Source organism: Heterodontus francisci, chromosome 31 (genome assembly GCF_036365525.1).
Source record: "Heterodontus francisci isolate sHetFra1 chromosome 31, sHetFra1.hap1, whole genome shotgun sequence".
In the NCBI taxonomy this organism is placed as follows: domain Eukaryota; kingdom Metazoa; phylum Chordata; class Chondrichthyes; order Heterodontiformes; family Heterodontidae; genus Heterodontus; species Heterodontus francisci.
Window position 1 is genome coordinate 39930195 of NC_090401.1, and position 134559 is coordinate 40064753.

General features: G+C 41.0%; 1 protein-coding gene across 5 annotated transcripts; it reads left to right on the top strand.

The window, feature by feature from the left end:
- The first annotated feature begins 9690 nt into the window (after positions 1-9690).
- On the top strand, positions 9691-106911 carry maco1b (macoilin 1b). Of its 5 annotated transcripts, XM_068011355.1 has the most exons (12): positions 9691-9742; positions 9903-10024; positions 50043-50184; positions 63372-63498; positions 69803-69926; positions 71932-72110; positions 75129-75630; positions 84356-84514; positions 86175-86357; positions 87427-87547; positions 88144-88318; positions 101429-106911. In XM_068011355.1, the coding sequence occupies exons 2-12, from the start codon at positions 9945-9947 to the stop codon at positions 101629-101631; spliced, it is 1995 nt and encodes a 664-aa protein (XP_067867456.1). In that variant the 5' UTR covers positions 9691-9742; positions 9903-9944; the 3' UTR covers positions 101632-106911. The 5 variants fall into 5 exon arrangements, with proteins under 5 accessions (XP_067867456.1, XP_067867455.1, XP_067867458.1 ...); XM_068011354.1 differs by lacking the exon at positions 9691-9742 and having other exon boundaries at positions 9808-10024; XM_068011356.1 differs by lacking the exons at positions 9691-9742; positions 9903-10024 and adding an exon at positions 31511-31566.
- The last annotated feature ends 27648 nt before the right edge of the window (positions 106912-134559 follow it).

Below are 134559 nucleotides of genomic sequence, written 5' to 3' on the forward strand. Positions count from 1 at the left end.
TTATAAGTGAAAACTCAGCTGAGCGCTAAAGGTGAAAAGTATCTGAATTTTCCGGGAATCCAGAGCTGATTTAGGTTCCCGGAAGTTTTAAAAGAATTGTTTTTACATTTATTCTATTTGATTCAAAATATGCCAACCAACTAAGTAATGGTGTTAATCAGTCTGTATCTCTATCTCATAGAGTCATTTACAGCACAGAAGAAGGCCATTCAGCCCATCGAGTCCATGCCAGTTCTCCACGGAGCTATACAGTCAGTCCCACTCCCTGGCTCAATCCCGCAGCCCTGCAAGTCTATTTCTCTCTGGTGGCCATCCAAATTCCTCTTGAAATCATTGATCATCTCCACTTCCACTGCCCTTGTGGGCAGCGAGTTCCAGGTCATTACCATGTGCTGCGTAAAAAAGTGCTTCCTCATATTCCCCCTGCATCTGTTGCCCAAAACTTTCAATCTGTGTCCCTGAGTCCTTGTACCATTTGTTAATGGGATCAGTTTTTCCTTGTCTAAATTATCTAAGCCTGTCATAATCTTGTACACTTCTATTAAATCTCCCCTCAATCTCCTTTGTTCTAAGGAGAACAAAACCAGCTTTTCCAAGCTATCCTTTTAACTAAAATCCCCCACCCCAGGAACCACCCTTTCAAGGGTCCTCACATCCTTCCTAAAGTGTGGTGAACAGAACTGCAATACTCCAGTTGGGACCTAAACAGAGCTTTATACAGGTTCAACATAACTTCCCTGCTTTTGTACTCAATGCCTCTATTTATAAAGCCCAAAATCCATATGCTTTACTAACCACTCTCTCAATATGTCCCATCACCTTCAAAGATCGATGCACATGCACCCCAAGGTCCCTCTGTTCCTGCACTCTTTAGAACTGTGCCATTAACTATCTAGTGACTCTCCCTGTTCCTTCTGCCAAAATGCATCACTTCACCCTTGTCAGTATTAAATTCATCTGCCACCTGTCTGTCCATTCTGTTAGTTTAGTTTAGTTTAGAGATACAGCACTGAAACAGGCCCTTCGGCCCACCATGTCTGTGCCGACCATCAACCACCCATTTATACTAATCCTACACTAATCCCATATTCCTACCACATCCCCACCTATCCCTATATTTCCCTACCACCTACCTATACTAGGGGCAATTTCTAATGGCCAATTTACCTATCAACCTGCAAGTCTTTTGGCGTGTGGGAGGAAACCGGAGCACCCGGAGGAAACCCACGCAGACACAGGGAGAACTTGCAAACTCCACACAGGCAGTACCCGGAATTGAACCCGGGTCGCTGGAGCTGTGAGGCTGCGGTGCTAACCACTGCGCCGCCCTATGTCCTGTTGCAGGCAATTCATATCATCCTCACTGTTTGCCGCACCCCCAAGTTTGGTGCTGTCAGCAAATTTTGAGATGCTAATCTGTATTCCAAGATCCAACTCATTTATATATAGCAAAAAAGACAGTGGTCCCAGCACTGACCCTTGGGGAACACCTCTGTCTACCATCCTCCAGTCTAAAAAGCAACCATTTACTACGACTCGCTGTTTCCTGTCCTTAAGCCAATTTTTTTATCCAATTGGACACTATTCCATGAGCCTCTATTTTGTTAACCAGCCTTTCATGTGGTACCTTTTCAAGTGCTTTCTTAAAATCCATATAAACAACATCCACTGCATTCCCTTCACCAAACTTCTTTGTTACTTCATCAAAAAATTCAATTTGATTAGTCAAGCATGACCTGCCTTTTACAAATCCATGTTGGCTATCCATAACCATCTCGAACCTCTCTAACCTTCTGTTGATATTTTCCCTGATTAGTGTACCCAAAACCTTACCTGCCACTGATGTTAAACTAACTGGCCTGTAGTTGCTAGGACTGTCCTTACACCCTTTCTTGAATAAGGGTGTCACATTTGCCACTCTCCAATCCTCTGGTCCCTCTGCTGTATCGAGGGAAGATTGGAAGATTATGGCAAGCACTTCTACTAACTCTATCCCCAAGTCCTTTAGCAACCTGGGATGCAAGCCAACCGGACAAGGTGACTTATCTACCCTGAGCATAGTCAGCCTTTTTAGAACCTCCCCCCTCTCAATTTTTATCCTATCCATTGCCTCTACTCTTTCTGCTGCTACCGATATTTTGTCAGCCTTCTTTTCCTTAGTGAACACTGATACAAAGTACTCATTAAGTATATTAGCCTTGCCCTGTGCCTCTAAGCATATATTACCCTCTCTGTCCCTAATAGGCCTAGTCATCTTCTTACTACTTGCTTACTATTTATATGCCGGTAGAAAATCTTTGGGTTCCCGTTTATGTTGACTCCCATTCTATATTCATATTTTCTCTTTGCCAGTCTTATTTTCCTCTTCACCGCCACTCTGAACTTACTATATATGGTCTTGCTCTCACTTGATGAGTTCACCTGACATGCATCATACACCCTCTTTTTTTGTTTCATCATCATCTCTATCTCCCACATCAACCAAGGAGCCCTGTTCTTGGTTCCCCTACCTTTCAGCCTTGTTATAATGTTCCTAGCCTGTACCTGAAGCATCTCTTCCTTAAAGATAACCCATTGTTCCGATACAGCTCTTCCTGCTGGTCTTTGGTTACATACTACCATGGAAAGGTCCCTTTTCATTGCGTTGGAATTAGCCTCCTTCCAGTCTAGGCATTCTACCTTATTTTGTTCCTTGCTTTTCTGCATTACCAGTCTAAACCTTATGATACAATGATCACTCTTACCCAAGTGCTCCCCTACAGACACTTGGTCCATTTGGCCCACCTCATTTCCCAACACCAGATCCAGCAATGCCTCTATTCTAGTTGGACTGAGAACATACTGATCAAGGGAGTTCTCCTGAATACATTTGAGGAATTTCTCCCCCTCCTTACCCTTTACTCTAAAATTATCCCAATCAATAGTTGGGTAATTAAAGTATCCCAATATCACCACTCTATAGTTCTTGCACATCTCTGTGATTTCCCTGCAGATTTGCTCCTCTCTCACTATTTGGAGGCCTATAGAATACCCCTAATAGTGTGATCATACCTTTTTTGCTCCTCAACTCTAACCAAATGGATTCTGTCCTTGCCCCTTCAAGGACATCCTCCCTTTCCAACACTACAATGTCTTCCCTAATCAGGACTGCTACCCCACCTCCATTTTTTCTTTCTCTATCTTTTCTGAACACTTTATATCCTTGTATATTAAGTGCCCAGTCTTCGCCATTTTTAAGCCACTTCTCCATTATTGCCATTACTAAATCCCCATACTGCTATTTGTGCTTGTTGCTCACACATGCATTATAATCCTTTCTTTGCATTGGCATGGTTCTTCTCAGTCCACTTCCATCTATTACAGAACTACTCCCTTCTCTAGTTCTATCTAACATTCTCATTCTGACCCCAACTAAAATAGTGCTATTTCCTACTCCGGTGCTACCTGTCTCTTCCAATTCTCAGTGCATCTTGATGTTCCTCTCTTGTATTATCTCCTGGTTCCCATTCCCCTGCCAAGTTAGTTTAAGCCCTCCCCAATAGCACTAGCAAATCGCCCCACAAGCAAATTTGTCCCAGCTCTATTCAGGTGCAACCTGTCCAGCCTGCACAGGTCGCACCTTCTCCACAACTTGTCCCAGTACCCCAGGAATCTAAAGCCCTCCCTCCTGCACTATCTTTCCAGCTGCATCTTCATCTGCACTATCCTCCTATTTCTATACTCAATTGTGCGTGGTACTTTGAGTAATCCGGAGATTACTACTTTTGAGATCCTGCTTGCTAATTTCTTACCTAGCTCACTAAACTCTTTCTGCAGGACTACATCCCTCTCCTATCTTTGTCGTTGGCACCGATGTGGACCACGACTGCTGGCTGTTCACTGTCCCACCTCAGGAATGCTCTGCAGCCGTTCAGTGACATCCTGGACCCTGGCACCAGGGAGGCAACACACCATCCTGGATTCATGTCTGCAGCTACAGAAACGCCTGTCTGTTCCCCTGACTATCGAATCTCCTATCATTATCGCTCTTCCAGTGTTCCTTGTACTCCTGCCTTGGTGCTATGGCCTTGGCTGTGGCTGCACTCCCCAGATGAACCATCACTTTCCTCAGTATTCAGAACTGAATACGGGTTGAAAAGTGAAATTCAGGGCTGGAGTTTACAAGCTGAGGCGAGCTTCAAAAATGGCGGTCTGCCTGTGCAGACTGCACTTCGCAGAGCTGCTGTGCTATTCAGCGCGGTGGCTCATTTAAATGGCCGGGACAGACCGTGCCCCTGGATGACGTGGAGGGGGCTGGCAGTCTGTCCCCAACAATGGCATCAGTCGCCACTGCGCAGGTGTCGACACCATTTTTAAAGGGCTTTGAGCCCTTTAATTTAGTTTAAATATTTAAAGGGATAGTCATTTAACATTTATTTTTAAAAATTAAATAACTATTTCTAGTCCCTCTCCCACCCCTGACCGCCCCCCGCTCCCCGCTCCCTCACCCAACAACCATACAATTCGGACGGAGATCCGAGGGTGTAGGGAGCGCTGGCCACCGGCACCAATATCGGAGCGGGACGGACGGCAGGAGCGGGTAAGTGATTAATGCATTTATTTGTATTTTTTTACATATGCAGATTTTGGTCCCATCCCATCGGGGGTGGGGCCACCACAAGGCCTTGCTGCTGCCGGCAATATCAGGCCGGGCCTTCCCTGTGTCAAGCCCTGTGGCGGGTCTCTGCCAGAGGCATTTTCTGGATCCTGTGCCACGACTCCTGACGTCGGGCTGTCTGTAAAATCCAGTCTGCACTCAGGGGACTCCCGCACTACCCGCCTGTTCCTGTTTGACTGCCTGGTGGTCTCCCGATCCCTCTTCTCCTGCATACTCTTAAGCTGTGGGGTAACCACATCTTTAAACGTGCTATCCACGAAGCTCTCAACCTCATGGATCTTGTGTTCCGGTACCTGTTGTATTGCCTGATTGTAATGAGTCTTTAACATTTCTGGCTGGTCCATGTGCATCAGTCAGATCCTAATATTAGTCTATGCTAACCAGGTGACACCTTGCACTAGTCAGATCATTTGAAAATAAATGCTGACCTTTTCTCAGCCAGCATTACATTTTCTCATCCAGTGTATACATAATTAATACAAACAAAATTCTGTTAATAATTGAAACGTTTCTAACTTCCCCATAAACTTCCTGTACCCCTTTCTAATCAAAGTCAAAAATCCTTGACACCACATCTTTCCACACCCTTATAATCAAGGCCTGGTCAAATTTCATCCCAACATTTTTCAGTCCCAAAGTGAAGAATGCACAAACATGTGCCATTGCAACAGAGTAAATGCATGTGCATGCTGATGATTCCATCAATTGAGGGGTTCTGCCTCCACCACCATTCCTGGCAGTGAATTCCAGACACCCACCACCCTCTGGGTGAAAAAGATTTTCCTCATGTCTCCTCTAATCCTTCTACAATTCACCTTAAATCTGTGCCCCTGGTAATTGACTTCTCCACTATGGGAAACAGGTCCTTCCTGTCTACTCTATCTAGGCCCCTCATAATTTTGTACACCTCTATTAAGTCACCCCTCAGCCTCCTCTGTTCTAAGGAAAACAACCCTAGCCTATCCTATCTTTACTCATAGCTGCAACTTTCAAGCCCTGGCAACGTTCTTGCAAATCTCCTCTGTACTCTCTCCAGAGCAATTATGTCCTTTCTGTAATGTGGTGACCTGAATTGTATGTAATACTCCAACTGCGGCCTAACCAGCATTTTATACAGTTCCAGCATTACATCACTGCTCTTGAATTCTATACCTCGGCCAATAAAGGAAAGCATTCCATTTGCCTTCTTCACTCTATCTACCTGTCCTGCCACCTTCAGGGACCTGTGCACATGCACTCCAAGGTCTCTCATGTCTTCTACCCCTCTCAACATCCTCCCGTTTATTGTGTATTCCCTCGCTTTATTTGCCCTCCCCAAATGCATTACCTCACTTCTCTGGATTGAATTCCATTTACCACTTTTCTGCTCACTCAACCAAACCATTGATATCTTTCTGGAGTCTACGGCTATCCTCTTCACTATCAACTACATGGCCAATTTTTGTGTCATCAGCAAATTTCCCAATCATTCCTCCCATATTTAAGTCCAAATCATGAATATATACCACAAACAGCAAGGGACCCAACACTGAGCCCTGTGGAACACCACTGGAAACAGCTTTCCATTCACAAAAAAATCCGTCACCCACTACCCTTTGTTTTCTGGCTCTGAGCCAATTCTGGATCCAACCTGCCACATTCCCCTGTAGCCCACAGGCTTTCATTTTATTGATCTGCCATGTGGGACCTTGTCAAATGCATTACTAAAATCCATGTAGACAACATCCCTCATCAATCCTTCTTGTTACTTCCTCAAAATACTCAACTAAGTTGGTAAGACATGACCTTCCCTTAACAAATCCATGCTGCCTATCCCTGATTAATCCATGCCTTTCTAAGTGGCAGTTTATCCTGTCCATCAGAATAGATTCCAACAATTTACCCACCACTGAGGTCAGACTGACCGGCCTATAATTATTTGGCCTATCCCTCGCACCCTTTTTAAACAATGGTACAACGTTGCAGACCTCCAATCGTCTGGTACCTCTCCTGTATCTAGTGAGGATTTGAAGATGATCCTCAGTGCATCGGCTATTTCCTCCCTGGCTTCCTTTAACAATCTGGGATGCAATCCATCCGGCCCTGGCGATTTATCTACTTTCAAGGATGTCAGACCCTCTAGTACTTCCTCTCTCATTATGCTTATCGTATCTAATATTTCACACTCCTCCTCTTTAATTACACTGTCTACATTAACCCTCTCCTTTGTGAAGACAGAGACAAAAAACCCATTAAGAACCCTGCCCACATCTTCTGCATCCACGCATAAGTTCCCATGTACATTTCTGATAGGCCCTACTCTTCCCTTTGTTATCCTCTTGCTCTTAATGTACTGATAAAACATCTTTGGGTTTTCCTTGATTTTACCTGCGAATAATTTTTCATGTCCTCTCCTTGCTTTTCTAATTCCCTTTTTTACTTCACCCCTGCACTTTCTATACTCCTCTAGGCTTTCTAAAGTATTAAGATTTTTGTGATTGTCATAAGCTTTCTTTTTCTGCTTTAACTTACCCTGTAAGCTTCTAGATAACCAAGCGGCTCTAGATTTGGCAGTACCACTTTATGGGGACATGTCTACACTGTGCCTGTAGAATCTCGCTTTTGAATGCCTCCTATTGGTTTGCCACTGATTTTCCTTCAAGGAGCGGTATCCAGTCCACTTTCGCCAGGTCACCTCTCCGTTTCTTAAAATTTGCCTTCCCCCGATTTAAAATTCTTACTTCTGTTTTATCTTTGTCCTTTTCCATGATCATGCTAAAACTTACTGTATTATGGTCACTATCTCCAAAATGGTCACCCACTGTTACTTCCTCCACTTGCCCAGCTTCATTACTGAAGATTAAATCTAGAATTGTGCCCCCTCTCGTTGGGCTTGTTACGTGCTGGCTAAAAAAGTTCTCTTGAACACAGTTCAAGAATTTTGTGCCCTCTGTGCCCTTCACAATATTTGTATCCCAGTTGATATTGGGGTAGTTGAAATCCCCAACTATTATTGCCCTATAGTTTTTGCACTCAGAGATTTGCCTACATATTTGTTCTTCTACCTCCTTCTCACTATTTGGGGGTCTATAGTACACTCCTAGTAATGTGGCTGTCTCTTTTTTATTTCTGAGCTCCACCCATATAGCCTCATTTGATGATTCATTTAGCATATCGTCCCTCCTCAAAGCTGTTATTGATTCCTTCACTAATAATGCTACACCCCTCCTTTTTTTAATCTTTCTTTCTATCCCGCCTGTAAACTGTAAACAGGGATGTTAAGTTGCCATTCTTGGCCCTCTTTAAGCCAAGTTTCCATTATAGCAACAATATTGTGTTGCCATGTGTCTATCTGTGCCCTCAGCTCATCGGCTTTATTTTACTATACTCTTTGCATTTAAATAAATACCCTTTAACACTGCTAAATTCCTATACTGCACACTTTTTAACCTTTGCTTCTTCTGTCTGTCAGAGTCACTCGCTAATTTTCTGCCTCCTGTTCCCTGCCCTGAAATTGTCCTATCTAAGACTGCACTCAGGTTCCCATTCCCCTGCCAAGCTAGTTTAAACCATCCTCAACAGCACTAGCAAACCTTCCTGCAAGAATATTTGTTCCAGTCCTGTTCAGGTGCAGACCGTCCGGCTTGTACAGGTCCCACCTTCCCCAGAACCGGTTATTGCAGATTCTGGCCACTTCCACTGACACTTCTGGAAAGACAGTAACAAAGGTAGAAAAGCAGAGAGAGAGAGAGGGTACAGATTAATGGTGAAAATACATAGAAAATTGTTAGACAAATTGTGACAGATGCAGTGGAAAAAGTGTAACAGACACATATTGCAAGAGTAATAGAAGGGTTGAGTGCCATAGAGATACAAACAATGAAAAAACTCATGGGAAACCATACAACAGCTCTTTGGGGATACCCAAAATTCCTGACATAGAAATGCATATTAGGTGCATCCAAAATAGTCACATGGCATCACAGTGACAAAGCTGTATCCTCTATTATCCAAATAATCACAATTCGGAGAGCACAAAGAAACCCAGAAGCAGCACCCAGAGAACCAGTCCAAATTCAGCCTTGGTGGCTTGCACATCCCAAATAGATAAAGTCAGCAACAACAGCTACAAATTACAAAGATTTGTCATCAGCTCAAGTACCTCATGTAGAACCTGCACTCCACACCTCAAAACTACCCGTGAGCATTGCCACATTAAAAAGCATAGGTTTTAGAAATGTGGGTGTCACCTTCAAAACAAGGGTGAGTTGGAAGATCTAGTCATATCAGGTGTCACATTTTAAAAAAACTATCCTATGTTTTAATATAATTTGTGTGGCAACATCCAAGTGTTTGGTAAACAACAATAGTTTGCAAAATGCTCTTTGACAAAGGTTCCAGCGTGTGTATTTGTTCAGCAGATGCTGGGAAGTCGCTTCTGGATCAGATTCTGCTGTGATAGTTCAGCATAATAAATTATTTATAATTTCTCTGTGGTAAGCTATCACTGGAATATGCCTATTTAGGGAACGAATTCAATTTCCTTTTGCTGAATACAAAACTGCATTTTAGCCCACAACCCTGGCCTGGAACTTAAAGCACAACCTGCATACGTGGAAGCCCAAGCACCCTCCCCCAGGCAATGCACAGCCCAAATACACCTCAACCTAATCTGGCTGCTGCAAATCCTCCCGCCCCTTTACTCGCCTGCTGCTGATTGGCTGCGCTCGCTTGATTGACACCATTTGGAAGGCGGCAATTGCTCAGAGTCTGCGCGAATCGTGCCTACTAAGCTTGTATGACGCTTTGAAGTCAGCACGCCTGCGTGATTTCTCCGTCTCTGTCCCCCGACAACCTGACGTCTCAAAGTGCCCACCCTTTGCGTCCGTCTATTGGGTCACCCTGAATGATTGACATCTACCTGGTGCCGGAGCCTCCAGCGCTTATAGGTGTTTGCACATGGCAATCATAGGAACCGGTCTCTTATTGGTCAGCTGGCGGTGTTAATCATAGTGATCAAGATAGACAAGCGGCCTAAGTCCCACCCCTGCCCTCCCTCTCCTCTGCCAGGAGACAGAGAGAAAATATTGGCTTGGACCGAAAGGGGTTGGTTTTATTTGATTTAATTCTTTGTTTGAAAGGAGAAGAAAGCGGAGGGAGAGACAGTGTGAGGGGGGGGTGGGAGGGGAAAATAATATTTTCAGAATTTAAAATTATTCCAAATTAATTTATTTTCCATTTTTATGTTAAAATTATTTAAAAAAAGAGAAGGAAACTGTATTGAAGAAGGGAAAGGCAGCGAAGGACAATGAAGAGGCGCAATGCTGATTGCAGCAAGATCAGGAGGCCGTTAAAACGGAACAGAATCACGGAGGGGATATACGGCAGGTAACAAAAAAACACAATGCAAACCTTCACGTTTTAATAATTATTATTTTGAAAAAAATAATCATTCTCCCCGGTTCGACTGAGGGGAAACGTTGGTGGCCCTGGCTGGGTGTGTGTTCCCTGGACTAGGCCGCAGAGAAGCCTGGGACTCGCGTAATAGAGAAAGGGGGAGGGAAAGCAGTATTTTCTTGCATTTAGGACGTTCTGGAAACTTGCTTCCTTTATTTTTTTTGAAATGTAAAAAAGATCTGAGGATTTAAAAACAAAGTGTTTGTTTCTTGTGCTGCTGTTTCCAATGACATTGTAATAAAAGCAGGGGAAAGTCTGCGGTTCTCTGAGAGACTTCAGGCAGAGCTGTCATAATATGGCCTCTGACCTGCCAGGGCTTCAGGTAAAGTTCTAATGCACTCCTGAAGTGAATTATAGAATATTTTTGAAGTCTATTTGCTATATAACTATTTTTGGTGTTGGAAGTTACTGTGCTCAATTTTGGAAAAATTATACTCTGTATTTTGGGGAAAAAAAGGACTTCACATTGGTATCTGGAAAACATGTAAATTATTGTGGAATGCTCATAATTGTTATTCTTTGTTATTCCAGTGGACAAGTTTTTCTTCCCTCCTCCCTTGCCTATTTCTCCCCAATTTTACTTATGCTGTTACTTTCTCCCAGCGCCAAGTTAGATAGTTAATGTAGTTTTACACACAATTGATGTTTTATACAGGGAAGATCTGTCAGTGTTGTTGAATTCCATCACTTTCTGGAATTTTAATCTCTTGTCTATGTAAAAGTATCTCATAGAGTCATAGAGTTTGGCCCATCATGTCAGTGCTGGCTATCAAACACCTTTCTATCTTGTTTTAATTTCTTCATTTTCCTTCTGGGGAGTTGGAAATTATACCATGAAACTATTCTCTCTCTCTCTCTCTCTCCTTTTTCTCTCTCTCTCCCTCCCCACCCCCACATTATATTTTGCCATATTTAATAATCTTGCTATATTTTTATTACTTTAAGTAGGATCTTATTTTATAAAAATTGTAAAATTGAAGTTACCTGGCAATGCTGGGAATGAGAAATCAATTACAATCAAGTTTATTTATACAATTTGTATCACTTAGTGAAACAACTACAATGCTCCAAGTCTGCATTTTTGGAATTAAATAATTCAGTCAATGCAGTTTTTTTGAAATCTAGATTTAAGGATACATAGCAGCCAATTTGTACACAAGAAGATCCCACAAACAGCAATCCAGTAAATGACCATTTTTTTTTTAGGGGCATTGGTTGAGGGATAAATGTTAGCCTGAAAACTAGGAGCACTCCCCTGTTCATCTTCAAATAGTGCCGCAGGGTCTTTTATGTGCATGTGAATGGGCAGGCAGGACCTGAGTTTTAAATCTCATTAGAAAGATGGAACTTTTGATAGTGTAGCACTCAGTGTTGTACTGGAGTCTCAGTCTGGTACTCAAATCTCTGGAGTGGGGCTTGAACCTGCAGTCTTCTGACTCAATGAAATTGCTACCACTGCACTGAGGGTGGCACCTAGTGTCCTTGAAACACTGACCTGCACTCTTGAGTTAATAGTTGAGAGACTTGTCAACAAACAAGATCTTCACCTGATACCTTTTTAATTGTATTTTTGCAGTCCTTAACATCCACATAGGTGGTGTAAATATTTCATAGTTAAGCCTTTAAAAGTCTGCTTGGATTTTTTGAATAGCTGATTAGCAATAGTGTGAAGTTGTTGAAAGTGTAGGTGAATGGTTCTGATGGTTTGACATCCCAATGGTAAAATTTGATCCCCATTGGAAGTCCTGTTGCTTTTCATTAACAAAATGTGAATTGTAAGTTTTATTCAGGAGCAATTAGAAATTGCAGCAATCAATGGAAAGGGAAAGTTACAGTTCATGCTTTCTTCAGGGTCCCATTTCAGTGCTTGAAAATAACAGTGTAAGTTGAGACAAAGACTGAAGTTTGATCTGCAATTCAGTTACATGTCAAGTCGTTAGAGCTAGAAGTGACAGTTTGCATATCTTTCCCATGTAAGTGGTAACCTAGCTGATTACATGGTTAACGTTCTACAAATTGGGCAACATGTTATCTCAAACCGTATCAAAAAAATTGAACCAACTTTTCAGTTGATCCTTCCCTTCCTGTACCTGAATTATAGAAGACCATTTTTACATTGCAATCTACAGTTGAGTTGTCAAGCCATCAGATGCTGGGAGTACTGAGCTTGATGACATCTGACATTGCCACCACTAGTCTCTTTAGTGCTCTGCTGTAATGCTAAAGTTCGTGTATGAAAGCACCCCAAAATTCATCAGTAAACTTGTGGGACCATAACTATTTATTTCACTGGCATAATGCATTTATAGGTTTGACCAAAATACTTCTTGATGGCAGTAATGTATAATATTGCTTGGATTCTTCTGGTGTTTGGAATGCATAATGTTTACATAAGATAATTTATGAGTTTCCTGAGAAAGTTGCAGTAAAATAAATATTTTAATAAAACTTAAAAGTTAGGGTTAGCCAAAAGGAAACTTGAATCTAATTTTATATCTGACAAAATGCACATATACAGAAGATTTTTTGGTACTGCACTGACAGCAAAGTGATTAACTATTTGAAATCTAGATTGCTGTACAATCCACAATAATGCAATACAAATTTGGTTAAGTCTTTAACATTGAAACTCTATGGCATGCTTTGAATTGCAAATTCATCTAACAGTGTTCATATAATGTCAAGTACAAAGTTGCTAGTTTGTCAATTTTCATTGCAACAATTCTTATTTGGGGTTCTTGGTTGAGATATTTAAAGATTATGGTCAATCACTGAGAGCCATATCTGGGACCCCTACACAGGAGACAGATAAGGTTATTTTAGTGCTTTGTCATTGTCTATTTGTGAAAGTGTGTGCATGGAGAAAAGATAATCACTTATTCCATCCAACTTATATTGTCATTCAACACGAGTACAGGTCATTTCATTTTCCTCCATGGCACAGAGTTCATATGATTACACTCTGTTGAGTCTTGATTGATAGTTAGCCTTTTTCAACTTTACTGTAAACATATGTTGAAACTTTTAACTTGTTAACCTCAGGCTGGAAAGAATTTAAATCAGTTAGACTTCTGACCTGTAATTTTGTGCACATTATTAATGTACTGTAAATTCTAATAGAAAAATGCACAAAAAAAAAATAGCCTACAGGCTGTATTTGGTTTACTCCATATGCAGAATAGAATAGTTAACTCTCACCTGTTTGGTCCATACATACATGTTGGAACAGATGTGCTAGTGAAATGTCTTTTTCCTGCCTATAATGCAAAGTGTCGCAAAAAAAATGGGCGCAAGCATCTTGGGCTGGATCATGCTGGAAAGATAACCCCGTGTTAACAGTGCATGCAATTATTAATGTGCAAATCGGCTGGCTACTTTACGGGTTGAGAGATACAGCATCTTGCCCTTTGCCTTCCTGTTATTTTGAAGCACTTGCTGGATTTGCATGTTAATTTTCCTTTTAAATTTGCCGCAGAAAGTTCAGGCTGGAACTTTATAACTTATAAGTACTTTATAACATGGAAGCATGGGAAATAAGAGCAGGAGTAGGCCATTTGCCCCCTCGAGCTTGCTCTGCCATTCAAATAGATCATGGCTGATCTATATTTGTTTTATGGGATGTGGGCTTCGCTGGCCAGGCCAGCATTTGTTGCCCATCCCTAATTGTCCATGAGAAGGTGGTGGTGAGCTGCCTTCTTGAACTGTTGCAGTCCATGTGGGGTAGGTACACCAACAATGCTATTAGGAAGGGAGTTCCAGGATTTTGACCCAATGACAGTGAAGGACGATATAGTTCCAAGTCAGGATGGTGTGTGGCGGGGAGGGGAACTTGCAGGTGGTGGTGCTTCCACACATCTGCTGCCCTTGTCCTTCTAGGTGGTAGAGGTCGCAGGTTTGGAAGGTACTGCCTGAGTAGCCTTGGTGCGTTGCCGCAATGCATCTTGTAGATCTTGTACCTCAATGCCATTTTTCTGCATTAATAGGAACAAAGGAAATGGGAAATGACAACCTAATAATTGTTAATGCAGTGCCAGTCAACCTCTCTGGCCTGGAAAAGGGACAATTTTGAACTGTTCACACCTTCCTGCATGTAGTAAATTGTTTTAAAAAAGATTTTAAGAATGTTTAATTTTTAAATTTTTTTTTGTTTCCTGTTTTTTTCTCACAATCCAATCTGTCTTTCCCTCTCTTTCAGTACCTGACTCTAAATCACCATCCTTCTCTGTTGTTTTCACAATCCTTGTCTCATTGGTTAATAGACTGATGGTCCTGCTTTTCACTAAGGTCCCAGATGCCTCATTGCCCTCGCCATGCCATTATCAGCTCTTCCAGCAAGTTACGGTGCAAAACATTTGCGAGGTGAAAAATGCAGGAGAAAGTCTTGCATCATACACTGTGAGATGCCTTGCTCCAGCAGGATCTGGTCTGTAGATGTAGTTTCCTACAATAGCATGGCTTTGAGATGATGGGCTTAGCTTTTGGTTTTCTAATTTTTTTGCAAACAAGTTAGTCTTTGTACAGCGTAAAAGCTTTATAATATATCTTCCATCAACATCTTTTTTTCTATAATATACCTGCTAAGAATCCAGTTTTTTCAAACTGGCAGGGAATGGAAAATGACCATGCAGGTTTTAACAAAATCTTGATTTTTATTCTTGTTTGCAAGAAGCTTGCAAGTGACTCTGATCCCTCCTTTAATTCTCTTTGTGTAAGTTTCTCACAGACATTTTTGTATATCTATATTGCATTGCAGTTGGTACAAAAATAACAATCATAGTTGATTGGTAAAAGAACCAAAGAGATGAGGAAGAATTCTTTTAGCCAGCGATTATTATCAGGAATGCAATGCCTGAATGGCTGGCTGGTTAAAAACTGATTCATTGGTAACTTTTAAAAGGAATTGGAAATATACTTAAAAAGGAAAAATTTGCAAGGCTATGGGTCAGGAACAGGGAGTGGAACTAATTGGGTAGCTCTTTCATAGAGGCACGATGGGCTGTGTGGCCTCCTGTAAGATTGTATGATAATGGTATGATTCTGTTTTGTGTGTGTATTTGTAAGGAGGTGTGACTGGCCGTTTCCACTAACCCTTCAAATAGGAAGTTTAAACAAGTTCCAGATGCTCAGCTGTTTACTTTCATGTGTTGCTATATATACCAAGTACTGAGAAGGTGCAATAAAATTAAACTAGTTACACCAATAATTGGGAAAGTTGTCTGAGTCTGTCCTACTTGTATCTTGAGCCTTTTGTTACATGAAATCAGTTTTTATTATTTCGTACTTGCAGGTATCTTTATTTGTGCCATTTTCCGTTTAACCTAGGGATCCTAAATTCATACTCTTAAAATGTGATCACCAATGCTGAGTTCACACATTTAACTCATAAGAAAACAGCTAATATTACTGTTGTTGCTGCTCTCTATCCTGTGTTAAGTAGAATTAAATATTTCTTCCTATCCTACTTAAAATGCATTTTGGTTTTCTGTTGGTCTACATTTTAGTTTGCGTGTGGAGTTTGGTTTTGAAACTAAATTGTTTTCTGTGTTTGGTAGAATAGTATGATGTAGTAAAAACCAAAGTGCAATACTGCGGATGCTGGGGAAATCTAAAATAAAAACAGAAGATGCTGGAAATACTCAGCAAGTCAGCCAGCATCTGCAGAGAGAGAGAGAAACACAGTTACATTTCAGGTCAATGACCTTTCAGCAGAACTGAGTTCTTAGATTTTGTAACGTGCTTGTATGACTCTTAAGACATGGGTGCAAGTTGTCGACACCATTGCCACTCACAGGCCTATCTATAAACAACAATCGTTCTCCGTACTTTATGGAACTCAAAATGCTCTCCCGGCCCCACCCAAGTTTGGAAGAACAGAATCTAGTTGCTGTCAATCTTTTCATAGTTCAGGTAGACATATTACAAAAAGTCACATTGTGCATACAAAATTCTTAACACCACTACATAACTAGAACCTCTTTAGGTGCTTGTGTACATTAAACAGCTACATACAGAATTTAACAATTATATAGTGCAATAAAAACAGAATGCTGGAAATACTCAGCAGGCCTGGCAGCATCTGTGGAAAGAGAAACAGAGTTCATGCTTCGGGTTTGTGACCCTTCGTCAGAACTGAGCTGTTTATTTCAGATTTCCAGCATCTGCAGTACTTTGCTCTTGAATTATATAGTGACCCTGATTGACTGGAACAAAAATATGAACTTTTAGTATTCATACACACAATCTTTTATCGGGTACATAGTTACTATGTTTACTATTTACTTTGTTAGTAGATTGCCAGTTTCCAATGCAAACATCTCACTCAGGACCATATCCTTTTGATATTTTGTGACGTGCTCTTCTGTGGTCCACTCTCCATTGTTCTATTGTATTTTCAAGAAATAAGCTTCTGTTGTATCCTACAGAAATGTAGGTTTTAAGAATTGTCTTCTGGATGTATGGGAACTCAACACAAAATGCTATGATGTAAGGCCCTATTAAATTAAATTGTTTTCTATAAGCCGTTTAGTAACAACCCCATGGTAAACAAAGCATTTCTTTTAATCATTTACTCCATTTTTTTTTAAAGACTACTTTATCTTGCTCTTGTTATAAACTTAAAAAGGAGCAGCTGAAGGGCACTGCATTTCCAAAAGATATAGGACAACAAAAAAAACTGTCCTAGTAGCTCGTGTGGCCGTTTTGATACTGCAGGACATTAAAAGGATTTTTCTGGCTTGTAAATACTGAAATGACCACCCATGCAAATCGAATGCAACATTTATGGTATTTTTTTGAATCCTTTCCACATCTGAAAAGTCTCAACGAGCATATTATCATCCTTTCCAAGTCTGGTGGGGCGGGTATGTGACCTGCTAGTGATGCTTCCGCTGAACTTAGGGGTGGAATACACAAAGCTATGAGCAGCAAGGGACTCGAGCTTAGCTAAATTAAGCCCCAATATTCCGCTTTACAAATGCATAACAAAACCTAATGTTTATTCTTTGGTGATTATCAGCTTTTTTAATCGTTCATGGGATGTGGGCGTCGCAGGCTAGGCCAGCATTTATTGCCCATGCGAAGATGGTGGTGAGCTGCAGTCCTTAGGATCTAGGTACACTCAGTGCTGTTAGGAAGGGAGTTCCAGGATTTTGATCCAGCGACTGTGAAGGAACGGCGATTATAGTGCCAAGTCAAGATGGTGTGTGACTTGGAGAGGTACTTACAGGTGGTGGTGTTCCTATGCATCTGCTGCCCTTATCCTTCTAGCTGGTAGAGGCCGTGGGTTTGGCAGATGCTGTCGAAGGAGCTTTGGTGAGTTGCTGCAGTGCATCTTGTAGTTGGTACACACTGCCACTGTGCGTCGGTGGTGGAGGTGGTGGATGTTTGTAGATGGGGTGCCAATCAAGCAGACTGCTTTGTTCTGGATGTTGTTGGAGTTGCATTCATCCAGGCAAGTGGAGAGTATTCCATCACACTCCTGGATTATGCCTTGTAGATGGTGGGTAGGCACTGAGGAGTCAGGAGGTGAGTTTTGGCTGCAGAATTCCTAGCTTCTGGCCTGCTCTTGTAGCCACAGTATTTATGTGGTAGGTCCAGTTCAGTTTCTGGTCAGTGGTAACCTTCAGGATGTTGATGGGGGATTCAGCGATGGTAATGCCATTGACAATCAAGGGGTGATGGCTAGGTTCTCTCCTGTTTGAGATGGTCATTGCCTGGCACTTGTGTGGTGTGAATGTTGCTTGCCACTAATCAGCTCAAGCCTGGATGTTGTCCGGGTCTTGCTGCATCTGGATACGAACTGCTTCGGTATCTGAATGTTGCGCATTCATCAGTGAACATCCCCACTTCTGACCTTTATGGAGGGAAGGTCATTGAAGCAGTTGAAGATTATTGGGCTTAGACATGACCCAGAGGAACTCCTGCAGTGATGTCCTGGGACTGAGATGAATGACCTCCAACAACCACAACGATCTTTCTTTGTACAAGGTATGTCTCCAACCAGCTGAGAGTTTTCCCTCCGAGTCCCATCGACTCCAGTTTTGCTAGGGCTCCTTGATGCCACACTTGGTCAAATGCTGCCTTGATGTCCATGGTTGTAACTCTCATCTCACCTCACCTCTTGAGTTCAGCTCTTTTGTCCATGTTTGGACAAAGGCTGTAATGAGGTCAGGAGCTGAGTGGCTCGCGTCAGTGAGCAGGTTATTGCTGAGCGACTGCCACATGGTAGCACTGTCGATGACTCCTTCCATCACTTTGCTGATGATCAAGAGTAGACTGGTAGGATGGTAATTGGTCGGGTTGGATTTGTCCTGCTTTTTGTTTACAGGACATACTTGGGCAATTTTCCACATTGTTGGGTAGATACCAGTGAACAGCTTGGCTAGGTACGCGGCTAGTTCTGGAACCCACGCCTTCATTACGATTGCTGGAATATTGTCAGGGCTCATAGCCTTTGCAGTATCCAGTGCCTTCAGCTCTTTCTTGATATCTAGTGGAGTGAATCGGATTGACTGAAGACTGGCATCTGATGCTGGGGACCTCGGGAGGAGGCCGAGATGGATCATCCACTCGGCACGTCTGGCTGAAGATTAATCTGTTCGCTGTAGGATCTCTTAGCATACTGCGTCCACCGTTTGGCATGCAAGTAGTACTTGTTGTACCTTCACCAGGCTGACACCTCATGCTCTCATGCTCACATCTCTGTCCTGGGATTGCTGCAGTGTTCCAGTGAACATCAACGCAAGCTCGAGGAACAGCATCTCATCTACCGATTAGGCACACTATAGCCTGCCGGACTGAACATTGAGTTCAATAATTTCAAAGCATGACAGCCCCCCCATTTTACTTTCATTTTTATTTTTTATTTTTTTTTTACATTCCTTTTTACATTTTTTACAATCTTTTTTTGCATTTATTTCATTTCATCTTGGTTTGATCAGTTTGCTTACCCACTGTTTTTTTCAGGTTGTTTTTCTTCAGGTTTGCACTTGCTGCTGTTCAATATTCAGTGTATTCACACCTAATCTGTACTAATGCTTTGTCTTTCAACGCACCATTAACATATTGTTTGCCTTTGCTCCGTGACCTTTTGGTCAGCTATGTGGCCTGGTCCAATCTGCACCTTCTCCTTTGTTATCTCTTGCCCCACCCCCATCTCACTTGTTTGTAATCTGTGACTTTTCTAATTTTGTCAGTTCCGAAGAAGGGTCACTGACCGGAAACGTTAACTCTGCTTCTCTTTTCACAGATGCTGCCAGACCTGCTGAGTGATTCCAGCATTTCTTGTTTTAGTTTCAGATTTCCAGCATCCGCAGTATTTTGCTTTTATTCCCAGGGCATTAGCTGGGCCTCTTGATTACTAGTTCAGTGACATTACCACTACACCACTGCCTCCCCCAAGTTGTTGGTGGTCAATCCTTGCAGCCTCAGATCATCTCTTGTGTGGACTTAGTCAGGGCAGTGTCCTTGGTCCAACCACCTTCAATTCCTCACCAATGACTTTCCCTTAGAAAATCAGGAGTGGGGCTGTTTGCTCATGATTCCAGTGTTTGGCTCTATAATGAAGTTAGCCATCCCAACTTGCATCAGAATCTGGTCAACATCATAGAAATACAGGAGGAGGCCATTTGCCCCATCTTGTCTCTGCTGGCTGAAAAAGAGCTACCCAACCCAATCCTGATTTCCAGCCCTTGATTTGTAGCCCTTTTGGATGTAGCACCTCAAAGGACAAGAGAGTGACAGATAATTTTTTGTGCCATGTAAGTACCTGGCCATGGCTTTTTTCCATAAGAAAAGGTCCAATAATCTCCCCTGATCTTTAACAGCTCCTCCATTGCCAAGTTCCTCACCAACAACATTTTGGGGGGGGGGTGGGGGGGGGGGGGTTGGTGGAGAGTGTGGGGCACAGTCATCTTTGTGAAGAAGCTGAGCTGAAGTAGCCATGCCAACATGTAGCTACAAGAGCATGGAAAATCAGTACTCCTGAGTGACTCACCTTCTGATCCCTGAGGCTTCTCTACCATTTACAGGGTCCAATTTAGAAGTATGACAGAATACTTGGCATGCAGCTGCAGCAATATTTTTAATAAGCTTGACCCCATCCAGGACACAGCAGTATGCTTAATCGTTGCCCTGGCACTGAACTCAACATTCACCACCCCTACCACTGCTGCACTTGGCAACTGTACCTACTACCAACAATGCACTGAGCAGTTCACTTAAACAGCACCTCCCTGACCTCAACTTCAATCATCAAGGAGGGCAATAAGGGTAAAATCTTGGAATCAGACTGGACATAAATCGCCATTCTTTCATGGCTGTTGGATCAAAATCCTGTAATTACTTACTTGAGACCATTGTGCGGGCACCATCAACACAAGGACTCTAGTGGTTCAAGGATAAAGCTTACCACCACATCAACAAGAAGGATGGGCAATAAAGGTGGCTTTGACAGAGACGCCAACCTTCCAAGAACAAACTCTTTTCAGCAGGTTAAAGGGGGTGGATGAATGGGTCATGTGGAAATATTTGATGTTCATGATGATTATGGTTTTCCCCTTCGTTAGCTTGGGTCATTAAATACACATAGTAGGCCATGGGTATAATAGAAATTTATTGAAAACAGGAAAACAAATTGCCTTAGAGCTGCAATTTTTCAGACCTGCATGGTGGACATATTAGTATGGTTAAGTATTCCACTGTACATGTAATTTTAGCTGTAAATTGAAATAACACATTATGATGTGATTTCGCTGCTCCTGCAGTTCAAAGCTTGCCTTGACTTTGTTTCTATACAAATGAACATTGACACACTCCCTCCTCTTTCAAATTCAAAGTGCATGAACCTTCAAAGACCAGAAAAGGATTTGTTACAATCCTCTGTTACCAAATTTGGTGTGGCAAGCAGCCAAATAAGCTCGCCTTCTCCCAAAGACTTGCTTAAACATTGAGAGGGAAAGAAAGCTGTTCTTTGCAACGCCTATGCAAAAAATGCTATTGCTGCTTATTTATATTTTTACTGCTTATTTCTATTTTTAAATATTCTTTTACTGTTCCAAGTGATTTAGCATCTAGCTCCTTTCGCTAATCTCTCATACTTCCCTTTTGACATTCATAAGTTAACTCTGCTCTGTAATCCTTTAGCTATGATGATGACAGGTTGTGAGTTATTCATTTGTTAATGACTCACTGATGACTGTATCAAATCCATCAAACATATGGTTGCCCTCAGTTTATGCATACAAGCACTATGTTTTGAGCATTTGGTTTTGTTGCTCCTATTATTGTTCCTGCTGCAACTTTCTTTGATCATATTGTTGACCGTGTCCACTGTGGCTAGAATAAAACAGAAGGTCGTGGGTTCAAGTCCCATTGCAGGACTTGAGTGCAAAAATCAGGACTGACGCTGCAGTGCTGCACTGTTGGGTATACCATCTTTCAGATGAGATGTTAAACCGAGGCCTTGTCTTTTTCTAGAATCATGACAGACCCATCAGTGGTATATAGTAAGGAGGGAGTGGTGGTGGGAGTCCTCAACATTGACTCCGGACCCCATAAAATCTCAGGTTAAACCTGGGAAATGAAACCTCCTGCTGATTGCCACCTACCACCCTTCCTCAGCTGATGAGTCAGTACTCCATGTTGAGCAGTACTTGGAAGAAGCCCTGGGAGTAGCAAGGGCACAGAATCTATGCTGGGTAGGGGGCTTCAATGTCTAAAACCAAGAGTGGCTCGGTAGCACCACTATTGACTGAGCTGGCTGAGTCCTGAAGAACATATCTGCCAGACTGGGCCTGCGGCAGGTGGTCAGAGAAGCAACAAGAGGGAAAAACCTACTTGACCTCCCCCTCACCAATCTACATGTTGCCGATGCATGTGTCCATGACTGCATGAGTAGGAGTGACCACTGCACAGTCCTTGTGGAGACAAAGTCCTGTCTTCACACTGAGGACACTCTCCATTGTATGGTGTGGTACTATTACTGTGCTAAATGGGATACGCTCAGTCGAGATCTAGGGGCTCCAGACTGGGCATCCATGAGGTGCTGTGGGTCATTAACAGCAGTAGAATTGTATTCAACTGCAATCCGTAACCTTGACCTGACATATCCCTCGCTCTACCATGACCATCAAGCCAGGAGATCCCCTGGTTCAATGAGGCGTGCTGGAGAGCATGCCAGGAGAAGCACCAAGCATACCAAAAAGTGAGATGTCAACTTCACGAAGCTACAACACAGGACTACATGCATGCTAAACAGCAGAAGCAGCATGCAATAGACAGAGCAAAGCCACTTCACAACCAACAGATCTCAAACAATGGATCTGATCAAAGTACTGCAGTCCTGCCACATTCAGTTGTGAATGGTGGTGGACAATTAAACAACTAATCGAAGCAGGATGCTCCACAAACATCCCCATCCTCGATGGGGGAGCCCAGCACATCAGTGCAAATAACAAGGTTGAAGAATTTACATACGTCTTCAGCCGGAAGTGCCGAGTAGATGATCCATTTCGGCCTCTTCCTGAGGTCCCCAGCATCACAGATGCCAGTCTTCAGCCAATTCAGCTCACTCCAGGTGAAATCAAGAAATAGGTGGAGGCAATGAATACAGCAAAGGCTATTGGCCCTGACAACATCCTAGCTATAGTACTGAAGACTAATGCTCCAGAACTAGCTGCGCCCCTAGCCAAGCTGTTCCAGTACAGCTACTACAATGGTATGAACCCAACAATGTGTAAAATTGCCCAGGTATGCCCTGTTCTTAGAAAACGGGTCAAATCCAATCTGATCAATTGCCATCCCATCAGTCTACTCTCCATCATCAAAGTGATGGTCGATGTTGTCAATAGTGTTATCAAGCGGCACTTATTCAGCAACAGCCTGCTCATCAATGCTCCGTTTGGGTTCCGCCAATGGCACGGCTCCAGAACTCATTACAGCCTTGTTCCAAACATGGACTAAAGAGTTGAATTCCAGAGGTGAAGCGACAGTGACTGCCCTTGACTTCAAGGCAACATTTGACTGAATCTGGCATCAAGGAACCCTAGCAAAATTGAAGTCAATGAGAATCACTGAAAACTATCCTCTGGTTGGGATCATACCTGACCCAAAGGAAGATGGTTGTTGGAGGTCAATCGTCCCAGCTGCAGGAGTTCCGCAAGGTAGTATCCGAGGCCCAACTATCCTCAGCTGCTTTATCAATGACCTTCCCTCCAACACAAGGTCAGAAGTGTGGATGTTTGCTGATTGCAGAGTGTTCAGCACCATTCACAACTCCTCAGATACGGAAGCAGTCTGTGCCCGCATGCAGCAGGACCTGGACAACATTCGGAATTGAGCTGATAAGTGGTAAGTAACATTCGTGCTATACAAGTGCCACGCAATGGCCATCTCCAACAAGAAAGAATCTAAATATCTCCCCTTGATGTTCAATGGTATTAATCATTGCTGAATTCCCCCACCACCAACATGTTGGGGGTGACCGTTGACCAGAAGCTTAATCGGACCCACCATGTAAGTACGGTGGCTACAAGAGCAGGTCAGAAGCTGGGAATTCTGTGGCATGTAATTCACCACCTGACTTTCCCCAAAGCCTGTCCACTATCTACAAAGGACAAGTCAAGAGTATAATGGCATACTCTCCACTTCCCTGGATGAGTGCAGCTCCAACAACTCTCAAAGCTTGACACCGTCCAGGACAAAGCAGCCCATTTGATCGGCACTCCATCCAGCACCTTCAACAATCACTTCCTCCACCAGCAGTGCACTGGGTCAGGTTGCTTTCAAGGCCAATACCAAATTTCCAGCTACATCTCTCAGCACTACTACACCTAGTACTTGGCCGCTTGCCCATCAGCATGGAACTTTGTTTCCTTGACTAGCCTGCCCATGAGTGAATTCAAATGGGTGATGGTGTGTGCTGGACCATATCACAACAAAACAGCTGGTGAACATAAGGATCGGATTTATGCGGTCAGCAGGTATTCAATTGACACTCCTTTCCCCTCGTGTGACAACAGATGTTAGCAATTTTATTGGCCAGCAACATATTTGCTGTCTCCCGAGTTACCGTCCATTTACCCAGACACGGTGCCTTTTCAATTGTTGAACATCACCAACCTCCTGTTGAAGATATAGTACCACTGTTAGTTAATACCACCAACTCTGCTCACTGGTTTACTCGGTTAGCTGAGATGGTTGCCTGGAAAATGGTTTTTGCTGTCCACTAGCAACTTCTTGGGGCTGCAAATGAGCTCAGCATCTTCCAAAGACCAAGGCTGACCCATCATTCTTGATATATCTCCAAAAGCCCATTGTGTTGAGTAGTAGGAAAACGCCTCTAATGTCTTGAAAATTATTGTAAAGAACTTAATATTTAATGTCTTGGAAACTGGAACTAAGTTTTTATAATTATCATAATGTAGGAAATTGCAGCTGCTGATTTACACACAGCTAAGTGCCACAAATAGCAATGAGAAAAAAGACCAAATAATATGTTTTAATTGTTAGTTGAGGGATCTTCCTAATTTACTCATGACTTTATTATTCATGGATTTTAGATGTATCTTTCACTCCTGGGATAAACTGTGTATCCTGCTGTGCTCTGTGATACATCCTGTCTGAGTGGAAAAAATCTCTAGAGTGTTTGTCTCCTGGGATAAAACAATTTTCTGCACCTCTGGCAAATGTATTACCTCCAAGACCTTTTTTTTTAACCGTACAATGTGAATAGTGCTGATCAAATATGAACCCCAATTGTTTGCAACATGCTTTTTCCCAATACTTGAGCATATGGCATATCAAATTATAGTCTGATGCTCTAGGATTTGAATACGACTAACAACTGAATTTTAAAGTGTGTTTTTAGGATGTATTTGTGTACAAAATTGTGTGTACTTCTCACTAGTTTCTCTAACTTTTCACCTTGCTTGCTTTTTTGACTTTTTTGTTTTCTTTTGTCTTTTCCCTATTTCATCTTACTTTTTTTTCGTCTGCCTCTTTCATTTTGCATTTTTTCTTTGTCATCATCTTTTGTCTATAGGAATATAACTGCTGAGAGGAATTAAGTGGAACAAGGCAGTGGAAAGCCTGGTGCAAATTGGTCTGTTCTAGGCTGAGTATCAGCATCTTTGTTCTTTTTGAATTTCACAGTTCTCCCTAATTTTTAATTTTTAAACTCCTTTTTAACAAGGATTGAGTTTGTGAAACCATTTCAACTACTCTTTCTCATTGTTCAAATTAGGCCAGGAGTAATTATATTAAAATGTATAACGGCTGTTGGAAAATGTTGTTCCTTGCTCTTTTCCAGTTGTTATGAAGGATTTCTAAAAGGGGATCACTCTTTGGAGAACATCCCTCGTAGAATGAATGTCTTTTGCATGCTTCTGTTGCATCTATCATTTGGCCTCAGAAGCTACGGTACCATAAAATGGGAATTGCAGTACTTGCCGATGCAGTCTATTTGGAAGAGATTTTTTAGAAAGTGCCTACAGATTATTATTCCACAAATCATTTCATAACTCTACCTCAGATGTCAATAGTGTTAAGTACTGCATCTTATAATATGCCTTCTCACATCTGGTCCTTAGCAGTAAAGATCTTGGGAAAGGGCCCTGTCTGAATTAATGATTGCCTAAGACAAAATTTCCATTTGGTACACAGTCATTTGCCAAATGTCTAAGTATTTGACCTTTTTCAGAAGGTTTAGACTAGTCATGAAAATAAAACTTTGCTGGAGACAGAGTTGGTTTTTGAAGTAATAAAAAGCACTTTGATGCCAATTTCTATTTTTGCTTGGAGTTTCGCTCCCTTGGCTGACATTGCCTGATGAAAATGCAGTTTTTAAGATTAAAATTGCATCTGTCAATGGGTATCAGTATCTTCAATGGCAAAATTAAAGATATTTTCCCCAAAGATTTAAAATTTGGCGTTACTGCCACTTGATTTAGAGGTAATGAGAATAGTAGTTGCAAAAAAGGGAGTAGAGGTTGAGGGTGGGTGGGGGGCAGGGGGGCGTGGCGATGGTGGTGAAAGAAGGGAGCATGAAGAACTAAAGTGTTCCAGTCCCCCTGTGATAACATCCCTCACCTGGGTGAACAAAAAAATGTCTTTTGTTAATCTTTTCAAGCTCAAAAACTAAGTTTTGGGTAATTGCTATGTTCGAAAAAAAACAGACCCCACTTCTAAAATTAATATAATAAACAGCTCAGCTTCTGTTGTAAGATATTTTCTTGCAAGCTTTTTGGCATTTCAATGGACCACATGTAGGAGTACATCTGTCGAATATACATTTCAGTTTATAGTAAGTTCCTGTATTTAACTGTTTAGGTATGATCTGTTCAGCAATGATATCCTGAGAATTATGTTGTTTATGAAAAGCATTATAAACAGCTGTCAGAAATTTGTCTGGTTAGGGAAAGTCTTGAGCTACCTTGTTAATTGACTTGGAACTGCTAGTAAAGTTTGGTGACATACTCTCAAGACATTGTGCAAAGATTTGTTACCACAACTTTTGGTACAGTAAGTCTAAAAGTGGATTATTTGAAAGTCATGGGGAAAAATTGTAAGTTTCCTAATTATAATATTAATATATATATATATATTTGAGAAAAAATCTATTTTTTAAAACCAATCAATTCCCATGCATATTGGATTTTAAAATGAGTATTTTTATTACTTTCTAATGGAAAGAGACTTGCATTTATATAGCGCCCTTCAGAACCACCAGGTATCCCAAAGTGCTTTACAGCCAATTAAGTACTTTTAAAGTGTAACCAATGCCTAAATTGATTATGGTGACGTTTAATATACATGTAGTCTGTGTAACGATTTGGTCAAATCTTTCTTGTTTAGTGAACTGCTGACACCCTATGGTGATGAAAATAACTCTGAAATGGTTATTAGCTAAGCAGTTGATGCATTAGTTGAATACTCTAACCTGAACAAGTTCAGTGCAGTGATCATATGCAACCTTCATGGGACACAAAATGCAGTCGTTAACCTTTTTTAGTTTTATTAATGGACAGGTTGACATTTTAATAAGAGTTGGAAAGCAGGTGGCAGGGCATTGTACACTGAAGAGGCACTATGTTGCTGGCCATGAAATCTTAGTTTGAGTAAACCCACGCTCTGATGTTCACATCTTCTCTCGTGAAATGCTGATCGCTGGGTTGGCTAACTTTCTACTGATGTAAAGAGATGTACCGACGTCTCGGTGGCATATGCATTTTGAGGGTTTCTTCATAGGAACCCTTTTGCAGATTGTGAATGTGTGTTAATACAACCAAAGTTGGCCAGCTGCAACTCATATTTTGGTAGGCATGAGAACAGAACTCCAGTTGCTAATGATTAAAGTCTTGATTGGGTCCCAGGTGTCCAACGAAAAGCTTTGTATTTGATTATTTATTGCTTCTTTCACCATTCCTTTGTTACCATGCAAGTTGAACATCCTGTTTTACTTTGCTGCTTTACATATAAACATACAAAAAAAAGACCGGCAAAGAGCATCTAACTGTTACATTTGAGTCTGTCCAATATCAACATTGTGCACTTCTACACACCATGATCCTCCTTTGCCACTTGTCCACCAGCTGTGCAATCTCCTAGGAGGTGCAAAAAACAGGAAAAAAATCACCTGGGCCAATTTAGAAAACCGCTCTGGGAAATTCTTCTCTAAGCTCTGGCAATCTGACAAGTTCCAGGAGACCATGGTGACTGGGTAACACATTGCCCAATACCAACCTACGATCTATATGCATTGACTAGACGTGTTAGATGCGGAGTCCATACATACCAATAGATTCTGTAGCTATTCCAATATGAAGATTCATCTGTTTTTCCCTCTTATCGTGCCCTCCCCCCACAAAGTTTGGTATTATCTGCAAATTTGACCAATATTGAGCTGCTGAATGTTGAAATGAAATTTAAAACACTATTTGTTCCAATACTGATTTGTCCCACCTTCAAACCCCCATCAGGGGAATGGGCACCAGGGTGAAAAGTTAGAGGAGAGAAACGAGGTGCACAGAGGATTGGGAGAGGCATATAACACTGGAGTAAAGAATAGTTCAGAAATAGGGATCTGACAGGGGCCAAATTTGAAGCAATCTAAGGTGGGTTATGGAGTACATAAGTGCATGATGCATGGTAAATAAGGTTGGTGAGCTGCAGGCTCAAGTTGCCACGTGGGCTATGATGTAGTGGCAGTAATAGAGACGGCTTAAAGAAGGGGGGGACTAGGAGCTTAATTCCTGGCTACAAGGTATTCAGGAAGGAAAGGAAGGAAGGGGGTTGACACTATAAATCAAGTAAACTATTATAGCACTGGAGTGGGATGATGTAGTTGAGCCAAAGACAGAATCCATTGGTTAGAGTTGAGGAACCATAGAGGAGTTATTTACACTGCTGGATGTGTACTGTATGCCATTAGATAGTGGGAAGGAGATAGAGAGGAAAATTACAAAAACATACACGAATTAAGGAGTAGTGATAATGCGAGACTTCAATTATTCTAATAATTGAAGGGTTTAGTAACAATGAAAAGGGCAAAGAGGGGGTAGGAATTCCTGAAATGTGAATGAGAACTTTCTTGATCAGTATGTTTGCAGCCCAGTGAGGAATGTTGGATCTAGTTCTGGGTTTGAAGTGGGCAAATGGAGCATGTTTCAGTGGGAGAGCTGGGAAACAGTGATCATAATTAGGTTTAGAATAGTTATGGAAAAGGACAAGGTGCAATCAAGTATAAAAATACTTAATTAAGGAGAGCTAACTTCACTGAGTTGAAAAGGGATCTGGCCCTGACGGGTTGGAATCACAGTTGGTCGGCTAAACCGTCATTGAGTAATGTGGAGGCAGAGGTTATGGCTGAGCTGGTAAATGAGTGCATTTATCTTCACTAGAGAAGAGAATGCTGCCAGTCGAGCAGTAAAGGAGGGGATAGTAGTGATGGGATAAAAATTAGAGGAAGTACTTAAATGCTTGGCAGTCCTCATAATAGAAAAGTCACTGTGTCTGGACGGGATGCATCCAAGGTTACTGACGGAAGTGAGGGTGGAAATTGTGGAGGCTCTGGCTTCAGTCTTCCAATCGTACTTGGACGTGGGAGCAGTGCCAGAGAACTGCAGGGTTGCAAATGTTACACTTTTTTAAATAAGGAGAGAAGCGTAAACCCTTTCACCACAGGCTAGTCAGCCTAATGGTGGTAGAGAAACTACTAAAGAACAAAATTAATTGGCATTTGGGCAAAGTCTGAGCTAATAAATGAAAGCCAGCATGGAGATAAATTGTGTTTGACTAACTTGATTCAGTTATTTGATGAAGTAACGGGGGTTGGTGAGGGTATGCAGTTAGTGATGTGTGTATGAACTTTCAAAAGGTGTTTGATAACGTACCAGATAATAGACTTATTAAAACCCATGGGATTAAAGGGACAGTGACAGCATGGATACAAAATTGGCAAGGGGTAGAAAGCGAGTAGTGGTGGTTATTTTTCAGTCATTGCACCTGCACTGCTACTATATCAAGTAATGAGATCAAGGAACTGTTCCATGATTAACTGCAAAGAATTGTTTCACATTCACCTGTTTGTGACACTGATCATCCTGAGTGTCTGACATTAGAATAGAAGCAGATTAGCTAACATTACCTGCAAAGATTATCGTAATGATTAAACTGTTGTTTAGTGCAGAACATGAATAGGCTCTCAAATGTGCATTTTCACCTTCCAACAGTTCAGAACTACATGGATGCGTGCACATTAACAGTAGCATTTAATTACTCTCTGGCTTCACAAGTTGTCAAGATAATCACAGCAATGCACGTGATAGAATGCTGTCATGAACACCACTCTATGAATTCACTTCAAAATAAGACTCCTTAGAAAACCAAAACAATGTTAAGTCAAAGCAAAATTAGCCAAATAGTTAAACTGAAAAAATGAAAATTTTCCAGTGGGAAAAAAACCCTGCAGGTTTACAATGCAATTGTGCTCATTTTATTTCTTTATAACAGTGAAACCTTTCCACCAGCATTTGAAGCAGCTTCATTATTGTCACCAAACACCTGTCTCTGTCTTGAAAACTAAGTGGCAAGACAGTGATGACCAATAAAAGTGCTGAGTAAGCCACCATGATTAGAATCAAAATTGCTTTCATAGACACAGCTTCAGTAAGCCAGGCAAATTGTTGGTAAAATGCATTATTCTAGAGAAGGAACAGTGGTGTGGCTATAGGAGGAAACATCTCAAAACAACTGAAGCAAAGATTTAAGGAATGAGACAATTATACAGAACTCAAAGTTTAGTCAAAGGTTGCACAGACTGCGAAGCTGTTGGGATGTGGCAATACGTAGTTTGAGGCCATCAGACTCCATATTAATAAAAGGAAAGTGTGATTGCAAAAAGGCAACCAGTGACAGTTGGGAAATGGATAATGTAATATGATTAAGCCTCTGTTTTTGACTACAAAAATGAGTTAACAACTAACTTCTTAGTGACTTAACAATTAGGAAGTATACTGAAGGAAAAATCCCAGTAGTTCTGTGTAGCTGACCATTTGCGTGGCATGTCTGATCCTATATCGTTAAAGGTAATATCAAGCGGTTCCCCTGACATGAGAAACACTGGTAAAAGATTTTCTTTTCACAAAGCAGTACTGTATAAAGGTCATTACTGCTTTGGATAGTTTAACCTTATTGGGAATACCCTAATGTGTTTTTCTGAGACCTGGTTGTTTCTCAGTTGTAATGTCTATATTTAATGGGAAAATATGAAATAACAAAGGAAGTTAAGGTTATAAAGTACAAAATAAATAAGCGGGTACTCTTTTTATGGATGTATAAAAGCAATGCTTTTCTGTAACTCTGGGCTGAGGCGGTGTGTTCCATAGCATGGTTTCATGTTTGTCATCACTAGTTGTAATTAAGCAGAAAATTCTTGTAGTATACAGGGCAGTTAGCATCTAAAGAGAAAACTGGAATTGGGAGGCTCAGTTGGTTCGACTGACCTTACACCTCCAGGAGCTGATTTCAAATCTGGGTCTACTGGGCCACTGAGTCTCAACTCTCTTCTGGCTCTAAATCTTCTGTGGAAAATGCATTTGGATAATATAAATCCAGTTCCTTGGAGCATGGGCCAATAGCGATAATTGTCCTTAAGTTGAGTCTCACATAAGGGGGAAATCTTCACTTCTGAAGTTGAAGCTGAAGCCTGCTCTGCGTCTTATTTTACTATACTGGGAATACTTGGTGCTCACACTGGATCGCTTAGCTTGATTTAAAAAAAAAAGTGAACATTTTTGCAGATGTTGAAATTGAAAAATAAACAGGACTGACAAGACTGAACAAACCTATCCTATAAAACAGCTTGCTTATCAAGTTTCTAGTTCTGATGAGTTTACATATAATGTTAACCTGCCTTTTCAGGTGCGAATGGAGCTGCTGTGCATTTCAGAATTTTCTATTTCCGTTCAGATTTCAAGGTTTGCAGTCCTTTATTTTTACTATCTGTATAATGCACCTCATCTATGATTTGTTTCTGTTTCCCTTTTTAAGGAATTTGGGGGCTGGGAGGTAGTGGAGAGAGAGTAACTTGCCCCTGCAGTAATGAGGTGTGAACAGGTTGCAACATGCTTTTTCTGCTGGAAAGAAAAACAACTTGCACCAACATGCCTGGAAAGGGTATTTAAAAGAGCTAAATTGAAGAAAAAAAGCAACATTTGCAATTTTTTTTTCTGGAAGAAGCCTGATTGTATGCCAACCATTAATTTCTCAGTATGGCTAATACAGCATTCATCCAAGATGCTGTAAACTATAAAGTTCATTACATCAAGAAGCTGCTGAGTTGCTTTGCCTCATGGATTTATATGTTCAAAATTGATCGTGATTTCTAACCAGAATCCTTTTCTGAAAATTCTGGAAGACTTGCTTTGCAAATACTGTGGCACCATAAGGTTAAAATTTAAGGTTTCTATACCAAAGCTTAGATACATGGCAGCATATTACACCAGTACAATGGCAATGCAAATATTGTAAACGTCCGAAAATAAGTGCCTTTAAAAGTTGATGGCAGCAACAAGAAGTAAGTTTATGTAAACTAGACTGTCACTAGTATGTAAATACAGTAAACAATATATTTTTCAGCTTTCTGAAAAGTACATTTTTTTTATTAATTCATGGGATGTGGACATTGTTGGCTAGGCCAGTATTTATTGTCCACCCCTAATTTCCCTTGAGAAGGTGGTGGTGAGCTGCTTTCTTGAACTGCTGCAGTCCTTGGGGGTGTAGGAACACCCACAGTGCTGTTAGGATGGAAGTTCCAGGATTTTGAGCCAGTGACAGTGAAAGAACCGCGATATAGTTCCAAGTCAGGATGGTGTGTGGCTTGGAGGGAAACTTGCAGGTGGTGGTGTTCCCATGTATCCGCTGCCCTTGTCCTTCTAGCTGGTAGAGGTCGTGGGCTTGAAAGGTGCTGTCGAAGTTGGTGTGTTGCTGCAGTATATCTTGTAGATGGTACACACTGCTGCCACTGTGCATCGGTGGTGAAAGGAGTGAATGTTGGAGGTGGTGGATGGGGTGTCTAACAAGCGGACTGCTTTGTCCTGGATGGTGTCAAGCTTCCGGAGTGGTATTGGAGCTGCACTCATCCAGGCAAGTGGGTGGTATTCCATCATACTCCTGACTTGTGCCTTGTAGATGGTGTATAGGCATTGGGGAGTCAGACTCGACGCAGAATTTTCAGCCTCTGACCTGCTCTTGTAGCCACAGTATTGAGTTGGCTGGTCCACTTCAGTTTCTGGTCAATGGTAAGCCCCCAGGATGTTGATAGTGGGGAATTCAGCAATGGTAATGCCATTGAACATTAAGGTAAAATGGTTAGGTTCTATCTTGTTTGAGATGGTCTTTGCCTGGCACTTGTGTGGTGCAAATGTTATTTGCCACTTATCAGCCCAAGCCTGGAAGTCCAGGTCTTGCTGCATTTCTACACGGACTGCTTCATTTTATGAGGAGTTGCAAATGGTACTGAACATTGTGCAGTCATCAGCGAACATCCCCACTTCTGACCTTATGATGGAGGGAAGGTCATTGAAGCAGTTGAAGATGGTGGGGCCTAGGATACTACCCTGAGGCGCTCCTGCAGCGCTGTCCTGGGGCTGAGATGATTGACCTCCAAAAACCATAACCATCTTCCTTTGTGCTTGGTATGACTTCAACCAGCGGAGAGTTTTCCCCCTGATTCCTACTGGCTTCAGTTTTACTAGGGCTTCTTGATGCCATACTTGGTCAAATGCTGCCTTGACGTCAAGGGCAGTCACTCTCCTCGCCTCTTGAGTTCAGCTCTTCTGTCCATGTTTGAACAAAGGCTGTAATGATGCCAAGAGCTAAGTGGCCCTTGCAGAGCCCAAACTGAGCATCAGTGACCAGGCTATTGTTGAGCAAGTGCTGCTTGACAGCACTGTCAATGCCCCCTTCCATCACTTTGCTGATGATCGAGAGTAGATTGATAAGGGTGGTAATTGGCTGGGTTGGATTTGTCCTGCATTTTGTGTACAGGGTGACATACTTGGGTGATTTTCCACATTGTTGGGTAGATGCCAGTTTTGTAGCTGTACTGGAACAGCCTGGCTAGGGATGTGGCTAGTTCTGGAGCACAAGTCTTCATTACCATTGCCAGAATATTGTCAGGGTCCGTAGCCTTCGCTGTATCCAATGCCTTCATTTTTTTTTCTATATGAATATTATAAAGTAGTTGTATAGTACAATGAGACTTTTACTCAGTATTATCGTGATTTACTGGTTTTCAGAAAGTTGATTTAGGTGCTAGTATATTGTAATTCTTGAAGGATGTTGTTTTCAGGGTTAAGACATATCATTGAACTACTGAACCTGTCTCTGAACCAGGTGTGCAAATAAGTCACTTACCTCAATTTAAGGCTGCCTGCCCCAGGTGCAAGTGCATTCAAGTGTGCAGACAAAATGATTTCTTCAATTTTTAGTAATCAAGTACATGTCTTCTGCAGTTCTTCAATGTAATCCAATTCTTCCTACCTGGTGAAGTTTAAATGGTGCCTTAGGGCATTGATCCCGACTGCCATTGGGCGGTTTATCCTTGTAACTGTGTGACCAAGAAGCTTAGTAGGTACGACTGCAACTGGTGAGTTGGAAACTGAGTTATGGATATGACTATCTTTTGACACTCTGACCAGATGAGTTTTTACTTTGCAGTGTTTGACACTTGTGTCTTGATTGTAACAAAATATGCACCTCTGTTTTTTGAGGAAGTTGTGGACATGAGATGAACAGTTAACATAGAATCCATAGTCCTACTAAGGTGATACCCTCATTGCAAGTTTTGGGGAAAAGTGGAGGGCTTTGGACATTCAGGCCAGCTATGGTCACTTTTTGTGACTGCAGTTGACTGTTAATACTGCAGAACAATTTATCGTGGTAAAGGGAAGTCATGCCGGGGACCTCTGACTTTTGAAAAGGCACAAAATTTGATTTGCATTGCTTATCATGGAAATAATCTCTTTGAGACCACCTGATACCCCAGTTGGTTAAGATGGTGAGAAACTGGCACACAGACCATGAAGGTCCCCAGTTTAGGAACATAGGAACAGGAGTAGGCCATTGAGCCAGCTCTGCCATTCAATACGATCATGGCTGATCATCCACTTCAATGCCTTTTTCCCCACAGTATTCCCATATCCTTTTATGTCATTGGTATTTAGAAATCTGTCACTCTCTGCTTTAAACACACTCAATGGCTGAGCTTCCACAGCCCTCTGGGTAGAGAATTCCAAAGATTCACAAACCTCTGTGAGTAAAGAAATTTCTCCTCATCTCTGTCCTAAGGGGCTTCCCCCTTATTTTGAAATTATGTCCCCTGTTTCTGGACTCTCCAACCAGGGGTAAACATCTTAGCTGCATCTACCCTGTCTCTCCCTTTTTAAGTATTTTGTAGGTTTCAATGAGATCACCTCTCATTCTTTGAAACTCTAGAGAATACAGGCCCAGTTTTCCCCAATCTCTCTTCATAGGATAGTCCTACCATCCTAGGAAGAAGTCTGGTGAACCTTCGTTGCACTCCCTCGATGGCAATTTCCTTTCTGAGATAAGGGGACCAAAACTGCATACAGTACTCCAGGTGTGGTCTAACCAAGCTTCTATACAATTGAAGCAAGACTTTGCTACTCCTGTACTCAAATCCTCTGGTGATAAAGGCTAACATACCATTAGCCGCCTTGCTACACCTGCATGTTAGCTTTCAGTGACTTATTGACGAGGACACCAGGTCCCTTTGTACATCTACACTTTCTAATCTCTTGCATTTAAGAACTACTCTGCGCATCTGTTCCTCCTACCAAAGTGGATAACCTCACATTATTCCACATTATATTCCATCTACCATGTTGTTGCCTACTCACTAAGTCTGTCCAAATCCCCTTGAAGCTGCTTTGCATCTTCCTCACAGCACATTCCCACCTAGTTTGGTGTCCTCCACAAACTTGGAAATATTACACTTGGTCCCGACATCCAAATCATTGATGTATATTGTGAACAGTTGGGGCCCAAGTACTGATCCTTGCAGTACCCCACTAGTCATAGCCTGCCAACGCGGGAATGACGCGTTTATTCCTGCTCTGTTTTCTGCCTGTTAACCAATCCTAAATCCATGCCGTTTATATTGGCTCCTATGCCATGTGCTTTAATTTTGCCAACCAACCTCCTGTTGGGGACTTTATCAAAAGCCTTCCGAAAATCCAATAACTCTCCTTTTATCAATTCTGTTAGTAACATCCTCAAAAAAACTCCCAAAAGGTTTGTCAAACATGATTTTCCATTCATAAATCCATGTTGACTATGCCCAATCAGATCATTATTATCCAAGTATCCATTTATCACATCTTTTAGAATAGATTCTAGCATTTTCCCTACCACTGATGTAAGGCTAACAGGTCTATAATTCCCTGTTTTCTCTCTCCTTCCCTTTTTAAATTGTGGGGCTGACATTTGATACCTTCCAATCTGCAGGAACCGCTCCAGAATCTATAGCATTTTGGATGATCACCAATGCATCTACTATCTCCCTAGCTACCTCTTTCAATACTCTGGAATGTAGAACATCAGGTCCTGGGGAGAGATCAACCTTCAGCCCCATTAATTTCTCCAATACAGCCTTCTTACTAATGCCAATTTCCTTCAATTCCTCATTCCCCTTAATCACTTGGATCTCTAATTCTGGGAGATTTCTTGTATCTTCCTCAGTGAAGACAGACACAAAATAATCATTTCGCTTCTCTGTCATTTCTCTATTCCCAATTATAAATTCTCCTGACTCTGCCTGTAATGGACCCACATTTGTCTTGGGTACGTAAAAAGGAAAAGTTTGGCTATCAAAGCTTTCTCAGTCCGTTTTTATGTTTTTTGCTAGTTTACTTTCATCATCTATTCTCCCTTTCTTTGTCCTCCTTAGCTGTATTCTAAAATCCTCAGGTTTACTATTATTTCTGACAACTTTATAGGCCTTTTCTTTTAATGTTATACGGTCCTTTGTTATCCACAGTTGACTGACTTTTTTTCTTTTTGTGTTTTTGTGATTTGAAGGAATGTATAGTTGCTGTAAACGATGTAATAATTCTTTAAAGACTATCCATTGCCTATGTACTGTCATACCTTTTAATGTATTTTCCCAATCCACCTCGGCCAATTTGCCCCTTGTACCTTCATGGTGGGAACACTTCAGTTATGCTCAATGTCTCTGGATTCGCATTTATTGCTAAAGGAATAGAGTATAAAAATAGGGAAGTGTTGCTGCAGCTGTACAAGGCATTAGTGAGACCTCACCTGGAGTATTGCGTACAGTTTTGGTCCCCTTACTTGAGGAGGGATGTGGTTGCACTGGAGGCAGTTCAGAGGAGGTTCACTCGATTGATTCCAGAGATGAGGGGTTTGTCTTATGAAGAGAGATTGAGCAGTTTAGGCCTTTACTCTCTGGAGTTTAGAAGAATGAGAGGAGATATAATTGAGGTATATAAGATGATTAAGGGGATTGAGAAAGTAGACGTAGAGAGGATGTTTCCTCTTATGGGGCAATCTAGAATGAGAGGTCATAGTTTTAGAATAAGGGGTAGCAGATTTAAAACAGAGATGAGGAGAAATTACTTCTCTCAAAGGGTCGTGTATCTGTGGAATTCAGTACCCCAGAGTGCGGTGGATGCCGGGACATTGAGTAAATTTAAGGAGGAGATAGACAGACAGATTTTTAATTAGTAATGAGTTGAAGGGTTATGAAGAACGGGCAGGAAAGTGGAGTTGGGGCCGAGATGAGATCAGCCATGATCGTATTGAATGGCAGAGTAGGCTCGAGGGGCTGAATTGCCTACTGGTGCTCCTAGTTCTTATTAGTGAGAAGAAAAGTCCTGCAGCGCTTTTAATAGCAACCCACTGACTTTTGCTGGAAAGTGTCTACGTATAGATGAATGAAAGGATTGAGAATTTGTGGTGCACCTCACTGATGAATAATCTGTCCAAGTTCACAAAAACTGTTGAACTATCTTGGGTGTCAGTAGAACTGTAGCCCAGCATGAGTTGACACCTTTGGAGGGTGAATGGGGGAAATTGAAAAGTAAAACATGCAGATTGAGAGAACCTTATTGACAAAGGTCAAGTGAAAGGTGCAAGAGCAGCTTTTCAGATTTCTGGAAGAGACCACAGGCTGTGACTTGCTCACATTAAAATGAATTTTAATTCATGGTGTGCAGAGGGAATGGATTGTGGTTTTTCCCCTTGTGGTCTTGCAACTGGCTACAAGTTAATTGTTTATTTGAGTGGAATAAATCTTGTTACATATATTTCAGTAAAACTCGCTACCTCGGTAGTGGTGCATTAAATTTAGAACCCCTTCTCTGTAAAATAGGTTTGTGGGAGCATAGAATTGCAAAACTGAAATTAGATTTCATTTCAACTTTTTCATAGATGGAAAGTGCATGTTTAATTACTGCTTTACTGCCATACAGACATTGATTTGGCTTTTGTTCTATTGATTTAATTAGCTACAGCTAAAGGCCTGCTACCCGACCCGAACCCGATGACGTGTCTGGTTCGGATCGGGTCGCTTTTCCGGATCCGGCTTTTGGGCTTGGGTCGGGTCTGGGTCAGGCACACACAGTACTCCACAGACTCTGAGTCTGCGCAGTGAACGAGTGAGGATCTCTATGATGTCATCGCGCTAATGCTGCAGCAGTGCAGCTTCCTTCCATTCCATCCATCCAAAAGTGGTAAGTACAGTGAGTGCACTATGGTCGGGCTCGGGTCGGGAAGAAAATGGAAGGACTCGGGCCGGTTCAGGCTCTGGTCCAATGTGGTTCTGTCTGGTTTGGGTCGGGTTTTTTTTTTCCAGACCCAAGCAGGCCTTTAGCTACAGCCTCATTTTAGCTCTTTACATAACATAAGATATAGGATCAGGAGTAGGCCATATGGCCCTTGAGCCTGCTCCACCATTCAATAAGATCATGCCTGACCTGATCTTTGCCTCAACTCTACTTTCCTGCCTGTTTCCCATAACCCTTGAGTCCCCTATAGTTCAAGAATCTGTCTATCTCATCCTTGAATATATTCAATGACTCAGCCTCCACATCTCCCTAGAGTAGAGACTTCCAAAGATTCACGACCCTCAGAAGAAATTCCTCCTCATCTCCGTCTTAAATGGGCGACCCCTTATTCTGAAATTATGCCCCAGTTCTAGATTTCCCCCACGAGGGGAAACATCCTTTCAGCATCTACCCTGTCCTGCCTCCTCAGAATCTGGTTTCTTTCAATAAGATCACCTCTCATTCTTCTAAACTCCAATGAGACAACCCCTTCATCCCAGGAATGAGCCTCGTGAACCTTGTCTGAACCGCCTCCAATGGAAGTATATCCTTCCTTATATAAAGAGACCAAAACAGTTTGAAGTTGCCCTGTACAGTTATAGTAAGTATATCCCTACTTTTATACTCTATCCCCTTTTCAATAAAGACCAACGTTCCATTTTGCCTTTCTAATTACTTGCTGCACCTACTTTTTTGGTTTCATGTACGGGGACACCCAGGTCCATTTGTACCATGGTATTCAGTAGTGTCTGTCCATTTAAATAATATTTTGCTTTTCTATTCCTACTAAAGTGGATAACCATACATTTCCCACATTATACTCCATCTGCCAATTTTTTGCCCACTCACTTAACCTATGTATATCCCTGTGCTGACACTCTTCACAATTTGCTTTCCCACCTACTTCTTTGTATCATCAGCAAATTTGACTACAATATATTCTGTCCCTTCATCCAAATCATTAGTATAATTGTGAATAGTTGAGGCTCTAGCAGCACTCCCTGTGGCACCTTACTAGTTACAGTTTGCCAACCTGAAAATTACCCAATTTTCCTGAATCACTGAGCGTTTTCTGTTAGCCTTACCCCCAACACCATGAGCTCTTATCTTGTGCTGTAGCCTTTCATGTGGCACTTTATCAAATGCCTTTTAAAAATCCCAAACACACTGCATCTACTTGTTCCCCTTTATCCACCCTGCTCGTTAAATCCTCAAATAACACTATTAAGTTTGTCAAATATGATATCCCTTTCATACAGTCAAGCAGAGTCAACTGGCTTTATTATGATTTTCTAAATGTCCTGCTGCTACTTTCATAATGAATTTCAGCATTTTTCCCAATGACAAGTTAGGCTAACTGACCTGTAGTTTTCTGCTTTCTGTCTCCCTCCTTTCTTAAATAAGGGGATCAAATTTGCAGTTTTGCAATTTTCCAATCTGCTGGGACCTTTCCAGAATCTAGGGAATTTTGTAGATTGCAACCAATGCAAATTCTATTTCTGCAGCCATTTATAAGACCTTAGGATGCAGGCCTACAGGTCCAGGGGACTTGTTGGCTTTTAGTCCCATTACTTTGCCTAGTACTTTTTCTCTAGTGATTGTTTTTAAGTTCCCCTAACCCTTTTGCCCCCTGATTTTCTACTATTATTGGGATGCATTTAGTGTCTTCTATCGTGAAGACAATTAGAAAATATTTTTCCAAGTCTCTGCCATTCTTTGTTTCCCATTATTAATTCCCCAGTCTCACTTACCTTCTGGGAGTGGAGAAGAGTGGACCTGTGGGGAGAACGCCGAGCGAGAGAAGAGGATGAATTTAGCCCGAGGATCGAGGCCCAGTCACTTACCTTCCGGGAGCGGAGCGGACCTGTGGGGAGAATGCTGAGCGAGAGAAGAGGATAAATTGAGCCCGAGGATCGAGGCCCAGTCACTTACCTTCCGGGAGCGGAGCGGACCTGTGGGGAGAATGCTGAGCGAGAGAAGAGGATAAATTGAGCCTGAGGATTGAGGCCTAGTCACTTACCTTCTGGGAGCGGAACGGAGAGCAGTCCGGAGTTTGAAACAGAAGATCACAGTGACATCACAGGAAAGCTGCAAGGTGATTGGTTGGTGAGTAACAACTGTTAGTGCCTGTAAATAGCTTTTAAAAATCAGGGGAAAGTTGTTTTTTAAACTTACCTTTATAAGTGATAAGGTTGGTACTGTTAGTGTTTTTTTAAAATTGGTGTAATTTATTAAGGACTTTAGATTGTAGTGGGTAGTGTTTGGAGTAGAACAAGACCCCTAGTATAATTTAGTATTTTTTTAAAGGGAGTAACTAACCTAAAGGTTATGGCAGGAGAGCTCGCACCTGTGATATGCTCCTCCTGCGCTATGTGGGAAATCAGGGATGCTTCCAGTGTTCCTGACGACCATGTGTGCAGGAAGTGTATCCATCTGCAGCTACTGGCTACCCGGATTATGGAGCTGGAGCTGCAAGTGGATTCACTGTGGAGCATCCGCAATGCTGAGGATGTCGTAGATAGCACGTTTAGCGAGGTGGTCACAATGCAGGTAATGGCTGCACAGGCTGAAAAGGGATGGGTGACCACCAGGCGGAGTAGTAGGTGCAGGCAGGTAGTGCAGGAGTCCCCTGTGGCCATCCTCCTCTCAAACAGATATACCGCTTTGGATACCGTTGGGGGAAATGACCTCCCAAGGGAAAGCAGCAACAGCCAAGTTCGTGGCACCATGGATGGCTCTGCTGCATAGCAGGGGTGGAAAAAGACTGGGAGAGCTATAGTGATAGGAGATTCACTTGTAAGGGAAACAGATGGGCGTTTCTGTGGCCGTAAACGAGAATCCAGGATGGCATGTTGCCTCCCTGGTGCTAGGGCCAAGGATGTCTCTGAGCAGCTGCAGGGCATTTCTGAAGGGGGACGGTGAACAGCCAGTAGTCTTGGTACAAGTCGGTACCAACGACATAGGTAGAAAAAGGGTTGAGGTCCTACAAGATGAATTTAAGCAGTTAAGAGCTAAATTAAAAAGCAGGCCCTCAAAGGTAGTAATCTTAAGATTACTTCCTGTGCCATGTGTTCGTGAGTATAGGAACAGGAGAATAGACCGGATGAATGCGTGGCTGTAGAAATGGTGCAGGAGGGAGGGTTTAGATTCCTGGGACATCAGGACCGGTTCTGGGGAAGGTGGGACCTGTACAAGAGGGACGGGTTAGACCCAGGCAGGACCAGAACTGATGTCCTCGCGGGGGCGTGCGTTATTGCTGTTGGGGAGGATTTGAACTAGAATGGCAGGAGGATGGGAACCTGAGTGGGGAGACTGAGGAGGAGAAAACAAGGATAGAAACGAAAGACAGGAAACAAAAAGACAAAAGTGGAAGGCATAGAAATCAAGGGCAAGAAACAAATAGGGCCATAGTGCGAAATAATGCAAAGATGCCAAGAATGTTATAAAGACAAGCCTGAAGGCATTGTGACTCAATACACAGTATTTGCAATATGGTAGGCGAATTAACCGTGCACATAGATATAAATGGATACAATATAGTTGTGATTATGGAGACATGGCTGCAGGGTGAACGAGGATGGGAACTGAACATCCAAGGGTATTCAATATTTAGGAAGGACAGGCAAAAAAAGAAAGGAGGTGGAATAGCATTGTTAGTAAAAGAGGAAATCAATACAATAGTGAGGAATGATATTGGCTCAGAGAATCCAGATGTGGAATCTGTATGGGTGGAGCTAAGAAACACCAAGGGGCAGGAAATTAGAGACACATGCAATAAGGGTGCAACTGTAATTATGGGGGACTTTAATCTACATATGGATTGGGCAAACCAAATTAGCAATAATACTGTAGAGGAGGAATGCCTGGAGTGAGTACATGATGGTTTTTTGGATCAATACGTTGAGGAACCAACTAGAGAACAGACCATCCTAGACTGGGTATTGTGTAATGAGAGAGGATTAGATTAGAGATACAGCACAGTTAACAATCTTGTGCGGGGTCCCTTGCGAAAGAGCAACCATAACTTGATAGAATTCTTCATTAAGATGGGGAGTGAGAGAGTTGATTCCGAGACTAGGGTCCTGAATCTAAATAAAGGAAACTGTGAAGGTATGAGGCACGAGTTGGCTATGATAGATTGGGGAACGTTACTTAAAGGGTTGACAGTGGATAGGCAATGGCTAGCATTTAAAGAGCGCATGGATGAATTACAACAATTGTTCATTCCTGTCTGGCGCAAAAATAAAACTGGAAGGGTGGCTCAACCCTGGCTTCTATAGATATGTGAAGAGAAAAAGATTATTTAAGACAAATGTGGGTCCCTTACAGTCAGAAATGGGGGAATTTATAATGAGGAACAAAGAAAAGGAAGACCAATTAAACGCATACTTTGGTTCTGTTTTCACAAAGGAGGACACAAATTGCCCCTCAGAAACATTGGGGAACATAGGGTCTAGTGAGAAGGAGGAACTGTATGAAATCCGTATTAGTACGGGAACGGTATTGGGGAAATTGATGGGATTGAAGGCTGATAAATCCCCAGGGCCTGATAATCTACATCCCAGAGTACTTAAGGAAATGGCCCTAGAAATAGTAGATGCATTGCTGGTCATGTTTCAGAATTCTATAGACTCTGGAACAGTTGCAATGGATTCGAGGGTAGCTAATGTAACCCCACTATTAAAAAAAGGAGGTAGAGAGAAAACAGGGAATTATAGACCGGTTAGCCTGACCTGAGTAGTGGGGAAAATGCTGGAGTGCGTTATAAAAGCTGTAATAGCAGAGCACTTGGAAAACAATGACAGGATTGGACAAAGTCAACATGGATTTACGAAAGGGAAATCATGCTTGACAAATCTGCTGGAATTTTTTGAGGATGTAACTAGTAGAATAGATAAGGGAGAACCAGTGGATGTGGTGTATTTGGACTTTCAGAAGGCTTTCGATAAGGTCCCAAATAAGACATTAGCGTACAAAATTAAAGCACATGGGATTGGAGATAAGGTACTGACATGGATATAGAACTGGTTGGCAGACAGGAAACAAAGAGTAGGAATAAATGGGTATTTTTCCGAGTGGCAAGCAGTGACTAGTGGGGTACTGCAGGGATCAGTGATAGGACCCCAGCTATTCACAATATATATTAATATAGATGAGAGAATTAAATGTAGTATATCCAAGTTTGCAGACAACGCAAAGCTGAGTGGGAGTGTGAGCTGTGGGGAGGATGCACAGAAGCTCCAGTATGATTTGGACAGGTTGAGTGAGTGGGCAAATGTATGGCAGATGCAGTATAACGTGGATAAATGTGAGCTTATCCACTTTGGTGGCAAAAACAGAAAGGCAGATTATTATCTGAACGGCGATAGATTGGGAAAGGGGAAGGTGCAGCGAGACCTCGGTGTCCTTGTGCACCAGTCGCTGAAAGTAAGCATGCAGGTGCAGCAGGCAGTTAAGAAGGCAAATGATATGTTGGCCTTCATAGCAAGAGGATTAGAGTACAGGAGCAAGGATGTCTTGCTGAAATTATGCAAGGCCATGGTGAGACCACATCTGGAGTATTGTGTGCAGTTTTGGTCCCCTTATCTGAGGAGGGATGTTCTTCCTCCTCTGGAGGGAGTGCAGCGAAGGTTCGCCAGACTGATTTCTGGGATGGCAGGACTGACTTATGAAGAGAAGTTGGGTTGATTAGGCTTGTATTCGCTAGAGTTTAGAAGAATGAGAGGGGATCTCAGAGAAACCTACAAAATTCTAACAGGACTGGACAGACTAGATGCAGGAAGGATGTTCCCGATGGTGGGGGGAGTCCAGGATCCGGGGTCACAGTCTAAGGATAAGGGGTAAACCATTTAGGACTGAGATGAGGAGAGATTTGTTCACCCAGCGAGTGGTGAACCTGGAGAATTCTCTACCACGGAAAGCAGTTGAGGCCAAATATTTAAATATATTCAAGAAAGAGTTAGATATAGTTCTTAGGGCTAAAGGGATCAAGGGATATGGGGAGAAAGTGGGAACAGGTTACTGAGTTTGGATGATCAGTCATGATCGTATTGAAAAATGTGCAGCAAATGGCTGGGATAGCAGTGGACTTCTCTAGCTTTTTGTGTGCTAACTCATTGCAGGGCTGCCTGGAAATAGTGACAGCTGCAGGATCATCTGCAAACCTACCCCTCTCTATTAGAAATCCAGGCATGTTCAAATGGAGACATTAAATGAAGGATTGCAGGTCTTTGGAACTTTCTGGAGTGGTCACTGTCAACCAGATTACAAAGCTTACAGGACAGGAAGGATGTGATTGCACTGGAGAGGATGCAGAGGAGATTCACCAGGATCTTGCCTGGGCTGGAGCATTTCAGCTATGAAGAGAGACTGAAAAGGTTAGGGTTGTTTTCCTTAGAGCAGAGAAGACTGAGGGGAGATATGATTGAGGTATACAAAATTATGAGGGGCATTGATAGGTTAGATAGGAAGAAACTTTTTCCTTTAGCGGAGGGGTCAGTAACCAGGGGACATAGATTTAAGGTAAGAGGCAGGAGGTTTAGAGGGGATTTGAGGAAATATGTTTTCACTCAGAGGATGGTTGGAATCTGGAATGCACTGCCTGAAGAGGTGGTAGAGGCAGGAACCCTCACTACATTTAAGAAGTATTTAGATGAGCACTTGAAATGCCATAGCATACAAGTCTACGGGCCAAATGCTGGAAAATGGGATTGGAATAGTTAGGTGCTTGATGGCCGGCACAGACAAGATGGGCCGAAGGGCCTGTTTCTGTGCTGTATGACTCTATGAATGGCATAGCAGGCTCGAAGGGTTGAATGGCCTACTTCTCCTATTTTTCTATGTTTCTACATTTCTATTCAACTTTAGCTACTTTCTTGCTGCCTGTTTTTAAAAATTTCTTGCTATTTTACACTCCATCTATTTTCTCTTCATTATCCTTTGCTGAAAGTTTTCCTAATCTTTTTCTGGTCGGCCACTAATCTTCGCAACATTGTATGTCTTTTCTTTCAATTTGATACCATAGTTAGTTAGTTAGCCACTTAGTTAGCCACGTATGGTTGATCCTTTCTGTAGGCTGTCTTTCTCAATGGAATATATCTTTCAGAATTATGAAATATCTTAAATGTCTTCCAACTGCTTATCAACCGTCTTTCCTTTTTATCTATTTTTCAAATCCACTCTTTGGTGAAATATGTTCTGCTTTGGGTTATGAACATAATTTTTTTAGAATTAAAACATTACAGCGCAGTACAGGCCCTTCGGCCCTCGATGTTGCGCCGACCTGTGAAACCATCTGACCTACACTATTCCATTTTCATCCATATGTCTATCCAATGACCACTTAAATGCCCTTAACGTTGGCGAGTCTACTACTGTTGCAGGCAGGGCGTTCCACGCCCCTACTACTCTTTGAGTAAAAAAACTACCTCTGACATCTGTCCTATAATTTATCTCGACCAATTACATATTCAAGTAACTGGCAGAAAGTATGTTATGAACTGTGTTGCATAATGTTGGTTATCAGTCGGCAATGCATGTGAAAATACTGGTTTATGTCATTTGTTTCCTTTGCCATGTGTTTTGTAAAATAAAGCTTTCCTTGTCAGTTGTAGTTTATAGCTCTAATTGATCATCTGCTATTCTTGTGCTACAATACTGTACTAAGTTTGATGTGGTCTTCAATCTCCAACTGTTGACTTTGTTGGAAAGAATCTAGCACTGGTGTGCACACTTAGTCTTCAGCTAGAAATTGGCTGGCAAATGTAACATAAGCGAGCTGAAACTTGCTTGTAACCACATTGTTCATTCTGCTTAGTGTCTTGCTCAATATCTTGGCAGCTGCTAAACTCAGGGCAACTCCCATGGTTGATTATTTTAATGATCACATCAAGTAGTTGGGCATTGACCTAAAGAGAGTGAAATGATTGATCTAACATGAATCGAATTTGCTTAGAGGATATGTTCTTCAGTCTGATGTACTTGTATAATATATTTACTCCTGTTAACTTATAAAATTTTAAATCCATGTTGTTAAAGCTATGACTCCAAAAGTGAGAACCTCTTCAGACCTCTGAAACTTATTTTCGTGACCATTATAATTTAGAGTTTTCTGTTTCAAAAAAATAAATTGCATTTCTATAGTTCCTTTCATTAGCACATGACCTCATAAGCTGCTTTACAACCAAATGAACTACTTTTGAAGTTCAATCATTGTTATGTACGTCAATGCAGCAGTCGGTTTGAGCGTAGCAAAGTTCCACAAACAGGTTTTCAGTATGCCTTGTGCCTTCTAAACACTGCATAATATTCATCAATCTTTTATCATATCCAGCTGTAAAGTGATCCTTCTTGCAGATAACTGAATCAGTATTTAGACTTCTATATAAACCAAGCCAAAATAACGAGGTTTTTTAAAAATAACATTAAATCTTTTTGTATCAGCGATGAAGGTGGCAAATGCTGATCAGATTTTCTAACATTACGTGTGGTATTTAGTTTCAGCGGTGGTAACCCATTAATTACCCTCTTACATTTTTGAATACGTCTTATTGAGATGAATCTTCTGTTAATCTAAACAAGTTTATTAGATTTCATTCAGTAAAATTATCCAAATAAAATATGTAAACTTGGTTTCATTAGCCTATTTGATGCAGAGATGCAATATTGGCAGTTTATTAGCAAATAAAGTTTGTTCCACAGAACCTAATGTAACTGACCAGTTTAGTGCCCTCAAAATACTGCAGCAGTTCTCGTAGTTGCATAGTAAGCTGTACTCTTGTCACTGTAGAATATTAGAATACAACTAATGCAAGACCCAACCCTTGTCTCTTTATTGCTAGTTGGTTGAACAGCTTAAGGGTGACAGTTTTGTGTCCAAAAAACTTTGAATGGTGACATGATTGCATTTACATTCAGTACAAAGTAAGCTTGTAATTGGGTTTCAATTCCACTAAGTATGTAAGTAGCTTGCAGTCGTTTTTATTGGAATTCAGTTTTGTGGCCTTGAAGCCAAAAGCATTGGCAGAGTCGAAATGCTACAAGAGCGCAGGTTTTATTGTATTAACAGAATTACAGAGGCACTGACCACATATTTATGCATTGTGTAGGTTAGGTATTTGGGCTCTGATTTGTAGCTGGTATTGCTTACACGCCACACTATAAAAACCCAATTAACTTTGATTTTTAAAACTAATTTTGTGAATTAAAAACTTGATTTTCTGCAGCCACAGTACACATGAATCACTGATCCCTTGATAGTTGAAATGAAGTAAGGTAGGAGGAGGCTCGTGTGGAGCATAAACACTACCATTGACCTCTTGAGTTGAATGGCCTGTTTCTGTGCTCTGTATTTCTGTGTACAACAGATGAAACATTTGAGCTAAGTTCTTGGGAATATAATGCAAATTTGAAAACATAAATTCTATGCTGTTGCTAACAATCTACACACTTTCCTAACACGTTATATTTTGCAAAAAATGATTTGAAGTTACAAATGGTCTTTGATACCACTTGCAAAAAAAAAAATGCAGTCTGAGCTTGAAATTGACTCATGTACCTCAGTTTCTAGTTAGTGAAGTTTCTATTCTTCTTTACACATAACTTAAAATTTGGAACAAAAGTCAGTTTGGCTCACTAAACCTGCTTTTTCCAACAAACCATGTACAATTGGGACTAGTGGGTTCTCCCTAATTTATTTCTCTACTAATGGATCATGACTAGCTGTGGTCAACTTCAAACAAAATGAAATTTTCCCTTGAATCCTGGATGAAATCAAAGAAAAATCCAGGATATTGATCTTGCATGACTACTATACTAATTAATTCCACTCTCAGCCAATATTTTATTGATCCCAAAAGGACTGGAACCATTGTGTTTCATAAAATCTAACTTTATTATCCACGTCTGAATTTATATCCCAGTACCTGTTGCTTTACCAGGTATTCATCCACCTCTTTAAAGCAGTTGGTCAAAACTGTATTGACTTTTTGGTGTGAGTCTACTTATTTTTAAATGTGGTTTTGGGTTGTAGGAAACTGATCTGTACTCTTGCATGAAAATGCAACTTCTTTCCTTATTGTAATAGTGTGTATATCTTCTTGTATTCCTCCAACAATCTTATGGATATGAGATTCAGGCTTCAAGAGACAATTACTGTAATCTTATTATTCCAGCATTGTTTGCTAACTTTTCAGGTCCTTGCTTAATCATTCGAAGTCTTCAAACTATTTTCATAGCAAAGTGAAAACTGTCCCTCACAGTGGAGGTATTGCAGACACTGAGTTTGATGTACCGTGACAATGTTGCCATTGGTTGTTTTACTTATACAGCAGTTAGAAACACGAGTACATGCGATGACTAGTTTAATATTTAAATGCAACAAAGAGGAATCAAGATAACACTAGAACAGTATTATTTCGTACAAAGGGAACACTGCCTCATTTTGGTTATATTCAAATAGTTACAAAGCTGGAGATAAATGCTTGTTTGTTTTTTAAAACACTACAGTGTTCTCTTTTTTTTTTGTAGAACTGGTTTTGATTGACCAAATGCAGATTTCTTGAGTTCCATACATGCTAGTGCTAGTTGACTCAGTGCATGTTCTGTAACGTGCATGCACGTGCTGTCTGACTTATTGGCCTGGATTTTGTTGTACTAATAACAGTGCGATTGGATGTTACAGGGTAAAATTGACATGCGCAGTTAAACATGGAAATCCAGAAGTTGGTGTCAGTGATGCACTCCTCCTCCACAGGTTGCACTGTTGCAGTCTTCGCTGATGGAATCTGTACAGAGATTACTGTAATGGCATGAATTTAGCCTAATTACCCACTATTCTCACACTAAAGACAGATGAAAAAGTTAACCGCCAGTTCTGACAAAGGGTCAGCAACTTGAAATATTAACTCTATTTCTCTCTCCGCAGATTCTGCCAGACCTGCTGAGTATTTCCAGAATTTTCTGTTTTTATTATGTTAATAAGACGATGGTTGGAGTACTGTTCAATTTTAGGACCCACACTATAAGGAGGTGTTTGAGGCAATAGAAATGGTACAGTGCAGATTCACTAGGATGCTGCCTGGTATGACAAAATACAACAAAAAATTACAACAGTTATGGGGTGATTTGATGGTGTTTGAAGTTATGAAAAGATGGGACAAAGTATGGAGAAAAAGACTTTCTAGTGATTGGTCAAGAACAAAGAGACATAGATACAAGACTAAATGTAATAAATTTAGGGCAGAGAACTGGAGAAACTTGTTTTTACACAGACTCTGCACTACCAGAGTTCATTATTGAAGTGGAGGCCATTTTGAATATTTAAGAATTGGGGAGATAAGTGGTTGAAGGAAAAGGGATATAGCAACAGGGCAGGCACGTGGGATTAGAATGACTGCTTGTATGAATGATAAAAGCCAACATGGACTGGTTAGACTTAATTGTTTCTGTGTTGTCATTTCTGTGTAATTCTAGGAAGTGGTCTGATAAATGGATAACTTTCTAAGCCCTGTGCACTTGATGACAAAATCAAATCATTGAAAACTATAGTTCAATGTCTGAATTAACTTTTTTTTTTCCAATTGCAGCACTTTCTTGTACCTTAAATTCCTTGTTGTGTGGGCACTGGTGTTGCTGGCAGATTTTGTCCTCGAATTCCGCTTTGAATATCTTTGGCCTTTCTGGCTCTTCATCAGGAGTGTTTATGATTCCTTCAGATACCAGGGTCTGGTAAGTTGGTTAGAGACTTCTGTTTCTAAAATATACCAGTTCTGTCTGTTAGGATATGTTTACTACCCACCACTGCTATAATCTTTGGAAATGGTGATTGATTTAGAAGCTCTAATCAAAGCCCTTCATTTCTTTATTAAATTGTACAATTTTAAAGGGGTTGTTAGATCAAGGAGAGCTTGGGGGTGTGCATGCACAAGTCTTTTAAGGTGATAGGACAAATTGAGAAAGCTGTTTTTAAAAAAAAAACATATGGGAATCCTTGGCTTTATAAATATAGGCTTAGAGTACAAAAGCAAAGAAATTATGCTAAACCTTTATAAAATGCTGGTTGAGTCCCAACTGGAGTATTGTGGCCAATTTTAGGCACCACACTTTAGGAAGGATTCAAGGTTTTAACAGGGTACAGGGGTGATTGCCATTTTATGGTACCAGTTATGTGGAGACTAGAGAAACTGGAGTTGTTCTCTTTCAAGCAGAGAAGGTTAAGGGTGGGGTGGATTTGATGTTCAAAATCTTAAAGGATTTTGATAGAGTAAATAAGGAGAAACTGTTTCCAATGGCAGAAGGATCGCTAACCAGAAGACACAGATTTAAGATAATTGGGAAAAAATAACTGGAGGTGACATGAAAAATTTTACAACATATTATGATCAGGAATGTACTGCCTGAAAGGGTGGTTGAAGATGATTCAACAGTAAACTTCAAAAAGGAATTGGATAAACACTTGAAAAGGAAATATTTTCTGGGCTATGGGGAAACAGCAGAGGAGTGAGACTTATTGGATACCTCTTTAAAGAGTCAGCACTTGTATAATAAGGGCCAAATCGCTTCCTTCTATACTGTATCATTCTATGATTCTAAATTGGAATGTATTTTCTTAAAATGGAGCAAATTTTTCTCATAAATTGTGATCTTTGAAGAATTCTTACTTGGCAGAAATCTTCATAGTTTAATATTTTCATGTTTAGATTTTATAGTTATAAAATATGTATACCAGCAAAGTAGACTCAATTTTCCCAGCTGATATTCTACATTAATGACATATTAGAACCAATTGTAAGCTTGTTAAATTTTTTGGTGGCAAAAAATATGTACATCAGAAGATCATCATAGAATTACAGAATGTGACTATTAGGTGCTAGCTTGTCAACTGGAATGATCTACTCTAATTACATTTCCCTGTTTTTCCCCATATCCTTTTATATTGTTTTCAAATAACTAGTTAAATGTCTGTTGTTGCCACAATAGACACTTGTTGTAAGAGCATTCTTCTGTTGATAAATACTGTGTCTGTGTTCCCTTTTTACTAATTTTTGGAAACTTCCTTTCAATAATTATCCTTTCAAAACTTTGTATAATTTAGAAAAGCTTCCTTAGATTCCGTTTAACTTTCTCCGTTCCAGTGGGAAAAGCCCTAAATTTTTGGCCTTTCATGATTATAATTCGTCATTCCTCATATCAGTCTAGAAAATCTTTGCTTTACCCTTTCTGTTCTTTTCTACCTGAACTCTGAGCTTTACAAATCTTTGTATTTGTACCCTTAAAAATTCTTTCGCTCCATTCTCGTTAATTTTCTTGCTACTTTGGAAATGCTTCCTTTCTTTTCCTCAAAATGTGCTAATATTTTTCTGGAGGTTTGGAAAGAGCTGTTCTGAGCATATATCTGCTTGGTTGATACTTAAGTCCTAAATCAGAATTCAAGGATCTGTCAGTATCCGTAGCTTGAGAAAATTGGTATAAAACTTCCATACTTTATAATGTGCAGTTGGCCCTTGAAAACAAAAAGCTTGGTTGGATACTTTTGCTACATGTAAGTAAGTAACATGAACAAAAAATATGACTTCAAAGGCGGACCAGAGGACATCAATTTAAATTAATGTGGAGTAAATTTAAAATGGGTATTGGAAAAAAAAATAACGCTTTAGAATAATGTCAGATTGGAAGTAAGGACAAAGATGTTAGTGATGTCCAAATTGAAATTGGATGTTATAATGGGAAAGTCAGGATATTAGAGGGATAAATTTGATCTTTAACCTTATTTAATGCTTGTTTTTTATGCTTTTAATTAGCATATTTCCACTTGCATTTCTCATCAAGTCAGAAGATCTGAGTGTATCCCACAAGGAGTTACTTTTGAAATCTAGCTGCTATGTAGGCAAATGTAGCGGCCAGTCTGTACCCATAGTGCCCCACAAAGCCACAATATGACTGTGTTGGTAGAGGCTGTGATACTGACTGAACCCTGCTTTTCTCTGACATTTAATGCTCCTGTTGAACCACTGCAAATGAGCAGAAGTGACTGATATCGCATGTGAAGGACACCACCTATGACAATGCAGCATCAGCAGAAATAGTGTTGGCCTAGACTCGGTGCTCAAAATTCGAAAGCACAGCTGACTAACCCAGTGGTGGAATGCTACCATTTGAATTAAGTTGACTAATGTGCCTTTATCTGCAGATGCTGTGTTTCCAACATAGTTTCACTCTATACATATGAAAAAGTTTAATACCTTTTTTGTATGGTTTTTTTTTCTGTTGTCGAGTAAGCCACTAGATTGAAATTGACTTATCCAAGAGTGGCAGTGGTCAACTGAAGCTGATCGTATCGTCTTTAGCCAACACATGACCGCAGTCCTGCAATATGAAATCAATGGATTTGGCATTTTAGTGGTTGTACTAGATTATGGATCCAGAATTCAAATCCCACCAAGACCAGTGGTGAAATTGAATTCAATAAATTTGGCATCTTATTGGCTAAGACAGGAACAGATGAGTTCAGACCTGTTGACATCTCAAGGCTTCAGGTCATACAAGAAAGAAACTCCCCACTGATTACCATGTACTACCCACTGTCCCCCTCCACCCCCAGTCCAAACACCGCTTAGGAGTTATTGTTCCTCCATGTAGAACACCATTTGGAGGAAGCAAGGGCATGGAATGTTCTAACCAAACTGGTTGAGTCCTAAAGGAAATAGCTGCCAGACTCAGCATGTGCCATGTGGTGAAAGAACTGACATGAAGGGGTTTCCTACTTGATCTTGTCTTTATCGGCCTGCCTATCACAGACATGTCTGTCCATGATAACATTTGTGGGAGTGACCACTGCATGTCATTTTGAAAGCAAGTTTCATTTTTACAGTAAGGATACCTTCTATTGTGCAGTTTAGCATTACCACTGTGTTAACTGTGACAGGTTAGGCAGTCCATTTAGTGCTTTGTGGGCTTTCAACAGCAACACTAACCTGCTAGCCTGACAAACACTTCATTTCTCCAACATTGCGCTGGGGGACCAACCTTGATTCAACAGAACCATTGAGGAGTGAGCCAGGAGTAGTGCCAAAGTAACTTAACATGAGGTGCCAATCTAATGTTGTTACATCACAATGCTGCCTGCATGTTGAGCACCAAAAAGAGCGGGCTCTAGATGGCTAAATTGCATTGCAACCAACAGATTAGAATAAAGCTCTGTAGCACCACTGCATCCAGTAGATCAGGCTGCAGTGTTTACAAGCATGTTAAGCCAAAAGTGCCAAATGGATGATCCCACTTGGCTTCGTTCTGTGGTTCCCACCGTTTATAGATGTCAGTAACCAGACAATTAAGCCCATTCTACATGACTTTTTAAGCAACAGCTGAGGTGGACTGGCCATAGAAATGGTTATAAGCTGTAACTCTGCTCAGGACCTGAGCACTTAAACTAGTCCTACTAGCAAAGCTGTTTCAGTGCAGATACAAAAGTGGTGGCTACTTGATAATTTGGAAAATTGCCTATTTACACAAATAAAGACATATTTTGTCCAGCCAGCCAATTATGGCCTATTAGCCGTTCCTCAATCATTTGCAAAGCGAATGAAGCAGTCATCAAGTGGCATTGTCTCAATAAATTTGCTAACAAATACTCTCTGGATTATATTTGAACTACATAGCTTCTGTACTTCTCACAACGTTGGTCTGGGCATATGCTGAGCTGAATGCCAATGCTTGGTTTAATTATAACAAAAAGAGTAAATGCTGTAAATATTCAGCAGGTCAGGCAGCATCTGGAGAGAAAAAAAAACAGCGTTTCAGGTTGCGACCTTTCATCAGAACTGGAATTAGCCAGATTGTGAGGATTATGTTTTAACATAATATTGATCATATCCTAATAGGCTTATATAGCAGACACATTCACGCATATTTGAAAGCTTTTTCCTTCAAATAGTACGCATGCTAGTACTTATACTAAATTAGTATACTGGGTCAGACTGGCCATATTTAACTCACTCAGCATTTTTAATTAGCATCTTTGTTAAACTAGCATCAGTTGAAAGAAGTCAGTCAGGATGCTTAAAAACCATCTGTTGGCTTTCTTTCAAGATAGCTAGTATCTTAAGTGCGATTTAAAAATAAAATTGATATGTGCATAGTTTCCCAAGTGAATTAACAAAACTTTTTAATTTGTGGTTGTTTATTTTAGTGCTAAATATAAAAGTTGGATACAGTTTATTTGCAAGAATTGCATAAGTTTATAATTCATGAAGATGTGCAAGTATGAAACATGCTTCAGCTGTTGCTTGCAATACCTCACAGAAGTCAGCAAGTTACCATTGATGCGGGTTGCAGTTATCCGGTGCTGCTTGTAGCAAGTTGGTTACATATATACACATTTTTTATTTTCATGGGATGTGGGCATTGCTGGCTAGGTTAGCATTTATTGCCCATCCCTAATTGCCCTTGAGAAGGTGGTGGTGAGCCGCCTTTTTGAACCACTGCAGTCCATGTGGGGTAGGTACACCCGCAGTGCTGTTAGGAAGGGAGTTCCAGGATTTTGACTCCGTGACAGTGAAGGAACGGCAATTATAGTTCCAAGTCAGGATGGTATGTAGTTTGGAGGGAAACTTGCAGGTGGTGGTCTTCCCATATATCTGCTGCCCTTGTCCTTCTAGGTGGTGAAGGTCATGGGTTTGGAAGATGCTGTAAAAGGAGTCTTGGTGAGTTGCTGCAGTGCATCTTGTAGATAGTACACGCAGTTGCCACGATTCGTCTGGTGGAGGGAGTGAATGTTGAAGGTGGTGGATGGGGTGCCAATCAAGCAGGCTGCTTTGTCCAAGATGCTGTCGCGCTTCTTGAGTGTTGTTGGAGTTGCACTCATCCAGGCAAGTGGAGAGAATTCCATCACGCACCTGACTTATGCCTTGGTGGACATGCTGAATTCCCAACTCAGTACTTATATGGCTGGTGCAGTTCAGTTTCTGGTCGATGGTAAGCCCCAGGATGTTAGTGGAGGCTTCAGCGGTGGTAATGCCATTGAATGTTAATGGGAGACGGTTGGATTCTCTCTTGTTGGAGATGGTCATTGCCCGCCACTTGTGTGGCACGAATGTAACTTGCCACTTAATCAACCCAAGCCTGAATGTTGTTCAGGTCTCGCATACAGACACAGACTGCTTCAGTATCTGAGGAGTCGCGAATGGTGCTGAACATTGCGCATTCATCAGCTAACATCACCACTTCTGACCTTATGGAGGGAAGATCATTGATGAAGCAGCTGAAGATGATTGGGTCTTGGACACTATCCTGAGGAACTCCTGCAGTGATATCCTGGGACTGAGATGATTGACCTCCAACAGCCACAACCATCTTCCTTTGCGCTAGACATGACTCCAACCAGCGGAGAGTTTTCCCCCTGATTCCCATCGACTTCAGTTTTGCTAGGGCTCCTTGATGCCACATTCGGTTGGTCAAGTGCTGCCTTGATGTCAAGAGCAGTAACTTGCCTCATCTCTTGAGTTCAGCTCTTTTGACCATGTTTGGACCAAAGCTGTAATGAGGTCAGGAGCTGAGTGGTCCTGATGGAACGCAGACTGAGCGTCAGTGAGCAGGTTATTGCTGAGTAAGTACCACTTGATAGCAATGTCGATCACCCCTTCCATCACTTTCCTGATGATTGAGAGTAGGCGCTGATAGGGCGGTAGTTGACCAGTTTGAATTTGTCCTGCTTTTTGTGGACAGGACATACCTGGACAATTTTCCGCAATGTTGAGTAGATGCCAGTGTTGTAGCTGTACTGCAACAGCTTGGCTAGAGACGCAGCCAGTTCTGAAACACAAGTCTTCAGTACTATTGCCAGAATGTTATCACTAAGCAATATGAATAGCATCACTGTTAAAGCAAGTAAGGTCAGAGTAACTGTCTTTGATATCAAGGCAATGAGGAAAACTAACGAAACAGAGGTCAATCTAGGTTGTGGGAAATGCCTTCCATTGTCTGGAGTCATACTTAACAGACAGGAAGATGGTCATAATTGTTGGAGGCCGGTCATTCCAGTCCAGGACATCATTGCAGAAGTTCCTCAAGGCACCAACCTCAGCCGAACTATCTGCAGTATGTACTGTCTACAGGATGCACTGAAGCAATTCACCCAAACTTATTTCAATAGTGCCTCCCACTCTCGTGATCTCCATCACCAAGGAGAATGAGCAACAAGATCATGGGTACATGATCACTTCCAGATTCCCTCCCAAGTCATGTGCTGTCCTGACTTGAACATATGCTGCTGGTCCTTCATTGTCAATGGGTTTAAAATCCTGGAATTCCATACCTAATATTGTAGGAACAACATCTGTAGTTCAAGGAGATGGCCTACCGCCATCGTCGTGTAAGTAGAAATGGGTAAAAATAGTTCTGCTAGCATTGCCCACATCTTGACTAATTTTTTTAAAAAAGCTGATCTATAATAGCTAAAATAAAAATCCAACTCTAAAGCATAAATAGGAATTTGCTAAAGAACTCAACCATAACTAATAGTGGTCCTATGATTTATTTGGACTGTGGGAGTAGTGTACTTTAAGAAAGTGGTCTTGGGATAGCTGGTTCTAAAAATGAAGGAACATACATGGCTCCCTGAATGTTTTTTTTGGTTTGCAGTGCAAAATGCCCCTTGCTGCAAATCTGTACTTGTGATCACAATACTTGTGCAGGTTTTGTGCTTATGAGTGCACTTTGTAATTCTGTTGGCTGCTCTTGCGCATTCACATTTCAGTAATTACAGAAATAGACATTAACATTTTCACTGTTCTGGACAAAATGGTGCCAAAATTAGATTTGGATTTGTAAATTGTGTGTATGAAATTAATATGCCACATCTCTAGTCTCCTGCAAAACAGTATTCTGAAAGAATGCACTTAAATGTAGAATTGGTGCTCTATTGGTACTGTAAATCTGGTGTACAAATTGAATGTTTTCATATACAATTAGAGGTGTGATTTAATGAGGTTTGCTGAGAAATCAGCTTTCTGCAAATTGCACCATATGCAAGTATACTTTGTTGCCAAACTAGTTCTTTCAGTGAAATAAAAGCAAAATACTGCGGATGCTGGAAATCTGAAATAAAAACAAGAAATGCTGGAATCACTCAGCAGGTCTGGCAGCATCTGTGGAAAGAGAAGCAGAGTTAACGTTTCGGGTCAGTGACCCTTCATCAGATGAAGGGTCACTGACCCGAAACGTTAACTCTGCTTCTCTTTCCACAGATGCTGCCAGACCTGCTGAGTGATTCCAGCATTTCTTGTTTTTAGTTCTTTCAGTGTCCTCTTTGATTTTTCAGAACCAATTCAAAATTAGATTTAGACTTGTAAATTGTGTGTATGAAATTAGTATGCCACATCTCTAGTGTTCTGTAAAGCAGCATTCTGAAAGAATGCACTTAAATGTTGAATTGGTTCTGAAAAATCTGGTGTACAAAATGAATGTGTTCATATACAATTAGAGGTGTGATTTAATGAAGTTTGCTGAGAAATTAGCTTTATGCAAATTGCACCATATATGCGCTATATTTCTTCTAATCTTGCTATCTACTGTCATTTTCTGAATATAGTATGCATTTGAATGTAACACGCACCTAGACTTTCATGAAAAAAGTCAAAATTGCCTTATTACCATGTATAATACGCACGTAGACATTTCGCAATACTGCAGTCAAAGTGTCATTATTCCCGGGAGCACGATAGTCCAGTTGTAAGTGAAGGACGTCAGCTGAGGCAGGCTGGGGGGTCTGTTTGAGTGTGCTACACTCTGGAGGATTCCAGCACTGCCTGTCTCTTGCATGTTTTATTATAGGAACATGGGCGGCGCAGTGGTTAGCACCGCAGCCTCACAGCTCCAGTGACCCGGGTTCAATTCTGGGTACTGCCTGTGTGGAGTTTGCAAGTTCTCCCTGTGTCTGCGTGGGTTTTCTCCGGGTGCTCCGGTTTCCTCCCACAAGCCAAAAAGACTTGCAGGTTGGTAGGTAAGTTGGCCATTATAAATTGCCACTAGTTTAGGTAGGTGGTAGGGAAATATAGGGGCAGGTGGGGATGTTTGGTAGGAATATGGGATTAGTGTAGGATTAGTATAAATGGGTGGTTGATGGTCGGCACAGACTCGGTGGGCCGAAGGGCCTGTTTCAGTGCTGTATCTCCAAACTAAACTAAAACATAGGAGCAGGAGTAGGCCATTCACCCCGTTGAGCCTGCTCCACCATTCAGTGAGATCACGGCTGATATCTACCTCAACATCACTTTCCTGCGTATCCCAATATCCCTTGATGTCATTAGGATCTAGATATCTATCGATTTCTGTCTTGAACATGCTCAATGATTGAGCTTCCACAACCCTCTGGCGTAGAGAATTCCAAAGATTCGCTACCCTTTGAGTGAAGGAATTCCTCCTCTTCTCAGTTTTAAATGGCCTATCCCTTATTCTGAGACTGTGCTCCCTGGTTCTAGACTCACCAGCCAGGGGAAACATTGTATCTACATCCACCCTGTCACGCTGTAAGAATTTTGTAAGTTTCAATGAGATCACCTCTCATTCTTCAAAATTCTAGAGAATACAGACCCAGTTTCCTCAATCTCTCCTCATAAGACAATCCCGTCATCTCAGGGATTAGTCTGGTGAACCTCCGTTGCACTCCCTCAATGGCAAGTATATCCTTCTTTAGAAGAGACGACCAAAACTACACAATGCTCAAGGTGTGGTCTCACCAAAGCTGTATACAATTGCAATAAGACTTATTTACTCCTGTACTCTCATCCTCTTGCGATGAAGGCCAACATAACCATTTGCCTTCCTAATTGCTTACTGCACATGCATGTTAGCTTTTAGTGACTCATGAGCAAGGACACCCAGGTCCCAAGAAATACTTTGTTTCTTCACACTTTTTCACATTATATTCAATTTGCAATGTTCTTGCCCATTCACTTAGCCAGTCCAAGTCCTTGCATCCTTTTCACAACTTACGTTCCCACATAGTTTTGTGTCATCAGCAAATTTGGAAATATTACATTTGGTCCCCATATCTAAATCATGTATATAGATTGTGAACAGCTGTAGCCCCAGCACTGATCCTTGTGATACCCCACTAGTAACAGCCTGCCATTCTGAGTGACCCATTTATTCCTACTCTCTGTTTTCTGTCTGTTAACCAGTTCTCCATCCACAGCAGTATATTACCCCCAATCCCATGTGCTCTAACTTTGCTTACAAACCTGTGTGAGACCTTATCAAAAGCCTTCTGAAAGTACAAATACACTACATCTATTGGTTCTCCATCAATGCTACAGGTAACATCCTCAAAAAGCTCCCAATAGGTTTGTCAAACATGATGCGGTGGCGTAGTGGTATTGTCACTGGACTAGTAACCCAGATACCCAGGCTATTGCTCTGGAGACATGGGTTCAAATCCCACCATGGCAGAAAGTGGAATTTGAATTTGATTAATGAATCTGGAATTAAAAGCCAGTCTAATGATGATCGTGAAACCATTGTCGATTGTTGTCAAAACCAATTTGTTTCACTAATGTCTTTTAGGGAAGGAAATCCGCTGTCCTTACCTGATCTGGCCTACATGTGATTCCAGACCCACAGCAATGCCCTCTGAAATGGCATAGCAAGCCACTCAGTTGTATGTAACTGCTACAAAGTCTATAAGGAATGAAACCGGTCGGACCACCCGGCCTCGACCTAGGCACCAAAACGACAACGGCAAACCCAGCCCTGTCGACCCTGCACAGTCCTCCTCACTAATGCCTGGGGGCTTGTGCCCAAGTTGAGAGCTGTCCCACAAACTAGTCAAGCAACAGCCTAACACAGTCATACTCACCGAATCATACTTTACAGACAATGTCCCAGACACCATCACCATTCCCAGTTATGTCCTGTCCCACCGGCAGGACAGACCCAACAGAGGTGGCGGTACAGTGGTATACAGTCGGGAGGGAGTTGCCCTGGGAGTCCGCAACATCGACTCCGGATCCCATGAAATCTCGTGGCATCAAGTCAAACATGGGCAAGGAACCCTCCTGCTGATTAGCACCTACCATTTCTCCCCCACCACCCCCCCCCCCCACCATAGCTGATAAACCAGTGCTCCTCCATGTTGAACATGGAGGAAGTATTGAGGGTGTTAAGGGCACAGAAAGCATTCTGAGTGGGAGACTTCAATGTCCATCACCAAGAGTGGCTCAGTGGCACCACTACTGACTGAGCTGGCCGAGTCCTAAAGGACATAGCTGCTAGACTGGGTCTGTGGCAGGTGGAGAGGGAACCAACAAAAGGGAAAAATATGCTTTACCTCGTCCTCATCAATCTGCCTGCCGCAGATGCATCTGTTCACAACAGTATTGGTAGGAGTGACCACCGCACAGTCCTTCTTCACATTGAGGATACTCTGCATCGTGTTGTGTGGCACTACCACTGTGCTAAATGGGATAGATTTTGAACAGATCTAGCAACGTAAAACTGGGCATCCATGAGGCGCTGTGGGCCATCAGCAGCAGCAGCAGAATTGTACTCGACCACAATCTGTAACCTTATGGCCCAGTATATCCCCCACTCTACCATTACCATCAAGCCGGAGGACCAACCCTGGTTCAATGAAGAGTGCAGGAGGGTATGCCAGGAGTAGCACCAGGCGTACCTCAAAATGAGATGTCAACCTGGTGAAGCTACAGTCCAGGACTACTTGTATGCCAAATAGCGTAAGTAGCATTTGATAGACAGAGCTAAGCGATCCCATAACCAACGGATCAGATCTAAGCTCTGCAGTCCTGCCACATCTAGTCGTGAATAGTGGTGGACAATTAAACATCTGACTGGAGGAGAAGACTCCACAAATATCCCTATCCTCAATGATAGCGTCATAGAGTTATACAGCACAGAAAGAGGCCCTTTGGCCCAGCGTGTCCATGCCGGCCATCAAGCACCTATCTATTATCCCATTTTCCAGCACTTGTAGAGAAATTGAATTTAAAATCCACCACCTGCCATGGTGGGATTTGAACCCATGTTCATGGTGCATTAGCATGGGCCTATGGACTAACTACACCACTATCTCCCCTCTGATGGGGGAGCCCAGCACATCAGTGCAAAAGACAAGGCTGAAGCATCAGCCAGTTCCATCTGGGCCTCCTCCAGAAGCCCCCATCATCACAGATGCCAGGCTTCAGCCAATTTGTTTCACTCTGCATGATATCAAGAAACAACTGAAGGTACTAGATACTGCAAAGGCTATGGGCCCTGACAACATTCAGGCAATAGTACTGAAGACCTGTTTTCCAGAACTTGCGCGCCACTAGCCAAGCATTCCAGTACAGCTACAACACTAGCATCTACCCAGCAATGTGGAAAATTGCCCAGGTATGCCCTGTACCCAAAAAGCAGTGCAAGTCCAACCTGGCCAATTACCGACCCATCAGTCCAGTCTCATCAGTAAAGTAATGGAAGGTATTGCAACAGTGCTATCAAGTGACACTTGCTTAGCAATAACCTGCTCAGTGACGCTCAGTTCAACAATTTCAGAGCATGGCTGGCCTTTTTTAAATTATTTTTTAAAATTAAAAAAAATAATTTTAATTTTATTTTTCAACCATGTGCCTGTCTTAAACTTGGATTTTCATGTGCTTTTGGACAGAGCTGCCCATTATTCTGCCATTTAGTCTCTCTGAACTAATGCTTTGTCTTTCACCACTACCATTAACACTCTTTGCCTTTGTCCCATGACATTCTTGTTATTTAATCTCTCATGCCTTTTGCCCTATCGCACACCTTTTTGTTCTCTTCTGCCACCCCCATCCCTTTCACTTGCTTAAAACCTATTTCTTTTCTGACCTTTGCCAGTACTGATGAAAGGTCAGAGACCTGAAACGTTAACTCTGCTTCTCTCTCCACAGATGATGCCTGACCTGCTGAGTATTTCCAGCACTTTGTTTTTATCTTGGAAAGCATTTAACATTTGGCTAAATAAGTATAATTTATCATGTAAGCTGCTAAAGTGATGCAGTCTTACTCATTGCATGAAGGGAATGTTTTGATATCGCTTGTAATAACTACCCACTTCCTAAAGTGTCATATTTCATATAACTCTCATTTAGGAACAAATTGTTTGCCATCCCCACAGGGCTGTTCATTCACAAGCTTGCTCTGTCACAGCTTGAGGGCTGTACGGAGAGGACTAATTGTAAACCAAACCCTATTCATAGTTTACATTGGAAAACTTGTTTACCGTTGTGAAGGTGTCTTTACTTGTCTTTTGTGTTCTGTCATCCTAGCCATTTCAGATGTATAGTTTGAAAGTATGTATCTAAATTAAAGAACTTCATAAAGTCCAACTTAATTTACTGGTTGAAATGGAGAAGTTGCTGGTTATTGCACAACTGTTCGATTTGATGTCGACCTGAGCTCTTGTTTCCTTATAAACCATTTGCATCTCACCTATCCCCAAGAAAAAGTACATTTTTGTTTGTTTTTTTAAAGCTGCCAGTTTCTCCATCTAACTTAAAAGCAGCAGTTTATCTAGTGAAAGTACTTTATGAAGGTTTTCTTGACTTGTGTCTATCGAGCATGTCAGATTCCATGAAATGTCATTTTGCCATGTTCCATAGAGAATCTGTTTTGGAAATGATTCTACAGTTGCAACTGTAGATGAGTAGAAAAATGGAAGAGGGAAATAAATACTGCCCTCTTACGCCCATCGTGCTTTATATTACAGGTGCTTTTCTTTTAACCATTGCCTCAGTAATGATCTTCTCCTTTGATATGAAATCCTGCTTAACTTTTTTTTGTCCCTAGGAAATTAGAATTGATCTTCGGGAAGCTCAGCTGTATTAGTTTGAAAGACTGCATGGGTTGAGCTTGTAATGCATTCCTTTGCTCTGTTTTTCTTGCAGGCTTTTTCAGTGTTTTTTGTTTGTGTAGCATTCACATCAGATATAATATGCCTACTCTTCATACCAGTGCAGTGGCTTTTCTTTGCTGCCAGTACATATGTATGGGTTCAGTACGTCTGGCACACAGGTATGTTCAAGTTTTTTTCCAACTTGCATTGTGTCTTTTGTAGAAAAAAGAGTAAACTGTAGGATTATAAATTGTATGATGAAAGCATGATTTGACTCATGGTTAGACAGCTGTTTGAAAGTCAAGTTTCTAGTTAACCTTACTGCCACAACTCATGATCCATGCCATGTTGCTGCACCAGCATGGGAGGGAAGAAAGACTTGTTCCTCCCACAGAAAAATAAACCATCTCCATACAATGTTTGCAATACAGTACCTCACTAACCAACTTGTAATAGATTAATTTTGTATATGAGAATTGACAAATACATGCAATATCTGTTCTGCTGAATTATACTGGATAAGTTTCACCTTGCTGCCTATGGCTTGAATAGCTAATTCATTAAGTTACTATCATGTCTTTTCCCTGCTTTATATATTGCTTTTGTATTACTGAATAAACATAACGTGTTGTCATTGGCCTTTGAAGATGTGCTTAAAAGCCCAAATGTTGCATGCAAATCAGTATTATACTATGGTACAATAGTGTTGGATGGATAACTGCATTGTTTCATGCAAGATGAGGGGTAAAACTAATATTCTAGGCTGAAAGGAGCACCTTTTCTAAGATTTGTCCTTGACCAAATTGTAATGCATTCAAGATAGTTTTCTCAATCAATATGTCAGGAAGCCAGCTAAGGAACAGGCTATTTAAGATCTAGTTTTGTACACTAAGACAGGGTTAATTAATAGCCTTGTCGTAAAGGAGCCTCTGGGGAAGAGTGATTGTATGACAACATTTTATATTGAGTTTTGAAAGTGATTTAGTCAAGTCCAAGACTAGGGTCTTAAATCTGTACAAACCTAGTTGCATAGGTATGAGGTGCAAGTTGGCTAAATGATGAGGAATCTAGTTTAAGAGATATGACAGTAGTTAGGCAATGGCAAACATTTAAAGAATGAATTCATAATTTGCAACAATTATACATTCCCTTTAGGACAAAAAAAACTCTCAGGAAAGGTGGTCTAACTGTGGCTATCCAGAGACGTTAGCGATAGTATTAAATTTAGGGAAGAGACTTGTAATATTGTCAAAAAGACAATTGCGGATTGGGAGGATTTTAAAATTCAGCAAAGGATGACAAAGAAACTGATAGAGAAAATAGGGTGAGAGTAAACTAGCTAGAGACATAAAAACATTGTAAAAATTTCTATACGTATATAGATGGGGAAGAGATTAGTGAGGGTAAAACTAATATTCTAGGCTGAAAGGAGCACCTTTTCTAAGATTTGTCCTTGACCAAATTGTAATGCATTCAAGATAGTTTTCTCAATCAATATGTCAGGGAGGCAGCTAAGGAACAGGCTATTTAAGATCTTGTTTTGTGCAATAAGACAGGGTGCGGGTAAATAGAGTAAAGGCCTGCTTGGGTATAAAATTGAAACCCAACCCGGGCCCAAACTGACCACAGCCAACCTGAACTCGACCTGGGCCCGAGTCCTTTAATTTTTTCCGCACCCGACCCGACACTAATATCGTTGATCCGTTCTGGCAGCAGGCTATTCCTGCAGATGAAGTTGTGGGGAATCATGGGTAAGTCTGATCCTTTGAGTTACCAGAAGCAGCAATGTCAAGCCTGACCTGACCCGAGCCCGAATGCTGGACTCGGAATATCGACCTGACCTGACCCAAACCCAACACATGTAGTCGGGTTCGCGACGGGTAGCTAGGCTTTACCTTGGAGGCAGAGACAAGAGAAATTATAATGAATAAGGAAATGGCAGAGATGCTAAATGAGTACTTTCTATTTGTCTTCATAAAAGGCACAAAATGAGCGGCTTAAGGATATTAGTAAAAAATAAGTACTGGAGAAATGAATGGGATTAAAAGCCAACAGATCCCCTGGGCATGGCCTACACCCTGCGGTTTTAAGAGGTGGCTTTGGAGGTGATAGTTTTAATCCTCAAATTCCGTAGATTCTGGATCAGTCCCCGTGGATTAGAAGGTAGCGAGAAAAGGGAACTAAGTTGGCTTAACTTGAGTAGTAGGGAAGATGCTAGAATCTATTTTTAGGGATGTGATGGCAGCAAACTTAACTCATATGATTGGGCAGAGTCAAAATGGTTTTATGAAAGGGAAATTGCGTTTGGCAAATCGAGGTTGTAACTAGCAGGGTGGATAAGATGGAAACTGTTGAATGTAGTACATTTTTCAGCAAACATCCAATAAGATGCCACACTAGGTTATTCCACAAAATTAGGACTGATAGGGTTGGTAATATATTAGCATGGATTGAGATTTGGTTCACGGACAGAAAACAGAGTGGGAATAAATGGGTCATTTTTGGGTTAGCAAGCTGTAACTAGTGGGGTGCTGCTAGTATCAGTACTTGGCCTCAGCTATTTACAATCTACGTCAATGCCTTAGATGAGGGACCAAACATAATGTATCCAAGTTTACTGAGAAGACAGTTAGGAGGGGAAGTAAGCTGTGAGGAGCACACAAAAAGACTGCAAAAGGTTAAGTGAATGAACAAAAATGTGACAGATGAAATGTAATGTGGAAAAATGTGAAGTTATCCACTGCGGTTGGAAAAATAGAAAAGCAGAATTATTTTTAAATGGTGAGGGAGTGTGAAATGCTGGTGTTCAGAGGGATCCAGCTGTCCTTGTCCACAAATTACAAAGTTAACGTGGAAGTACCGCAAGCAATTAGGAAAGCATATGGTATGTTAGCCTTTGTTACAAAGGTGTTGGAGTACAGGAGTAAAGAAGTTTTACTGCAGTCGTGGAGTCTTGGTGAGACCACACTTGTGTACTGTGTACAGTTTTGATCTCCTTTATGTAAGGAAGGAAAAACTTGCCGTAGAGGGAGTGCCACAAAGATTCACTAGACTGTTTCCTGGGATCTATGAGGAGAGATGGAGTTGTCTAGGCCTATTTTCCCTAGAGTTTAGAAGAATGAGAGATGATCTCATTGAAACATAAAACTCTTATGGGGCTTGAGAGGATGTTTTCCCCTGGCTGGGAAGTTTAGAACTAGGGGTCACGGCATCAGACTAAGGGGTCAGCCATTAAGTAGTGAGATGAGAAATTTATTCACTCAAAGGGTTGTGAATCTTTGGAATTCTCTGCCCCAGAGAGCTGTGAATTCTCAGTATATTCAAGTCAGAGATCAACAGACTTTTGAACACTCAGGGAATAAAGGGATATGGGGATAGTGCGGGAAAGTGTAGTTAAGGTAGATGATCAGCCATAGTCTTATTGAATGGTGGAGCAGGCTCAAGGGGGCTGAATGGTCATCTGCTATTTCTTATGCAATACTTTAGTCAAAAAGTGATGCTGGCTTGGTCATCAATTGCCATTGCTACTGTGGATCTAGTTGTTAAGGGGGAGTCCTGGTTGACTTGTAGTTCCTTCTTGCTGTGGGGAAGAGCTTAGCTTCCACTTGGTAGCTTTTCCTGAGTATAGCTGAGATTGATGCTTTCATTTTACGCACTGGTGCTAATAGCAGCCTTAAGTTTGGTGACAATGTTTTAAAGTAAATGGTGCCTCTGATAGGAATACCATAAGAAGAGTTGGCAACTTTTTCAGCCAATGGTGGAGTCAATGGTTAGCTCGTTTGTACAGGTTGGTGATGTGGTCTGCATAGTTGTTTGCTGCTCTAGGCTCTGGAATCAGCATGCTTCAATCATATTGCTACACAATTTCTTGAAGGACATAGAATTTACTAAGCCTGATGGGCCAAATGCTACACAGTGAGGTGGAACAGTAACTGACGTTTCTTCATTGTCCTGGTTAACTTCAAGTAGCTTGACAGCCAATTTGTTCTGTGTGTCGTCTCAACTAATTTTGTGGCTTCGCAAGTTCTTTCTTAAAATGTTGAGTACGTTGTGAGGCATCAAAATTATGTTTATCTTATTAATCCACCAAATAATGGAAACTTGACTAGCCCCTATCACTAAAATGGTTATATGGATGCTTAGTGTTCAAAAAAGAAACTTGGCTCCCCAGCTTAGTTCATTATAAATTCCAAGGTGAAGGATGAAGGTAGTTATTTTCAGGATGGATTGTGCTACCTTATGAAGTGATGTATCTTTCTATTCTGCCCATTTGTCTTCACTTAGGCAACTACTTGACTCAGTTGATAAAATGTGATATTCTTCAGGCAAATGCAGTTGTAAAATGCAAACGTTTTAGAGAGGAAAAAGTCTATTAGGCTGAATTTCTTCAACACATTTTCTGGTTGATGGGTAGGTTTTTTCAGCTTGTGAAATTATCTGTCTAGCTCTAGCTAGGATGTAGAATGCTAAAAATACTCATGACATAATGTCAACAAACAAGCGTGAAATTATTGCAGGAGAAGGTGCAACCATGAGAGGTGATCTCATTGAAACTTAGAATATTTTTACAAGCGTAACAGAGTGGATGTAGATAGGATATTTCCCCTGGCTGGTGAATCGAGAACTAGGGGACGTAGTCTCAATAAAGGGTAGGCCATTTAAAACTGGGAAGAGGAGGAATTTCTTCACTGAGGGTGGTGAATCTTTGAGCTTCCACAACCCTCTGGGGTGGAGAATTCTAATCATTGAGCATATTCAAGACAGAAATCGGTAGATATCTAAATACTAATGACCTCAAGGGATATGGGGATAATGTGGGAAAGTGTGGCATTGAGGTAGATGATCAGCCATGATCTAATTGGATGGTGGAGCAGGCTCGACAGGCTGAATGGCCTACTCCTGCTCTGTTTCCCATGAAAGCTCTGCCTGTTAAATGCATAGTTTACAGTCTAATCTGATTTTGGATAACTGTTGCCATATGGAGAAAGGGACCTATATTCTCCTGTCCACCTGTTTCTTTAGTAATGCCAAAATGATTTATAATGCCATTACTGGATAATTCACTTTCGGGCAAGCTCCCTGACGAAAGCTCTTCATTTAATTTACATGTTGGGTTCAAGCTCATTGAAAGGGGGAAAAAAAAAGGAAGACAAATTGCTAGTTTGAGTGGCACGGCTCCCTTCCTGAGGAATCTAGTTACTTTGTTTTAAATTTTACTTCCCCTAGCCATGATGCAATTGCAAATACAAAAAAATAGAAGGTCGGGTTAATTAGAACTCTAGCCCATATCTAATATTTCCATTTCCCTGCACCAACCCTTGTAACCCCTCTGAGTGTGTATGCTAATTTGTACTGCATTTTTGGCAGTTTAATTCAGTAGGGACTGAGCTGAGGTTGCAAAAATTAAATTCATGTAGAATCCTTACAGCTTGCAGAGAGAGAGACTTTAATTCCATTTTAAGCCAAATCCTAGAGCTCCATTGACTGTATGCTAATCCACTGCATCATCTATTCCCCATATTTGATTTTTAACACATGATGGTAAATGGTCTAAAAAAGGAGAAATGGTGGGGGAGGTGGTATTCTGTATGACCTGAGAATCAGTTTACTTTGGTATTGGACAAAGAGGATTTTCTCCTTGTCCTATACCAGTGGGAACTCTTGAGGTCATGAAAGAGCTCTGTATGTTTCCACATTATTTGAAATTTAATTTTTGACATAGTGCCATCTCTATTCTAACCCCTCTTGGTATAATTGCATAAATCGTTATTTCACAAACAAATGACTTCCCTTAAACTAACTTACCGCAACACTTTCATAGCAATGTCACTTGCTAGTTTTCACATTTCTATTGCTGGACTCAAATGTGAATGTTACCTTGGGAATCCAAAACGTTTGTGAAATTTGCAATAAAATAAAGTTTTCTAGTAGCAAATGGCCTAATATGAAACAATATTTGAAAGCATATATGATTCCTTTCTCTGCTGTCCCAGTTTCTGAACTTTCAGATCCAAATTTTTATCTATTGCTGTTTAATCTGATTTATGCAGCTAATGAAAATCATTCTAGAGTGCAGCAGTTTGAGGAGCCTTATCTTTATCAAGTGGCATTTAGCAAACTTGCATTGAGTCATATAGCTAGTGGGTGATGCAAGCGAATAAGCTATCTTTCCCCTTTTCATGAGAAAGGCAGTGTTAATTGCATATCAATTGTGTTTAATTATTTGCAGGTGGAGGGCATTAATTGGAATTTTACTTGAGCACATGGACACTAAAACAGTATGTGGTTGAGTTAGGAAGTATACGCTTGTATGTCACTCTGTAAACAAATATAAGACTGAGTAAAGATTGGATCCAGTATCCTCCTCCCCCAACTTGCTTTCTCGAATAGAACAGGCAATACCATTTTCGCTTGCATGTTCATGGAGCATTGTTCTATAACTGAAATTTTTGGGTGATGAGCCAATCCTTTTATATTTTTCAGAAAGAGGAGTATGTTTACCAACTGTATCACTATGGATATTATTTGTTTATATAGAAGCAGCAATCAGATTTAAAGATCTAAAAAATTTTCATGTAGACCTTTGTCGCCCTTTTGCTGCACACTGGTAAGTTATCTGTTTTCATCACACCTTATCTGTGAAGCTCTATACACATGCAGGTTATTTATGATCATGATTGTCCTTTCAGGATCTGTGTATCAAACAGTAACGTGAATCTAATATCCCTGCATATCAAATCTTCAATTTGTGTAAGCTTGTCATTTGTTACTGTCTACCCAACGCTTACGCCACATGCCAAAAAAGAGCTACAAAATAAAGGTTGCTAAATATTACATTGAATAACTTACTGCCTGGGAGACTCTAAAGTAACTCATCTTTGGATTCTGACAGCTTTCACAACTCGAGCTTAGCTTTTGCTGTTTGTGATGTCATAACATCTGGATGTGCTACTCCTTTTAAAATATAGATGTGTGTTCCTACCATTTTGGTTAATCTGGTTTAATTTGTAGTTCTAGGGAATTGTGATTTTACACACAGCCTTTTTAAACCAATGTTTTCTTTTTTGAAAACTTCCTGTTTAAAACGTTATACTGTATTTGTATTATCCTGTATGATGTGAGAATCAATTTACTTTGGTATTGGTCAAAGAGGATTTTTAAAATACTAATGGGAACTCTTGAACTCATGAAAAAGCTCTGTATATTTCCACATTATTTGAAATTTAATTTTTGACATAGTGCCATCTCTATTCTAACCCCTCTTGGTATAATTGCATAAATAGTTGGGAGTAGTGCATAAATAGAATGGTCAGACAGCACAATAACAGATGCTGTGTTGATTAACTGCTTCAAAATGGAGGTGGATAAATATCTGGTTAAAACTGGAATTAAGAGATAATAAAGATAGGTAAAGACTAAGAGGATAAAATTCTGAATTGGTCACAGTGAGGGCAGTAAAAGGTTAAATAGTGGAGATTTGGGGATGAATAGTACTTGAGTTTCTCGTTATTGTGGAGTACTTAAACAGAATTTTATTCGAGGAGATTAAGTAAGTGTGGCAGAGTCCCTAATGGGGTTTACTGGATGGGCAGGATTGAGCTTCATGGACCAAATATCCTTTTCTGGTTTCCTTTTTTTTATCCTGGAGAGTTTGTTTAATGTCCTAATTATATTTTATGAACTGGCTTTTTTCAAAGGTGTCTGGTTACCATCGTGAAAACCTGACTACCAGGAATTGAAATTAATAACTGAGAGCGAGTTTAGACTAATTGTCTTAAGTTAGTAAATTTTATAACTCCATAGTGTTGCAGTTTGGGGGGATTCTGAGTGGTGATGAAGATCATTTCTCTGTCGTTGTTTTAACACCAATATAACTGTCCCAGAGCTATTTAAATTTCTAATACGGTGATTTGATTTTTTTAATGTCAATTCATTTATTCAAAAGTTAAAGTTTATGACAGATTTCATCTGATAGATCAGTGAATAAATATGGTATACAATGTGATGGTGAGCTGTACAGACAAAGCAGTTTCAGCTTCAGTCTTAGGCAGGCTATTCATAGTGAGGGCATTGCCATTGGCCTCAACATCTTCAGACTAGAGTCGGCAAAAACTGGACAGGGTTCCTTCTTTTAACACAATCTATTGACTTGCTGGAAAGTGCATGTGAAAATGACTGACTGTGGTGACTGTTGAGGTCTTGGGTTTGTCGTCCAGCGAAAATTGCCACTTTTAGATGGGGAGGGGTAAGAGGAGAAGTTTGATGAGGAAAAATTGCCTCATGGGATCCAAGGCTTGCTTAATATCCAATTCTGTGAGCAATTTGAGCAATGCCAAATTTCCAACAAATAGCATTCTTCGAGCTAATGAGATATGAAGTTAAGAGTGTATTTTACTTAAAGTTTTGATTCTATGAAGTTTGACATATACTTTTTACAAATGTTTTCACTTGAAATGACCACAGAAATTAAATTTGTTCTGACAATTTTTATTGGCAAATACAAATCGTTTTCTTTAATTTGACTTCTAAAGGATGAATTTTTAATTGCTTGGTGACCATGATTTAAGAATTTACCTGTTAAGAGTGACTTTTTTTCCTCTTCACAAATAAAGCATTGGCTATCCTGTGGTGACACTGGGATTTGGCTTCAAAAGTTATGTAAGCTATAAAATGCGATTAAGAAAGCAGAAGGAAGTCCAGAAGGAGAATGAGTTCTATATGCAGCTCCTACAGCAGGCCTTACCACCAGAGCAACAGATGCTGCAGAGGCAAGAGAGGGAAGCCGAAGAAGGTAAGAATTTATGTAGTACTCATGAACACAGTAGTTCTTTGGAATAGTGTGCACTTTATTAATTTTGTATCAGTTGTTTTATTATATGCAGGTGGAGGGTGTTAACTGGGGTCTGTCTTGAGCACTTATGAGGAGACTCTTACTAAGACTGGGTTTGAGGCAGGAGCTACATGCTTGTAATCCTTTGACTCTATAATAAATGTGAAACTGAGTAAAGATAGGCTCCAGAATTATCCTTTCTGGAATTTAACACTTTATATCAGGGCGCAAGTAATGAGGCTCGGTGACCAGTGAGGGATCAGAATAAAAGATGCCTTGTTCCATCACCAGCTATAGCAGTAGTGTGCCTATTTGTTAAACTATATAAATTCCAACTTGTCCAAAACTCTTGAACCCATATTCTGTCCTGCACCAGTCCTTCTCTCCATCACCTTTTTCTCTTTCAGGCTCCTTTGATTTGACATCCTCTAGTGCATTTAATTCAGAATCTGTTTCTTTGGAAGAAGTATTCTTGGGGTAGTCCAATGAAGTTTGGTAATATTTTTAAATTGCCTGCTGAAGCATCTATTGATCGTTCTGAATGTGGTGAAGACAAGATTTGCTAACACTATTCAAGGGTTCAATGTGTCACTTAGACTCCAAATGATACTTTGTCTTTTGAGAGAACCACCCAAGTCAAAAGGAATTTCCAAAGTTGTTGCAGTTCTTCGCAGTAAAGGATTTCAATATTTAATGAAAGAGGTTTCTCCCACATTATTGAGACCAGAGCAATAATTCCATAGGATTTGATAATTGTTGCTGTTTAGCAGCAAAGGGCACTAAACCAGGAACTCTGGGTTTCTTGGGGTTTTACGATTACTCATCTTCGATAGCACCTGCTTTAGCTGAGTAATTTGGTTTGAGAACACCCTATTATGTTCTGATTCTTGAGAAAAGTGTAGCCAGAGCCATTGACTTGCAGGTTTGTGTACTTAAAACTGTCATTATACCACTAGTTATCTTAGCATAAGGATTAATGAACTGTGTAGTTCCAGATCCACTGTACCTTGTTTGATTAGGGCATAAGCTAGTTATTAGATTATGCCCGTCACTTTTTTTTCCTCAGTTGTATCTGTTTCACTTCATGTCTGATTCCTGAATTTTATCAGTTATGGTGAAAGAAAATACCATTCTGTCATTCACAGAGCTTTCATATTTTACATGAATGGAGTGAAGAATAGCTTGGAATTCTTTTCCTACGGCAGGAAAATGTCAAACCCATTTCTAAGCAGGTGTTGGGGAATTGCGTTCCAACTGTGCGCTGTCAATGTAGGGGGGCTGCCTTCGGAGAATACTTGGCATCAGGTGGCAGGACTATATCTCCAACACAGAAGTCCTTGAAGCGGCCAACATCCCCAGCTTATACACACTACTGAGTCAGCGGCGCTTGAGATGGCTTGGCCATGTGAGCCGCATGGAAGATGGCAGGATCCCCAAAGACACATTGTACAGCGAGCTCGCCACTGGTATCAGACCCACCGGCCGTCCATGTCTCCGTTATAAAGACGTCTGCAAACGCGACATGAAATCGTGTGACATTGATCACAAGTCGTGGGAGTCAGTTGCCAGCATTCGCCAGAGCTGGCGGGCAGCCATAAAGACAGGGCTAAATTGTGGCGAGTCGAAGAGACTTAGTAGTTGGCAGGAAAAAAGACAGAGGCGCAAGGGGAGAGCCAACTGTGCAACAGCCCCAACAAATAAATTTCTCTGCAGCACCTGTGGAAGAGCCTGTCACTCCAGAATTGGCCTTTATAGCCACTCCAGGCGCTGCTTCACAAACCACTGACCACCTCCAGGCGCGTATCCATTGTCTCTCGAGATAAGGAGGCCCAAAAGAAAAGAAGAAAAAGAAGTGCAGATTCACCAGAATGACACTGGTGCTTAGGATTTTAAATTATGAGGACAGGTTGCATAAACTTGGCTTGTATTCCCCTGAGCATAGAAGATCGAGGGATGATTTAATCAAGGTGTTCAAAATGTTAAAAGGAGATTGTAGGATAGATACAGATAAATTATTTCCTCTTATGGGGGAATCTAGAATAGGGGGATATGAAATTAGAACCAGTCCATTTGTGATCAAGATCAGGTACCGTTTTTCCATACAGAGGATAATAGAAATCTGGAACTCTTTCCTCCCACCTCCACCCCCAAGAAGTTGTGGAGTCTAGGGCTTTCAAGATTAAGGTGGATAGATTTTTGATGGGTCAGGATATTGAAGAATATGGAGCACAGATGGGTAAATGGAGTTGAGATGCAGATCACCCATGATCTAACTGATCAGGCTCAAGGGGTTGAATTATTTACTCCTGTACTTGATTTACCCCTGTACTTGTGTTCCTAGACTTGCTTAATGGTTCCACTGTTGCCTCGGAGTCAGAAGGTTGTGGGTTTAAGCCCCACTCCAGTCTTGAGCATTTAATTTAGGCTGACACTTCAGTGTGCTGCTGAAGGAGTGCTACAGTTTTGAGGGTATTATCTTTTGAATGAGATGTTAAACTGAGGCTGGTAAAGAATAGTAATCAGCAAAATGAGGGATATTGGGGTTGCGGAATGGAGCATATTTTTGACTTGTTCCCAGTGTTGACATTTATATAAAAAAAAACACACCCAGGTAACTCCATTGTGGGTGAGATGCAAGGCCCCTACTCTGGCCCAACAAGATGACCTTGTTACATAAGTACTTCTTATTGAACATACTTTTAAGTGCAGTAGTTTACCTTTATTCTGATTAGTGTTTTAAAAAATTAGTAATGATAAAAAGAAAATGTTTTTAACATAAAGGTATATTTATTTGATAATGTCTGTTATGATCCTGCCTGTATCTTGTTTCATATATACCATTTTAAGCATTTTAAATGTTCTGTTGGTACATAAGGATTCAAAAATGCGTAATGCTTCACTTATTGGACTGATAGTTCAGGTCTTGTATAAACTTGCTTTTCTCTCTGAACGCTAATTATTTTGTTAATTTTCTCCCAGCTGCTACAGCCAAAGGGATCACAGATATGGATTCTACACATCTCCCTCAACACAATGGAGGAGTTCCAGCAGGTAGAAAATTGACAACAGCTTTACCAGAACTAGAATACAAAGAAAAAGTGAAAGAGAAGGACAAAGAAGCCAAAAAACCGAACCTTGGGATTAACAATAATATTTTACAGCCAGTAGACTCAAAAATACAAGAAATTGAGTACATGGAAAATCATATCAATAAAAGATTGAATAATGAGCTTGTAGGGAGCACAGAAAACCTATTAAAAGAGGACTCGTTTACAGCTGCTTCAAAGAATTACAAGAACGCTACTGGGGGAATAAATTCTTCACCCAGAAGTCACTGCACGTCCAATGGCAGCATCCCTTCTTCATCTGCTAAGAATGAAAAGAAGCAAAGATGCACTAGCAAGAGCATGAGTACACACAAGGAAATAATGGAAAACTGTATACCTAACAACCAGCTCAGCAAGCCAGATACATTATTACGGTAATATATTTTTATTATAATTGCAAACTTTTTTTTGGTCTTGCATGACTGGGAGGAAATGAGTCTCACCTTGTCACAGAACAGTGTCACCTACAGTTGTATATAAACTTAGAGAATTACCTGAGTACTGCTGTGAAGTAGCACAAAATAACTCAACTTATAACTAGGGTGAGCAAGAGAGTTGCATGTAATTTTTGACATCCATCAAGTAACTTTGAGTGACTGCTACTACTAAACTGACTTTGCCATTTTTGGTATGTGTCCAACACGTATACATTATAAGAAATTGTCTACTGTTTTAGGAATTTGTATCATTGCTCTGTAACTTTGAGCTAAATCTTGCATATATTTTTTGTTATTTGTATGCCTCTTGTGTGATCTTGAATCTTATCCATCACAACTGAGATATGCAAGTACTTTGGCAATATTTTGATCATTGCAGAAACATCTTGGTGAGAAACTGTTGTGTAAACTGGTCAAAGTTGTATTTCTTCCAGGTATATTTTTATTTAGCAGGAGAGTTTTGAGCTAATAACGGTTATCAAATTTAAGTTTGGATAGGAAATTGATATTCTTGACGGTAACATGAAGTAATATATGCAGCTGTTAGACACAATTTTTTACTGACACTTGCTTTGGGGTTTAATGTAGGAAATAGAAATGAGAGGTATTATTTTTGCTCTGTACTGACCCCAGAGCAAACAAATTTCTGTGTCCACACTTCTTAATTTGAAATAGCTGTATGTATTGTGCAAAATCAAAATAGCTGCTGCTGTGTGAAATAGTTTCAACAGCTCAAAAGCTGATATCGATGCAAAGTTGTTGAAGGTGCTGTGCAGTTGGACCTGTTGAGCAATTTCATATTTTGCTATTACTCTGTCCCTTGAGTTTAGAACCTGTATTCTGAGGACTTTAATCAGGGATTAAGCCTTGGTACTGTTAAAGAAATGCTTGCCAGCTGCTTTATTTAAGTATGTGCATAGCATGCCGATGTGTTGAGAAGGAAATTTGTCGGAGGTGAGGGCAATTGGCTCTCCTGCTTTCTTTTATATTTTATTCCTGAACTGATCAAGTAAAGGCCAGGCCGCAGACCGGTTTCCAGATGAATTATGGTCCTAGTTCTTTTCTGTCCATTTCAAAACTATGTGAAAAGTTTTTGTAGGAAGTATAAAACACTGCTGCTTGTTAAATTGCATTAGATTTCTTCCATGATGAAAAGGGGTGTTTCAGCTTTTAAAAAGTTGTTTAATATATATAATTAACTCCAACTAGTGGATGTTGAAATGCAGCAGTTATTTCTTTGTCCCTTTTTTGTGCTTGGAGATTAGAAATTGAGTGCAAAGTTACTGAATTGGAAATTTACCCAATACATTTTGACTTTAGAGTTAATTAGGTACCAGTGCTAATCATACCTGGTTACTGCTTTTATATTTTTGGATGAACCATGCAAATAGATAAAACGAAGAATTACAAAGGGGATGGATTGCCAGCCATGTAAAAGTTTTCGTTGTTGTTGTATTTCTGTTTATCCTTGTAATTTCTCAGACGTTTGGCACCTTTTTAAGATATATTTCCAGAAATCAAATAGCTTTTCATTCTTCACATTTGAAAACATGAAGAATAGACTAAACCTGCCAAAGTGGCAAAGTAATGAGCAAGAGCAGTAAAAGGATGAGGGAAGCATTTTCCATATGCAGAAGTGTATGCAAGAGAGAGTATACATGATTGGAGATTTAAGGAGGGTATAAATTTCCTATGCCAAAGCTCTTAAGAAAGGAGCAAACCAAAGGATAACGAGTTAATAAACTGGGGCTAGTGCATGCCTCTGTGTTTGTGAGGCTGTTTGAAAGGTAAGTAGAATCATGAGGCATATTTGGATAGAGACTTTACAAAATAGTTACGCTGTGCTGCATTTTTACATAGCTAATTTGCCACATTTCCATTGTTGTAGCATTTGATGACGACTTGCTTTGAGAAAGGGAAGATTATTTTTAAATTCATTCCTGGGATGTGGGCGTCACTGGCTAGGACAGCATTTATTGGCCAACCCTAATTGCCCTTGAGAAGGTGATGGTGAGCTGCCGCTATGAACCGCTGCAGTCTATGTGGGGTAGGTACACCCACAGTGCTGTTAGGAAGGGAGTTCCAGGATTTTAACCCATGCCTGGCTGACCCCTTTTTTTTTTTAAGTGACATCCCAAGTGGATGTTGGAAAGCCCTATGATGCAGTGCATCTAGACTTCCAGAAAGCCTTTGATAAAGTTTCACATGAAAGGCTACTGCAATGGATATGATAGACACAATTTAGAGGGGCGAAAGGAATTGGCTGAAGGGGAAGAACCAGCAGATACTCCTTGTCAGGGTGTTGTGGATCAGTGCTGGAACCTGTACTGCTCCTGCTCTATGTATAAACAGTCTACATTAAAACATAATAGTTTTGTCACATTTGCAGATTGAACTAAACTTGAGAGGAAGTTGCAATCCATTCTAAAGAAGTAGACCAGGAACTACACAAGGATATAGACAGAATTTGCAAGTGGTCAGAATTATGGATGTGAAATTCAATAGAGATAAATGCAAGTGTTTCGCTTTAGAAGGAAAATTGTGGTACATATTTTTTCATTGCAAGATTTAGAATTAACTAGGACTATTCATCAAACCAAATGTTGACCCTATACAGTCATCCCAGAAATAGACTGTAATCGAGGGGCTAAAAAGAGTGAGGAAATTAATATCAGCAGACAAAAAGTATTGGAGAAAGTTAAGGGACTAAAATCCGACAGATCTCTGGGAGCTGATGGCCTGCACCCTAGGGTTCTAAAAGAGATGGCTGCAGAGGTGGTGGATGCGCTAGCTATGATTTTCCAAAATTCCTTGCATTAAGGAACGGTCCCATCAGATTGGAAGTTGGGAAAAGTTACAGTGCTTTTCAAGAAAAGAGGGAAAGAGAAAACGGTGAACTACAGGCCAGTTAGCCTAACATCAGTCGTTGGGAAAATGCTGGAATCTATTATTAAGGAACTGCGCTTAGAAAAGCACAGTATAGTTAGAACAAGTCAACATAGCTTTACTAAAGGGGAATCCTGTTTGACAAATGAGAGTTTTTGGAGGATGTGACTAGTAGGGTAAAGGGGAACCAGTAGATGTAATATAACTACAAGATCAGCCATGATGGTATTGAGTGGCGGAGCAGTCTCGATGTGCCACATGGTCCTGCTCCTATTTCTTGTGTTCTTTTAATTCAAAGTCATTGCTAGAAATAAAATTAAGTTTTTCAATAATAAAAACAGAAAATGCTGGTATTACTCAGGTCAAGCAGCATCTGTGGAGAGAGAAACAGAGTTAATTTTTTCAGGTCGATGACCTTTCATCATCAACCTGAAGTGATAACTCTGTTTCTCGTTCCACAGATGCTGCCTGACTTCCTGAGTATTTTCAGCATTTTCTGTTTTTATTTCAGATTTCCAGCATCCACAGTATTTTGCTTTTGTATTAGATTTTACAATAATTTGATTTAAGATATCTAAATAAAAGAGTAGAATGCATGTTTTGCTCAAAATTCACATTAACAGATAATTCAGGTTACACAACTTTCAATTCGGTGGAATAAAGCATATTGCAGAATCAGTGAGGTCTGAAGCCAATGTACTAAGCTGTATAGCACTCTTGATCAGGCCGCATCTAGAGTCCTGAGACGTGCAAAACATTAATGTGGATTAGGGCCAGTACATTGATTCATTGGTGTTGGAGGACTGACTGTTAACCCTTGAAAGGAGACAAATAAGATGACAGGCTGTAGAGATTTATAATGGCTTGAGTATATAATTTAAACAGCACAGTGCTGCATAAACAGAGGTGCTGTCTTGTGGATGAGAAATTAAACCAAGGCTGTTTCAAGTAAATGTAAAGGATTTCATAACCTTCAGGGAAGACCAGTTCTTCCATCTTCTGCCTTTCCTTGACCACCATCATCAAAACATTAACTGGTTATTTGCTCTTTGGGACCTTGCTATGAACAGATTGACTACAGTGTTTGCTTGCAAAACAGTGACTACTTTTTAAAATAAATTCATTGGCTGTGAAGCACCTTGGGATAGCCTGAAAGGTGCTACATAAATGCAAGTTTTTTTCTTGCTGAAATAGTAAGTGGTAGAAAAGGTTAATCTGGAGCTTTGTTTCAATTTCAACCATAACTGCAAGAAAAGAGGACATGGATACAAACTGGTATGTTCAGGACTGATGTGAGGAAGCACTTCGCGCAACGAGAGATTAATACCATCAGTAGTATTCCAGGTAGAGTAGAAAGGGCAAAAGATTAAGTCGCCGAGAAAGCATCAGCTGCTGGAATGGTAGATTTTTGTGGAAGAATGTGGGCTGAGTTAGTTCTCTACTGATGTTTGTGATGTGCAAAATGTTCCTATTTGTTCAAATGGTTAAGGGTTTATACAGTACACTTAATTGATTTTATAAATGACTTGTGCTTTATTGTTGTAATTGTCTGCTTGGCTATCCATGTCTGTAGAAAGATGAACACTGTCTTCGGGGCAGGTTAGACATCAGGGCTTGTATTTAATGAGCCGAATTTTAAAAACACTTCCTAAAGTGTTCCTTGCATTTAAATTGCACTTGTACACGATAACTTCTCATTTTCCATCATGGTAGTGAATTAAAATAATTTGGTACATTGAGATTTGGTGTTTAGGTGGTTACTGTCAGTTAAGTGCTCTGTAAAAGGAAACTGGCATCAGTGTCCTGAAAATGCTGATGAATTAGTAAACAAGGGAGACATTCAAGTACTGCACCTAGTCAGAAGTGCGTCGCAAGGCTGATCCCCTGTGCCAAAGCTCTAAGTTATAAGGAACCCCCTGGACAAAGTTGGGCTTTTCAGCCTGGAAAGGAAGTGTCTGAGATGTGATCTTATAGAGCTATATAGTTAAAGGAATAGAAAAGAATAAATCCAGAATTTAAGTTAAATTTCTAGAGCAAGATAATGGGGTGTGGCTTCAAACTCGAAAAATATAAATTGAAGACTGATGTCAGGAAGTTCTTTACGCTGCGTAGTCAATATATGGAATTGATTTCCAGGAAGAATTGACCCTGGAACTTCAAGAAAAATTGGATGCTGAAATGGGGGCAACTTTAAGATCTTTCTGATGGATGAACCAAGATGGGCCCATTTGCCTTCCTAATCCTTACCTATCCAGTCAATCAGCTTTGTAACCATTGAAAGGTGTTTAGTGGTTGCTTTGCATACTCATTGACCAAGATCCTCATCAGTGAGCCAGTCCAAGATATGCTTCACTTTTCAAAAGAGCCTTTAAGATGTTAACTACCTTTGTTGCTCTTATTATCAATGATTACAGATCTCCCTGTATCACCTAAGTAGCTGCCCTCAAAAATTGAAAAATTCTGATTACACAAAATAAAATTTAGCAGTAAGTAGATTTCTGAGGAGTGTTCACTCTATTGATAGCAATTGCTTGCACTTAAGGAAAAACAGTGCAGCCATTAAAATGGTGATGTGAAGGATTATCAAGAGTTGGGATTTAAAGTGGCTCTTGAAGAGGGAAGCTGTAACAGTGTTGTCTTGTGCTACAGTTGTGGGTTAAATAGAAATAGTCCTCTGATTAACCTTTTACATTTTATTGGTATCTTTTATGCCTATAGGTGCTTCCCTCATTTATCACCTTTTCAAGACTAAGGATTAAATATTTATAATTCAGAATTTAAAAGAACAGAATCAGATATGATGGCGATGTAGGTTTTATTGTCTCAAGCTGGGAGAATTGCTTACATTTGGGTTGGATCTGTTTTGAAATGGAATGCACCGGGCGCATTGATAGCAGTTTGTATGCCAATATGTTGCATCTCTGAGTGATGTGATGTGCATTCTTGTCTATGATTTCCTATATGGGAAGTTCTTGATCTTGATATCAGAGGACAATAGCAAAGGGAGGCCAAGTACTTCCAATCGAGAAGACTTATTTCATGACTTTTATGGGGTAACTAATATATTTATGGCATGACCTGTATAAAAGGTGCTGCAAAATGTCAGATCTATTGAAATATATGAAAAATACAACACCAATGTCAATAATGTTGCAGCTTCAGTTCTTCACTTGTCATATCATCAGTTCTCTGCTTCTGCATTTCTTCCTATTTTACTACATTCAACGATGAAAGTGCAGCCTGAAGTTCTGGCATTGATGACTGATTAGTGCTAACTGGTACTCAAAAACTAATGTCATCGTGTTTTGTGGAAAGAAAAATATACTATAATCTGTCAGAAGAATGTAACTATCCTGTCTTGGAAAAGACAATTGTCACATACTTGCATGGGAAACTGGATTGGGTAGAAAGTTGTGAAATGTGAGGCACTATTATCAGCTTGGCAACAATTTGCTCAACAGCATACTGCTGAAAATTTACTTGTGTCGAACAAAATTTGTATCGTCAGAATAATGCTGAAGAGAAATTCCTTTAAACCCAATTACGGGTTTTACTAGTGATTAAGCAGAGAGGTGTTCCCTGATCATTGGGGGCTGTTATCACAACAAACTCCTACATTTCTGTTCTGTTCCAACAAGCAGTGTGTAATTTTTCTATGAAAAAAGGCTGCTGAAGAATCTCTACAGTAAAATCCATTGCTGCTCGTGCATTAATTTATTGTATAGAGACATTTTCCAAAATGTGTCTCTACAATTATCTTTTCACTCTCCTATTGGCAAAACTGCCTGATTTATGTTTAGGTGGTTTTATGAGTAAGTAGGAAAAGCAATGACTAAAAAGTGGATGCCATGAGCTTCAATCACTGATCCTTCAGTTCCTCCCCATACCATTAGCGGAACAATTTTTCTGCTTTTTGCTGGAATGAGAAAACACCCCAAACATGTAGTGTTTAATGGCTTTTATCGCTGGAACTGGAAGGGTGCTGCAAGCATTTCTTTTCCTTGTACTGCATTTTGTTGAGACATTTTGATTATTGGTATGTTTGCCATACATGTCTGACTTTATCTTGCTGTGGATCTAAAAGGAGCAAATAACAACAATAAACTATATATGTTCATGTTTATGTGCAGTTTTTTAAAGATTATACTTGTTCTGGACTCATGACAAGATGAGCAAAGCCCCAGCTAGGCCACAGAAAAACTGCTTGAACGTGAGTGTGGTGGTGTGCCTGCAGCAGCGGGTTCATCAGTGGAACCCAATAGCATTATAGCAGTAGGAATTCACTTTCTTATATTTAAAAAAAAAAGCCAGCATCAGAAGAACCAACCAAAACTTTGGATTTCATTGATGGCAAATATTCTAAATTTACTTGTTTTATAGCAGCACATGAGAGCTGAGTATTGTATAGATAGAAAATAAGTGTGAAACGGCAAAAAACATTTACAGTGTATTTGAAGTGATGGAAATGAATTGATGCTGGCAATGTACTTGTGTTAAATGGTTATTTGAAGCTGACTGGTTCCTTTTAAAGCCAAGTAAATGTAATACTCGCTTTTCTGAGGAAATGGATGGCATCCTGAATCGGCAAACTGTCCTGTCACCTCTGATACTTGGGAGTGAATATAGTTTGGCCTGACAAGTTGTAGGTTGCTTGGGAAATGGATTCGAGCAGTTGAGTACAAGCACAGCTGTTTGACTGTTGCTTTGAAACTATATCCTGCCATAGAGAAGTAAAGATCACTTTTTTAAAAAGGGTAAGATTGGAAAGCAAGAGATAGGGTAAAATGGACAAACTATGTAACAAAATGAGAAATATTCAGAACTCAGAAAACAGAATTATTTATCAAAATGAAAATTACAGGTAAGTACTTCCAATACAAAATGTATGCCTTGCATTTATTGTGTTAGCTACACTTACAAATACACATACAATAATTGGCCCTAGAATTGGGGAACATAATTTTTTAGGTTATTTTTGTGCTAATCATGAGGTGTTTTGCCTGTTTATTACTAATTATAGACAATTGAATGCACATAATCCAAAGCAGTTATTGGCTGATACCTGGCAAGTGGAAAATGTTTCTCTTGTGTTTTTTTTATTAGGATAAACTTTCTGAAGTTCTGATTCAATGTACAGGATACTTTCTTGGAACTTTAAACATCTAACAACAACAACAACTTGCAGTTAAATAGTACCTTTTTATTATAGTAAAATGTTAAGATAAATCATGGTTGATGTAGTTTATGTTGACAGTTCATTGTTACAAATTGTTTGAGCTTTTTTTCCTGCTTTGTGAATGTGTATACTTAAAATACTGTCTGTAAAAGAGTTTTTTTTTATTAAGTGTCTCCAAGATTCATGATCATTGCTAATCATATGGTCAACACCAGCAAATTAGATTTCAAAGACTGATATCAACCAAGACAAAGTCACACCATTTTATCCTTCAGTTTTGACAGTTGACCCCAGAAATCTTTGTAAAGTGGTGGATGCTATAAAGTGGCTTGAGCTCACCCAAGGACCCATTCTATTTTTGCTTCATGACTAGTGGAGCATTCTGCAGCTGGAGTAGCATGCTGCAGAAGCAGAGATCTGAAATGTCCACAGACACACACTCACTGTGGGGACTGCAAGCCAACTGATTTCACAATTGCTGGTCCCGCCGCTTTTTAACTCAAAAGAACATAATTAGCACTCCACAAGGAAGCTTGTTGAGCTTAAATCATTACAAGCAACACTACAGAAGTTTTGAACTGATGATTTTGCTTTCTTCAGGCTGGAACAGGACATTAAGAAGCTGAAGGCAGACTTGCAGTCAAGCAGACAGTGTGAGCAAGAACTGCGCAGTCAGATCAACTCACTGACCAGCACTGAACGTAGTATCCGTTCAGAAGTAGGGCAGCTCCGACAGGAGAATGAACTGCTACAGAACAAGTAAGATATATGTGATATTTTGTGAAATTGTTATGCATTTTTTAGAAATATTCAGATTAACTGATGCCATAACTTTGTTCAAATTTTGGAAAGTGCGCTATAGGACACACTGAAGATATTCTTGAGAAGGTTAAATTCCATAAATTGGATTCTGTTAGCTTAGGTCTTTGGCAAGTTTCATAAGTGTCTAGCATTTCCAGAGGTGAGGTGAAAGTGACTGCCCTTGACATCAAGGCAGCATTTGACCAGTATGGCATCTAGGAGCTCCAGCAAAACTGGAGTCAGTGGGAATCAGGGGAAAAGTTCTTTGCTGGTTGGAGTCATACCTAGCACAAAGGAAGATGGCTGTGGTTGTTGGAGGTCAATCATCTCAGTTCCAGGATATCACTGCAGGAGTTTCTCAGGGTAGTGTACTAGGCCCAATCATCTTCAGCTGCTTCATTAATGACCTTCCCTCCATCATAAGGTCAGAAGTGGGGATGTTGGCCGATGATTGCGCCATGTTCACCATTCGTGACTTCTCATACTGAAGCAGCCCACGTCCAGACGCAGCAAGATCTGGACAACATTCAGGGTTGGGCTGATAAGTGGCAAGTAACATGCACGCCACACATGTGCCAGGCAATGACCAGCTCTCCTTGGTGTTCAATGGCATTACCATTGTTGAATCCTCCACTGTCAACATCTTGGGGGGTGGGTGGGGGGGTGGTTACCATTGAACAGCCACATAAATGCTGTGGCTACAAGAGCAGGTCAGAGACTAGGAATTCTGTGGCGAGTAACTCACCACCTGTCTCCCCAAAGCCATCTACAAGGCACAAGTCAGGAATGTGATGGAATAGTCTCCATTTGCCTGGATGAGTGCAGCGCCAACAACACTCAAGAAGCTCGACACCATCCAAGACAAAGCAGCCCACTTGATTGGAACCCCATCTACTACCTTCAACATTCACTCCCTTCACCACTGATGTACAGTGGCAGCAGTTTGGACCATCTACAAGATGCACTGCAGCAACTCACCAATGTTGCTTCAACAGCACCTTCCAAACCCACAGCCTCTACCAGCTAGAAGGACAAGGGCAGCAGATCCATGGGAACACCACCACCTGTAATCTTACCCTCCAAGCCACACACCATTCCGACTTGGAACTATATCACTGTTCTTTCACAGTCGCTGGGTCAACTCCCTTCCTAACAGCACTGTTGGTGTACCTACACCCAAGGACTGCAGCGGTTCAAGAAGGCAGCTCACCACCACCTTCTCCAGGGCAATTAGGGATGGGCAATAAACGCTGGCTTAGCCAGCGACGCCCACATCCCACAGACGAATAAAAAAAAATTCCCTTTGGCTTGTCAACTTACAGGCAGGACAATAATGATGATCTGTTTGCATAAATTGAGAAAACTGAAGATCACATTTATGAAACAAAACTATATCCAGATGTTGGAATAATAAACCCTGTTGACAGTTGAAAATCAAAGTTTGACAATGTGGCTCTAAGTGGTAGGGAGTCAAACCTCTGGCGATTCTGTTTTCAGTGCAAAACCTAAGCAGAATTTGGTTGGAACAGTGCTGACTTTTTAAAATTGGACTTTACTTCATATTGTTTCTGGGTTTGTCTACAGTGTGAAGTCTCATTATAAGTTTTATTTTCACCAGATTACATACTGCTGTGCAAGCCAAACAGAAGGACAAACAAACTATAAGCCAATTAGAGAAGAAACTCAAAGCAGAGCAAGAGGCAAAGACATATCTTGAAAAACAGTTGATGGAAGAGAAGAAGAAAAAGAAGCTGGAGGAGGCAACTGCAGCTCGAGCGGTGGCACTTGCTGCAGCCACAAGGTAGTAACAGTAAAGTTGTTGTCAAATAAATACATAGAATCTTTATTTAGACCTGATAACATGATTAATATGCATCACTATAAATCTACTTTTGACAGCCTGCTGCTTGCATGAGTATTTTACAACGGTATGATTATTCTACCAGTTTTTGTGCCACTTTAAACAATTACTATGTGATTTTATTTTGTACATTTTAATTATTATTCAAGTAGAAACATTGTAAATAGCTTTTTAAAAAAAAAACACACATTGGATATTTGGTGACAAGTGTCACACGGCTGGGTTGAAAGGGCAGTATAATGGCTCCTATATGTTGTGATACTGACCAGTAGTTCCCTAGTCTGTTGACTTCATGCTGTGGGGATATGAGATGCAGAAGTCAGGTATTTTTCTTTAGTGGAGTGGAAGAGTTCAATAAAGCTGTCTTTGCATGCTTCTGAGGGGCTGATTCCAGCAGCACAGATAGGGACGTGGATGCAGATTTGATGTGCTTGATGCACAGTTTAGGAATGCCTTAATCTCAGTTCCAGTCCTAGTGGGTAAGAGTGAACAGCATTGACTTGGAGCCTCACTTAGGTGCTTTGTGGATGGCTGGTCTCCAGAATTGTCATACTCCTGCAATAAGACAGTCATTGATCAGGATGTGACAAAGACCATGAGGTAGAGAGAAGCCTTTAATGTGCATTTAACCTATTCTGTATCTGAGACCTGAGTATTTTATTACTCTTGTCTATTCAAAGAATAGAAAAATGTTCCCTCCCTTAACATGAGCAACACACACTAAAATTTTTGAAACTATTCCATTTTCAAATTTTCTGGTGTACCATCTGATCTGATTACAAAGGAATTAATGACTTGCTTTTTCACTAACATGGTAATTGAATATGATTGAATTGGATGTTTCTTTAGTTCTAAACTCTGTGTGACTAACACATGTCTGCAAAAAAATTCTGGGGTTTAATTTCCCAGATATGTGAGATATTAACTCCCTTTATTGCCTAACAACCAGAAAGGTTTACATTTATATGAATTCAGGAAATGAAGGTTTTAATACCATTTTATTTTTAAGAGGGGAATGTACAGAAACTCTAAGAAGTCGTATTCGAGATCTGGAGACCGAATGTAAGAAACTAACAATTGACATGAAAGTCAAAGAAGACCAGATTCGTGAGCTAGAGATGAAAGTACAGGTAAGTCTGTGGTCAGATAGCCAATCACTATCTAGAAATAACTAAGTCATATAATTGCAATTAGCCACCAGTAAAATTAACTTTTTTCACTTTCTCTGTCAACAAACCCAACAATAGAAGCAGAGGGTGCTGGAAATAGTCATCATCAATCTGAAACGTTAGTTCTGTTTGTATTTCCACAGGTGCTGCCTGACCTCTTGAGTGTTTCCAGCATTCCCTATTTTAATTTCAGATTTCCAGCATCTGCAATATTTTGCTTTCGTCCCAAAGAAACTGATACTTCCATGATCATATTAGTCTGCCAATACTCACCATCTAGTTGTGAAGAATGGCCACATGATCAAAATGCTATTAGGCTGCTAGTGTCTGTACAATGTACAATATATATAATATAAAAATATAATATATATAAAAAATAAAACCAGCATTGTTTGCCTGCTTCAGAGGAGGAGGGAAGTGAATTGTGCTCAAAAAGTCGCATTTAACCAAAGAATACACCTAAGTGAAAAGGCAAGCTTTGTCTGTAGAACATGTTGGGTTTAAAGTGTGACTTATATTTTGTTCATAGCAGTTGTCCATTGTTTTCCCATATGAAGGAACTGCGTAAATATAAAGAGAATGAAAAAGACACAGAGGTATTGATGTCGGCACTTTCAGCCATGCAAGATAAAACACAGCACTTGGAAAATAGCCTGAGTGCCGAGACCCGGATCAAGCTGGATCTCTTCTCTGCACTAGGGGATGCCAAACGGCAGCTGGAAATTGCACAAGGTAATAAACTGATCAGAAAGCTGCTTGCTTTAATTCTAAATACTGTGCAATAATTTTTAATTTATACAACCAGAATTTACTTGCATTTTCTACAGTGGATCCAGTATCATAGTAGTTTACATGCTTACTGAATGAGTTGAAGGTCAGATGACTAACAAAAAAGGCATTGTAGAACTTGAGTCTGCAGGTAATAAAAGCAGAAAATACTGGAAGTGCTCGGCAAGTCTGGCATCATCTGTGGAGAGAGAGAATAAGAGTTAATGTTTCAGGTTAATGACCTTGCGTCAGAAGTGGAAAAAAATTGTGATAGATTTTAAGCAAGTACAGCGGTGGGGAGAACAAAAAGGAAGGTCTCTGACAGGGTGGAAGACAGGAGAGATGTAATGACAAAAGGGATGATTGTGCAAGGCTGAAGGAGATGATAGAACAAGCAATGAAACAAACGATAAGTTTAAAGGAGGTGTAAATAGGAATAACAGAATCATCAACAGATGCTGTCTGAAAATTGGAGGCAATGGTTATCATCTGAAATTGTTGAACTCCCTGTTGAGTTCAAAGGCTGTAAAGTGTCTAAATGAAAGATGAGGTGCTATTCTTCAAGCTTAGATTGAGCTTCATTGGAACAGTGTAGGAGGCTGAGGACAGTATGTTCAGAGTGGGAGTGGGGTAGAGAATTAAAATGACAGGTGACCGGAAGCTTGGGGTCCTGCTTGCAGACTGAACAGAAGTGTTTCGCAAAATAGTTCCCAAGCTGCATTGGTTTCCCCAATGCAGAGGAGATGCAATGTGAGCAGAAAATATAGTATACAAAATTGAAAGTATAAGAAAATCGCTATTTCACCTGGAGGATTGAGGCCCAGGACAGTGGAAAGAAAGGCGGTAAAAGGGTAGTTGTTGCATCTCCTGCGCTGGGACAGCGTGGAGTGTTAGGGGTGATTGAAGACTGAACCTGGGTGTCATGGATGGAACAGTCCCTTTGGGATGTTGAAAGGGGAGGGAAAAATGTGTTAAGTGCTGACATCACGTTAGAGGTAGAGGTGTGCAAAAGAAACCCGATGTGAGCCTGAATTCCGGACCCGGAAGTCTGACCCCACCCGACCCGAACTGGGCACATGTCGGGACCTGTCGGGGTTGGATCGGTGGCAGGCCTTTACATCAGTACATGGGTAAAGGCCTGCTGTCCGACCTGACCCCGACGGGATCCGACAGCATGGGTCGGGTTGGGCTTCCAGGTCCAGCATTCGGACTTGGGTCGGGTTTCCTTTGCACACCTCTAGTTGGAGGTGGTGGAAATAGTGGAGGATGATCCGTTGAATGTGGGAAGTGAGAACAAAGGGAACCCTATCGTGCTTCTGGGAGAGACCAAAGGGGTGACAGTGGCAGTGCGGGAAATAGGACAGATATGGCCAAGGGCCTTGCCAACCATTGTGGAGGGGAATCCTCAGTTGAGGGAAAAGGAAGACATGTAGGAAGCACTGGTATGTAAGGTGGCTTCATCAGAACAAGTGTAGTGGAGTAACTGGGAGAATGGAAGTGGAGTTGGGAGTGTAGTCAAGGAAGCTTTGGGAATCAGTGGACTTATAGTGGATATTGATCAATAGCCTGTCCCCCGATATGGAGATAGCAGTTGAGGAAGGGAAGAGTCAAAGATGGACTATTTGAAGGTGAGGTAAGGATGGAAATTGGATGCAAAATTGATGAAATTCTCCAATTTGGGGAAAGAGCAGGAAATCACACAATTGTTACTGTGCGGAAGGAGGCCATTCGGCTCATCGTGTCCGCACTGGCTCCCTGAAAGAACCAGTCCCCTGTCTTCTCCCCATAACCCTGCAAATTCTTCCTTTTCATATAACTGTCTAATTCCCCTTTGAATCCTTCAATTGAACGTACCTCCACCACTTTCTCAGGCAGCGCATTCCAGACCTTAATCACTTGCTGTGTGAAAAAGTTTTTCCTCATGTCACTATTGCTTCTCTTACCAAATACTTTAAATCTGTGCCCTCTCGTTCTCGGTCCTTTCACGAGTAGAAACAGTTTCTCTCTATCTACTCTGTCCAGACCCTCATGATTTTGAATACCTCTATCAAATCACCTCTCAGCCTTCTCCTCCATGGAAAACAGTCCTAACTTCTCCAATCTATCTTCATAACTGAAATTCCTCATTCCTGGAACCATTCTCGTGAATCTCTTCTGTATTCTCTCCAATGCCCTCATTTCTTTCCTCAAGTGCGGTGCCCAGAATTGGACTCAGTACATCAGCTGGTGCCGAACTAGTGTCTTATACAAGTTCAATACAACTTCTTTGCTCTTGTACTCTATGCCTCTATTAATAAAACTCAGGATACTGTATGCTTTATTAGCCATTCTCTCAACCTGTCCTGCCACCTTTAATGACTTATGCACATATACACCTAGCTCCTGCAAGCCCTTTTGAATTATGTCCTTTATTCTATATTGTCTCTCCATGTTCTTCCTACCAAAATGAGTCACCTCACATTTCTCTGCATTGAACTTCAGCTGCCACCTGTCTTCCCATTCCACCAACTTGTCTCTGTCCTTCTGAAGTTTTACACTATCCTCCTCACAGTTCATAATGCTTCCAAGTTTCGTATCGTCTGCAAACTTTGAAATTGTGCTCTGTACATCAAGGCCTAGGTCATTAATACATATCAGGAAAAGCAAGGTTCCCAACACTGACCCCTGGGGAACTCCACTACAAACCTTCCTCCAGTCCAAAAAACATCATTAACCACTACTCTTTGTTTCCACTCACTCAGCCATTTTCATATCCATATTGCTACCGTCCCTTTTATTCCATGAGCTACAAGTTTGCTCACAAGTCTGTTATGTGGCACTGTATCAAATGCCTTTTGAAGGTCCATGTACACAACATCAACAGCATTGCCCTCATCAACCTTCTCTGTTACCTCCTCAAAAAACTCCAGCAAGTTCATTAAACATAATTTTCCCTTAAGAAATCCATGCTGGCTTTCCTTAATCAACTCGCATTTGTCCATGTGACAATTAATTTTGTCCTGAATTATTTTTTCTGAAAGTTTTCCCACCACTGAAGTTAAATTGACTGGCCTGTAGTTGCTGAGCTTATCTTTACACCCTTTTTTGAACAAGGGTATAACGTTTGCAATTCTCCAGTCCTCTGGCACCACCCCTGAGTCTAAGGAAGACTGAAAAACTATGGCCAGTGCCTCTGCGATTTCCACCCTCACTTCCCTCAGTATCCTTGGATGCATCTCATTCGGCCCTGGTGCTTTATCCACTTTAAGTACAGGCAGCCTATCTAATACTTCCTCTTTTATCAATTTTTGACCCCTCTAGTGTATGACTTATCTCCTCTTTCAACATTGCCTGGGTTGCATCTTCTTCCTTTGTAAAGACAGATGCAAAGTATTCATTTAATACCTCAGCTATGCCCTCTGCCTCCATGTGTAAATCCCCTTTTATAGTCTCTAATTGGCCCCGCTCCTCTTACCACCCTTTTACTATTTATATGCCTATAGAAAACTTAGGGATTTCCTTTAATGCTAGCTGCCAGTCTCTTCTCATGCTCTCTCTTTGCTTCTCTTATTTATTTGTTTTTTCACTTCCCCTCTGGACCTTCTATATTCAGCCTGGTTCTCAATAGTATTTTCTGCCTGGCATCTGTTATAAGCACACTTTTTCTTATTTATCTTAATCTCTACCTCTTTTGTCATCCAGGGAGCTCTGGATTTGTTTGCCCTACTTTTCCCCTTCAAGGCAATATACCTTGACTGTGCCCGAACTATCTCCTCTTTGAAGGTAGCCCATTGTTCATCTACCGGTTTTCCTGCCAGTTTTTGACTCCAATTTATTCGCCCCAGCTTCATTCTTACCCCATTGAAGTTGACCTTCCCCCAGTTAATTGTTCTTATCCTGGATTGCTCCTTGTCCATTTCCACAGTCAGCCTAAACCTTATGATAGAATGATCACTATCCCCTAAATGCTCTCCTACTGATACTTGATCCACTTTGCCCACCTCATTCCCAAGAAATAGGTCTGGCAGTACTACCTTTCTTGTTGGACGAGCAACAGACTGTTGTGGAAAATTTTTCTGAACACACTCTAGGAACTCTTGCCCTTCACTGCCCTTTACACTATTATCCCAGTCTGTGTTTGGATAATTAAAGTCCCCCACTATAACTACCCTATAATTTTTACACATCTTTGTAATTTCCTTGCAAATTTGTTCCTCCACATCCTTCCCACTAGCTGGTGGCCGATAGACAACACCGAGCAATGTAACTGCACCTTTTTTGTTCCTTAGCTCTAGCCAAATTGATTCTGTCCTCGACCCCTCTAGGACATCCTTTTTCTGCAGCACTGCAATGCTTTCCTTAATCAATACTGCCACCCCTCCCCCTTTTTTCCCTTTTCTCCCTTTTCTATCTTTCCTCAGCACCTTGTATCCAAGAATATTTAGCACCCAGGCCTGCCCTTCTTTGAGCCAGGTCTCTGTCATAGCCACAACATCATATTTCCACAAGACAATCTGCACCTGTACCTCACCATTCTTATTAACCGCACACTCTGCATTCACATACATGCACATTGACCCTGATACAGATTATTTTACTTCGTTGCTTTGACCCCACCTAATAACATACTATTCCCTCCTCTCGTGCTATCTATCTCCCCCAGCACCTTGATATTCCTCACTAATACTTGCTCCTGGTTCCCACGCCCCTGACTAGTTACCAGTTTGCTTCCCTCCAGTCTGAGCTCCCTCTTAGGTTCCCATCCCTGTTACAATTAGTTTAAACCCTCCCCAACAGCTCTAGCAAATCTCCCTGTAAGGATATTCATCCCAGTCCTGCTAAGGTGCAACCCATCCATCTTGTATAGGTCCCACCTGCCCCAGAACCAGTCCCAATGTCTTAGAAAACTGATGCCCTCCCTCCTACACCAGTTCTCTAGCCATATGTTTAATTGCTCAATTCTCCTATTCTATGCTCACTGGCATGTGAGACTGGGAGTAATCCTGAGATCAATGTTTTTGAGGTCCTGCTTTTTAATTTTCTTCCTAGCTCCCTAAAATCTGCTTTCAGGACCTCATCCCCCTTCTTACCAATGTCATTGGTACCAATGTGGACCACGACCTCTGGCTGTTCAGCCTCCCCCAGAAGAATGTCCTGCAGACTCTCGGCGACATCCTTGACCCTGTCACCAGGGAGGCAACACACCATTCTGGAATCATGTTTAGTGCTGCAGAAACACCTGTCTGTTCCTCTACCTAATGAATCCTCTATCACTACTGCTCTTCCACTCCTCTTCCTCCCCTCCTGTGCAGCTGAGCCACCTGAAGTGCCACAAACTTGCCTCTGACTACACTTCTCCTGAGGAACTATCACCCTCACCAGTATCCAAAATGGAAAACCGATTAGCAAGTGAGATCATATTAGGGGACTCCTGCACTACCTGTCTGATTCTCGACTGCCTGGTGGTCACCTATTCCCTATCTGCCTGCATGCTCCTAATCTGTGGTATGACCACCTCCCTAAAGGTGGTAGGGAAATATAGGGAGAGGTGGGGATGTGGTAGGAATATGGGGTTAGTGTAGGATTAGTATAAATGGGTGGTTGATGGTCGGCACAGACTCGGTGGGCCGAAGGGCCTGTTTCAGTGCTGTATCTCTAAACTAAACGTGCTATCCACAAAGTCCTCTGCCTTGCGGATGCACAACAGTCACTCCAGTCTCCCCTCGAATTCCAAAACCCGGAGCTCCAGCTTCTGCAGCCGGTGACACTTCCTGCAGATGTGTTTGTCCAGGACACATGGTGAGTTCATGACTTCCCACATGCCACAGGCTGTACATTCCACTCGGCAGAGCTACCCTGCATACTCTAACTTTACAGACTATTGTAAGTAGAATAGCTTACCAGGTACTCACCAGACAGATCCTTTCACTGCACTGAAGCAAGAATCAAATATTGGAGGGTTAAAAAAAAAGTAGGAAAACACGAAAAATGGAGCACCTCCGGCCCCTTCATCAAACTTGCCACTCACCAAACTTGAATCTCCACACTCAGCTTGTAATCTGCACACCATGAGTCTAATAGCCCTTAGCAATGATGATGAAGCTTTGCCAATACTAATAAACATCACGAATATTAGTAAACCTTACAAACACTGATAAACCCGAATAATACTTAATACAGCTTATGTATTAAGTTATCCCAATTTGAACTAATACACTCCCTGCTGGTGTGTGTCTCTCTCTCACTCCGTATTATAAATTATAAAATCCACTTTAGTTTTTAGTTTATATACTAATAAATCCATCAAGTCTTATTCTATATTTGATTTAAAATAAATTAAAATTGAAAGCTTACCTGTATGCTCACGCCAGCTACTTTGTGTCCCTGCTCTCTCTGTTGATAGTGACGTCACTGATGTCACTGTTCATTTTTTTTTTTTTGCCCCTGCTCTGCCCCCGCTGTGCTCTCTCTGTCTCAGTCTGTCTGTCTCCGGCCTTTGTCTCTGTCCCTTTTGGTGTGCTTTTTAAACCTTCACACCCGCTGATGGGGGATAGAGGGATTGGAGGTCCCTGGTGAAAAGGAGACATTTAGTGCCAGGAAACTTGAAACTGTTCAAGTGGCGGAGGGTGTCGAAGGAGTTGCAGTGTAGGTGGGATGCGACTTGGGCAAGCGGGGGAAATAAGAGTTGAGATAGAAAGAAACCAATTCTGTGGGGCAAGAATAGGCTGAAACGATGGAGTCTACCAGGGAAATCCTGTTTGTGAATCTTGGGAAGGAGATAGAAGAAGACTTGCGGCTGGGGACTCTGAGGTTGAAGGCTGTGGAGGGAAGAGGAGGCGATGAGGTCACAGAGTCTGGGAAACGATGGCATGATGATTCGTGGTAGGATCATGATGCAGGACAGGTAGAAGGATGCATCAAAGTTGGATGTTCAGCGTCCACTAGGTAGAGTTCAGTTCGCCAACCAGCAACAGCACCATCCTTATCAGTATTAATGATAATGTTGAGATTGGACTTGAGAGAACAAAGTGATGGATGTTCAGACATAGGTAGGTTAAAGTTAGTGAGTGGAGTAGAAAAATTGAGATGGGTGATGTCACGGCAGCAGTTCCCAGTGACCAGATCTAGAGAGGGTAAGAGGCCAGAGGGAGGGGTGAGGTGGAACAAGAATTCTGAAGATGAGCAAAAGGGTCGCTGTGCAGGTGGTGGGAGAGTTGGCCGTGGAGGCAAAGGTGAGTCCAGAGTCGTACTGAGTTTGACAGTGCCAGCTTCCGTACCGGTGCTTTCCATGTGTCTTTTTTCCTCAACTGAGGATTCCCCTCCACTGTGGTTGACATCCTTGACCATATCCTTCCCATTTCCCACACTACGTCTCTCACCCCTTCCCCTCCCTCCCAGAATCATGATAGTTTTCTCCTTGTCCTCACCTTCCAACCCACCAGACTCCACATGCAGCAGATCATTCTTTTCCATTTCTGTCACCACCAAACACATCTTCCCCTCCACTTTCAGCATTCTGTAGAGACCATTTCCTCTGCAACAACCTAATCCATTCCTCAATCACCCCAACTCTGCTTTTCCATCCTGCAACACCTGCCCTTTTATCTCTTCCCTTCCCACTATCCAGGGCCTTGTTTGATTTCCTTACATTTTTAATTTTGTATACTGTATTTGCTGCTCACGATGCAGTCTCCTCTGCATTGGGGAGACCAAACAGAGATTGGGTGACCACTTTGTGGAAAACCACCCTTCAGTCCGCAAGCAGGACCCTGGGCTTCCAGTCACCTGTCAATTTAATTCTTTGTCTCACTCCCACTGTGACCTCTGTCGTCAGCCTCCTGTGCTTTGAATGAAGCTCAAATGAAGCTTGAGGAACAGCATCTGATCTTTCAATTAGGCGCTTTACTGTGCTCCAGGCTCAAGATAGAGTTTCAGATCAAAACCACTGCCCCCATTTTTTTGTATGGCAGCTGTTGATGATTCTGCTGTTCCCATTTACTACTCATCTTCATTTTGCCTTGCACAATCATCCATATTGTCATTTAATCTCCTGCTTTCCACCCTGTCACAGCCCTTCCCTTTTTTGTTCTTCCCTCCATCCCCTCTTTCCCTGCCTCTGTACTCGCTTAAAATCTGTGACTTCTCTAACTTTTTCCAGTTCTGACAAAATGTCATTGACTACGTTTCTCTCTCCACAGATGTTGCTTGACCTGCCAAATATTTCCTGCATTTTCTGTTTTTATTTCAGATTTCCAGCACCTCCAGTGTCACAATGTGTGGAAGTAGCAATCTTGGTGATGCTTGGGGTATGGGTTGGAAGCTTAACTCAGGATTGAACAGCACTTTGAATTTGCATGCATTTTTATTCAGCTTGTGGGAGCATCCAAGAATTGGGTTCAAGCCTGTGGTAAGGGAGCAGAGTTTTTGGCAGGGGCAGAAAATTAAGGCTTCATTTCCCCAATGTGTATTGGGAAAACATGCTAGCTTATCCATAACTAATGTTAGATGGCCAGTCTGAGAGCATAAAGTCGATCCTGGGGTCGATGGACTGTCACCTGGATGTTTAAGAAAGGTGAACCTGTATCTTTGGATACCAAGGAATAACATAATATAAACAAGTATATGTATTATCTCTCCCTCCCACCCACTCATACGTCTCTCTCGAAGAGAAAATTGTTGGCTTCTTATTAGCTGTGTTGGGACAGGTAAAAGTGAACCAACCAAAGGGCAGCACCCCAGAACTGAACCATGAAGGAGAGGTGGTGGAGGAGACAGTATCGTTGAATGCTGCAGAGATATTGGAGAATGAGAAGGTGGAATAGTTTATCACAGTCACAGTGGATATTGTTGGTGGCTTTGACTGTGAGCAGCATGGAAACTATTTTAAAGAATTAGAACAGGATGTTATGCCAGAAATATAATGTAAATGCGAGATGATAGCATGTTCAAAAATCTTGGAAAGGCAAGGCAGGTTACAGATAGGGTGATAATTGGAGAGGAATAATAGTTAAGGTTTACAACAGCTTACTGTTGCAGTTCATGTTTGCCCACCAACACATTTTTATCTTCAGAATGAAAGGGTGATCTCCATAGCCAGTCTCCTATGATCCAAAATCTGGTTTAAAGAGATTGTGTGCCAAAAATCAACAGTTGCCCCTAATTGTAGTAGATGATGCACTGGAGATCGCATGGGAACATGGGATGGTTACCACATTTTCTTATTTCTCTCCTGAAAGGTGCAAACTACCAGACTGATGGGTTACTTACTGTGTGTGGGCTAAAACTAGTCAGATTACTTTACAGGTTAATTAAAACACCGATGCCAAATGATGCAGTGAGGTCCTGAATCAGCACAATACATAAAAGCAAAATTGGAATAAGTAATTATACTCTTTTTGGAATGGATTTCTTAAACTATTTGGTAAACAACAGTACTTTTGGATAACGAACTTTCAACCCACTTTCATGATGTATTGATGTATGCAAATAATAGTTCTTTCCTGAAAGTTGTATCTCTACCTGTAAAGTTGAACAACCTGGGCTTGAATTATGCTATGGAAAACCCTTTAAATTAGTTATTTCTAACCAAATTAATTGTTTAGCAAATCTTGCACCTTGAGGTGCTGATGTCTGGGAGCCATCATTTCTCCTAGATAGCATTTCACACTGGTAATGGAGTCTTTCGAATGTTTCAGCATTCAGAGCGCATGTAGAGTTACTTCCAGCGCAGTTGGTCAATTCACTCATTGACATTTAAGTAAAATTGCTCTGGGCACTTTTATGACTTAATTTCTGCGCAAAGGCATAGACACAAATAAACCCTCAAGGACAGATGTTTCTCTTTGAATGTACTGGTAGGTCTGGCCAGTTAGGTGTATTGTCCATCGCAGTTACAGAAGTAGTGAGGTTCCATCAGTGATACCACTGGTTGCAGCAAATTTAATTTTTTTAATCCAATCAATGTTAGTCATATAAAGAAATCTTTGTGTCACCTACATAAAATAGTGGACTCTGATAGTTCTAGCTCAGAATTTTTATTTCTATAATTATATTGTGTACTTGATATGGGAATGTAATGAAGTATCTGAAAAGATGCTGTGGAACATAAGACTTAGGAGCAGGAGTAGGCCCTTCGGCCCTTTGAGCCTGCTGCGCCATTTGAGAAGATCATGGCTGATCTGGTCTCAACTCCACTTTCCTATTTTCCCCATAACCCTTTACTCCTTTGTCTATCAAAAATCTATCCAACTCAGCCTTGAATAAATTCAATGACCCAGCCGCCACTGCTTCCTGGGGAAGCATTCCACAGACGAATGGCCCTTTGAGAAAAAAAATTTCTCCTCATCTCTGTCGTAAAAGGGAGACCTCTTATTCTTAAAGTTCTAGTCTCCCCCACAGGAAGAAACATCTTTCCGGTATCCTTTCTATCAAGTCCCCTCAGGATCTTCTATGTTTCAATACGATCACCCCTCATTCTTCTAAACTCCAATGAGTACAGGCCCAATTTGCTCAACCTTTCTTCATAAGATAAGCCCTTCATCCCCAGAATTAGTTGAGTGAACCTTCTCTGAACTGCTTCTAACACATTTATATGCTTTTTCAAATAAGGAGACCAAAACGCTACACAGTACTCCAGATGTGGTCTCACCAAGGTCCTGTACAGCTGCAGTAAAACCTCCTTACTTTTATGCTTGATTTCCCTTGCAGTAAATGCAAATATTCCATTTGCCTTCCTAATCACTTGCTATACGTGCATGCTAACCTTTTGTGATTCATGTACCAGGGCATACACATCCCTCTGTACCACCAAGTTCTGCAGTCAATCTCCATTTAAATAGTATGCAGCTTTTCTATTCTTACTGCCAAAGTGGGCAAATTCATTATTACGACCTGGTGAGAAAGAGGTCTCGGGCCCCTTTCAGCCTTCACCTGGTCTTAATGTGAACAGGATTTAATTTTAAACAGTGTTTTGAGCTCCCCCTTGGTGAATCCTTGTTCACCATTTTCCAATTACAAAGCAAAGAAATGAGCACAAACAGGCTTTCTTAGGTTTAAAGAAGGAAAGTGAAATTTATTAAACTTAAACTAAAAACTCTAATTTGGTTAACGCCTATGGATACACGCTGCACCCCACGCTAGCATGCATACGCAATATGCAAGTGCAAATAGAGACAGAAAAGAGCAGAAGAAAAATAAAGTGGAGAGATTTGAGGCAATGTCAGAAGAGTTTCTTGTTACTGTGCTTCGAGTTCACTGTAGTCCTTTTTTAGGTAGTTCTTGCTTGTAGGTAATTTTTGCTTTTTGTTGGGGCCCAGTATTATTCTTAAACCTTGTTCACTGTAGGAGACTTTTCTCTCTTGGGGTTCCTGTGTCTTCAATGGATTCCAAAGCTGGTGAGAATGAGATGTGAGCCGACAGGAGAGATGTTCTCAATCCAGGAGCTTTCTGCGTTCAAGTTCTCTGTGGCCAATTTAAAACTCAGTTCAAAACTCTGCAACAGCCAGTTAGTCATGTGACTAACCCGAAACGTTAACTCTGCTTCTCTTTCCACAGATGCTGCCAGACCTGCTGAGTGAATCCAGCATTTCTTGTTTTTGTTGTAGTCATGTGACTAATCTGGTCTGACCATGTCTTCTGTGTATTGGGAGCAGGGACTGGTTCCTTTGTTCCAACACTGTCTGCTAGTATGCAAAAAAAAAATCTTTCCAGCTAGGAGCCTGGCAATTCCTTGTGATAGGCCCTCTTTTCTTTCCAGCAACAATTTGAAGTTTAATGTCCATGTGGCAAAATTAATGTGCCTCATTCTTGGCAGATGGGGGCCTGCATGACATCATATTTTCCCACATTATAGTCCATCTAGCAAATTTTTGCCCACTCACTTTATCTTTTGTAGGCTCTTTACCTCCTCTTGACAACTTAATTTCCTTTGGAATAAAAACAAGAAATGCTGAAAATACTCAGCAGGCCTGGCAGCATCTGTGGAGAGAGAAGCAGAGTTAACGTTTCAGGTCAGTGACCCTTCATGTTCTGATGAAAGGTCACTGACCTGAAACATTAACTCTGCTTCTCGCTCCACAGATGCCGCCAGACTTGCTGAGTATTTCCAGCATTTCTTGTTTTTATTTCCTATTTCCAGCATCTGCAGTATTTTGCTTTTACTTTCCTTTTGATGTCATCAACAAATTTAGCTACCATACATTCGGTCCCTTCATCCAAGTCATTGATATAAATTGTAAATAGTTGAGGCCCCAGCACTGATCCCTGTGGCACTCCACTAGTTACAGCTTGCCAACCCGAAAAAGACCCATTTATCCTTGCTCCCTGCTTCCTGTTAGTTAAACAGTCCTTTATTCATGTTCATATGATACCCCCTACACCATGTGCTCTTAAATTGTCTAGTAACCTTTGATGTGGCACCTTATCAAATGCCTTTTGGAAATCTAAGTACACCACATCTACAGGTTCCCCTTTATCCACCTTTATCACCAGCGTGCAGGAGAGAAACCAGAGATTTTGTTTCATTCAGTTTTTTTGAAACTCATTTATTTTAACACCTTTTATCTGTTCCCCACAGATTTTAAACTCCAGTGATATTCTAGTAATGCTTCTCCCACTCTCTTTTTCTCTCCCTGATTTCCCACTCGCACCCCCCCCCCCCCCTCCCCCAATAAGCTGGCTCTGCTATTGGTGTCTATCAAAGGTCAGAAATTCCTCTAACTCTAGTCCAGGAAGTATGCCACCAGTTGTGCTGATCCTGAGGATATGCGGTGACTATTTACTGCTTCATGTTCTGTTCAAAATGGAACATTTTAGAATAAGGAATAGTGTTGGTCAGTTAATCATTTATGTCCAGATTTCTTTAACCAGTGACTTTACACACCTGCCCATCATTTTGTGAATAAAATCATTTTTTTAAAACTTAAGGTAATTAGCAAATACCTAGGGATTTTGAATTAAATGTATTTTGATTCTTAGAATCTTCTGTTTTAGAATGTTAGTTAACTGGCATGCTAGGAATTGACAGATTACATGAAACTTTGGTTCTTCAGAGATCTGAGTGTTGTCTGATGATTGTATATGTGTTATCTTTTATAGGGCAAATTATTCAGAAGGATCAGGAGATCAAGGAGTTGAAACAGAAAATTGCTGAGGTCATGGCTGTAATGCCCAGCATTGCATACACAGCAGCAACCAGTACCCTGAGCCCTGTGACACCACATTATTCTTCCAAATTTGTGGAGACTAGCCCTTCAGGACTTGATCCTAATGCCTCAGTTTATCAGCCAATGAAGAAGTGACTGTGCAACTCTTTCTCCTGCCCTTCCTACTCCCCCATCCTTTCTCAGACTTTATCGATGTGGTGACATCATGCAAGAGTGTTCTGCAGTCAAGATGACAATGTAACGTGTGACTGTACGTACTAGTTGTAGTCAAAAAAAACAAAAATACAAAAAATGACATCATGGTGTCGACTAGAACTGCCCGATGGCTTCTTCTTTTCCTGTAAATTTTTAGAAAACCTCCCAGAACTTTGCAGTTGTTTTTTTTTTTGGAAAGTCTGGTCAGTGCATTGTGACTTCTCCTAGGTTCTTTCTTCTGCCTTTTATTTTTCGTTTGGTTTCCTCTTGGAGAATTTTTTTTAAAAAAGCAGATCTGCGAACCCACACTCATGCAAAATGATAGGGTTGGAAACACGGCAATAAATTTTAGATTGATTTTGAATCATTGTTGCTGACTAGCTCTTTCACTGGCCCATTTAATCTGTCAAATACCATAACCACCTGTTCTATCACAAGTGTAGGAGTTCAGAGCGTTGAATAAATTTGCTCAACAAGTTCATGTGTATCAGTCAGTGAATTGAACTATTTTACTGTACTTCCCTTAGTCCTTGCAACTTTCAGAGCTAACTTGTATTTCAAGCTCTAAGCCTATCTGGTGCTGTTAAGTATTGTATAAAAAAATACACATTTTAACAGTGACTTTGTCACCATGTGCCTGAAATTGAGCAGTGTTTCAGTTCCACATTAACCACGTTGAAGAATTGAAATAGGGAGGGGGCGTGCTTAGCTCATATGTTTGGAATATATGCAGTACCAATTAGGCATGAATTTTTAAAAAAACTGCTCTGCCTGCTAATTTAGTTGCTGATTTGGGACTAATTGTATCTAACTTTTAGTTCCTATCTTCAAGTAGAGGATATCCAAAATGGTGGCTAAACATGTCTAGAAATGAAAGCCTCTTCTAATAAAGTACTGAGGCGTAGCATTGCTCCCTCCTTGTTTATAAATGACTTGAATTTAAAATTAATATATTTTATACCACACGCTCAACAATAAGTTATTGGCAACTGAATTTATCTGTTTGAGGAGGATGCTATGCAATTCTTACATCTGCAATACAAATAAGTTATGGCTTCTCCTTCCTCAGCTCTCATCCACCCTAATGCACGCTCATATTTGGGGTTAAGTTTGTAGTTGATGACTTGCCAATCAGTATGCAATCAAGACATATTAATACAATTACTGTAGGAGAAACTCATCACACCACTATTCATGGACAATTTCAGGACGAGATGTTGAACAGCTAAGTAGAACTAACTAGTCGTTGAAAGTGACTTGGGTGGAAAATGAGTGGAATGGTTTGGGTGTCCGGGCTGGAGTAATATCACCTTAGACTGTTGGATGTTTTGTTATGTTGTATAGCTGACTTCTGTGAGTGTGTCTTTTTCCAAGAAGAACTTGAGTGAAATGATTTGTAAGTACATTTATACCATTTTGTAGAGGTCAATTACTTCACTCGTGTAGTTGGACAAATTGAAAGGTTAATTGATCATTTCACACAACTGATTTGGTTAAGATTTCCCATATAGTTATATATATGAAACATGCATAATTTTGTTTTGACTTCAGAGATAGAATACTTTGGTATCCCAGGTATATTGTGATTTATAAAACCTGCATCAAACTTTGGCAGTTAATTGGTTAATGGCATAATCAAAGGGGAATGGGTCACCTGGCTGCTGTTCAGTAAAAATTTATAGTGGAAACAAATGTAATCTCAAAGCTACTGTTTCCTTCTTTCTTGGACAGATCATTAAGGTGTACATTTGTGAGTAACTGATCAGTTAAAGTATTACGAAATTACTTTTTAAAGTTGCTGTTTTTGAAAGCCTGAATACTTCTGTAATACCATGAAAACTCTGATATATTTTATCATATTAACAACAAAGTTCAGTTTTAATAGTTTTTTTTCCCAAGTATTCTAGAAAGTTTCACATACTACCAACTAAGGTCAAACTTCCCTATACTTTAGGACCAATTGAAGTTTGAAGCAATGTTACAGACTTTAATGACGACAACTTGTAACAAAGCCTTGTGATTGAGTAAATATTTTTGGGGATCTCTGTTTCAGAATAGTATGATCATAGTGCCTTCAAAATTTGATTCCAGGGGAAACCACATTTTCAATAATGCACTCATTCTTTTCCTTTGCCATATTCAGGGGTTCAAGTCAGACTTTCAAGTATATCTCCAGTGAAGACTTCTTGACAAACATTTGAAAGTAAACCGTTATATACAACCTTAAGTTATTGACAGATATCTTTTCATATGCTTATCATCACTGCCTCATTTTAAACAAAGACGTATTAGTTTTTTTTTTGTATTTTTTGCACAGGTCAGCAACAAAGTTGTTGGATATTGTCTTTTTTCATTTGTCACTTTACAATTCTGTTCAGGAGTGTTTATTTGAACCCTTGTTTTCTTCTCAAATATATTGGAGTCTATTACAAATTGGACTGTGCTAGATCCACGCAAGAAGAATAATATAAATGATCACTATTCATCATTGATAAGGACAGGCATTATTTAAAACCTTTTGATGATTAAAGAGCTCTATTAGTTTTAAAGCAGTCTTGCTTTCTGTTGTATATTATACTCTCAAACTTGGTATACAGGACAATATACAGACTACTTGAAATATCAATTTATCCCGAAGGTACATTTCTAATGCATATGTCCAGACCTGGTACAGAGATCCAATTTAAGTTCTCGAGCTAAATGCCAAGTGTTTTTCTTTCCATGAGGCATCTGCATTGTCATTTACCTTAACAGTATACCAGAATGTAATTGTTCTGAGTGCAATAAGGGAAGGGGAAATCTATTTTGTACAAAGGATAATTTATAAAACGGGCTGTAGATTTGCTAGTGAATGCTTTGTTTTAAAATATTTTTCTGTTGTGCTTAGACCTAATCTGATTTTATTTAAATTCCTATTAGCTCAAAATTATAATCCATTTTTATTGTGCCAAGAAAGACTTTTTTTTAAAAAAGTATTCCGAGAAACGTTACTAACGTGCACAAAATGTGTGTTTATTTTGAAATGGTTACGGTCATTTCATAGTACATAGAAGGTGCTTAAAGTGAGTCATTGTTCTTGGGTAGTTGTACGTTGGAGAGAATGAACTTAGGTGATGAGAAAAGTGTTCACTTAATGCATCTTACACTTGCTGTGCCCAACCCAGCCCCTAAAAATAAAGCCTCTTTTTTTTTTGCACCGAAGTTGAGTACGGTTGATCCTCAGTCCCTTTGACTGTCCAACAAGGCATGTGCTTCTGGAAGGCATCACAGACTTAGCGATGCTTTCTCCAGTTCACTTCACTTCCCCTTTTGATATTGAATACTTAATTTGATTAAACTTGTTTTTGAAAGCAAGTGAGAATTTGGCAGAATTGTGTTGAGAAACCAGAATTCTGCTTAAATTCCCACGAAATGCATCTTAATCTTTTTAATTTGAAGCACTTTGTTTTCTAGTTACTTGATATTGCTTTCACATCACAAGCATGTGATATGTAATTGATTTAAAAAGAATGTTGACTTAGTTCGCTGTCCTACACTGTAGTGGCATCATAGTGATACTGGTTTTTGAGCAGTACAGAGAAACAAAACACTTGAAATTTGAAGTCATTTATTATCTAAGAAGTGGATACAAATTGAAATTGTTACCAGAAATGCATGTTTTCTCAGTAATACTGGTAATAAGAAGGAAAAATTTGATTTCTTCCTGACATGCTGTCAGCATTCGGTCACAATGGCTGAATGCTATAACGATGCATGTATTACTTTTGAACTGCATTTTTCCCCAAAATCGTTCAATGTGATTTTTTTTTTGACAATTCAAACCTGTAGGGTTTCTGTCAAAGGGATCTTTTTCACCCATTTGCAAACATCGATAGTCGAAGCATCCCACACTAGAATAAAAATGTGGAGAAGTTTGCTTTGCATACTGAAATTCAACATTGCTCCTGGATAACTGTTTAGTAATTGGCTGCAGGATTGTAATTAATTGGGACGTAATAGGTTGTGTAGCAGTATGTTGGGCAGCCTGTAAATCTAGTTCCTCTCAGTGTTTAGGAAAGCTCTAACCTTGATTTCAATTTTAATTCTCAGTTATCAAAAGGATGCAACTGTAGCTGTTCAGTGGTCCATGTCTTGTAGATTTTTTCTCCCTATAAATGTAAAGTATACCCATTTAGTGCTACAGAGAAGACTGTTTCATTGTGTCTGACATTTTCATGTATCAAGCGGTCTTGGAATTTCAAACTCAACCACAAACATGAGAAGTAAGTAGTCACCTGTTCCTATAAAATCGTTGACCTTGGTAAGGTACAATGAGACACATTTACATTGACAAAAGCAGTAGCTTTTGAGATTTTAAGTGTTCTACAATATTTTGAGTATTGATTATATTGTGGTATTGTCCCAATCTAATCCAAAAAAGACTTCAAATACTATCCAGCCACATCTACACAAGACATAATTAAGTGGTTCAAATAAAATTGTTAAAGTGCATTCAAATAAGTGTTCAAGTACATCTTCTAGTCAAGAGTTAACTTTTTAAACTTGGTTTTTGTCCATCCTCACAGATGTTGTTGCCTTTTATAACCTTGGAAATTGAATATATAGTTCTGTAAGGTAATCTAGTAGCAACACTGCTACATTTTAAAAGATTTTCAAGTCTACAAAAGTATGCAGTGAATCTTGTGGTCCAAATTTCACTCTCTTTCCATTGCTCTCAAGGACTACTTATTTTGAATCCTGGGCTGTAATAACACTTTGTATCCTTACAGTAGACCCTGAGTGGGTTAGCTATTCCCAGATTTATTTTTCAAGAGTTTTTGTGTTTGGCTGATGTACATCTCCTCAGTTCAAAATCAAGACCCCCTTTAAACGTCAAATTAGGTTCTTAAGGACAGAGCTCTGTTCCAACCAGCAAAAATAAGTTGAACTCATTTTCTTTTGACAGAGTATTAGCTTCAGCCAAATCTGTGTGGTTTGGCTGTCATTTTGGATTTTTGAATCACCTTGTGTAATTGTCATCATAAAAGTGTTGCAGAAAATTGTCTCATGGATTCTTTGAACATTGTGCAGAACATGGAGTATTGTCACTAACTTTTTTGTGTTGAAATTAATAACAACTCCGTCTCCCCTTGTTGCCACTTTGGCACTTTTCTTTATATAACTGGTCTTGGCTGCATTCTCTTTCTGTGGGGTTTACAAGGAATAAACGTTTTTCTTGCAGATAGATTCTGCTGTCTTTCATTAATTACAAAATGCATGTCTTGCGTACATTCACACTAATTGCTGGAAGTAAAATGCAAACTATCTACACAGGAGATTCAGATGAAACTGTAAATGCCATCCAAACCAGGAAATATGGGTTATTGCCTGAATTTGGACACTCCTACTTAACTATAGCATGATCACTTTAAGGTTCCTGGTTTTGAAAAGTAAAGCTTCTCTACAGTACGGATGATGAATAATCAATGTTATATAACAGAAGGGGATCTAGTTTTGCGAGGAGTTACCCATTCTTGTGAATGCTGAATTTAATTCTTGATTAAAGTAAATCTGACTAAACATTGTTATGCCAGTGGACTTGCCAATGATCATTAGACATGTCAGTCAAGTAACATTTATCTATTATATGTTTCAACTGTTTAAAATTTGATCTAAATTACATTCAAGCATAAATGGCCTTGTCAGCATATCTTAATCACAGTAACTTGTCATTCTCATTACTTATGAAACACTTTTTCTTGTATACATTCCTTATTTTTCTGTTAAGCCTGCTTTTAATCGCCACTTTTATAAACTTACCTGGAAAATTGGAGATAAATTGGTGTGCCCCAGCATGTAGTACTTTCACGAGCAGTAAGAGGAGAAACTAGGTTTAAAAATGAAAATGCTCTAGTTTTCCATATAGAATTTGGGACAGGATTTACTGTGCCACTGTGATGGGTTCTTGTGCCAGTGCTCTTTGTTAAGCATAGTTTGATACATCTGACTGGATCTATTCTTAAAGCTTCAGAAAGTGAAATTCTGAGGTACCTGCTAAAATATTGATAAACCTTTAACATCATTGGAAACTTGGGACTGACTGTGTGCAGTGCTTATTTAGGTTTGAACTGTTGGGGAGCTTCTGCTGGAATTAGGGAAAACATTTTGAGGTTTGACTTAATAAAAAGAACCTTGTACATAAATCACAAATTAAGATTAGTTATCAAATTGACTACTGAATTGAAAAATAGTTTGCCAAGTTGAATTAGCAGGATGATGATTTGCGGTGGATCATCGTCTTTAGAGAATTAGATAGAATGTTACATGGTAAATGTAACAGAAGAAATTGAAGTAGAATTATCCAAGTGAACATTAGAACATTACAGTGCAGTACAGGCCCTTCGGCCCTCGATGTTGCGCCGACCATCTGACCTACACTATTCCATTTTCATCCATATGTCTATCCAATGACCACTTAAATGCCCTTAAAGTTGGCGAGTCTACTACTGTTGCAGGCAGGGCGTTCCACGCCCCTACTACTCTCTGCGTAAAGAAACTACCTCTGACATCTGTCCTATATCTTTCACCCCTCAACTTAAAGCTATGTCCCCTCGTGTTTGCCATCATCATCCGAGGAAAAAGACTCTCACTATCCACCCTATCTAACCCTCTGATTATCTTGTATGTCTCTATTAAGTCACCTCTCCTCCTCCTCTAACGAAAACAACCCCAAGTCCCTCAGCCTTTCCTCGTAAGACCTTCCTTCCATACCAGGCAACATCCTAGTAAATCTCCTCTGCACCCTTTCCAAAGCTTCGACATCCTTCCTATAATGCGGTGACCAGAACTGCACGCAATACTCAAGGTGCGGCCTCACCAGAGTTTTGTACAGCTGCATCATGACCTCGTGGCTCCGAAACTCGATCCCCCTACTAATAAAAGCTAGCACACCATATGCCTTCTTAACAGCCCTATTAACCTGGGTAGCAACTTTCAGGGATTTATGTACCTGGACACCAAGATCTCTCTGCTCATCTACACTACCAAGAATCTTCCCATTAGCCCAGTACTCTGCATTGCTGTTACTCCTTCCAAAGTGAATCACCTCACACTTCTCCGCATTAATCTCCATTTGCCATCACAGCCCAGCTCTGCAGCCTATCTATGTCCCTCTGTACCCTACAACACCCTTCGACACTATCCACAACTCCACCGACCTTCGTGTCATCCGCAAATTTACTAACCCACCCTTCTACACCCTCATCCAGGTCATTTATAAAAATGACAAACAGCAGTGGCCCCAAAACAGAACCTTGCGGTACACCACTAGTAACTAAACTCCAGGATGAACATTTGCCATCAACCACCACCCTCTGTCTTCTTTCAGCTAGCCAATTTCTGATCCAAAGCTCTAAATCACCTTCAACCCCATACTTCCGTATTTTCTGCAATAGCCTACCGTGGGGAACCTTATCAAACGCCTTACTGAAATCCATATACACCACATCCACGGCTTTACCCTCATCCACCTGTTTGGTCACCTTCTCGTAAAACTCAATAAGGTTTGTGAGGCATGACCTACCTTTCACAAAACCGTGCTGACTATCGCAAATGAACTTATTCTTTTCAAGATGATTATAAATCCTGTCTCTTATAACCTTTTCCAACTTTTTACCCACAACCGAAGTAAGGCTCACAGGTCTATAATTACCAGGGCTGTCTCTACTCCCCTTCTTGAACAAGGGGACAACATTTGCTATCCTCCAGTCCTCCGGCACTACTCCTGTCGACAATGACGACATAAAGATCAAGGACAAAGGCTCTGCAATCTCCTCCCTGGCTTCCCAGAGAATCCTAGGATAAATCCCATCTGGCCCAGGGGACTTATCTATTTTCACTCTTTCCAAAATTGCTAACACCTCCTCCTTGTGAATCTCAATCTCATCTAGCCTAGTAGGCTGTATCTCAGTAATCTCCTCGGCAACATTTTCTTTCTCTACTGTAAATACTGACGAAAAATATTCATTTAACGCTTCCCCTATCTCCTCTGATTCCGCACACAACTTCCCACTACTATCCTTGATTGGCCCTGTTCTAACTCTTATCATTCTTTTATTCCTGATATACCTATAGAAAGCCTTAGGGTTTTCTTTGATCCTATCCGCCAATGACTTCTCGTGTCCTCTCCTTGCTCTTCTTAGCCCTCCCTTTAGATCCTTCCTGGCTAGCTTGTAACTCTCAAGCGCCCTAACTGAGCCTTCACGTCTCATCCTAACATGAAAAGTTAGGGAGGCATCTCTTCATGAACCAGATAATTATAGGGTTTTTCTTCCTAGTTCAGTGAATTAGGTTTTTGGGCTTTGTGACGACTTTGGTATCTGTTCACCAGTGTCCAGCTTGATAGCAAGAACAATGTAGGAGGCCTACAGTTTTCAGACCAGTGGGCTGAGATTCTTGATGTTTGGGATTTATCAGTCAGAGGTATATCATTCACTTCAAAGGTCAACATTTTTGCTGGTTTAAGTAGAATTCCTTATTTAAATGAGTTAAATATTCAAATGGACAGCAGAAAAACAGCCCCATGCTCAGGCTGCTGAGGTTTCCAGTAAATCTGACTAAGATCTAGATGTGACCAAGTAAATAATTATAAATAGTGGAGAAGTTTGCTTTGCATACTGAAATTCAACAGTGTTCATAGATAACTATTTAATAATTAGCTGCAGGATTTTAGTGCTGGAAGGAAGATTGGGCCACTTGCACAACTACTTTGGTTCTGGTAAACTGAATAGCTTTTTGAGAAAATGCTAGTCCCTGTTTTATAAGCTTCCACCTTGTTGCAATCATGTAAGCTGTGCAGATGCAGAGAAGGCACAAATTGGTTATCCTGAAGACACTTTACAGATGACACCTAGATCTTGTAAAGATTTTCCCTAAATTCAGCTGTAACTGTCTCCGTAGGTATTAGGTTGACTTAATTAATTGTATTCTTGACTCCAAGTCTGAAAGTTGCAAGCTTCACTCCAAAATTTGAGACAAGTTCAAGCTGCCAATTTCAATGTAGTACTTGGAATGCTGCATTGTTGGGAACTGTATCCTTTGGATTACATTGTTAAAATTGTGGCTAATGTGGTCTTTGAAGATCCCTTTTGGCGCAATTCAAAGTGCAGAGAGTTCCCGTATCTTTGACCAACATACCTCCCATAACCAGCACCATCGGTAAACTGATCATTTATCTCATTGCTATGGACATCTGCATTTTAACTCCCTAACAGTCGACAATGCAAAGTAATTTTACCATGTGCAAAGCACTTTTGAAAACTGAGGTATAATCGGGGCTGTATGAATACAAGTTTTTTCCCCACATTATTCAGCTCTTTGACATCTAGATGTGATGTTTTCAGTATTATTAACCATGTCAAGCTCAATTAGTTCAGTTCCCTCTGGCACGACATAAATCATAAATAAATCAGTGTATGAATTGCAGTACCTGTTAGGATAGAGAATTTTAATTACATTTACTAGAAGAATGCAACTTTGTTTCACTTGAATATCAGATGTACACGGGTTCCTATTTGGGTGTAGTAAATTTGGCCAAATTATTAAGAGCTTTACGTAAAGTGGAATATTTGAGATTACCATTGCACACTTCCTGATTTTTCTTCCAAGACTTTTTCAGAAATTTGATTTTCTATTACGTCAGAAAAACCAGCTGGGAACGGGTAGGACAAGGGTGAGCTGTAATTTTGTATATAGCTTTTAGGGTTTTATTTGTGGGTTCATTATTCCAATTGTATTAGTGCAGTGCCTCCTCACATTTGTTATCTTGGGTCATGCAGGAACAATGCCCACAGGTGGGGTTGAAAAGTAGTAGCATTAACTACTACCCTCTGGAGAGAAGGGATTTTTTTTTAAATTTCATCAACTTTACTTCACATTTCCATGCTTGCCTTCACATGGTCCATCTCTGACTTGTCCCTTCCCTTCCATGAATTCTCTCTCTCCATTTCTGGGGATAGGCTATTGACTAATATCCAATATAAGCCCACCGACTCCCACAGCTGCCTTGACTACACTTTCTCCCACCCTGCTTCCTGTAGGGAGTCTATTCCAGTTTCTGTGTCTCAAACCTGTTTTGACAATTCCACATTCCATTGCAGCACTTTCAATGTGTCTTCCTTTTTCCTCAACTGAGGATTCCCTATCCCACAGCTGACTGTGCTTGTTCCATCTCCTGCACTTATGCTCCCACCCCTTCCCCTCCCTCCCAGAACCCATGATGGGATTCCCCTGGCCCTCACCTTCCACCCCATTAGCTTCCACATTTAATAGATCATCCTCCATTTTTGCCACCTCCAGCAAGATGCCACCACCAAACGCTTCTTCCCCTTCCCTTTTAGCATCCCGTAGGGGCCATTCCCTCTGCAACAGCCTCAATCACCCCCAACACTCGCTCCCATTCCCGCAACGCCTTCCCATGCAAGTGCAGGAGATATAACAGCTGCCCTTTTATCTCCTTCTTTCCCATCATCCAGGGCACCAGATATCCTTTCCAGGTGAAACAGTGACTTGTATTTTTTTTTTCAATTTCATATACTGTATTCACTGCTCACAATGTAGTCTCCCCTACAGTGGGGAGACCAAACGCAAATTGAGTGCTTTGCACAACACCTCCATTCAGTCTGCAAGCATCACCCTGAGCTTCTGGTTGATAGTCATTTTAATCCTCTGCCCTACTCCCACTCTGACATCTCTGGAGCAGTGTAGGAGGCTGAGGACAATGAAGCTTCACATAAGCTCAAGGAACAGCACCTCCTTTTGATGCACTTCAGTCTTTCAAACTCAACATTGAGTTCAACAATTTCGGATCAAAACCACTGCCCCCCATGTTTTGAATGGCAGCTGTTGGTGGTGATCCTGCTATTCCCATTTATACCTCCATCTTTTGTTTGTTTCTTTGACCCATTACCATCTCCTTTTGCCTTGCACCATCATCCCTTTTGTCATTTAATCTCTCCTGCCTTCCACCTTATTACAGACCTTCCCTTTTTATTCTCCGCCCCGCCTCAGTACGTGCTTAAAACCTGTTAACATCTCTAACTTTTTCAAGTTCTGATGAAGTGTCATTGACCTGAAGTGTTAACTCTGTTTCTCTCTCCAAAGATGTTGCCAGATCTGCTGAGTATTTCCAGCCTTTTCTGTTTCAGATTTCTGGCATCTGCAGTATTTTGCTTTTAGTTTTTAAAAAAAATGTATGGGATGATAGCATGGAGGTTAAATAATATTTTTAAAAATTGAAAATAGAATTAAAATATGGATTTACAAAATAGCCAATTAATCAGAGGAGTTGAAATGTTTATCGCTTTAATTGACTTGTCGTTGCAAGGGTGAAGGTTGCCATCTAGTGACACTTGCAGTACAATGTATAGAAGCTCTGAAGGTTTTGTCCCAAATGTTAGTGACACAGGCATTCTGGTCAGTTATTAGGTAGTTTGGAGAAGGAGTAACCATCTGAAGAATGTCAGCTACACAGCATAAAATGTTCTTTTTTGGGGCTTGGAAAACCCTCATTAAGCTTGACCACAGGCAGCAGAAAGAAATTTGCATTCTGGGAAGGTTTTTAAAGTGGATTCCTTTAATTTTTTTTTGCTAATGACATATATTTTTGGTTAATGAAAGTCAAATTAAAATTTAAAGATCAGATGTGAGCGGTATTTAGAATTCAGGAAAAGGGAAATGAGAGGTCATGCTACCCTTTTAAAGGGTTAAGTATTTTTTTTCCCCCTATGGCATTTTCTGGTTTTGGATCATCATTAATGTAGATGCATAGCGGAAATTCTTTGACTTACAACCTCTTGCATGTAAAAGTAAATTCCAGTATAATTTTAAAGGGCACTGACTTTAGTAAAAAAAAGTTAAGCAAACTTTTTTGTTTGGGAAGGTAAAGGAACCAAAAGTGCAATGCTTTATCTTCATGATATAAATAACTATCATATAGTGCAAGGCAATTTTTAATATTCTATGTAAACAGGTTTGTCAAACACTCATGATTGGGGGGTGGGGCCTTAATGCCAGTGCTTAAATCTATTCTGTGTAATTGTGTAATAGTCCTGGGCAGAAAAATCATGATTTATTTGATTTATTGTAGAAGAGCATGCCAGGAGCTGCACCAGGTGTACTTATTTTTTTTAAAAAGTGCCAATCTGGCAGAGCTACAACACAGGACTACATGCATGCTAAACAATGAAAGCAGGGATTAAGCGATACCAAAACCAACAGATCAGATCAACACACTGCAGTCCTGCCACATCCAGTTGTGAATGATGTTGGACAATTAAGCAACTAACTGGAGGAGAAGGCTACATGAACATTCCCAATCCTCAATGATTGTGGAGCTCAGCAAGCCCGTGCAAAAGACCAGGCTGAAGCGAATGCAACCATGTTCAGCCAGAAGGTCACCTGAATGATCCAGCACAGCCTCCATTCAGCCAACTCAATTCACTCCATGTGATATAAAGAAATAGCTGCATGCTACATGGCCTGACAACATCCTGGATGTAGTGCTGAAGATTTGTGTTCCAGAAGTAGCCTGCCTCTAGCCAAGCTGTTCCAGTATAGCTACAACACTGGTATCTACCTGACAATTTGGAATATTGCCCAGATATGTTCTGTCCACAAAAAGCAAAACAAATCTAATCTGGCCAATTACCACCCTATCAACCCACTCTCGTTCATCAGGAAACTGATGGGAGATGTCATTGATAGTGCTCTCAAGTGGCACTTACTCAGCAATAATCTGCTCTCTGCACATTCAGGCTCCTGCCTGGTCCCCTCTGCTCCAGACTTCATTATAGCCTTGGTCCAAAAGGACAAAAGAGCTGAATTGCAGAGGTGAGATGAGAGTGACTGCCCTTGACATCAAGTCGCCCTTGTAAAATTGAAGTCAATGGGAATCAGGGAAAACTTCACTGGTTGGAGTCATACCTAGCACAAAACAAGACCGTTTTGGTTGTTGGAGGCCAATCAACTCAGCCCCAGGACTTTGCTACAGGAGTTCCTCGGCAGTGTCCTAGGTCCAGCAATCTTCAGCTGCTTCATCAATGGCCTTCCCTCCATCATGAGGTCAGAAGTGTTTGCTGTGAATTGCAGTGTTCAGTACCAATCACAACTCCTCAGATATTGAAGCAGTCTATGCCTGCATGCAGCAAGGTCTGGACGACATTCAGCATTGGGCTAATAAGTGGCAAGTAACATTTCTGCCACACGTGCCAGGCAATGACCACCTCCAACAAGAGAGAATCTAACAATCTCCCATTGACAGTCAATGGCATTACTATCATCGAATCTTCCACTATCAACATCCTTGGAGTCACCATCAACCAGCAACCACGTAAATACTGTGGCTACAAGAGCAGGTCAGAGGCTGGGAATACTGCGGCAAGTAACTCTCCTCCTGATTCCCCAAAACCTTTATGCAATCTACAAGGCATAAGTCAGGAATGTGCTGTCTGGATGGGTGCAGCTCCAAAAACATTCCAGAAGCTCAACACCATCAAGGGCAAAGCAGCCCACTTGATCAGCACCCCATCCATCACCTTCAGCATTCACTACCTCCGCCACCGGCGCACAGCAGCGTGCACCATTTACAAGATACACTCCAGCAACTCACCAAGGCTTCTTTGACAGCACCTTCCAAACCCACAACCTTTACTGCCCAAAAGGGGCGGCGCAGTGGTTAGCACTGCAGCCTCACAGTTCCAGGGACCCAGGTTCGATTCTGGGTACTGCCAGCGCGGAGTTTGCAAGTTCTCACTGTGACCGCGTGGGTTTTCGCCAGGTGCTCCGGTTTCCTCTCACAGCCAAAGACTTGCAGGCTGATGGGTAAATTGGCCATTGTAAATTGCCTCTCCTGTACGTAGGTGATATGGGATTACTGCAGGGTTAGTATAAATGGGTGGTTGTTGGTCGGCACAGACTCGGTGGGCCGAAGGGCCTGTTTCAGTGCTGTATCTCTTTTTTAAAAAAAAAAGGACAAGGGCAACAGGCACATGGGAATGCCACTATCTGTAAGTTCCCCTCCAAGTCACACACCATCCCAACTTGGAAAAATATGGCTGTTCCTTCATCTTCACTGGGTCAAAGTCCTGGCACTCCATACCTAGCATCACTGTGGAAGAACCCACACGATGTGGACTACAGTAGTTCAAGACAGTAGTTCAGCACCACCTTCCTGAGGGAAATTAGGGATGGGGAATTAATGCTGGCCTTGCCAACGAAGCTCACATCTCAGGAATGAATGGGAAAAATGAAAAAGGGAGTGCAGCTAGGAGAGCACTGGAACAGTCAAATCTAGAGATAACAAAGGCATGGGTAAGTGTTCCAGCAGCAGGTCAGCTGAGGCAGGGGTGGAGTTGGGTGGATCAGACTTGGCTATAATGCTCACTGGGTTGAATTGCCTGCTGTTGAAACTCAAGATGAACATTCCCTCAGGCAAAACGCTTCAACATAAATTAGTGCCTTCAAGAGATGAAGACGATTAGTGGGACCAGAGGGAAGGGAGAATTGTTTATTTTTTTCAAAAGTTGTAATTGCATGCTGTAAGGAAGGTTTCTAGGTTACAACGTCAGATATTTGCAAAAAGCAAGTAATTTTGAGTACACTTCATGTACAACTGAACTTTTAATTTAAAAATTGGTACTGTGCCTGAATGAGTAATTAGGCTCATATATGAATAGAAAGACTAAGCTGGAATCGCATCCACAAATTTATTTTTGATTTGCAACCTTGGCATTGCTAACTGCAGTTAAAATGCTCTCCAGAGAAAGTCTGAACAGTTATTTACCATGATCGTGGCTAGAGTTAAAAAACCTCCTTCAAAGTTACTGCAAATCTAGTAATGCACATCACACTGGTAGTAAATTTGCCATCCTGTTTCGCAAGAATTGAAAACCTATGTGCAATGACTTAGGATTTGGAAAACACCTGGGATATGAATTAAGTAAAAGCAAAATAGCCTCCATATCCAAAGGATCATCCTCCGCCATTTTCGCCACCTCCAGCATGATGCCACTACCAGTCACATCTTCCCCTCCCTTTCCCTGTCAGCATTCCGAAGGGATCGTTCCCTCCGCGACACCCTGGTCCACTCCTCCATTACCCCCACCACCTCGTCCCCGTCCCAGGGCACCTTCCCTTGCAATCGCAGGAGGTGTAATACCTGCCCATTTACCTCCTCTCTCCTCACTATCCCAGGCCCCAAACACTCCTTTCAGGTGAAGCAGCGATTTACTTGTACTTCTTTCAATGTAGTATACTGTATTCGCTGCTCACAGTGTGGTCTCCTCTACATTGGGGAGACCAAGCGCAGACTGGGTGACCGCTTTGCGGAACATCTCCGCTCAGTCCGCAAGCAGGACCCTGAGCTTCCGGTTGCTTGCCATTTCAACACTCCCCCCTGCTCTCATGCTCACATCTCTGTCCTGGGATTGCTGCAGTGTTCCAGTGAACATCAACGCAAGCTCGAGGAACAGCATCTCACCTACCGATTAGGCACACTACAGCCTGCTGGACTGAACATTGAGTTCAATAATTTCAGAGCATGACAGCCCCCCACTTTACTTTCATTTTTAGTTATTTTTTCTTCCTTTTTTTTGCATTCCTTTTTACATTTTTTGCATTTATTTCATTTCATCTTAGTTTGTTCAGTTTGCTTACCCACTGTTTTTTTCAGGTTGTTTTTCTTCAGGTTTGCACTTGCTGCTGTTCAATATTCAGTATATTCACACCTAATCTGTACTAATGCTTTGTCTTTCAACGCACCATTAACATATTGTTTGCCTTTGCTCCGTGACCTTTTGGTCAGCTATGTGGCCTGGTCCAATCTGCACCTTCTCCTTTGTTATCTCTTGCCCAACCCCCACCTCACTTGTTTATAATCTGTGACTTTTCTAATATTTGTCAGTTCCGAAGAAGGGTCACTGACCCGAAACGTTAACTCTGCTTCTCTTTCCACAGATGCTGCCAGACCTGCTGAGTGAATCCAGCATTTCTTGTTTTTGATATGAATTAAGTAGCCTTCCATATAAACTGCCACAGATTAAATCAACTTGTTTCAAGTTGCATATGATTTCTGAAATGGAGATGATCTAAAAGGGGTTTAACCAGTTAATATACTGTTTCAAATTGAGCAAAGACCCATCTGTCCTTGAACCATAACCATGCTGTATATAGCCATTCAATAGTTTTCTTCCAAGCATCTACATTGTGCTTCATCCTGGAAAAAAGGATGTCTGCCTTTCCTGACATGAGAGTGTGAATTGAGAAGTACGCACCATGATGGTTTGAGTTGAGCTGTTTTTTCTCTCCCATAATTGCAAATGTAATGTTGCGATCAATTATAGAAAGTTGAGCTGCAACTGGAGATGCATAAACATTGAGCTTTAACTTGAAACAGAATGACACCTCTGGCATAGTATCTGCTGTCCCTATCCAGTACAGTGGTCTGCTGGGTTTGCATTCGAGTCAAAAAGCAAGATGTGGGATTTTTGATTTGGTATCGAAACGGTGCTCCGGTATTCCATCACTGAGTGATTAAAGCATAAAAGTTACCAAGAGTGACAGCATTCATTTTTAAGGTTCCAAATCTGTGACATTGCATTGGCCAATCATTATCACTACTTGGTTACCTCTGCATAGTTCAAGCTGACCAAAGGCCTAAATGTTTGTCAATGAAGTTGGTTTGCTATCATTCTAGATGTGGATAGGGGACAAGATAGACCATGTTTCTTTATTATCCATTCTGTCAATGGCCTAGTTATTGGCTGAACCCCAATTATCTGTATCCACACAGAAGTTCCAATAGGATGAAGTTGTTCGGAAATACCTCTCAGTTTGATGAAGTGTAGAAATCACAATTGGATGCCATCTGAAGCCCCCTAGCTCCACTATGGGATGTGACCATCCTTCAGCCTATTTTCCTAGCAGTTAGCTAAGGTGCACAATGTTTCTGTAGTCAGAGTTCTGCAGCACAGAAACAGGCCCAACGTGCCTGCGCCACCATCCAAAACTAATCCCACTCCCCTGCAGTTGGCCTTTAGCCTTGTATGTTATGGCATTTCAAGTGCCCATCTAAATACTTCTTAAATGTCGTGAGTGTTCCTGCTTCTACCACCCCTTCAGGCAGTGTGTTCCAGATTCCAACCACCCTCTGAATGAAAAAATATTTCCTCAACTCCCTGCTAAGCCTCCTGCCCCTTACCTTAAATCTATGTCCCCTAGTTGTTGACCTCTCCACTAAGGGAAAAAGTTTCTTCCTCTCTACCCTATCAATGCCCTCATAATTTTGCGTACTCAATCAGGTCCCCCCTCAGCCTTCTCTGCTCTAAGGAAAACAACCCCAGCCTATCCAGTCTCTCTTCATAGCTGAAATGCTCCAGCCCAGGCAACATTCTGGTGAATCTCCTCTGCACCCTCTCCAGTGAAATCACATCCTTCCTATAGTGTGGTGCCCAGAACTGTACACAGTACTCCAGCTGCAGCCTAACCAGCATTTTGTACAGCTCCATCATAACCTCCATGCTCTTATATGCCTCGGCTAATAAAGGCAAGTATCCCATAATACAGATATTACCTTTCCATGCATCATCCCTCTTTCATCACACAGCAATCTTTTATATCTTAACTAGGATTACAATGAAGAAGCCAAATTTCATATGAAAAGGAAGACTTGCATTTATATAGCACCTTTCACGACTGCCTTTACAGCCAATTAAGTACTGCTGAAGTGTAGTCATTGTAATGTAGGAAACATAGCAGCTAATTGCACACACAAAGCTCCCACAAACAGCAATGCCATAATGACCATATAATCCATTTTTTGATGTTGATTGAGGAGTACATATTGGCCAGGGATATCACCCCTGCTCCTCTTCGAAATAGTGCCATGATATCTTTTACGTTCACCTGAGAGGTTAGACAGAGCCACATTTTAAAGGTTCATCCAAAAGATAGCACCTTTGACAATGCAGCACTCCCTCAGATCTGCACTGCAGTGTCAGCCTAAATTGTTATGCTCAAGTCCTGGAATGGGACTTGAATCCACAACCTTCTGACTCAGAGGTAAGAGTGCGACCCACTGATACCCAAAGAGATACCAAATTATACCATAAAGTTAGTGTTCTGGGAGGAGGGTGTGCAGGGAAATGTTTGCCTCTTAACATGCTGAGACATTAACAGATGTTGTACATATGTTGTATATTAAACCAGCCAGTAGTATTCTATAATTTCTGGGAGTTTTAAACTTTTAATCAATTCTAGTCATCTTTGTCTGTCCACACACTTGTTGATATTGGTGAGCTCTCTGACATCTCCAGCAGTGTCATCAATGGTGCTTTAGTGTGACAAAGGGCCTATGCCAAATGGGTACTGATGATACAGAAGTTATTGGAGTGCCGTAACCACAGCTGGAGAGAGTGCAAAACCTATACAAGTTTCTCAATGGAAGAAAACTTGTTATAAGCAAGTCTACCGCTTACTCAAAATAAACATTTCAGCACCTTCAAATATATTTTCCTCCCTTATTGATGCAATGACTATGTTAAATGCCAATTCCATTAAATACGTTGATAGACAATCAGACAATGGATACCTTCTATTGGATTATAGCTCAGTTGATAAGTTATCAGCAAGAATTGTATTAATAAGTTCTCTTCACACAAAACTGCAATTTCACTATACAGGAGAGCTCCTTTTTAATTTTGTCTTTGGTTTAATGGGTACCAGTGTCAGCTGATGTGCTGCTGTGGTTATGCAGGCTATGGATGCTCTTTTGTTTAAGCCACATGCAGACCACAAATGTCCCACATTCAATCCCCTGGTCTCTGAGGAATTGGTGTAAATCTCAACCATGCCAGTGGTGGGTACTGCAACTGACTTCTCTCCCAAGGGACGGTAGCATAGTGGTAATGTTACTGGACTAGCAATCCAGAAGCCTGGACTAATGCTCCAGATACACGAGTTCAAATCCCACCATGGTATTAATAAATCTGGAATAAAATGCTCATAAGTTAATAGTCATGATCTATCTGTTGTAAAAACCATGTGGGGAGGCAATCTGCTGGCCAACATGTGACTCCAGACCCACAGCAATGTGGTTAACTCTTAACTGTCCTCTGGCTTGCTAGGCCACATCAGTTGTATCAAAATGGTACAGAAAAGTTAAATAAGAAAACCGTATGGACCACCTGGCATTGACCTAGGCACTGCAAACAGCCAAGGAGCGCCCTGCCTAGTCAGCCTGCAAAGTCCTCCTCACTAACATCTGGGGACTTGTGCTAAGATTGGGAGAGCTATCCCACAGACTAGTCGAGCATACTCACCGAATCATTCCTTACAGTCAATGTTCCAGGGGTTGGAGTCATACCTAGTACAAATAAAGATGGTTTTGAATGTTGATGGCCAATCATCTCCGCCTCAGCTGCAGGAGTTCCTCAGAGCAGTGTCCTACACCCAAACATCTTCAGCTGCTGCTTCAATTACCTTTCCAACATAAGACATGTTTGCTGATTGCACGGTGTTCAATAACATTCGCAACTCTTACATTGCAGCAACTCACCAAGGCTCCTTCAACAGTACCTTCCAACCCCATGACTTCTACCAACTCGAAGAATGAGGACATCCTGACTTGGAACTATGTCGTTGCTCCTTCAGTGTCGCTGGGTCAAAATCCTGGAGCTCCCTCCCTAACAACACTTCAGTGTACCTGTACATGGACTGCAGTGGTTAAAGAAGATAGCTCTTGGATAGCAATTAGGTAAGAGACGCTCACAACCCAAGAATAATCTTTTAGAAAACTCTATTAGCCTCAATGGCTCTGGCTTAAAGAGGTAGAATCGACCAGAGGTTCTGCTTTTGGTGGAAATGTATCTGTGAATCTTGGTGAGAATAGGATCGGGCTCAAAGGTGATGCCCTGTAGTAGTATAGCATATTGATACTGCTTATGTTCATGTAAATATTTGACATGCACAAGGGCCTGAATAATGTATTTAATGTAACTTGCACACAAAGAAAAGTACAGCTGATGAGAAATTTCTGTAAGATCCTAAACTCTGACAGGATCACCATACTGATGGATATAACATTGACTACCATAAAATATGCAGTGCTGTATCTCAATCACATCACAGCATCACATCAACATGTCTTGAGCTCTACATGTGAGTGCTTCAGAGACTCCGTAAGCAGGAAGCTTAAGTTGTGGATCACAAAATAATTCCCCCTGTTATCCAGTGGGACAAGTAGCACATCTAATAGCCACTTCTGATATGTCTTCCATTTTTCTCAATTGAGGATTCCCCCTGTGGTTGATGGAGCCCTCAATGATGTCTGTTTATTTCACTCACTTCTAATATCCAACAACCCATCCCTTTCCTACTGCACCTTTCCATGCAAGCGTAGGAATTGCAACACCTGCCTTTTTTCCTCCTCCCTTCTCATCGTCCAAGGCCCCAAACACTCCTTTCAGGTAAAAGTGATTTACTTGTACTTCTTTCAATTTATTATATTGTATTCACTGCTCACAACATGGTCTCCTCTATATTGGGGAGACCAAATGTCGACTGGGTGACCACTTTGCAGAACACTTCCGTTCAGTCTGCAAGCATGACCCTCAGCTTCCAGTCACCTGTCATTTTAATTCTCCATCTTGACACTGCTCTGACCTTTAAGTTCTAAACCTCCTGCAATGTTCCAATGAAGCTCAATTCAAGCTTGAGGAACAGCACCTCATCTTTCGACTGGGCACTTTATAGCCTTCTGGACTCAACATTGAGTCCAACAATTTTAGATGGAACCTCTGCCTTTTTTTTTTTGTTGGTTTTTTTTTCTCTCATTTCCTTTCCTTTGCTTTCGCACAGCAGCTATTCAGGATCCCTTTCCAGACACACCTTTTGTTTCTTTATTTGTCCCATTACCATTCCCTTTGCCCTTGCACATGAAACCATTTGTCGTTTAATCTCTCCTGCCCTCCACCCTGTTACAGACCTTCCTTTTTGTTCATTTCCCACCCTCCCCTTTCACTTGCTCAAAATCTATTACATTTCCAACTTTTCCTAGTTCTGATGAAAAGAACAGACCGAAAATGTTAACTTTGTTTTACTCTCCACAGATGCTGCCAGATCTTTTTTCTAGCATTTGCTGTTCTAATATATCTTATAACCCAGTTTGCCATTGAAGTAGAAGGTTGGTGAATAGGTTAATACCAGGTTAGTAATAGGTTTTGGTGAGCCAAAAATATATGGGAAACTGAGGAACATATGTGAGTTGATGCAGCAACTTGATCAAATATTTTCACCTAGAGCATGTCACATATTTGGGACAATTTAATAATTATTCCTGCACTAACATTTTACAAACATACAGTTTCAAAACTACAAGCTTTAATAACCTAATTACAAGTACTGAGAGCGAAGCTCTACACGTCATGGATTATGGAGAATTAAAGGTCTTGCATAGTATACTTCTGGGGGCCATTGCTGCACACAGTTTCTGGCAGCTGATATTGCAACATGTTTGTTTCTCGGGTACAGTAGAATAGTGGTTGTGTTATTGGACTAATGATCCAGAGACATGAGTTCAAATCCCACCACAACCTCGGAAAAATTTAAATTCATTTAATTAAATACATCTGGAATAAAAACCTCGTACCAGAAATGGTGACCATGATATGACTGGATTGTCATAAAAATCCATCTGGTTCACTAATGCCCTTTAGGGAAGGAAATCTGCGGTCCTTACCTGATCTGCCTATGTGTGACTCCAGGCCGAGAGCAACATGGTTGACTCACAACTGCCCTCTGAAAAGGCCTAGCCACTCAGTTGTATTCAAGAATGTGGTTCATTACCAACTTCTCGAGGGCAATAAATGCAGGCTTTTCCAGGAATGTGAAACATGTTCATATAACTTTGACTGAGACTTCCCTTACCATTTATCAAACCCTTGCACTTTTCTATAAAAACAATAGCCTAACATTTTGTTTGCAAAATCTAGGCTGCTTTATTTACATGTATTATCATTCATGATGAATTTGAAAACTTTCAACGACAGCTCTGTCTTTTGCTTACGTCAACTTGCCTTTTTTTAATGGTTACATTTAAGTCACTCGGTGTCTTTCATTTTCAAAATGTTTTCATTAACTTTCTGATGCACAGCCAGAAAATAAACAGCATTTCCTGCAACAGGAAATTCAAGGTCAATTTAAATCAAATCCTGCATAACTCAGATCTTGTTATTTTAGTCCAATTCTTATCTGAGGTATTGTTATATTTGGCAGTCGACACTCAGACAAAAGCTATTTTGAACCCATTAGCAGCACCATAAAGACTACAGTGTGTTCGTTCTACTGATTCCATATTTTGTAAAAACAAAAGGCCAGAGTAAAAGCAAAATCCACATTTTAAAATAACTTCACAGTAATAAATCATTGCTAACTAATTTTCCACATTCACTTCTAGTTTGCTTTTGGTTTCTGAAGTAAGAGTCGTCTTCTTTGGCCTCCTTGTCTCGGGAGACAATGGGTAAGTGCCTGGAGGTGGTCAGTGGTTTGTGAAGCAGTGTCTGGAGTGGCTATAAAGGCCAATTCTAGAGTGACAGACTCTTCCACAGGTGCTGCAGATAAAATTGTATGTTGGGGCTGTTATACAGTTGGCTCTCCCCTTGCGCTTCTGTCTTTTTTCCTGCCGACTGCTAAGTCTCTTCGACTCACCACACTTTAGCCCCGCCTTTATGGCTGCCCGCCAGCTCTGGCGATCACTGGCAACTGACTCCCACGACTTGTGATTGATGTCACAGGACTTCATGTCGCGTTTGCAGACGTCTTTAAAGCGAAGACATGGACGGCCGGTGGGTCTGATACCAGTGACGAGCTCGCTGTACAATGTGCCCTTGGGGATCCTGGCATCTTCCATGCGGCTCACATGGCCAAGTCATCTCAAGCGCCGCTGGCTCAGTAGGGTGTATATGCTGGGGATGTTGGCCGCCTCGAGGTCTTCTGTGTTGGAGATATGGTCCTGCCACCTAATGCCAAAGATTCTCCAGAGGCAGCGAAGATGGAATGAATTGAGACATCGCTCTTGGCTGACATACATTGTCCAGGCCTCACTGCCATACAGCAACGAACTGAGGACACTGGCTTGATACACTCAGACTTTTGTGTTTTGTGCCAATGCGCCATTTTCCCACACACTCTTGGCCAGTCTGGACGTAGCAGTGGAAGCCTTTCCCATGCGCTTGTTGATTTCTGCATCGAGAGACAGGCTGCTGGTGATAGTTGAGCCTAGGTAGGTGAACACTTGAACCACTTCGTGGTGGCCGATATTGATGGATGGAGAATTTCTGACATCCTGTCCCATGATCGTTTTCTTGAGGCTGATGGTTAGGCCAAATTTGTTGCAGGCAGCCGCAAACCTGTCGATGAGTCTCTGCAGACACTCTTCAGTGTGAGATGTTAATGCAGCATCGTCAGCAAAGAGGAATTCCCTGATGAGGACTTTCTGTACTTTGGTCTTCGCTCTAAGACTTGGTTAAGACTAAGGTTGAACAAACTGCCACCCGATCTTGTGTGGATGAAAATTCCTTCTTCTGAAGACTTGAACGCATGTGAGAGCAACAGGGAGAAGAAGATCCCCAAACAGTGTTAGTGCGAGAACACAGCCCTGTTTCACACCACTCAGGATAGGAAAGGGGTCTGTTGAGGTGCCGCTATGCTGAATTGTGCCTTTCATATTGTCATGAAATGAGATGATGATACTTAGTAGCTTTGGTGGACATCCGATCTTTTCTCGTAGTCTGAAGAGACTGAAGTAAGAGTAATATGTAATGAAATGGTAAAAATTATCTTTCTGATTGTGTTTATTGTTTCAGTATACATAGAATGCAATCTCCCACCCCACCAACCAGCCAGCTCAAGTGATGTTAAATTACTAGTTTGTAACATCCCTCTATTCTGTCCCAGCCTCAGCTCAACTGCTGATGAAATCCTCATCCATGCCCCATATCTCTTTTGTCATGCAATATGATACAAGCCTTTAAATAAATACACTAGGTTCTTTAACACATTTTGATTTTCTGTGCTCATTTGTATTGTGACTTCATCTGTTAATTGTATATCAATTGAGTGTTAATTTTATTCAAGTAATGGGGATTAATTAGGAACTCATTTTTTTAGATTTTAGATTAGATTAGAGATACAGTGCTCAAATATGTAAGAGTAGACTGAAAGAGGGATTGTTGGTTGAGGGTACATGATATGCAAAGTGTGTCTCAGTAAATAAAAGTGAATAAGTGAATAAAGACTGGGCTCCAGTATTCTATCCTTCACCGCTATAGTATTTTGAAATTGCATTGTACATATTGTTCACTTGAAGCTACCATGCACATGAGCCAGCAGAGGGAGCTGAAAGACAAAGTGAAAGTAAAACAGAATAAAGACGACCCCGTTCATTATGTTCAGCATTGTGCTGTCTCAGTCTCTGCTTCATATTTCTTACTAAAAACGAATAAACCTCACTCCGGTCCTTAGAACATCACGACCACTTGTCTATCTGAGTTCTAACGTGGTAGCAAATGATGATTGCTGAAAGGTGAAGATTGGAAACTGCAATTTTTTTATGGACACTAAAATCCTGTGGCCATTATGAAAAATGGCAGAAAGCAAGTTAAATCATCAGGGTAAAATAATCCTACGATGTTCTCGGATTCCAAACCATATAAAACATAAGAAATAGGAGCAGAAGTACATACAATCCCTTGAGCCTGCTCAGACATTTACTATGAACATGGCTGATCTGCCTCAACTCCACTTTCCCACCAGTTCCCCATGTCCCATGATTCCCTGAGAGACCAAAGCTTTTTCTATCCCAGCCTTAAACATACTCAATGATGGAGCATCCACAACCTTCTGGGGCAGAGAATGCCAAAGATTCACAACCCTTTTCCTCCTCTTCCATTCTGCCTGTCTTTTCAAAATGTTGTGTACCCTGGAATATTTATTCCCCAACCTTGGCCACCTTGTAAACATGGCTGTATAGTGATGTTAGATCTCAACCATTTATTTCTATATGTGCCGCTAGTTCATCTACCTTATTATGAATGCTTAGTGCATTCAGATAAAGAGCGTTTAATTTTTTTTAGCTACTATTCTTTGCATGGATCTTATTTGCTGATACAGTATAACCGTTAACCCCTCTGTCCCTTCCTGTCCCATTCTGCTTGCCTTTACCCAAATCGCTACATTGCTCTATCGCCTCAATTTTTGTCTTTAGATTTCTAAATCTCCCTTACCTGATCCCTCCCCACCTCTTTTAGTTTAAAGCCAGTGAAAGATATGACCAGTGGAAGATTGAGGTTGATTATGTGGACACTGGTACTACTCTACCAAAAAGAAAGCAAGGCTTGGCCTTGGTGTTATCATTTCCTGCACGATGTAGAATCAGAAGTAAGGTATTTTCTGAGATGGGTGCCATTCAGTAGGATAGTGATCAAGGTTCGGACACTGTAATAGAATTTCTGAATGAAATGAATGAGTACGATGACCTGTTAAATACATGAGAGTCCTGGTCAGAATTTGATACTTTTTGGAAAATGGACAGTCATTCCATGGAAGAGTATATCATGGACCTTAACAAATTGTACAAAAGGGTGAAAAAGTTCAAGTTGGGAATCCCTGAATTGGTACTAGCATTTAAATTGCTAGATTTGCCTAAGGTGTCTCATATGGACAGGCAACAAGTCCTAACTGTCGTTCAGTTGTCTGAGAAGGCTGATCTGATGTCTTCTGCCATAAAAACATTCTTGGAAAACAGTCATTCCCTTTAGCCTTCATGGAACAAGTGAGTCATTCAGCTGTGCTACAAAGAACAGAAGACTCGATGGTTACCAGGTTTTGAAACATTCCAGATACCAGATGTAGGCATCAATATAACAGAAGGATTAATGTCAGACAGAATGGTGATGAAAGCACGTATAACAAATCTGATTATATCAACAGAACACAAAATTGGAACAGTAATAATGGGTGAATGAATTCCAGAAATGCCCAAGGAAAAGTTAATAGATTCTTTAGGTGTGACTCTAAGTATCATTATGCAGCGAATTGCCCAGAGCGAAGAGGCTGGGTCTTTGAAATGACACATGGGAGAAGATAGTTCTGAGGAAGAGGATGAAGATAATAAATCTAAACAAATTATACTCATCACAAGAAGTTTTTATCCTGTGATGAATGCATTAGTCACGGACTCCTTTAATTGTGTGTATTAGTGCTTTTACTTCAGCAGTACATGAAGTAGGTTGGTTAAAATGTTATCTTGAATCACGAATAGTGATGATTGACTCGGTTATGTTGTGGCCAGGTGAAGAGGGGGGTCACAGACTCCCCTCTTGCCCTTCCTCTTATTTGACCGCAACAGGCTTTATTCCTTTTTTAAACAGTGGTTGTGCTTACCACCTCAGTGAGTGTTTCACCTTTAATATAATCGTGAAAGAACTAATTGGACAGGTTTCCTTGAGTTTAAACAAGAAAGAGGTGAGTTTATTATACTTAAAAATCTAAACCCGATTTAAAAGTATTTTTTTTAAAAAGCTACACATTCACGTACACATGCACACGAGAATCACACACACAAATACATTACAGAGTGGAAAGTAGGTTTTGTGGTTGGATTAAAGTTCAGAATAAATGAAACTTAAATGCACAGTCTGTGAGCTTGGATGATTCGGTGGTCTTCTGGCTGAAGCTGTATTCTTGAAGTCTTTGGCTGCTCATTGTGGCTGGCCCACTTGGCTCATGGCTTTCTTTGAGGCAGTCTTAGAGGTGGCTTTCTCCCCCTGGTCTCTCTAGCAATCTGTAGGCTTGGAGGGTCCACAGTTGTGACTGTTTTTGAACTATTTGTTTTCTGGAGAGAGAGAGAGAAAGGGAGACACACAGCCTTTTTTGCTGCTGCACACTCAGTCACTGCTTGTCTCTCTTTTTGTGCAACAAAACTCCCAGTGTCCCGAGCCCTCTGTCAGGTGGTATTTTTGTTACCTCCTGGAGGGATGTCTCCACTCATGAATGCCTCAAAATGGCTTTGAATGTCCTGCTAATGAGGGTGATCTGGATAATCTTCTCAGTTAGCCAAAGCATTGTCCTGGCTAGACTTCTTGTTAGACTTTTGCCTCCAATTCGATCGCCTGGTATTTCAAATGCAGATTGCGGTGGCCATCTCGGTTGTCAGTTTTTTTGAAAAATTAACTATAGGAATTTTTCCATTAAAATTTTAATGCAAGTTTCCAATAGATTAATTAATATTTCTCATTTGGCATATCGCGTTTTCTTGACAGGTAAGGAATATAAAAGCACTACTTGTTCGAGGTCACTGAAGAGAGTGGTGATTCCATGTAAAATAGCTGAAGTAAGTACTGATGTAGTCTCTAGTGAGATACCTATGCTGTTGAGTAAACCTTCTATGAAAAAGACACAAATGAAACTTGACGGAACGTGATGAGGCAATTATTTTTTGGAAATCAGTTGATTCGCACTTTACCCAGTCAGGACATGATGAGATAAGAACAGAAAGTGCTGGAAATACTCAGCAGGTCAGACGGCATCTGTGGAGAAAGCAGTGTTAACATTTTAGGTCTGTGACCTGTCATCAGAAGATGATGAGATGCCCTTGGCAAAACCTGATGTTTCTCATCAAAGTCTTTGAGAATTATTGATGGCATCAGGTGATAAGGATAAGTCAGAAAAAACAAATTTTCTTATAATTACTTAGAAAGTTTGCTCAACCTACTTGTCAATGGTTAAAAATCCTGCTAAAAGATGTAGATGTAGTTTGTGATGGGTAAACAATGCTAATAGAAGAGATTAGTGAGAATAGTGAAATCTGTAAGAAGTATATAAGGACGCTCCCAAATCCTATTGTAAGCCTTCCATTAGCACATTATTTTAATGAGGTAGTTGCCATGGATCGAAAGGTGTGGGACAAAGACAGAAATACTTTTATCTTGCATCTTATTGTCCTATGAGATTTAGTATTTCTACACTGATATAAATTAAGGGCAAGGTAGTTATTACAGTTAAAATTATGGAGAAATAGGTAGGGACTGGACTTGGGACACCAGCAAAGCTTTTGACTGATAATGGAGGTGAATTTGCGAACAAGAAGTTCAAACAAATGTGTCAATATGAATATCATTGTCACGAATACGGCAGCTGAGAGCCCTTTTAACAATGGTCTTTGTGAAAGGAATCATGCTGTGATTAATGAAATGATGCATACAAAATTTCCAACGGATGTTAGAATAGACTCTGCCACTGCTGGAAAAGTAATCTTAAAAATATCTTTGGCTCTTTTGGTCACATTCATGGGAGTGTAGACCAATCTATATAAAAGCTACATGTTAAGCAAAGTAAGCCTGGTATAATTCTAAATCAACAATCCTATTTTGATAGTGTTACTCTCATCCAGTTAATCGTAGTAAATCATCATGAATGTTGCGGACAATTTAGGTTTTGCTGTTTAAATAAAAATGTAACAATCTTTTTTTTAAAAACCTACTCGAAAGCCTGTCGTTTGTCTGTTTATTTGACCCTAAAACACTCACGGATTAACAAAACACTGTTGCGGTCAGTTGGGAGGTGAAAAGTGTAAGTTACCCACACCAGTTACCACCTTTCTATTATAATAATCTTTCTTCTTTCTTTGGCCTCCTTGTCTCAAGAGACGATGGGTAAGCGCCTAGAGGTGGTTAGTGGTTTGCGGAGCAGCGTCTGGAGTGGCTTTAAAGGCCAATTCTAGAGTGACAGACTCTTCCACTGGCGCTGCAGATGGAATTGGTTGTCCGGGCTGTTACACAGTTGGATTTCTCCTTGCACTTCTGTCTTTTTTTCCTGCCAACAACTAAGTCTCTTCGACTCGCCACTTTTTAGACCCGCCTTCATGGCTGTCCGCCAGCTCTGGCGATCACTGGCAACTGACTCCCATGACTTGTGGTCTATGTCACAGGACTCCATGTCGCGTTTGCAGATGTCTTTAAAGTGGAGACTTGGACGGTCGGTGGATCTGATACCAGTGACGAGCTCACTGTACAATGCGTCCTTCAGGATCCTGCTATCATCCATGCGGCTCACATGGCCAAGTCATCTCAAGCGCCGCTGGCTCGGTAGGGTGTATATGCTGGGGATGTTGGCCGCCTCGAGGACTTCTGCGTTGGAGGTACAGTCCTGCCACCTGATGCCAAGGATTCTCTGGAGGCAGCGAAGATGGAATGAATTGAGACGTCGCTCTTGGCTGACATATGTTGTCCAGGCCTCGCTGCCGTAGAGCAAGGTACTGAGGACACAGGCTTGAAACACTTGGACTTTTGTGTTCCGTGTCAGTGTGCCAATTGCCCACACTCTCTCTTGGCCAGTCTGGTATAGCAGTGGACGCCTTTCCCATGCGCTTGTTGATTTCTGCATCGAGAGACAGGTTACTGGTGATATTTGAGCCCAGGTAGGTGAACTCTTGGACCACTTCCAGAGCGTGGTCGCTGATATTGATGGATGGAGCATTTCTGACGTCCTGTCCCATGATATTCATTTTCTTGAGGCTGATGGTTAGGTCAAATTCGTTGCAGGCAGTCGCAATCCTGTCGATGAGTCTCTGCAGACACTCTTCTGTGTGGGATGTTAATGCAGCATCGTCAGCAAAGAGGAGTTATAATAATATATATAAAATATATATATATATTTATTTAGGAGCAGACTGAAAGAGGGGTTGTTGGTTGAAGGTGCACAATATGTAAAGTATGTCTCTGTAAATTGAAGCTTGTAAGTGTATAAAGACTAGGGGCTGAATTTTACAGACCCCACGACATCAGGGGTTGTGGTGGGGGCACGGGGGAGGGGGCGGAAAATGCCTCCGGGAGAGACCCGCCACGGATCTCGACACTGGGAAGACCCGGCCTCCTATTGCCGGCGGCAACAAGGCTTCGTGGCGGCCCTACCACCACTCAGCGACGGGAGCCCAATTTCAATATGTTAATGAATGTAAAGACCTGAAGTAATGACCGTTGTGCCCCCGCCATCCATCCCAGAGCAATATTGGTGCCAGTGGCTGGCACTCCCGTGCCTTCGGATCCCCGTCTAGGAATCTGAGGCAGAACACTGGACATGGGGGTGCGGGTAAGTTTTCCAGTGCGGGGATGGGGGAAGCAGGGTCAAATTCATCTGATTGGTGTAGGGGATGGTGGGAAGGGTTACAGTGCACAGCTTATGAACTTTGGGGGTATGTAAGGTCAGGTGGGAAGGGCAAGTGTTTGGCGGGGGTGGGGAAGAGGGCAAGTAATGCATTGCATGATTATTGGGGGACGGATGGGAGAGGGGCAAATGAAATGTTTTAAAAATCTTTTGTAACCTCTTTAAATATTTAAATTAAATGTAAGTGCTCAAAGCCCTTTAAAAATGGAGTCAGCGCCTGCGCAAAGGCTGCTGACAACACTGCCGGGGATGGAGAGCGCGCACTCCCCACATCATTAGGGTGTGCATCCGCCCCTGCCATTTAAACGAGCCGCTGTGCTGAATAACATGGCGGTTCCACGACGTGCAGTCCGCGTGGGTGGACCGTCATTGTTTACGACGGCACCATAAATTTCAACCCTAGGCTCCAGTGTTCTATCTGGCTAGTTGAGTTCTAACAACTGTGTTTTTTAAAAGTCTTTAGCACCGCAGCCTCACAGCTCCAGCAACCCGGGTTCAATTCTGGGTACTGCCTGTGTGGAGTTTGCATGTTCTCCCTGTGTCTGCGTGGGTTTCCTCCGGGTGCTCCGGTTTCCTCCCACAAGCCAAAAGACTTGCAGGTTGATAGGTAAAAATTGGCCATTATAAATTGCCCCTAGTATAGGTAGGTGGTAGGGAAATATAGGGACAGGTGGGGATGTTTGGTAGGAATATGGGGTTAGTGTAGGATTAGTATAAATGGGTGGTTGATGGTCGGTACAGACTCGGTGGGCCGAAGGGCCTGTTTCAGTGCTGTATCTCTAAACTAAGATCTTGTTTCTTGCAGAGGTACTTCCTGTAAATGTCCTATCTGGTGACTGACTCAATGTTGACTGTTACCCCAGTTGTGGTGTCAGAATTGAGCTGGCATCTCTGACAATCTATCCTATCTGCACAGTGCAAATGGCACCAAATTGGAAATTCTGAACTCATAGTACAGAGAATCATAGTCATTTATAGCATAGAGGGATGCCATTCTACCTATCGAGTCCATGCTGGCAACTGTTAACATACTGTTATTAGTTTAGAGAAAAAAACCATAATTATATTGCATCTTCACCAGCACTCCACCCAACTCCTTTACCTACTCGTATGTTCTTTGTGTCCATCATTTCTGTCATTATGCCTCCCAATATCACATGCTAATACTACCTGCAATTTAACCATCTTTGTTTTCTACTTCAGCATTTTACAAGTTTCTTCTCTCTTGTGTTTGTGTATTTTCCCTCCACATTTCCTTTTTAAAATTATTTTTTAAATACAGTCCATCTGCAAGCCAGTTTTGAGGTAAAGTCCTCATCTGAAACATCAGCTCCTCTGCTCAGTATTCACATGGTGTCTGAGCTGCTCAGTATTTCCAGTATGTTTTTTTTTCAATTTATTTTCATGATGTTGCTTGAGGGATAAATGTTGGTCAGGACACCAGGGGAACTGTCTTTTCTCAACTAGTGCAATGGGATCTTTTACATCCACTGGGCCAACAATGGGCTATTGAGTGTATTTTTCCAACAAGCAGATAGTACTATCAGTCAATACCACTCTTAGAGCTATGGCTTTGACGACCGTCATTAGGCACGTAGACATATTAATATCTCGCTATGCTGGATATATACTTATTGATGCTTCTGGATGTTGCTTCTACATATATTACATTCTTTCCTAAAATCTAAAGATCAATGGCCAACAATTGCAGTTATCAGTTGGAATTGCTAAGTCTTTTTGTTATCACCTGTAGCTCCATAACAGTACACTTTTTTTCTACTTAAAATTCAGTTCTGAAGCTGTTTTTTCTGATTGTAGCTGTTCCTTCATCTCCAACTTTTATTGTAACAAACTCTCTAGTGGCACATTATAGCTAAAAACACGAATACAGATCTAATTTACATGCTAATGAATCTATATGCATTGCCAGGGTTTCAATCGGCACAAAAATTGACACATTCAATAAAAACAGAAAATGCTGGAAGTTTTCAGCAGACCAGGCAGCATATGTGGAGAAAGAAACAGAGGGCTGGATTTTCGGTGCAGGGGCAAGAAACAGAAGGCGGGACTGTTTCCAAATCCCAATCGCGCCCCCTGGGGGGGCAAAGAAACAGAAATGAGCCCAGAGTTTCACGGGGACAATCACTTAATTGATATGGAGACAGCCAATTAATTGCCGCAGAGGCGGAAACTGAGGTGGGCAACTCAAGTACAGGCTCTATTTAAACACGCCACAGCAGCTGTTACTGTGGCTGCCATTTCCCTGCTGTGGCTGGGCAGTGAAAATTCACAGAAAACTTGGGGCTGGAGTTTTCAGTTCCACGATGACTCAGGAGAGCCAGAGGACTGGAACCCAGAACAGGGCAGCTCCTCGTTTCTCAGAGGTGATGCTGGAGGCTGTGAGGGAGAGGAAGATGGTCCTCTTCATGGAGGATGGCAGAAGGACGCCACCCACACAGATCAAGCAGGCGTGATGGGCATCGCTACTACTGTTAGCGGCAGAAATGTGGTGAGAAGAACCTGGATCCAGTGCAGGAAAAGATTCAATGACCTGATATACTCTGACAAGGTGAGTGCTACCCCCAACCCTGAGGACAGACTTCTGAGTATTCAGCC

Coding starts and splice junctions, on each gene's coding strand:
- maco1b (XM_068011355.1), top strand. CDS start 9,945: ATGAAGAGGCGCAATGCTGATTGCAGCAAGATCAGGAGGCCGTTAAAA. Junction 50,185..63,371: donor CCTTCAGATACCAGGGTCTG/GTAAGTTGGTTA, acceptor TTTTTCTTGCAG/GCTTTTTCAGTGTTTTTTGT. Junction 87,548..88,143: donor AGCTAGAGATGAAAGTACAG/GTAAGTCTGTGG, acceptor TCCCATATGAAG/GAACTGCGTAAATATAAAGA.